The 144,179-nt window shown below is 41.2% G+C and overlaps 4 protein-coding genes, 1 long non-coding RNA gene and 2 pseudogenes across 12 annotated transcripts in view; 3 read left to right on the top strand and 4 right to left on the bottom strand.

Moving 5' to 3' along the window:
* KIFBP (kinesin family binding protein) overlaps nt 1-11,692 on the bottom strand; it is a 35,299-nt gene extending 23,607 nt beyond the window's left edge. The window contains exons 1-2 of the mRNA XM_086679877.1: nt 11,193-11,692; nt 1,143-1,241 (exon numbers count right to left, since the gene is read on the bottom strand). Of these exons, the coding sequence (XP_086536003.1) occupies nt 1,143-1,241; nt 11,193-11,618 (525 nt within the window). The 5' untranslated portion in view covers nt 11,619-11,692. The remainder of the gene's footprint in view (nt 1-1,142; nt 1,242-11,192) is intronic.
* Nucleotides 11,693-17,613: 5,921 nt separating this feature from the next.
* Nucleotides 17,614-45,179, bottom strand: DDX21 (DExD-box helicase 21). The gene is made up of 15 exons (XM_086679876.1): nt 45,016-45,179; nt 42,677-43,114; nt 40,151-40,226; nt 38,796-38,974; nt 37,343-37,460; nt 33,886-34,071; nt 32,602-32,747; nt 31,627-31,776; nt 31,078-31,239; nt 29,757-29,876; nt 28,623-28,696; nt 24,936-25,095; nt 23,998-24,132; nt 21,190-21,234; nt 17,614-20,377 (listed from the first exon to the last, which is right to left on the bottom strand). The coding sequence occupies exons 1-15, from the start codon at nt 45,100-45,102 to the stop codon at nt 20,108-20,110; spliced, it is 2,346 nt and encodes a 781-aa protein (XP_086536002.1). The 5' UTR covers nt 45,103-45,179; the 3' UTR covers nt 17,614-20,107.
* A 6,863-nt stretch (nt 45,180-52,042) lies between these two features.
* On the bottom strand, nt 52,043-84,185 carry DDX50 (DExD-box helicase 50). Of its 4 annotated transcripts, XM_086679874.1 has the most exons (17): nt 83,991-84,115; nt 81,268-81,425; nt 80,876-80,985; nt 80,216-80,515; nt 77,386-77,461; nt 76,843-77,021; nt 75,238-75,355; nt 74,936-75,121; nt 74,306-74,451; nt 69,517-69,666; nt 62,382-62,543; nt 61,800-61,919; nt 60,727-60,800; nt 60,343-60,502; nt 57,141-57,275; nt 55,930-55,974; nt 52,043-52,543 (listed from the first exon to the last, which is right to left on the bottom strand). In XM_086679874.1, exons 4-17 carry the CDS (start codon nt 80,405-80,407, stop codon nt 52,265-52,267), a joined length of 2,022 nt encoding a protein of 673 aa, XP_086536000.1. In that variant the 5' UTR covers nt 80,408-80,515; nt 80,876-80,985; nt 81,268-81,425; nt 83,991-84,115; the 3' UTR covers nt 52,043-52,264. The 4 variants fall into 4 exon arrangements, with proteins under 4 accessions (XP_086536000.1, XP_086535999.1, XP_086536001.1 ...); XM_086679873.1 differs by lacking the exon at nt 81,268-81,425 and having other exon boundaries at nt 83,991-84,142; XM_086679875.1 differs by lacking the exon at nt 81,268-81,425 and having other exon boundaries at nt 80,876-80,927; nt 83,991-84,109.
* Nucleotides 54,498-54,857, top strand: LOC112854701 (small ribosomal subunit protein eS27 pseudogene; annotated as a pseudogene).
* On the top strand, nt 64,768-65,466 carry LOC112854704 (high mobility group protein B3 pseudogene; annotated as a pseudogene).
* Nucleotides 84,186-85,078: 893 nt separating the features above from the next.
* STOX1 (storkhead box 1) lies at nt 85,079-142,870 on the bottom strand. 5 transcript variants are annotated; one of them, XM_086679868.1, is made up of 5 exons: nt 142,438-142,870; nt 100,859-101,011; nt 95,767-98,122; nt 95,221-95,358; nt 91,629-91,843 (listed from the first exon to the last, which is right to left on the bottom strand). In XM_086679868.1, exons 1-5 carry the CDS (start codon nt 142,748-142,750, stop codon nt 91,696-91,698), a joined length of 3,108 nt encoding a protein of 1,035 aa, XP_086535994.1. In that variant the 5' UTR covers nt 142,751-142,870; the 3' UTR covers nt 91,629-91,695. The 5 variants fall into 5 exon arrangements, with proteins under 5 accessions (XP_086535997.1, XP_086535994.1, XP_086535995.1 ...); XM_086679869.1 differs by having other exon boundaries at nt 95,221-95,352; XM_086679872.1 differs by lacking the exon at nt 142,438-142,870 and adding an exon at nt 110,025-113,227.
* Nucleotides 102,983-113,497, top strand: LOC147575966 (uncharacterized). The gene is made up of 2 exons (XR_015241628.1): nt 102,983-108,099; nt 108,356-113,497. It is a non-coding gene; the product is annotated as an uncharacterized LOC147575966 (long non-coding RNA).
* Nucleotides 142,871-144,179: the final 1,309 nt, after the last annotated feature.

The raw sequence follows: 144,179 nt of genomic DNA, 5'->3' as shown, positions 1-144,179 counted from the left end.
TGACCTGCTTACCACAGTGGCTCAGGAGTTTTTTTACAAATTGCATTTCAAATTTTTTTTTTTTTTTCAACGTTTATTTATTTTTGGGACAGAGAGAGACAGAGCATGAACGGGGGAGGGGCAGAGAGAGAGGGAGACACAGAATCGGAAACAGGCTCCAGGCTCGGAGCCATCAGCCCAGAGCCCGACGCGGGGCTCGAACTCACGGACCGCGAGATCGTGACCTGGCTGAAGTCGGACGCTTAACCGACTGCGCCACCCAGGCGCCCCTACAAATTGCATTTCAAAAGGGTTTCACAGGTAGGAAAAAAAATCACTGAAAACCTTTCTCTGAAGCAGTGGTTCTCAAAGTGCAGTACCTGACCAGCGGCATCAACATCACCTGGCCTTGTTAAAAATGCAAATTCTCAGGCCCCAACCAAGACCTACTGAAAAGTCTGGAAGTGAGTATTCTGTTTTTAACAGCCCTCCAGAGCCCTCCACACTGATGCATGCTGAAATCTGAAAACCAGTGCCACAAAGATTTCAGATACTTTATTTAAGTAGTTGTTTGCTTTCCTTTAAGCACTCCTATTCTCAGTGGAAATCAAAATAGAATTTTTAGATTATAAATAAAAATATGCCAACATCAGTATTTTAGGATAAATCAGAATATTTCCTGTACAATTATATTTGGATTAAGACTGCCATTAGATCCTAACTAAAGATTATTTTTAAGAACCCTGAAGTCTTTAATATAAAATAATTTCAGCTATTAGGTGACCACCTAGACAGCTCTACACAGAGGTCCTCGAGTATACTGCAATCCTGTACTAATAATGTAAGTGAGGAATAAAAGCCTTCAATTCTTGACTAGTTCCTATAAAAATCTAAAATGTACGTGACAGGGGCATCTGGGTGGCTCAGTCAATTAAGCATCCCACTCTCGGTTTTGGCTCAGGTCATGATCTCATGGTTCGTGGGTTTGAGCCCTGCATCAGGCTCTGTGCTGCCAGCTTAGGATTCTCTCTCTTCCTCTCTTTGCCTCTCCCCTGCTCACTATCTCTCTCTCTCTCTTAAAATAAATAAACATTAAAAAGAAGACATGTCATTAAAAAATATATAAAAATAAACATTTTTTAAAATTATGATATACAACATACCTCTTTCATATACTGGTTATACAGTGCTTCTGATGATTCTAGGTAAGCCTGTGCAGTTTCGATTTCTTCTCTTTCAGACCACAAGATACCTAGGTTATTCTGGAAAATAAAGAAAAGAGAAATAATGACAACATAAATCTTCCAATTAGAGTAACTTTCATAGTTTCTTTTTTTTTTTTTTAATTTTTTTTTTTTTAACGTTTATTTACTTTTGAGACAGAGAGAGACAGAGCATGAACGGGGGAGGGACAGAGAGAGAGGGAGACACAGAATCCGAAGCAGGCTCCAGGCTCTGAGCCGTCAGCCCAGAGCCCAACACGGGGCTCGAACTCACGGACCGTGAGATCGTGACCTGAGCTGAAGTCAGACGCTTAACCGACTGAGCCACCCAGGTGCCCCAAACTTTCATAGTTTCAAAGTCAGTATTTACCTATCAAATAATACTAGAGTCAGATTAACAATGAATTAATTACTCATAATAATACTGTCCTATGTAGTGTGGTAGACAGCCACTAAGATGAATCCCCAATGATTCTCCTAACATTCATGCCCTCGTATAATCTCGTTCTCTTAGGTATGGGCTGAATTTAGTGGCTTTTTTCTGACAAAAGTAAATGGAAGTCCATTCCAAGATTAGGTTACAAAGCATCACAGTTCTATCTTCTATCCCTCTTGCTTGTTCTCTCTGAGGGAAGCCGACCACATGTTGTGAGCCACTCTATGGACAGACGCACGTGGCAAGAACTGAGGGAGGTCAACAGCCAGCAAGGAACTGAGGTCTTCGGACCAATAATCTGTAAGGAACTGAAACTGAATCACACCAACAACCATGTGAATGAGCTTACAAGTGGATCTCCCCAAGCTGAGCCTTCAAGTGCAGCTTCAGCAGGCAAATAATCTGATGAGAGACCTTACACAGAGGAAACCAGCAAAGCCATGCCTAGATTCCTGATATAAGTTTGTTGTTTCAAGCTGCTAAATTTCGGGGTAAAATGTTACCTAGGTAATAATATACATAGAGACAAAGATGAGTCAGACACATAAAATGCTTTCAAAATATCTACAATCTCTTCCACGGACCTCTCTAAAAAGGAGTATCCCAACAATTACTGGTTGGTCGAAGCCTGAAGCAAGAGTGATGAGCTCTTAAATTCCAACAATTAAAATTATATGGTATGAAAATCTGAAGATGCTATTATACCTTTCATTATCAGTTAAGTCAACATTCCTAATGTTTACCATTTCAAACAACAAAATGTTTGTTTATATTTTCCAAAGTTCTTAAAATTACATAGCTTTATAGGGGCACCTGAGTGGCTCAGTTAAGCGTCCGACTTCGGCTCAGGTCATGACATCGCAGTTTGTGGGTTCAAGCCCCGCGTTGGACTCTGGGCTGACAGCTCAGAGCCTGGAGCCTGCTTCAGATTCTGTGTCTCCCATTCTCTCTCTGCCCCTCCTCTGCTTGTGCTCACTCACTCTCTCTCTCTCTCAAAAATAAATAAACATTTAAAAAATTAAAGCAATCCCTATCAAAATAACACCAGCATTCTTCACAGAGCTAGAACAAACAATCCCAAAATTTGTATGGAACCAGAAAAGACCCCAAATAGCCAAAGCAGTGTTGAAAAAGAGAAACAAAACAGGAGGCATCACAATTCCAGACTTCAAACTGTATTACAAAGCTGTAATCATCAAGACAGTATGGTACTGGCACAAAAACAGATACTCAGATTAATGGAACAGAATAGAGAACCCAGAATGGACCCACAAACATATGGCCAACTAATCTTTGACAAAGCAGGAAAGAATATCCAATGGAATAAAGACAGTCCCTTCAGCAAATGGGAAAACTGGACAGCAACATGCAGAAAAATGAACCTGGACCACTTTCTTACACCATACACAAAAATAAACTCAAAATGGATGAAAGACCTAAACGTAAAACAGGAAGCCATCAAAATCCTAGAGGAGAAAGCAGGCAAAAACATCTTTGCTCTTGGCCGCAGCAACTTCTTACTCAACACATCTCTGGAGGCAAGGGAAACAAAAGCAAAAATGAACTCTTGGGACCTTATTAAAATAAAAAGCTTCTGCACAGTGAAGGAGGCAATCAGCAAAACTAAAAGGCAACCAACGGAATTGGAGAAGATATCTGCAAATGACATGTCAGATAAAGGGTTAGTATCCAAAATCTATAAAGAACTTAGCAAACTCAACACCCAAAATACAAATAATCCAGTGAAGAAATGGGCAAAAGACACTTGCTTTAATTTTTTTAATAGACACTTCTCCAAAGAAGACATCCAGATGGCCAAGCGACACATGAAAAAATGCTCAACATCACTCATCATCAGGGGAAAATACAAATCAAAACCACAATGACATACCACCTCACACCTGTCAGAATGGCAATGGCTAACATTAACAACTCAGGCAACAACAGATGTTGGCAAGGATGCGGAGAAAGAGGACCTCTTTTGCACTGCTGGTGGGAATGCAAACTGGTGCAGCCACTTTGGAAAAGAGTATGGAGGTACCTCAAAAAATTAAAAATAGAACTACCCTACGACCAAGCAATTGCACTACTAGGTATTTATCCAAGGGACACAGGTGTGCTGTTTTGAAGGGGCACCCCAGTGTTTATAGCAGCACTATCAACAATAGCCAAACTATGGAAAGAGCCCAAATGTCCATCAATGGATGAATGGATAAAGAAGATGTGGTATATATGTACAATGGAGTATTACTCGGCAATCAAAAAGAGTGAAATCTTGCCCTTTGCAACTACATGGATAGAACTAGAGGGTATTATGCTAAGCAAAATTAGTCGGAGAAAGACAAATATCATATGACTTCATGCATATGAGGAATTTAAGACACAAAACAGATGAACATAAGGGAAGGGAAGCAAAAATAATATAAACACAGGGAAGGGGACAAAACATAAGAGACTCTTAAAGATAGAGAACAAACAGAGGGTTACTGGAGGGGTTGTGGGAGTAGGGGAAAGGGCTAAATGGGTAAGGGGCATTAAGGAATCTACTCCTGAGCACTATATGCTAACTGGAATGTAAATTAAAAAATAAAAATAAATAAAAAGGAAAGAAAAAAATTTTTTTAATTATATAACTTTATAATTATATCCACTCAATCAAAGATGCCTCATTTATAGTGTCTTTTCTTGTATTGATCACTTCCTTTTGAGTTGATCACTTCCTTTTGATTTCCATAGCACCAACTTCTTTCTGGAATCATGAAGGTGCTAAGGAGAAACTGATTAGATACAAGGTTATATCTTTTTTTTTTTTTTTTTTAAGTAGGCTTCACACCCAATACAGAGCCCAATGTGGGGCTTGAACTCACAACCCTAAGATCAAGCTCTTAAGCTGAGATCTAGAGTTGTATGCTTAACCGACTGAGACACCCAGACGCCCTGACACAGGTTATATCTTAAATAACACTGCGAAAACAAAGCCAGTGTGTCCCCTGCTACATGACTATACTATCAGGCTTTCTACAGGGCAATTAGTCAGAACTCAAGACTGGATGCCTAGCTTCCCTTTAGACAAGAGTTATACTGTCTCTCATCCCTTGGGGCTTCAGACACAAGGAATACTTCTGATACTTCTACCACCTTTGGCTACTAGCCTAGGAAAGGGATATATAGGAAAGTATGTATAAGAAAAGTATAAAGAAGCAGGGTTTTTGTTTTGTTTTGTTTTAAATAAAATTTTAATGCAGATTCTTAACCTGGGGCCCATGGACCCATCCATGAAGAAAAGTTCAGAATCTAGAATAACTCCTTCTGTGAAAAAAAAAGAAAAGAAAAAGAAAAGAAAGAAAAATTCAGAGTCTATGAACATGGATGGCAAGACACGACAAATGTATTTCACTGTGTTCTACTAAAATTTGGCATTTCTTTTCATTATAAATGCAGGAAACAAAATGCAACAGTATTATAATACCTGAGATTTTGTGACCTACAGAATGGAAAATTTTTCATGTGCAGATAGTCCAAACATACCATCTACATTCTCTACTACATTAAAATTATGGGAGTTATCAAATAACTCATTAGATATTTAATGTGGGAATAAAGAAACATATAATGCATTCTTAAAAAATATTTCAATAAACTTCTATATTATCAGTTTCTTTTATAGTCTTTACAGTTTATGCTATGCATTTAAAATCATTATTCTGGGGGCGCCTGGGTGGCTCAGTCGGTTAAACGTCCGACTTCAGCTCAGGTCACGATCTCGCAGTCCGTGAGTTCGAGCCCCGCGTCGGGCTCTGGGCTGACCGCTCAGAGCCTGGAGCCTGCTTCCGATTCTGTGTCTCCCTCTCTCTCTGCCCCTCCCCCATTCATACTCTGTCTCTGTCTCAAAAATAAATAAACGTTAAAAAAATTTTTTTTAAAAAATCATTATTCTGTTTTATGAAACACAGATTTCACTAGACCGCAAAAGGGGCACATGGCACAAAAAAGTGTTTAAAAACCCTACAGCTTAAAGGTGACTTGATCGTTACTCTGGAATACAGCAGACCTCTGGTCTTCTGGCTTCATATAATGTATGTATTCTATAATTTTTTTAGGTGAAGTGATCAGTCCTCAGTATCTGACACTGTAGGTCACAGGGATAATGTACTGAGATTAGACAGTTCTCTCTTCTTTATTACTTATAGAGTCCTTTGCAGGACACTGGAGAAATCTGAAGGGCTCTGGCACACTGATTATTTACTTTACTGATTATTCTGCTCACCCAGGCTCAGAGAATATAATCTCCCTTAATGTTCATTCTCTTATCTTAGAAATGGATCCACAAGTCACCTTGTCTAATTCTCTAGTTCAACTTATTTTTCCTGACAACAGTCATCGAGAAACTCCATTTAGCCATGACACCACTAAGCCTAAGCCCAGCATACTATATCTTGCCTAGACATCAAATCTCGCCTAGAGATTTATTAGTACCAAGAACTAGTTGGCCACATCTATTTTGATGAATGGTCATGTATTTAACCTGCTAGATGCATGGTAGGCTGTGCCACAGAAAGCAGTGACTCTGGTGTGTGATAAAGAGAACCCTAGAGTGTGTATAGAAATGACTAAGGTTTTTCTTTTCTTTTTTTTCTTTTTTAAGGTTTTTCTTTTCAACTATAACCTGCTTGAGATCTTGAAGGACCATGCAACAGATCTGGAATTGATCTGATTTTTCAAAATTAATAGTGTTAGTGTTTTGCAATTCTTTTTATTGAGATATAACTGACACATGTTAGTGGGTTTTTTTTAAATGTTTATTACACAAAGATAATTACTATTGACATTCTACATAAATTATGTTTAAATATAATATAAATCCTAAAATACACAAGAAACTATTATATCATTTAGAGCATCATCATGTTCTTGCCTCAGGATACCAGACTAGGTAGGAAAAAAGTTAGATATAAAATAAAAACAGCTAAAAAGGTATTACCGGTAAATTCTACCAAGCATGTAAGGAAGAAATAATACTAACTCTACACAACTTCTTCCAGAAGACTAGAGGAAAGAACGCTTTCCATCTCATATTAAGCCAAAGACATAACAAGAAAACCATAGCCTGATATCCTTCATGAACACTGATACAAAAAATTATTGAAATTTTAGCAAATTGAGTCCAACAATACATAAAAAGGGTAATACTTCACCCAAGTTTTACTTGGTACAAACTCCAAGTGGAGTTTATCACAGGAAGGAAAGGTTGGTTTTAACACCAGAAAATCAATCAAGGTTATTCACCATATTAAGACTAAAAAAGAAAGAAAAAAAAAAATGAATGTCTCAGACACAGGGATGAAATAATGTTGCAGAGTGAAAGAAATCAGACCAAAAGAAGAGTATACACTCCATGACTCCATTATGAAATTCTAGAAAATGTAGGGAAGGGGCCAACGAGAAGGGTAAGAGAGAATAAAGGAGGGAGGGAGGGATCACACAGGAGCACAGGAAACCTGTAGTGATAGTGGATGTGGTCAATACGCTGATTGCACCAAGTGTTTCATCAGTATATACATATGTCAAAATTCATCAAATTGTACACTTTAGATATGTACAGTTTATTGTAGGTCAGTTATACCTCAATAAAGCTACACACACACACACACACACACACACACACACCATGTTCTTTATACATATATATCCTGGGAGTGGGGGAGAATAATCTGCCAATTTGTTAGGGAATTTACCAAAGTGAAGTAGTTAAATTTCACTCAAGATGAGGAGTACCTGGCTGGCTCAGTGGGAAGAGTACGCAACTCTCCATCTAAGGATCATGAATTCAAGCCCCACGTTGGGTGTGGAGGCTACTTAAAAAAATTTTTTTTAATTAAAAAAAAAAAACATGATAATGCAAGTATATATTGCTGATAGCAAGAATTGCAGGGACACCTGGGTGGCTCAGTCACTTGAGTGTCGGACTCTTGGTTTTGGCACAGGTCTCATGGTTTGTGGATTTGAGCACAGAGCCTGCTTGGGATTCTGTCTCTCCCTCTCTCTGCCCCTCCCCTGTTCATGCTCTCTCTCTCCCAAATTAAATAAACTTAATTTTTTTTTAAACTAGAAAACCTGGAGAAAAATCATTCTTAAAGGCATCAGAACTCAGCAAAGATAGAAAGGGATAGTCTCTTTTAATAATCTAATGTGGATCCAGGTTTTGTATTTTTGTAGTTTTCCAGGAAGTAAATATCAGGTTAAGACAAAGCAGTCAGAATATCATAAATTCCCATGAAGTGTTACTTTCAAAATTTTTCCTACACACACATGTAGTCTTTTACAAAATGGAATCATTCTACCTAATTCCAAACATGCCTATGCTCTTCCCTCTCCCTCTTAATATTGATATTTTTGGTTAACAAAGATAAATCATTATTTTTTTTAAGGTTTATTTATTCTGAGAAAGATAAAGAGCTCATGTGCAAGTGGTGGGGGGGATGGGGGGGGAGAAGAGGGAAAGAGAGAATCCCAAGTGGGGCTCGATCCCATGAACCATAAGACCATGACCTGAGCTGAGATCAAGATCTGACACTTAACCAACTGAGCCACCCAGGTGCCCCTATAAATCATTTTTAATGGCTGTACACTGTCCTTCTGGATGAATGTATCCATATTTATTTAACCATGTATCTATTGACTGATATTTATTTCATTCATTTTTTAAAAATTGACAATGCTGTTGTTTTTTTTAATTGACAATGCTGTGATGAACATCCACTTTGACACACCTTTGCATGCCTGATCCAATATTATTTTAGGATATTGATATGCAATTTTTAAGTTAAAGTCTTGACTCCGGAATTTCAATACCTACTGATCTCCAGAAAAGTTCTGTGAATTTGTATTTCCACTAATAATAATGCTAATGGATAGTATCTGTTTCCTCATAGTCTCTCCAATGACAAGTATAAGCGGTATCTTTAATAGACTCTGCAATCTGATACAATTTTTCTATTTCATTCTTTTAGTTTGTATCTTTAATAAACTCTGCAATCTGATACAATTTTTTCTATTTCATTCTTTTAGTTTGCTTTGTTATTAGTGAGATCAAATCTCTCATCATGTATAGCAAATACTAGATGTAATAAAATTCTAGTGTGGTAATGCTATTGGAATAAACAGATCAACTGAACAGTAGAGTTCAGAAACATATTAGCACAAACAGAATCTAAGTAAATTACACTGCTGTATAGTTTTAGTACCAGGTAGGGTAGTTTTAGTGCATTATTTTTCTTATTATATTTTTATGTTCACTCTTCTTTGTTCTTTCAGATAAACATATTCATTTTGTCAAGCTCTAAGACAAAAATTATTGTGATTTTGGCAGAAACTAACAAACCTACAAATGAGTATCAGAATGACTACTGTGTTTAGCCATTATGTTCATACCAAGCCAATGACTTGGTATATCTCTCCTTTTAGAATTATCAGTTGTACTACCCGATAATATGCAATTTCTAAAAATATCTTTTAACCACTGTTTCTTATATACAGGAACACTATTGATATTATATATTTACTTTATATCCCCCCACTTTATTTAACTGATCACTCTAATAGTTTTTCAGTTGATGACTTTAGTTTTTAGGTATACAAGGATCCTATATGCAAATGGTTATTTTGATAAATTATTTTTTCCAAAATTAATAACTCTTATGGCTTTCTATATTACTGCAACGGCCAGAAGTTCTAATCAAAGTTTTGTTCCTGATTTTAGTAAGAATTCCTAAAATAATTCACTCTTCAGAAAAGGTTGGCTGTTTGAAATACTGTATTTTATTGAATGTAAGATGTCACATCTATAAGACACAATTATTTTATCTATCAACAAGAAAACACTGCCAGGTAAATTATGACACAGCTATAAGATGCATCCTGATTTTAGACATACTAAGATATGAAGCAGTGTGCATATTAAAGTCAAAATACAGGTGGAACACCTGGGTGGCTCAATTAGTTAAGCAACAGACTCTTGATTTCAGCTCAGGTCATGACCTCATGGTTCATGAGATTAAGCTCCATTTTTGGCTCTGTGCTGATAGCACAGAGCCTGCTTCGGATTCTCTCTCTCTGCCTCTCCCCTGCTCGTACTCTCTCTCTCTCTCAAAATAAATAAATACTTAAAAAAAAAGAATAAAAATACAGTAAATACTGGGCACTCTATATTACATTTAGGAAGGTTTCTAATTCTCTTCTTGCTATGTTGAAATTGTTTAATGTTTATGAAGATCTCAGGCAGCCATGTAGTTAAAGAAAATTTCAAATAATTGAGGTTTTGAGTTTAATCTCTTATGAATTTCATTAGATCATTAATCCAATGGACAAATATTTAGAATGGCCTACTAGGAGGGAGGTACTAAGTTATAAATAGTGTGCAAAAAGATATATAGTTCCTGTGATTATGTAGCTTTTAAATTTATTGGGCCATGATAAAAGAAAATGACATATACAATTTCCTTTTTAATTCTGAGGTTTTTCTTTGTGGCCCACTTGTCACATCATCATTTTTGGTAAATGTTCCTGGATCACATGTATTAAGAACTGGTTTGTGAGCTTACCCCAAGTTCCTGGCACATACAAAGAGTTCATACATATTTGTATTTTGCAGTGTTAGGTTCCTGAAGAGAATGTCAGATTTATTTGTTAATAAACCAAGTGCCATATAAATGGGAAACAGTGAGTATTATAAGAACTCAAAGATACAAGTTCGAACAAAATGCTCAAAGAAAGTTACTAAAGTATGAGATCTGTTTTGAGATGGGTTTGGAAGAATGGGCAGGAATTCCCTGGGAAGCAAAGGAATATATATATATATATATATAGAGAGAGAGAGAGAGAGAGAGAGAGAGAGACCAAAGTAATTTAAAATCTTAATTTAAGGTCTCAAGGAAACGACAAAGAATGACCCGAGTGCATGCTTAATTTAAAACAAATTGTTTAAAAATCTTCAGTTTCTATTTTTGCAATATACATATACATTGCAAATATATTATTGCAAATATATGTATTTTCAATATGTATATTTGCAAATATATATTTGCAATATATGTATATTTGCAATATATACTTGCAAATATATATTTGTAATATATATTTTTGCTATATATATTGCAAGTATATATATTTGCAATATATATTTTTTTGCTAAGATTTTTAAACAATTTGTTTTAAATTAAGCATGCACTCGGGTCATTCGTTGCCATTTCCTTGAGACCTTAAATTAAGATTTCAAATTACTCTGCATTTCTTCTTAATAGAATGAACAAGATTTGGACTGGTGGAGAAGAGTTGGAAAGGGCATTTATGATGTAGTAGGGTCTCAGGAAACCAATGTGTTGACCACGACTAAGCGAAGCAGCAAGTGATGTCGGAGTTTGCAAGCTGTTTATTCCAAAGCTTCAAAACACGGGGCCAAACCGTGCCTCATAACAGTTGCCTTTGGCCTTGGCGAGAGTGGGGCCCTCTCCATCCCTCGCCTCTGGCCGACAACAGCGGGCCCGGCTCGCTCTCACCTGAGCCTGTATGTAGAGGGAGACACAGTCGTGCGACAGCCGGTACTTGCGCAGCAGCCTCAGGCATTTCACCAGATGCTCCTCCCCCGCCGACAGCTCCTCGGTGTCGATGTGGTTCACCCCGAGATGGAACTCAATCACCGCCAGCCTCACTGCCCCCTGGGCGATGGGCCCCTCGGCCTCCACCGCTTCAGCCGGCAGCCCCAGGGCGTGGTCCCCTGCGCCCACGCCGTCATCGGTCTGAGGCCGCTCATCCTCGTCCTCAGGCGCTGGGCCCAACAGCGCCTTGACCTCTTCCAGCAGTGCTCGGGCGCCGTATTTGGACTTGTACGGTTCCTTCTCGGGGTTTTTATGCAATTCCACCCGCGACAAAGCCAGCGCGGCCTGGAATTTTTCACGAATCTCGGCCCACGGAGCACTCGCCATAGCGGCCTCTACGGCCTGGGCGTCCTCGATGGATGTTTGCAATCGGACTCCCGCCTTCTTTCTGCTTTGCGACACTTCACTTACGGCCCCCGACAGATCCGACACAGCAGAACCGTAACCAATGAGGTCCTCCAGAGGAACCGCAATATGCTCTGCAGTGACCAACGGAAAGGCGTAGTAGGCACCACAGCAACCGTTGTCGTAGAAACGAAGCTGTCAATGAGGGCAGCCACACCTCCAGCCCTACCCTCTGCGGTGGTGGATTCTCTCGCGTGACCCCGTGAAGTTCTACCTGCATGTAAGTATCGGCTGACTTTAACATGACACATGGAAATAGTGTTTAGAAACATAGCTAACTACTCTCGTTAGTTGGTATACACTGAATGACAGAAACCTTTTGATATTAGTGTATAACCCAACCCATGACTGGACGAAAATGTAACAAGGATTCGTTTATTATTAACGTATAGCTTCTTGAGTGAAAGATAGCTTTTACTATATAAAAAGAACTCAATGATCGACCAATATTTTCCCTTCAGCCCTGGAGTACAGGCTGGAGGCATGTGTGCAACTTCCCAAAGTAACACAGAAGTCCCAGAGCTGTGACAAACCACCTGAGGCGTGGCTTTTTCCATTACACACCTTCGTAAATTATGAAGTCAAATGCGAAGGGTGGGTGGAAAGGGCGGGGCAGAGGTTTTAACTATTAGGCGCTTGATAGCTATGTGCGCTTTGAGATATATAAAGGAGGACCGATTTTAGAAGCTCATAGACATAATTTGACTCTCAGATCTTCTAATTGATAAGTTAACTTTTCTAAGCTTCAGGTTTCTCACAGTAAAACATAAGTGATAATAATATTACTTAGCTCTACAGAATTATCCTAAGGAAGAACGTTAGTGTTCCCCCGGGACTCCTTCCTAAACGTTGTCCCAGGGAGATCTTATGCATTTCCACCGTTTCTATCACATGTCCTGTTTACTTCCAAAACTTGGTCTCCAGGCCAGATGACTCTCTGGAGCTCCAGACTGTAATATCCATCTCCCAACTGGAACCACCACACCTAAATGTTCCACTAGGGACGCCTGGGTGGCTCATTCTGTTAAGCATTGGACTTTCAGCTCAAGTCATGATCTGATGGTTCCGGAGTTGGAGCCCCTCATTTTGCTCTGCCCGGATAGCTCCAAGTCTGCTTCAGATTCTGTCTCTCTCTCTCTCTCTCTCTCTCTCTCTCTGCTCAATACTCAATAAATATTTTAAAAAATAGTGACTGTTCCACTGTATGTTGAAATTGGAAACCATTCTTTTCCTCTTTACCTGCCCCCTCCCTCCCACAACACATTAGCTGTTATGTTCTACATCTCAGTGAATGACACCACTATAGGAGCTGCTGATTCCTTGCATTCACTCTCTCCTCTCATCCTTAAATGCAAAAACCAAGTACTGGCCAATCCACCTCCTAAATAGCTTACATCTGTTTACTTCTCATCTCTAGTAGTTTAGACCAACCACCATCTGAATTACTTTTAATAGGTAACCTTGCTGCCAGTCTGGTTTCCTACCAGTGCATTTTCCACAACACTTCAAATGACTCATTCACTCATTCAATAAATATTTAAAGTTGTCTGTTAATTTGCCAGTTAATTGGCACTGTTATAGGCCCTGAGAATTCAGCAGTTAAAAACAGACAAAAATCTCTGCCCCAGTATAGGGAAAGACATTAAATATGTCAAAAAAAAAAAAAACTATACAGTAATGTCAGAGGAAGTATGGGATGGAAATAAAACAAAAGAGGAGATAAGGAGTGTTAGCAGGTGAAGCAAGGTTGCTATTTTTAAACAGGAAATGCCCTTTTTGAGGACTGTCAAATATTTGAGTAAAGATCTGAAGGTAAGAGAGTGAGCCATGAAGACATTAGGGGAAGTATATCCCAGACAGAGGAATAGCAAATATGAAAGCTTTGACACAGAGTGTGCCTAGTGTGTTCAAGGAACAAGGAGACCTCTTGCCTGGAACAGAGAGAATGGAGAGGGCAGTAGGAGAGGAAATCAGAGAAGTAATGTGGGCCCCATTATTTAGGGTTCATAAGGCCATTTATAGGGACTTTGGATATTTTGAGTGAGGTGGGAGCCATTGGATGCTTTTGAAGGAGTGACAGACAAAATCTGATTTATGGGATTATTCTTTTTAAATGCTTATTTATTTTGAGAGAGAGTGCGAGCATGAGTGGGGGAGGGACAGAGAGAGAGAGAATCCTAAGGCTCCAAACTGTCAGCATTGAGCCCACCTTAGAGCTTGATTTCACAAACTGTGAGATCATGACCTGAGCCAAAATTAAGAGTCCAATGCTCAACAACTGAGCCACCCAGCACCCTAGAGGATTATTCTCAAGACAACTGAAGGGGGAACAGAGAAAAAGCAGGGAGACTGGTGAAGAAACTACTGTAATAATCATAGTAGGTGCTCAGTACCTATCTGTTCATGAATAGGAAAGTGATTGGAGGGGCACCCGGGTAGTTCAATCAGTTAAGCGTTGGACTTCGGCTCAGGTCATGACCTCACGGATCATGAGTTCGAGCCCCACATCAGGCTCTGCGCTGACAGCTTGGAGCATGCTTGGATCCTCTGTCTCCTTCCCTTTCTGTCCCTTCCCCACTTGCACTCGCACACTTCCTCTCTCAAAAATCAACATTAAAAAAAAAAAGGAAAGCAATTGGCATGGTTAATAATAGTAGCTAATCACTCCCTATGAGCCAAATAGCATTCTATATATTAAAATCATCTAATCCTCAAAACTAATATTGCACTGTATGTTAACTAGCTGGAATTTAAATAAAAACTGGAAAACAAATCATCTAATCCTCAGAACAACTCTGTGAGATACTATTATTATTCCCATCCTGCAAAGTAAGAATCGAGGTCCAAGAGATTAATAATTTACCAAATATATATAGAGATAGGTAATAACTTACCATATATATAAGTAGGCAGTTTTGCTCCAGAGCCCACACTTATTTATTTATTTTTTTTAAGAGAGAGAGATAGCAAGCACACAGGAACCAGTGGGAGAGGGGTGGGTACATAGAATTGTAAACAGGTTCCACACCCAGGGTGGGGCTTGACCTCACAACCCTGAGGTCATGGCCTGAGCTGAAATCAAAAGTCGGATGTTTAACCCACTAAGCCACCCAGGTGCCCCTTAAAATCAAGGGGTTGGGAAGGCCATGCTCCCTCCAATATTTCTTTAAGTAGGTACCACACCTAGCGCAGAGCCCAACAGGGGCTAGAACTCCTAATTCTAACTCTGAGATCAAGAACTGAGGTGAAGCATGGGACACTTGACCAACTGACCTACCCAGGCACCCCTCCAGAGCCCACATTCTTCAATTAGTATGCTATACTGCCCTAGTAGGAGCTCAATAAATAACCCTCCAACACATGGTGCTGACCTCTAAAACATCTAACTGGAACAACACCCAGATGAAAACTAAAATGGAGATTTTTGGAAAATCCTTACACAGCTGCAGTAAAAAACACAAACATGAGACTAGGAAACTTGCAATAGAAGAATTCTGGCTGCCATTTGGGGAGCATATTTCCTTTCTTGGCCTTCTTTTTATATCTAATTATCAACTTACATTAAATACAGGGGGGAAAGGAACTTGTTAAATGACAGATGCGTCAGCAAAATTCAGTGTGGCAGAATCTATAGAACAAATGGCCTGGTTTCTTCAAAAAATAAGTTGCAGGGCAGGAATTTGCCAATATATAATAAAACTACATACAAAATACAATTTCAAAACTATATATGTACTTACCTTTTGGCCCAGCCATCCCATTTCCAGGAATATACCCTGAAGACAGAACTCCAACAGTATGAAAATACTATACACCAGGTTCCTCACTGCAGCATTGTTAACTACAAAATACTGCAAATAATCTATGTGCCCATACATTAAGAGTAAGAAAATGGTCGAATAAACTATGATACTCCACACAATGGAGTACAATGCAGTTATGAAACAAAAAAGTTGATTTCTATGAACTGATGTAGTGATTTCCAGGATATGCCATTAAGAAAAAAAAAGCAAAGTGCCAAAAAGTATCTATAGAATACCCTTCCTATTGATACCCTGGTTTTGATCTTTGTACTATGGTTATGTAAAATGTTAACATTGAGGGAAACAATTATTTTAAGGAATAAATGAAATAATCTGTCCTTTATTTTAATATTTTTTTTTATAAAATTTTTTTTTCAACGTATTTATTTTTGGGACAGAGAGACAGAGCATGAGTGGGGGAGGGGCAGAGAGAGAGGGAGACACAGAATCGGAAACAGGCTCCAGGCTCCGAGCCATCAGCCCAGAGCCTGACGCGGGGCTCGAACTCACGGACCGCGAGATCGTGACCTGGCTGAAGTCGGACGCTTAACCGACTGCGCCACCCAGGCGCCCCTTTAATATTTTTTTTAATGTTTATTTTTCAGAGAGACAGAAAGACAGTGTGCGAGCAGTGGAGGGGCAGAAAGAAAGGAAGGCACAGAATCCAAAGCAGGCTCCAGGCTCTGAGCCATCAGCACAGAGCCCAATGCAGGGCTTGATCTCACAAACCATGAGATCATGACCTGAGCCAAAGTCAGACACTTAACGGACTGAGCCACCCAGGCGCCCCCAATCTGTCCTTTAAATGTTAATATTCCTTAGGATTGCTTCCTAAGCTTTGTCCCAGAGAGATCTTCTGCATTTCCAGGTAATAGACAAATAGGCAAAGATTTATACAAGGACATTAATTTTATTTAGAATATTGAAAAACTGGGGTGCCTGGGTGGCTCAGTCGGTTAAGCGTCCGACTTTGGCTCAGGTCATGATCTCACGGTCTGTGAGTTCGAGCCCCGCATCGGGCTCTGTGCTGACAGCTCAGAGCCTGGAGCCTTTCAGATTCTGTGTCTCCCTCTTGCTGACCCTCCCCTGTTCATGCTCTGTCTCAAAAATAAATAAAACGTTAAAAAAAAAATTTTAGAATATTGAAAAATTATAAATAACGTGGCCATCCAGAGTCCTGGTTAAATAAATATATATTGACATATCCATTCTATACTACATGCCATGTAGTCATCAAAAATGCAAGACTGAGAGGTACCTGGGTGGCTCAGTCAGTTAAGTGTCTGACTTTGGCTCATCAGGTCATAATCTTGAGTTCAAGCCCCACATCAGGCTCTGTGCGGACAGCTCGGAGCCTGGAGCCTGCTTCAGATTCTGTGTCTCTCCCTCTCTCTCTCTCTGCCCCTCCTCTCCTCATGCTCCATCAAAAATAAACAAACATTAAAAAAAAGATTGGGTGGCTCAGTCTGTTAAGCGACTGACTCTTAATTTCAGCTCGGGTCACAATCTCATAGTTTGTGAGATCAAATCCCACATTGGGCTCTGCACTGGTAGTTCAGAGCCTGTTTGGGATTCTCTCGCTCCCTCTCTTGTCCCTTTTATGCTTGCATGCACGGGTGAGCTCTCTTTCAAAATAAATAAACGTTAAAAAAAATATTGTAAAATCTGTACTTACAGAGAAGCATGCACACGTTGAGGGAAAAAAGCAATTCACAAAGCTGAATTATTCAAATCTCGTAAATAAATTGTTGGAAGAGATGCTCACAAAAAGGTTATGGAGGGGCGCCTGGGTGGCGCAGTCGGTTAAGCGTCCGACTTCAGCCAGGTCACGATCTCGCGGTCCGGGAGTTCGAGCCCCGCGTCGGGCTCTGGGCTGATGGCTCAGAGCCTGGAGCCTGTTTCCGATTCTGTGTCTCCCTCTCTCTCTGCCCCTCCCCCGTTCATGCTCTGTCTCTCTCTGTCCCAAAAATAAATAAACATTGGAAAAAAAAAAAAAAAAGGTTATGGAGTGACTATTATTTTTTCTATGTTTGGATTTTTTCACCCATAATTTATTACTTTTAAAATAAAAATTTCATGCTATTCTCATTTTTAGGAAAAAAGCCACCAAAAACTTAAATAGTAAATACTAGTATTTTTATTCTGGCATAAAGCAGTATTTTATACATTAACTTACAGCATTTTATGTACAATTGTAAAGAAACTGCTGCACAGATAACTCCAATGTAAAAATGGATTGTATTTTAAAAGTTCATTGAGTCTGATACATTGGAAAATATTTTCTCTGTAGAAAATAGTAAAAACTGTAACATTTCCCAGCCTAACAAGCCCATTTAAATCAAACAGCTGAATTATATATTTATAAATACAGTTTGAATTCTGGGATCCAGGAGAAACTTTAGCTTCATTTGTTGAAAACAGCCATGTTTTCCATAAAATTAAGTTGTGTCAAGTGCAATTCCCACTAAACTTCCCCCTTACTCTTGATTTATGCCTGATTATTTTTCTGTGGGCTAATCCACATCAAGGTTTACCCTAAAGAACAGGTACTGTGTCCTTTGAATCTGCTTGATTAAATACTTTGGTTATTAAAATATGCTCAGTATTTTGAGCAAAATTGAAATCTAATAAATTATAATCTACAAGACACATGAGTCATCTGTTATCAAACACCTTCTCCTGTGGCTTGATGGAAGCCATGAGGAATGGGAGGAAAATGGTAAAATTGACAAGTATCAAGAAATAAAAGCCAAGATAATTGCTGAGAACACACAGACATCCAGTTAGGACTGAAGGACAGAACTGAAGTCCAAACAGAGAAAGGACACATTGCCTCAAGCATCAAAGAGTTGAGCTGGCAGGGTGCCTGGGTGGCTCAGTCGGTTAAACATCCGACTTTGACTCAGGTCATGATCTTGTGGTCCCTGAGTTCGAGCCCTGTGCCAGGCTCTGTGCTGACAGCTCAGAGCCTGGAGCCTGCTATTCTGTGTCTCCCTCTCTGCCCCCTCCCTGCTCATGCTCTCTTGTCTCTCAAAAATAAATAAATGTTAAAACTTTTTTTTTTTTAATTTCATTTAAAGAGTTGAGCTGGCTATCTGAACCCCTTACTGCAAGATGATAGAGTAAAATGCAATTAGATAAAGAGAGCTGATGGAGCAAAAGAAACCAGGGCTTAGAAAGACTTCAATTGTTCAAAAATAATCAAATGAAAACAAGACAGGCCATGTATTTTAACTTCTCCTATCAGAGTTTATTCCCTGAGAGTCTCAGTCCAGAATTTCTAGGAATTAAGGCAAGAAAACAATGCCACTCTTAAGCTCCTGCACCATGCAGAAAGTTTCCCAGAGAAGTAATATTTGAGAACTCACAGAGTTACCTGACCAGGGGCTATATAAAATGTCAGTTCCCTCAAAGCTACAACCAAAAATAACCATACACAGATTATCTTAAAAGGAAGTCTCTAAGCAGCTAAAACCTTTCAATGGAATAGCAGTCTAACAGAAATAGATCCTATACTGTGACTATAGGAACTAGGCCTCCGAGAAACCACTGGATCATTCTACCTAAAACTCCAGTTTACCCATTAGAAGTCAATTTCTAGAAACATTAATGACCTGTTGTTTACCATGAAAAGAATGCTTTTCATGTATTTTCACTTGCTCCTTTCTTTGTTCTTGAGATGAATGTTTCTTTCTCACATGTAAAAAATATTTTCAGTGGATTTCCTGACTCTTGTCATCAATGCAAATCTCTGCCCCCCACTCCCTTAATTCCTTCTTGGTAAATAATGTTAATCTTCCAACAGGAAGTGGAGTACATTATCATCAAGCACCTATTATTCAGCCTCCTTACTTACAAAGAAAGTTACAGGGCCACCTTATACATTTGGAATTCCTTAAAGACACTTGTTTTTTTATTAAAATACTTCTTTATATATACATAAATAGATAAAATCTGTGAAGAATTCCTGAAGCATGAATTCAGCTTACACTAAAGAGTTAAAAATGTATCAAAATGTACATAATGATGGCTAATCTACATAATGTCTCCCATCAAATTTATCACTGTTCTTCAAATCTAGAGCACATGCTGGCATAAAATGTATTGCATCCCAGCAATTTTGAAATATTGCTTCAAAACATTGCTCAGTACTATTTCTCAGAGGACATGTAACAGGACCACGTGAGTCACTGTTAGGCAGGTGGCTGAAGAATGCCAATTACAGGTAAGCCTCGACTGCTCAGAGTGCCTCTCCAGAGACTGCTGCATTCCCCATAGGTATTCAGGGAAGGACACTATTTAAATACAGAGACACCTCAACTTAAAAAGTATGGGCAAATACATGCTTGACTTGGTCTTATAACCTACAGACAATGCATCAGAATAAAAATATTACGAATTCATACATCTTTTCAAAAGAGAAACCTAATACAGAAACAGCAATAGTTACAAGTGATAATCATCAGATGGAAATAATTTCCATGAAGCTTGTCTCTCTGGAAGAGATGGGGACAAGGCAAGTGGTCAAGAAGGAAACACATGTGCTTTTAACTTCATAGGAAAATCAGTGTTCAGTTCCATGTTGCCGTATGAATCCTCTATTTGAAATTACTGCCCAAATGCTTTACTGAAACTCCGCTTCTGGCCTTTGTTTTGGAATCTGTTACTTTTGTTGCCACCTCCTGATCGCTGTCCTCTGAAGCTTCGATTTCCTTCCCGTTGTCCCCTGAAGCTTCTGTTTCCTTCTCGCTGTCCCCTGAAGCCTCGGCTGCCTTCCCGCTGTCCCCTGAAGCCTCGATATCCTTCCCGTGGTCCTTCTAGCTCTGGTTGCTCCGTGGCCACAGATAGCTGCCAGCGACGTGAATCATGCCATTTCTCCTGTGGACAGATAGTATTATTTTACCTGCTCTGATTTTTATTGAACTTGATTTTAAAAAGCATGAGAAAGACAGTATTTTTGCCCTTTCTCTAAAGAAAAACCAGATTGATAATCTAAGTGTTTAAAATTTAAAAGGTCACTGGTTAGGGGCACCTGGGTAGCTCAATCAGTTAAGCATCCAATTCTTGATTTCGGCTCAGGTCATGCTCTTGCGGTTTGGGAATTCGAGTCCCGCATCAGGCTGTGAGCTGACAAGCGCGAAGCCTGCTTGGAATTCTCTGTCTCCCTCCCTCTCTGCCCCTTCCCTGCTCTCTTTCTCGCTCTCAAAAATAAATAAGCATCAAAAAAAAGCTTTCTTTAATAAAATAAAAATAAGAATAAATAAAAGGTCACTGGTTAAAAATAATACAACCTTCAGGGCGCCTGGGTGGCTGAGTCAGTTAAGTGTCTGTATCCCCAGCTGTCAGGTAGTAAAACATGCAAATATACCACAAACCCGTATCTCACAGCAGTACTAAATGAAGATAGAGCAATTGAAGATGTCTATGTAAACCCCATACAACATACACAGGAGGAAAAAGCTAGATACTGTTCATAACTCTATAGATAAAGGAAAGAAGGAAAACAGGCTGAATAAGAAAAATATATGAATAAAAAGGCTAGGAGAAAAAAAATACTAAACTTCATTAACTCTTAATTGTCTTTTAGTAAAGGGACTAGAGCTATTGATTCCTTTTCCATTATTCTGTGTTTTCAATAATGAACGTTTTATAACTTAAATGTTAACTTCAAAATCCAAGAGAAAGAATACCTGTATTTCTGTTACTGCTGCAGTAGGGACATCAAAGCAAACCCCCTGGAAATCAAAACAAATTCCAAGTTAATTCAGCCTTTCACCACAATTGTCAGTGTGCTCCAAAAGACCATATAATATTCAAAATTATATTCAAAAACAAAACCAAAAAAACCCTCCAGGTATGAATTTTAGATGGGACTTTCAACCAATGCCAACGCATATCATACCTCCCAAAAGCACAACAGCAAAAACCCAAGGATACTTTAAAAAGGGAGTCAAAATGATTTAGAACTGGCTAGAGATCATTCTTGGCTATCATACTGCTAATTCCTCAAGTAGCTATTAGCTACATTTTAGAGCTGAAGAAACAGAGGTTTGGAGAGGCTAAGTCAAAGGCCCCCAGCTGGGCAATAGAGCAGGTTTTAAACATCTGTTCAGTATGGCCCCCAAACCAATGGTCTACATTAAAATACACTGCTTTCTGTAAGAAAAAGTGTCTACTATTCAGGATGACCTAACTAAAAGTAGAAAACTAAATGATTTTCCATTGTTAATTTTCTAGGTTTTCACAATTCACCTTGCTCTAATAAAAAGGTTTTTATAGCATTTTTGGGGCACCTGGGTGGCTCAGTTGGTTAAGTGCCTGACTCTGGATTTCAGCTGAGATCACAATGTCACAGGTTTCTGAGTTCCGGCCTCTGTGATGACAGCATGATGCCTGCTTAGGATTCATTCTCTCTCTCTCTCTCTCTCTCTCTCTCTCTCTCTCTCTCTCCCCCTTTCCCTCTCTCCCCCTCTCCCTCTCTACCCCTCTCCCTCCCTTCCCCCCCAGCCCTGCACGCACGCATGCTCTCTCTCACAAAATAAACATTTCTTTTTAAACAAAAAAATACAGGCGCCTGGGTGCCTCAGTTGGTTGAGAGTCCACCTTTTGATTCCAGCTCAGGTCACGACCTCACAGTTCATGGGATCGACCCCCGCACTGGACTCTGGGCTGACAGCGTGGAGTCTGCTTGGGATTTTCTCTCTCCCTCTCTCTCTGGCCCTCGCCTGCTCTCTCTTTCTGTCTCTAAAAATAAGTAAACTTAAAAATATATATTAAAAATACAAAAATAAACACTTTATAGGACCATAGCAGTGCCATCACCTGCAGTTAAGGAGATCCTATTTCTTGGTTTCCACAAATGTAGTTAGAACCACCCCTGCAACGGACACAGGCACTCCTCTTCCCTAGCTATCTTTAACTGCAAAATTTTATGAGGAACACCCCACTTCCACCCAACAAAACTCACCCAACCATAACCACAGGTCGCATCAGGTACTGATGGATTTTGCCACTTGTGGGGATCATCATTCACAAAATTATTACGTATTTAACACCAGCCACTCACTGAAGTATAAAGATAACTAAAAAATCGTTTTTGCCCTTGAGTACATCATAGGCTTCAAGGCTCTCAGTCAATAAGCAAGCCCAGCAAGATAAAATTTGCCTGAATAAAGGCACGCCCTAAAAACCCTGAAGTATGGATATGGTGCCCCCAACTCTACTGTATGGCCAGGGAAAGCTTCACAGGGAGACTCAAGGTTAAGCCACACCATAAATAACGTGGAGGAAAAAAAATACTATGAACACCGGGTCGAGCCACTTAGAATGACAGAAAGCAAGGTGTACTTGGCACTGCTAGAGTGGAGGTACTAGCAGTGAGGAGGCAGTAAGGGGAGCAGGAGCCTGCTCGTGAAGACTCATCCGCCATGTGAAAGCTGAGACTGTAACCCATACTTAAGTTCCTTAAGGAGGTAAACACAGACATGCAGCGAGGTGATGATAAACCAGATCTGGTTCTCTAAGCAAGTGGTTTACAAAGTACAGTCTACGCCCCCCGGGAAACCTGAGATCTTTTGCGGAGGTTCCACAAAGTCAAAACAATTTTCCTAATACTAAAATATGTGTCCTTTCCACTCTCACGCTCTCATAAGCACACAGCGGAGTTTCCCGGACACCATTTACCCGTGATGCTACCACAGCTCTGATGGCAAATAGAACGGTATTCTTTGGTTTTCGAATTCCAGTTTTCATTTCTAACACAGTAAACACTAATAGATACAACCCACACAAACAAAAGCTTTTTGGTACCCTCACCATTCATTAAGAATGTAAAAGGGGCATGAGACCAAACAGTTTGAGAACTGCTGTGCTGGTCTACCATTAACTGACAGCAAGACTCAGAAGAAAGAACACCAGGTTTGGAAGGCAAGATTTAAAAATTTAGTTTTCGGGGCGCCTGGGTGACGCAGTTGGTTAAGCGTCCAACTTCACTCAGGTCATGATCTCACAGTTTGTGAGTTCGAGCCCCGCCTCGGGCTCTGTGCTGACAGCTTGGGGCCGGGAGCCTGCTTCAGATTCTGTGTCTCCCTCTCTCTCTGCCCCTCACCTGCTCACACTCTGTGTCTCTATCTCTCAAAAATAAACAAACATTAAAAAAAATTTTTTTTAATTAAAATTTTAGGTTTGAATTAAAGATTCTGAATTCAATTTTGAATAATTTTATGTTGTTTAATAGCCCCATCTGAGTAGAAATGTCAGGGAAGCAGCTGGAACTTCATGTCCGGCACTGCACGCAGATAGTTCAGGCTAAACATACCAGATGAGGTAGTTGTCCATCACTAAGTGGCAACTGAGGGTCAGGGATGACATCGCCTAGCGAAGACTATATACAGAGCAAAAAGATGCACCATCCCCACACAACAGGGAGAAGCCTACATTTGGTGTTTTATTGTCCACATTAAGCTACTGAACCAAAGCAGGGTCACAACATTATTTACCTGCTTTCCTTTGAGAAAAACCATTCCCTTCACTTTGGAATCAATTTCTTCGCCCAGCTGTTCTTTAAGTTCTTTCCAAGCATAACTAATGTTTGGCATTTCAATCGAGCATCGTAAGATCATGGTCACAAAGCCCTTAGAGAAAAAAGGGGAACAAAATTAGTCTCAAAAACAAATCTAACTGATAAAAAAAATTGCCCTCATGTTTCTAAACTATTTCTGGAAAAGTTCCTCCTAAAAGCATACACCACTCTCCCAACACAATCACATAAATTAGTACAAGTAAGACTGGGAACTCTGAACAAGACTGACGGTTTGTGCCAATGTTAGTACCCCAGTTGTGACATTATAGTTTTGCAAAATGATACCACTGAGGGAAATTGGACAAAGTGTACAAAGGAATCTCTCCATGTTACCTCTTAAAACTACATGTAAACCTACAACTGTCTCAAAAATTTCAATTAAAAAAAAAAAAAGGAAAAAATGCATATGCCTTAAGTTTCTAGGTACACTGACCAAATGTATCATATGCTTTTATGTCTTTAAGTGGTTGAGGTTTTCTCTGGAGGATTAAAAAAACTGACATACAATTCACATACCATATCGTACACCATTTTAAAGTATACAATTCACGGGTTTTCAGTATATTCACAAGGTTTCAACCATCACCACTAACTAAAATTCCAAAATGTTTTATTACGCAAAAAATAAACCACATGCCCATTAGCAGTCAACGTCATTGCCCCCAACTGAGACAGTGGAAATGAGTAATCTACTTTCTTTCTCCATGGGATTTGTTTATATATATATATATATATATATATATATGCCTACCTTCATACAAAAGTTAAAACAATTGGGAAGTCTAACTGAACCCTTTTAAATCCTGCTCAAACTCAAAATTACCCCAAGTGTCAGAGTTCAACAGGAAGCCTTACCGCATCTGAGTTGATCAAAGAGCGCTGGTCTACTGACGTGGCACCTGAAATATGGGCCAGTGCTGCTGCTAAGGCTTCCACGGCTCCCTTCTCCTCTATCAGTTTCTCAGCTGACTGCTTGAAGTGACCAATGGCAGTGGGAGGCACAGAATCCAAAAGCCTATGGTGTGATTGAGTATATTTGTTAGGAGAAAGGAAAGAGCGGACATATTTCATTTTCAAGACAACAGCATCTCAAGATAAATCAGTAACTTCCAAACCAAATCTTTTATATATCTAACACACATCACTTTGATGCAATGTATATGTATAATCACCACATTTCTGTAAAAATAAATCCATTCCTTAGGGTGCCTGGGTGGCTCAGTCAGTTAAGCATCCAACTCTTGATTTCGGGTCAGATAATAATCTCAGTTTGTGAGATCAAGCCCCATGTCGGGCTCTGCACTGACATTGTGGAGCCTGCTTGGGATTCTCTCTCTCCTTGCCCCTCCCCTGCTTATACTCCCTCTTCCTCTCTCAAAAGAGATAAATTAATTAAAAGATAAAAGAAAGAAAGCCATCCCTTTGATTACATCTAATTTGATTTTACTATCAAATTAAAAAAAGTTTCATTCTGGGGCACCTGGGTGGCTCACTTGGTTAAGCATCCAAGTCTTGATTTCTGCTTAGGTCATGATTTCAAGCCCTGTGTCAGGCTCTGCGCTGAGCATGGAGCCTGCTTAAGATTCTCTCTCCCTCTCTCTCTGCCCCTCTCCCCTGCTCGCATGCTCTCTAAAATTAATTAAACAAAGTTTTATCCCAAGGAAATAACAGAACAAATATCAAGATGTTCACCACAGTGTTATTTATGATATAGAAAGAGTATACTGACTTTGGCCTAGGTCTTGATCTCATGGTTTGTGAGTTCAGCCCCACATCCGGCATTATGCTGACAGCTCTGAGCCTGGAGACTGCTTTGGATTCTGGGTCTCCCTCTATCCCTATGCCCCTCCCCTGCTTGGGCACGTGGACTCTCTCTTTCACAAAACTAAACATTAAAAAAAATTTTTTTAAAGGGTACAAAAACATGTAAGAAATGGGACTGGTTAAATAAACCATGAGACAGATATAATGGAACTCCATGCTGCTACTGAAAGTGATATTAAAGATGTTGAACATTTCTTTTCTTTTTTAAATTTATTTATTTTCATAGAAAGCATGAGTGGGGGAGGGGCAGAGAAAAAGGGGGAGAGAAAATTCCAAGCCGGCTCCTCACTGTTAGTGCAGAGCCCAATATGGGGCTCAAACCCATGAACCGTGAGATCGTGACCTGAGCCAAAGTCCAATGCTTAACTGACTGAGCCACCCAGGTGCCCCTGAACATTTCTTACAATAATAAGCATATGCTACTTTACGGATCAAAAAATACTATAGCTATCTCCATTCTTTTTTTAACTTTTTTTTAATTATTATTTTTTTAAGATTTATTTTTGACAGAGAGAGAGAGACAGAGAGACAGAGCATGAGCGGGGGAGGGGCAGAGAGAGAGGGAGACACAGAATCAGAAGCAGGCTCCAGGCTCTGAGCTATCAGCACAGAGCCTGACGTGAGGCTCAAAACTCACAAACCACGAGTTCGTGACCTGAGCCAAAGTCGGACACTCAACCGACTGAGCCACCCAGGTGCCCCTTTTTTAACTTTTTTTTTTTAGTTTTAGAGAGGGAGAAGGAGCGTGCACGCACCCAAGCAGCGTAGAGGAACAGAGGGAGAGAGAAGAATCTTAAACAAGCTCCACACTCAGCATGGAGCCCGATGTGGGACTCAATCCCAGGACCCTGGGATCACGACCTGAGCAGAAATCATGAGTTAGATGCTCAACCAATTGAGCCACAAAGAGGCCCCTCCATTCTGCAATAAAAAGGAAAAAAGACTTCTAAATCAGGTTAAAAATGATAAGGACTTTTTTTTTTTTTTTAATTTTTTTTTTTTCAACATTTATTTTTTGGGACAGAGAGAGACAGAGCATGAACGGGGGAGGGGACAGAGAGAGAGGGAGACACAGAATACGAAACAGGCTCCAGGCTCTGAGCCATCAGCCCAGAGCCCGACGCGGGGCTCGAACTCCCGGACCGCGAGATCGTGACCTGGCTAAAGTCGGACGCTTAACTGACTGCGCCACCCAGGCGCCCCAAAAATGATAAGGACTTTTTAATGAGACTACACACTTGTTAGAGAATCACTATTATCTTGGTGATAATAAATGTCACATCTTCAAAAGGACACAAATGAACAAGGCCACCCGAGGCAGCCTCTTTCAGCAAGACTGCCCCTTTACAGGACATCTTACATACACCACCAGCTTGTCCTCTTTTCTCCTTCCCGGCCATCTAATCCCAAATTTCCTGAAGTAGTGTCATAGGGAACCCTGTCTACAGAATACTGAAAGTATGCCATGCTAAAAAAAAATTTGAAAATTACTGAGTTAAATTATTTTCATTTGGAGAACTTTCCTGAGCCATTAATTAATATGGTAACACAAAGCATTTCCTTTGATCACAGACTTCTATTTACAAAAAATGTTTACTTATTTGAGAGACAGAGTGCACATGCTCTAAACTCTGAAAAAAAATTGTTTTTAAGTTTTATTTATTCTGAGAGAGAAAAAAAAACAGGAGCAGGGGAAGGTCAAAGGAGAGAAAGAAAGCAGGAGCAGGAGAGAGAGAGGAAAGAGCAAGAATCTCAAGCAGGCTCTGCACTGTTGGCATAGAACCTGATGCAGGGCTTGAACCCACGAACCATGAGATCATGATCTGAGCTGAAGTCAGATGCTCAACCGACTAAGACACCCAGGTGCCCCTCAGATTCAGTGGTTTTTTTGTTTTTTTTTTTTAAGTTTATTTATTTTTGAAGAAGAGAGAGAGTGTGAGTGGGGGAAGTGTAGAGAGAGAGAGAGAGGGAGACACAGAATCTGAAGCAGGCTCCAGGCTCTGAGCTGTTAGCACAGAGCACAACACAGGGCTCTAATGACTTGAGCTGAAGTCGGACACCCAACCGAGTCACCCAGGCGCCCCCAGATTCAGTGGTTCTCTTAAGCAGTGAATGTAGGCCACCATTTGGAAACATTTGGAAAATAGTCAGGACCTTCTGGTTTTCGTAATGCCAACCCCACTCGCCCCCCAGCATACACCGCATAGCCAGAGATGCTAAACAACTAACTATCCATCAATTTGTAGCACAATCCCACGAAATAATTCTCTTGCCCCCAATGCCAGTAGCACCTCCAGTGACAAACACTGTTAGTTAATCTAATCCTCACCATCTCGGAGTAACTTAAAGAAATAATCAATTCATTCCCACCAGTTGAGGAACTAGATTGATGATGATGTGAAGTATAATCTTGTGACCCAATCTAATCAATCTCCACACGGTAAGTGCCCATACTGTATCTAAGATACGGTTCTTTAAAATGCCCAAGACAAACCAAACTATTAATAATGGTTTCTTCTGGTGAACAGGATTGGGTAGGGATAAATACAAATTAGGACTTTTGTTTTGTAAAATTTTACTTAAGCAGTCTATTTTTATAACAAATAGGTTGTAAGTTGTCAATACATAAATCCGAAAGCCAAATCTCATTTCTGCACAAAGCTAGGCAGTAAATGGAACAAGCACTACAACAGACGTAACAGTGGGTAGGAAACATACCTGATGGCATCTTTGCTGGAAGCTTTTATTATCTCCGTTGCAGAAGGAACACCTATTCGTTTAAATTTAATTCCCTACAAGAAAAAGAACCATAGTTTAATATACAATATGGCCATCAATTGTTTTCACTGAGATTAAATTCTCTAATTTTTTATATTACCAAACATACTTATTACACATTTAAAAGAAACTTTTAATTTTAGAATGGTTTTAGGCTTACAGAAAAGTTGCAAATATAGTACCCAGAGTTCTGTACACTATGCACCGAATTTTCCTATTATTAGTACTATGGTACATTTGCCACAGGCAAGAAACCAACACTGCAGCATTACTATTAACTGAATTCCAGAGTTTATTCGAATTTCACTAGTTTTTCTCCAAATACCCTTATTCTGTTCCAGTGACACATTACATTCAGTGATCATATGTTCTTAGTCTCCTCTGATCTCTGGCAGTTTCTGCCTTTCCTGATTTTTCATGACCTTGATAGTTTTAAGGAGTGCTGGCAAAGTATTTTATAGAATTCTGTCCCTCACTGTGAGGCTGCCTCGGGTTCTTTGCGTGCTCAAGATTGAGATTATGGATTTGGGGGAAGAAAACCAGAGATGAATGCTGTCTCATCACATCATTCTCAAGGCATATGCTAATCACTGCTGTTAATGACAATCACCCTGGCCAGGGAGTGCTTGCTTTCTGCACTGTAAATTGCTCCTCTCCTCCATAAGTCTGGATATGGGGAGAGATTAATCTGTCAGAAAAACCAGTCTCCTCTCTCCATTTTAAATTTATCCTTTTGGTTTTTAAGTAATTCCTATAACCCCCTAATCTATGCTTAAATATTTGGGGTGTGTTCATGTTATCATTGTCTGAAAACTGCCTTTCAAACATAAAAATAACCCATGTAATTGTAAATATAAAAACAAAACCACTGCTTTCAAATGCAAACTTATTTCATTCAAAATGGGCTTTATGTTATAGTACAATGTATAAAACAACATGTACCTAATAAGCTTTCAGTTATGGCAACATGCTAGAAATAAAAACTTAAAATTAATAAAAATCGAATAACAAAAAACAAAGACTGACTTTAGAATTCAACATTTGCTGAATGAAAAGCTAAGAACATAGTTTTACCGCTTTTTGCTCCACTTGTGCTAACTGATATTCTTCCTTGTGCTGATAAAAGCAGATGCAAATCCCCGTCCTTCCAGCTCTGCCCGTCCTTCCAGAACGATGAATGTAGGATTCCACATCCTATTGAAGTAAGAGACATGAGTGACACTGAACAAAAAGAGACAAAGACCTGAGTGGTCTGTGCAGAGGCAAGTGTGGTGGTTTTAATCTACACCCAGAGTGTGCGGTTCTTTAGCACTTCAATTTAAATTAAAGAACTGTGACCATTTTTTAAAAAATCTCTAGAATAGCAGTTCCTATCCTATGGGCAAATCTGAAAAAAGCATCATCTAAATAGTACTGTACTACAGAACCACGTAAGTAATTTCAATCTTCAACTCTGTAGTAACCCACTAAAAAGCTATAAAAAAAAAAACTTAATGATATATCTTAACTCAATATATCTAAAAGTTGTATCACTTCAATATACTATCCACATAAAAAAACAGATCATTGAGATATTTTACATTCTTTTTTTGTATGTCTTCAAAATCCAGAGTACATAATAGAAAGTTTAAAATATAAACAAAACCCCAATGTGTATATTACATTTAGAACACACATGTCAATTCAGACTGTTTCCAGTGCTGAACAGCTACACATAGCTGTGGCCATCAAATTGGACAGCACAGTTCTACAGGCTCCCTTAAACAACATGTATGTCACACACTAATCAGACTTCCTTTGTAAGAACTGGTGACTTAACAGTAATCAGGTATTTCTTCTATCATTGTAAAACAACCTTTAATCCTGACGAATCTGCCAATTTGTGGGGGTCCTCACATTTGAAGTGATGGGAACAGAGCAGGCTCCTTCAGACCAACTTTTACTTACAGGAAGCACTGTTCATACCACACAACCTGATGCTTCGGCCCCCTCCCTAAGAGGTTCTCATCACCCACAGAGGCTATTAATCACAGGTCTTTTTTCCCTTCTTTATCCTGTAGTTCATGGGTTTATGCTACCCTCACCCCGCCGGAGTCCTACCCATCTTCAAAGCCCAGTTCACAACTGCACTACCTGCATGAGCCAACCAAAATTCCCTTCAACAAGAAACAATCTTTCCAGCCTCTGGCCACTGACCACATTTCCACTCAACTATCAGTTCTGAGAGAAGGACCTCAGAAGATGTTTGTTTTAAAAATCACCACAGCTTCCTAGCACTCAAAAGAGACAGCTATTACTAACCACATGAAACTAGACCATACAACTTCCAATTTGTTTTAGTATCCTCTCCCCCCAAAAACCAAAACAAAACAAAACTGTAGTACAGAACACTTACCTTTGGTGGAGAACTCTGTACAACCAGATCAACCTCAGGGATGTCTAACCCACGAGCAGCAACATTGGTTGCAACCAAAACTCCAAAATCACCATTTCTAAAACCTTTCAGAGTGATTTCTCTCTGCTTCTGAGGAATATCTCCATGTAATGACTGGGCATCCTGCCAAAGAAATAAACTGGCATAAGAACACCAGATCCAACAATCCAGCTACTTTTAACACAACAAATCAGGCCTGTAAGGACATTCGGATTTTGGTGATAGTTCTGCTGAAAATAACGTAAAGGGAAAAACATATGCCTTACACGGACAAGCCTCAAATTTTTTCTACTCCTTGGTCGTTAGATCAACTGTGTCCAGCTACATTTACTAGGTAAAAAACACTAGACAGACTGATCAAACCTACTTTGTCAGTGTAACCTTGGGTTTGAGACACTGTTTCCTCATCTGTGAGAGGAGACTGTCAGATCAGGTGAACTCTAAAATGTTAATGGGGTCTATCAGTTGAAAGATGCTTCCTCCCTACAGGAAAAAGGGGGAAGAACCAACCTGCTTTATGGACACATTCTGTGACAACTCCTGGGCTTCTTTCTTGGTCTCGCAGAAGATGATAGTGCGCCCGTGAAAACCACTATATACTCGGATCACATCCCCAATAACTGCTGCCCTCTGAGTCCAGTGGCACTTGATAGCCAGGTGCTTATAGGAGTGGAAAAAAGATCTATTTAGTAAAGCCCACCTGGAACCGGAAATCACCTGCTCAACACTAGCGGTGCTAGAAGCAATTGTTTAATATGGACTAGAGCAGACTGCCGCCACCACTGTGTAGAGAAAAAAACCCAAACTCATTAACACAGGGAGCCATTCCCCTTTCTCCAAAGAGCATCTGGTTCCTCTGTTTTCTGAACTAACCAGGAAAACCAAAGAAGAAATGCCATTCCCTTGATTCCTACAGGAAACCAAGGAATTGACCAGAGAAAAATTTCAGTATTTTTTTTGTCCTTTCATCCACTTAAAACTGCGATTAGTCAGTTAGTGTGTATGTCTATTCCTTGGGTGAAAGGAATTCTAGGTGCTGGGCCCTAAAATGAAAACAGCTACAAAACAAAGTACTAGATATCTCTGATGCCCTTGAGTGTTTAAATTCTAGGTGTTGGGGCACCTGGCTGGCTCAATTGGTAGAGCATGCAACTCTTGGGATTGTGCGTTTAAGCCCCACATTTTGTGTAGAGACAACTTAAAAACATAATCTTAAAAAAAAAAAAGTCAATCAATTCTAGTGTAATTTCTTTCTATTTACAAAATTCAGACAGATAGATTCCGAAAGATTTTGAAATCAGAGTACCAGATAATGAAACTTAGAGAACACAGATAACCACACACAACACAAACAGAAATAGATCTTTACTTGGATCCTCACATGGATTTAGTATTTATCTGGAAAACAGTTTGTATTTTCCAGTCTTAATATTATCAGACAGGGAAAAAATAATATACAAAATTCTAACTGAATAAATCATTTACCTCCACAGTTATTGCCGTTTTCTGAGTCTTTTTACCAATGAGGTCCACCTGTTCATATGTAGATCTCATGTATTTCTTAGCAACATTATATACCCAATGAGGGCAGGTTGCAGAAAAAAGCAATGTTTGGGGATTGTCTTCGGAATCTTTGGGGGGGAAAAAAAATCAGTATGAATAACCCAAATAAGCCTACACAGTACCCCACCTCACCCAGTTCTTCCCCAATCAACATGCAACAGCAACCGCCTGAGGCCAAGCCAGGCACTGATGACACAGAAATGAAAGACACAAAGATTCCTAATGGGCAAAGAAATACTTCCTATGTAATTTATGTAAAGGAGACCTGAAATACCAAAAATACTTTAAAATTATTTTGCTTTCTGACCCTGGCCTTTATGAACCACGAAGGAAATCTGTCTATTATGAGACCTGTCACCTGGAAAACACCTGTTCATCAAGACCAGTAACCACCTCGTTTAGATCACTAAGTAAATAACCTACAATGAACACCAACACAGATTAGATTCTATATTCGTCTCTACTCTCTAGCATTTCCTGAGTATTTTGAGTTTAGAATTCCAGTCTATTCATTCTTTGAGGTCAGGTACTAAAAAACTTCCCTAGCCCCACCCCAGCCCCCCTTTTTTAGTTTGCTCTTTGAATAACACTGCATTTTCATACAGTATTTCAAATGGTGGGGTAAATAAGTAGAGCCCTTTTGGAGAGCAACTTGACAATGTACATCGAGAAACATGAACTATTTATAACTTTCTTTTTTTTTTTTTTTTTGAACTATTTATAACTTTCAACTCAGTAACTTCATTTCTGGACATCTACCCTAAAAAATAAATTCCAAATACTGAGGTGTGAAGGAAGCTATTTGCATACAAATGTCTATAGGCAGAATTATTTGTATTATCTAAAAATCAAAATACACAGATGGAATTAAATCATGGCAAAACCTCTTCATGGAGTGTAATGCCAAATTTTTATATGCATGATAAGATTATAATTAACACACACACATATGCAACAATAGTACAAAGCCAGGAAGAAACAGACCAAAAGCAAAACACGCCAAGCTGGCAGAGTATCAAATTTTCTTCTTTTATCTTTTACTTTCCCCATTATTATGTGATAAATCGTGGTTTTTTTTTTTTTTTTTAAGTTTCCTAAATAAAATAAATCATCCCCCAATTTAAGGCTTCATTTAACTCTTAGAAGACCACTTAATCACCACCCTTCCTGTAATCCTTTTATCACTTCCTTGAATTTGGAGCTTACCTTTCTTGTATGCCACACTTAAAATCTCTTCCACTTGATCAGCAAACCCCATATCTAACATCTGGTCAACTTCATCCAGGACAACATGCTTAAGTTTGGTGAGATCTAGCTTGCCATTCTGCAGGTGGTCTTTGATACGACCTGGGGTCCCAACCAGGATATCAATCCCATTCCGCATGCGTTCAACTATAAAAAACATCAATAAGATATACTAGGTTTTAAATCCTTTTATTAGTCTCAGGTACCAATTAAATATATTTTTATTCTAAAATGTTAACTACAATACAAGGTAATATGCTAAGTATCAAAGATAAAGATACTCAAGGCACTCCTTAATCTAGTGGGAAGAACAGATAAGAAGTGACAGTCCAGAAAAATGCACCAGTGGGAGATGGAAGCGCCAGGAAAGAAGGACTTCCTTGGTAACACAAAGTGTCAAGGTTTCACAGACAAACTGAGACTGAGAATCTTTTTTTTGTTTAAGTGTATTTATTTTGAAGGAGACAGGGAGGGAGAAAGGGGGGGAGGGAGAGAGAGAGAGAGAGAGAGAGAGAGAGAAAGAAAGAGCAAGCGAGCACGAGTGGGGGAGGAGCAGAGAGAATCTCAAGTAGGCTCCACGCTCTCAGAGCAGAGCCCAACATGGGGCTCAATCCCACAAACCATGAGATCATGACCTGAGCTGAAATCAAGAGTTGGTCACCCAAGTGACTGAACCACCCCGGTGCCTCTAGAATGAGAATCTTAAAGAAATACAAGCAATCTCTATCAAAATAACCCAGCATTCTTCACAGAGCTAGAATAAACAATCCTAAAATTTGTATGGAACCAGAAAAGACCCGCATAGCCAAAGCAATCCTGAAAGAGAAAACCGAAGCTGGAGGCATCACAATCGCAGACTTCAAGCTGCATTACAAAGCTGTAATCATCAAGACGGTATGGTATGGGCACAAGAACAGACACTCAGATCAATGGAACAGAACAGAGAACCCAGAAATGGACCCACAAACTTATGGCCAACTAATCTTTGACAAAGCGGGAAAGAGTATCCAATGGAGTAAAGACAGTCTCTTCAGCAAATGGTGCTGGGAAAACTGAACAGCGATAAGCAGAAAAATGAACCTGGACCACTTTCTTACACCATACATGAAAATAAACTCAAAATGGGAAAAACTTAAATGTAAGACAGGAAGCCATCAAAATTCTCGAGGAGAAAGCAGGCAAAAACCTCTTTGACCTCGACCGCAGCAACTTCTTACTCAACACGTCTCCAGAGGCAAGGGAAACAAAAGCAAAAATGAACTCTTGGGACCTCATCAAAATAAAAAACTTCTGCACAGCAAAGGAAACAATCAGCAAAACTAAAAGACAACCGATGGAACTGGAGAAGATATTTGCAAATGACATATCAGATAAAGGGTTAGTATCCAAAATCTATAAAGAACTTAGCAAACTCAACACCCAAAATACAAATAATCCAGTGAAGAAATGGGCAAAAGACATGAATAGACACTTCTCCAAAGAAGACATCCAGATGGCCAAGCGACACATGAGAAAAATGCTCAACATCATCATCAGGGACATATAAATCAAAACCACAATGAGATTATCACCTCACTCCTGTCAGAATGACTAACATAAACAACTCAGGCAACAACAGATGCTGGCGAGGATGCGGAGAAAGAAGATCTCTTTTGCATTGCTGGTGGGAATACAAGCTGGTGCAGCCACTCTGGAACAGTATGGAGCTTCCTCAAAAAATTAAAAATAGAACTACCCTAGGACCCAGCAATTGCGCTAGTAGGTATTTATCCAAGGGATACAGGTATGCTGTTTTGAAGGGGCACATGCACCCCTATGTTTATAGCAGCACTATCAACAATAGCCAAAGTATGGAAAGAGCCCAAATGTCCATCGACGGATGAATGGATAAAGATGTGGTATATATATACAATGGAGTATTACTCAGCAATCAGAAAGAATGAAATCTTGCCATTTGCAACTATGTCGATAGAACTAGAGGTTACTATGTTAAGCAAAATTAGAGAAAGACAAACATCATATGACTTTACTCATATGAGGAATTTAAGATACAAAATAGACGAACTAAGGGAAGGGAAGCAAAAATAATATCAAAACAAAACATAAGAGATTCTTAAACATAGAGGACAAACAGAGGGTTGCTGGAGGGGTTGTGGGAGGGGGGAAGGGCTAAATGGGTAAGGGACATTAAGGAATCTACTCCTGAAATCATTGTTGCACTATATGCTAACTTGGATGTAAATTTTTAAATAATTAAAAAAAAAAAAAAAAAAAAGGAAGAAAGAAAGAACTGTATACACAGTAGGGTAATCAGGTATAGACAGAATGAGACAGGGTAGAAGGGTAAGTATTCCCAGAAGGCACAGAGATGTTCAAGAAAATGGAATTCAGTATAATGAGGTGAGGTGGTTAATAATACAATTTTTTACTCAACTGCTCTTGCAGTCTAGGGGTCTCACCAGGCACTCTACATTCTCCAATTCAATCCTCATAACACCCCTGCAGGGTGAATTCACTAAACTTATTTTTTCACACAAGCAAACGAAAAATCAAGCACCCTGAACTTCAAATCACACTGTGAGCAGAGTCTAAATTCAAACGTACACTTTTCTGATGCCAAAGCCTAGTTCGCTCAATCAAAGCTGGAAAGAGCATTGCATGCCAATACTAACATTTTTAATGCCTTAAATCCCTTCCTGAATTATATTATCTGCTCTACCTAATAAAGCTTCCAGGTCTTGAACTGGTAAGTAATGGAATCCTACAATAGGGGCCTGTAACATTTGGCCCCTGGGCTCAGACGAAGGCCCGCCTACAGCAAGAAAGAAACAAAGACCCCAAAACAGCCAGATCCATCCTCTTTGACAGATAAAAAGAGTAACTCTAAATCATGACCTTCTAGTTCTAAGAGCCCCCTGGACTCTATCCTCTTGGGTTCAGTAAGATACCTTTGTAGCCTCCTTTAGATAAACATAGGCAAATAACATAAAACTCCAAAGAACTATATACAGGATTTTACGCATCATTATGCAGGACGATGTTCTTGATCATCTTTAAACAGTAATGACGAAAGAGGGGCGCCTGGGTGGTGTTGGTTGAGTGTCCGACTTCAGCTCAGGTCATGATCTCATGGCTGGTGAGTTCGAGTCCCGCATTGGGCTCTATGCTGACAGCTCAGAGCCTGGAGCCTGGTGCTGTATCTGCCTCTCTCTCTGCCCCTCCCCTACTCACACTCTGTCTCTCTCTGTCTCAAAAACAAACAAACATTAAAAAAAACTTTTTTAAAAAGAATGATGACAAAAGAAAACTACTATAAATGACTAAACCAGGTAAAGACAGATGTCAAGATCAGAGAAAGCCTACCAGGGCACCCAACAATGGTTGACATTTTCCTTCCCTCACTTTTCGATTTACTTACTTTGACCTCCATAGGGAGTTCCACCATAAAAACAAGCCACTGCCAGCTTTCTTGTGATGTCACTGAAGTCTCTGCTTACTTGATTGGCCAACTCCCTTGTGGGTGCAAGAACCAGTACCTGAAAAGGAAAAACTAATCATTGAATTCAAAGTATCGTGAAGTACTTGTTTCTTAACAAATGTGAAATTCATCAGAAGGTTCAACTCATCCTACCAAGTATTTTCAAAACATCTATTATGTGCTTTGCAACATAGTTTCGTGTGGGGAAGGATCATAAATGTAATACAGTCCCTGACAAATCTACTCAGAAGAAAAGTTTGTGATCCTACCAATCAGAAGAGAAGTAGATGCCCAAACATGTGGTGCTCCAGGAGGGCTGCCCAGAGTAGGCTGGAGGAAGTGGGGAGTTTCGTGGAGCTGTTACTACTTAAAAAAACCATTCCAGGAAAAGCAACAACTCGAGCAAGGAGTAACACCACTGAGGACAACAACATTAGCTAATCTTTGAGCTTTTACTGTCTCAGGCTCTACTACACACAGCTGGGCTCCAAAACCTGTCGACTGAACCTCTACATTACAGTAAACTTAAAGTAGAACAAAGACAAGTTAAGGCAGGACCAACATGGTGAGGGGCTTTGAATCCCAGAGCAGTCGGAGTTTGACCCAACAAGACATAAAACATGAAACTACTACAGATCCTTAAGTAGGGTAACAGCATGAAGCAAGTGTGACTTAAGAACAATGTTCACTAATTCATCAGATACATTCACCCAACAGATATTTACTGAACATCCACTACGTGTAGGCTGGAATAACTCCAAGTGCGGGAATAATTCATTTGTTTAATGCTGCATTTGTTTACAGCAATAAACAATGAATTAATGAGGGGTGAGTATGGACACTGGAAGGCCAGTAAACAAATGGGGCAGGGCCAGAAAGTCAAGCACAAGAACCCATAACCATGATGACCACATTGGCATTTCAGTGAGGTTAAGGTTTGTCAAATGCCAGTTTCTCCAGAAATGAACCTGATGAGCACCAGCCTGACAAGGAAGCTTGGCTTCTTCACCTCTTTGAGTACCCCTCCTTCTACTCATGCATCTCTACTTAAAACTGCTTTCTCCATCTAGGCAAAAATGGTCAGACACTTGATCAAACCTGTGAGCTGCAGGGGCATCTAATAGTTTGAAGGGAACACAAAGAGCATTAATAATACAGGCAGTCACAACCATGGGGCAGATTACAATATTTAAATACACAGGTTTGTGGCCAAAAATCTTAAGAGAATAATCCTGCTTTAGCTTCAAATAAAGATCTCAAGATACCAAAAAAAAAAAAAAAAAAAAAAAAAAAAAGGAAAGGAAAGGAAAAGGAAAAAACACTTTAAGGAGAACCCAGTAAAAAACTATACTACAGAGTTGGAGCGCCTGAGGTCTGTGTTAAAGATAGTTACCCGAGGGGCACGGCCTCTTTTCCGGTCTTGTAGTTCTCCCTGAAGTTTCTCAATCAAAGGGATGGCAAAGGAGAAGGTCTTCCCGGTTCCTGTCCGTGCCTGTGCAATTAAGTCCTTTCCACTATAGACATGGTGAAATGTCTTTGCTTGTATCGGAAACAGAAAGGTCACCCCACGGCCTGTGAACAAATTTACCATGTTACCTGACATTGCAGTTCTTTTTTTTAAAATTTTTTTTTTTTTTTTTTTTTTTTTTTTCAATGTTTATTTATTTTTGGGATAGAGAGAGACAGAGCATGAACGGGGGAGGGGCAGAGAGAGAGGGAGACACAGAATCGGAAACAGGCTCCAGGCTCCGAGCCATCAGCCCAGAGCCTGACGCGGGGCTCGAACTCACGGACCGCGAGATCGTGACCTGGCTGAAATCGGACGCTTAACCGACTGCGCCACCCAGGCGCCCCCTGACATTGCAGTTCTTAAAATCCCAGCCATGTTTCTGGTCCTAGAGAATTAAAGAATTCTACTTTCTTGTCAATATCTACAAAGTCAGGCTCCAATGTATTCTGGTAGTGAAGAATCTGCTTGACTGAAAAATATCAACAAACTTTAAAGTATCAAACTAGGGGTGCCTGGGTGGCTCAGCTGGTTGAGCGTCCAACTTGATTTTGGCTCAGGTCACGATCCCAGTGTCCTGGGATTGAGCCCCACATCAGGCTCCGTGCTTAGCATGGAGCCTGCTGGAGACTCACTCTCTCTCTCTCTCTCTCTCTCTCTCTCTCTCTCTCTCTCTCCCTCTGCCTCCCTTCCCTACTCTTGCACTCTCTAAAAAATAAAAAAAAAAATTAAAGTACCAAATTATAGCAAACATTTTTTTTTAGAATTTAGTTACTTGTCGTGTAATCTCATCCATAGGTCAACAGAAGCCCCAAATCTGGATTTGCAGTCCAGACTATGCCACACCTGATTCAGAAAACACCTACCCACACATGTGACTACCTAGTTTGTTCAGAGGCACACCGCTAGGCTGAGTTCTGAGTCAAGTTGGTATTATGAAGAGATGCCTCACGAAGCGGGAGAGAATAACAAAGAAAATACGAACCATACAAATAAATGGCATGAACCATTTATTTGTACCAGAACAATCAGTCCTCACACTTCTGAATATACACATTGGTTTGAATAAAATTTAATCACCTATTTAAGAGACAGCAAAGCCATCACCAGTATGGTCCTATACTATATATACAGATCTAAGTTATTATGTGGTTCCACATATTGTCCTTCATCTCAACAAAAATAGTGGAGTGCTTCCAAATAATATACAGTAACATTATACAATAGTTCCAAAATATTACCTTTGAGAAGTTTAATGGTCTCTTCAGATATGGGAAAATTAGAGAAAGCTCCTTCTTTTTGTTCCACAGGTATTTCCTATCAAGTAAAGGGCCACAGAAAGAAATCAGTAACTTTAATCCCACAGGTAGTCACAGAGACGCCTTCTGAGAAAGAAACAAAAGAACCTATTCGAAAACATCTCTTCTAAATCAACCACAAAGACAGAGAAACTTTGGTAGGTAAATTAAGATCCAAAAAGGAAATCATAATCATCTATAAAACACTAACAAAAGGAAAATGCAAATATATACTGTAGATATACTATGTGTGGCTAGTAAAGGCAGATTCAGTCTCAACTAAGAACTATTCTGTTGCCATCCCATACCAATATATAGGAGTCCTCCATTATCCACAGGGGAGACCCCTAGTGGATACCTGAATAGTACAGAACCTTAAATACTGTTTTCTACTATGCACACATACCCAAGATAAAGTTTAACTTATAAATTAGGCACAGTGGGGCGCCTGGGTGGCGCAGTCGGTTAAGCGTCCGACTTCAGCCAGGTCACGATCTCGCGGTCCGTGAGTTCGAGCCCCGCGTCGGGCTCTGGGCTGATGGCTCGGAGCCTGGAGCCTGTTTCCGATTCTGTGTCTCCCTCTCTCTCTGCCCCTCCCCCGTTCATGCTCTGTCTCTCTCTGTCCCAAAAATAAATAAACGTTGAAAAAAAAAAAATTAAAAATAAATAAATAAATAAATAAATTAGGCACAGTAACAAACTAATGACAATAACTAATAATAAACTGGAACAATTATAACAATAGATCATGATAAAAATTATGCAAATGTGGTCTCTCTCTAAATATCTTCCTGTACTGCACTCATACTTCTTGTGATGATACAGGATTGATAAAATGCCTATGTGATGACATGAAGTGAGGTGAATGACGTAGGCATTGTGATGCAGCATCAGGCTACTACTGTCTTTCTGACAATGTGTCAGGAGGAGAATCATTTACCCTTGAACGTGGTAGACAGGGAGCAATTGAAACCCCAGAAAGAAAAACATCAGATGAGGGGGGACTACTATACTGCTGAACAGGTCATTAACCCTTTTGCATAGCCACATCTTTCACATATATTCACAGAAAATAAGAAACAAACATTTACGACAAAGTGGTCACTGTGGCATTATTTGATAGTAAAAAATTTAAATGCTCAATACAGGAATTAAGTGATTTTCTAAACATTTATATAATGGATTATGGAACCAATGAAAATATTTATTATTTAGGGGTGCCTGGGTGGCTCAGTCGGTTAAGCGCCGACTTCGGCTAAGGTCATGATCTCGCGGTTCACGGGTTCAAGCCCCCATCAGGCTGTGTGCTGATAGCTCAGAGCCTCGAGCCTGCTTCGGATTCTGTGTCTCCCTCTCTCTCTGCCCCTCCCCCGCTCATGCTCTGTCTTTTCTTTTTCTCAAAAAGTAAACATTAAAAAAATAGAATATAATGTTTAAATAAAAGTGGAAAGGCAGGAGACAAGATTGCATATAGTACAATCCTAATCTGATAAAAAATAGTTATATATATATATATATAAAGTACTGTAAAGAAACAGCATTCAACAACAGGTTACCTCTATACCTAATGAGTATTTAATATTTACTGAATTAATGAATGCTGAAATTCTAGGGAACTTTTTGTTTTTAGCAAACAAAATGTTTTTATGTTTTTTATTATTTTGAGAGAGAGACAGCAAGTGGGGAAGGGGCAGCAGGAGAGGGAGACACAGAATCAGAAACAGGCTCCAGGCTCTGAACCGTCAGCACAGAGTCTGACCTGGGGCTCAAACCTACGAACCATTAAGATCAGAACCTGAGCCAAAGTCAGATGCCATCCAGGTGCCCCAAATTTCTATATTTTCCTAATTCTGTAAATCACTTATTTATAATCAGGAAAAAAATTTATTTATTTACCTATTTATTTTGAGGGGCACCTGGATATGAACCAAGGAAAAAAAATTTAAATGTTGATTATGACCTATGGCAAACAGAAAATTATTAGAATTAGGATTTCTTTGATGACTGAGTTTCTAAAAGGTAACAGAACTACTTCCAAGTGGACATCCAATCATCGGGTTCAACTTGAGTTAATGGCCAAACAAAAACTTATGCAAAATCAAACAAAATCCTTTTCAGTAGCTCTACTAATTAAGATTTTTTGGTGAAACCCCTCAGAGGGAATAACTATCTGCATGACTATAATCTCTCCTTTTAATTTCTGACTTGCAAATAAGCAGACGTGGAGAGAAGACATTCCCTAAACTTAAATAGGCCTGTTTCTTTGCAAAGGAAACATTCTAACTTTAAGCTATTTTTAAGATGAAGTCTTACCCTGAATGCAGGCAGCATGCAGCTCAAGGGACCCCCCATAAAGTGTCAACACATCAAATTTTCTCCTGCTTCTGTTGCCTCTAGGTAGCAATTACCTACTTATTTATCTGAAACCACAATGAAAGAGACGCTCTACATATGAAAATGCAACTTTACCTGCTCTAATTCACTGTTACTTTCTTCACTGGAGTTAGAGACAGGTCCAGAATGAGGGAATCCATTCTTCAGTTTGGGGCTTTTCTCTCCAATGTCTCCATTCATTTCCTTTTCTTTTTTCATCTTCTTCGGCTTAGGAGCACCTATTTCTTCTTCAGAAGGCTCCTCACTTTTCATTACTTTTTTGGTTTTAGGAGAAACAACTTTCTTTTCAAAGGACTCCTTTGGTTTCTTCACACTTTTGGTTTTAGGAGAAATAATGTCATCCTGAGATGGCTCCTCTTTCTTTTTTGCCTTTTTGGATTTAGGAGAATTCATGTCAATCTCAGAAGACTCGGCTTTCTTTTTAATTTTTTTGGCTTTGGGGGACATAGTTTCTTCCTTTACTTCTGTTGATTCTTCAGTCTTACTAGACTTTGGCTTCTCTTTTTTACCCTTCTAAGAAATTAAAAAATACAAACCACTGAGCAAAGCATGTATACATTTGTATGATGCATCAATTCTCGATTATTTCAAGATCATGTAATTATGAAGAACGCAATTTTGGGGCATTTTTCAACGTCTGTACCTTCTCCTTTCAATAAGACAAAACACTATGCTTTTTAGTACCATTTCTTAGTTATATGGAAATAAGTACATTGTATATCAATGACTTCATGAGCTCAGAAGAGAATGCCTCTTGGCAACTATTTAATTCATGCTGGTTGAACAAGTTGTAAAATCAAGTTTTCATAAGGGATTTGGGGTTTCTTACAGGATGCTCCAAGAGTCGTCAAGAGGTACAACTACAGAAAGTGATCAAGTACAGTTTAATTTAATTCTAATAGAGCAATAAGGCCACATATGTCCACAGATGGACAATATTAAGCAGATTTCTTTCTCTGCTAGAATTCATAATATCTGTCTTTTCTATGTGACAAGTGCAAATGAATTTATAGAGACACTTTATGAACCAAAAAGCTATAAAATCCCACAATCTATCACCCCACAATCATCACGCGATAAGAAAAAAAAGATGATCTAATTTAAAGAGGAAAAAAAAGCATAAGTTACTAGGAAATGGAATGGGTGAAACCTCAAAGCCAAATCAGACTACGGCTCCTACCTGAAATGTGTGACCTTTTCCAACTTTTCCTATTCCTGAAAGTTAATTACTTAATATTACTGAAATCAAATAGACAGGTGCTTAGCCTCTGTTAAAACCTTTCTGAAAGGCCAATCACAGAAATATGAAGACTAGAACATTTAGCTGAAATCAGCCTCCCGGAAACTTCAGGCCCCGCCTCCACTCTCAAATCACAGATGAGGGTGATCTTTCCCACATGATCATCTTTCAGACATCTGAAAAATAATCTGGTCTCCCCACAAGATTTCAGTTCTTTCATCCCTTCGCTCCACTAAGTAAGAGGATTTCCTAACTCAGTGGCCTCTCTTGGAATGTAATGGAGTTTGGCCGTGTCCCTCTTCACTTGACCATCCCACAACTGAATACCTTCACTGACGCTGAGCAGGCAAACCAGGACCACTTCCTCCCCACCTGTGGGGACAAGTCTGTGCTCCCTCGGCTTCCTACAACGCCAAAATAGTGCTGTTGTAAAAGCTCCCCATCAAAAAGGCCCATAAACAGCCAAGGAAAGAAATTCTAAATCATGTAGGATACAAATTCAGGGACAATGTTTGTTCTCACTGACTGACCTTATTTCAGAACAGACACCCAGTCACAAGTGAAATCGCTAAGGAAGTAACAGTAAAGAGGCAGACAGGTATCAAGGTAACTTAAGACCACTAGACACTGCTGGCCTCTATCAAAAATACGGTGTGCCGTTAGCACCACAACACGTTACATTTCCACGGGAAATCCGGTCAATAGACCTTAAGCCGAACTGAATTACTTCATCTTCTAAAGGTTGCTTACCGAAAAACAAACTGTATTTCCCGAACTACTAAAATGTCACTGCTCACGCCGCCCACGTGTGCAGGTGGGTTTGAGGTGTGGCTAGTCTAGGCTAAAGCTTCAGTCTCTACCAGGACTGACAATTCCCTCCGCGCACGCTCAAACCCGGTCAGGTCTGAGCCTGAGCCAGCAACGTGGGGCCCAACCGTGAACATCTTACTGCGCACCAGGTGCGGGGCGCCCAGACTCCAGAACCACATGGGAGCGGTGCTCACCCCAGCTCCGGTCCGCCTGCGCCCGTCGCCGGCACAGCTCCCCGGCGCCCCACGGCCGGGCTCTGGACGCGCCGGGTCCGCGTGTGCGCCACGGGCTCCTTAGCCGGACCCCCGCCCATCCTGTACCCCACTCCTCTCAGCACCCTAGGACCCTCAGCCCCCGATGGCACCTTCGCATTCTGCTTTCGCGGTGTCTCCAGTTTTTCCATGGCCGTGTCTGAGTCCAAATCCACGTCACTAAGGAGTTTCCCCGGCATCTTTCAGCACAAGCAACTGAGGCCGACCAGTCAGTTCCACCGCGTGGAGAGGAAGAGACAGTACTACCCATTTAGCCCACCCACTTTCGTCACTTCCGGAAGCAAAGCATTTCCTGCGGAAGCAGAAAGTCCCAGAGACGCCACGGCCCACGCGGTAGGGCTGGAGCTTGTGGTGCTCCCGCTGGTTGCGAGTAGTGAATTGACCGCTTACAACGCCTGAGGAGTCCAACCAACTGGAAGGAACCACAAAAGTTAGTAAACACTAGTCAGATTTCCCCCAACCCCCGACCTGATAAATAACTTGTTTTTCTGTGGTGTCTCTTCAGTGTATATATTAGATTGCTGGAGTTTGCAAGATCCTTTCACGCACAGACGCGGTAAGTGTGTCTTCTTGATCACCTTGTGGAAACGTGGACACTGAAAGGAGATGCCCAGACTCACAAGCCTGGATAAGAATTAGAATTCAGTCGGATATGTCATTCCTAATTGCATGCACGTAAACATCCCCCAAGCATTCAGTGTCAGGTGTCAGGAGAAACAAGGCTAGGATTCAGTTAACAGAGAATATACAATACTTGTCATAAAGAAATTTTATAGACTGCTGGAAGATAGAGGAGTATCAGTTATTCTGAAGACAGAGAGGCACCCCAACCGTCCTTGGGACCAGTAGGAAGAGCACCCAAACCACATGGACCTCTATAAGAAAATACAGGGCTGGGGCGCCTGGGTGGGGCAGTCGGTTAAGCGTCCGACTTCAGCCAGGTCACGATCTCACGGTCCGTGAGTTCGAGCCCCGCGTCAGGCTCTGGGCTGATGGCTCAGAGCCTGGAGCCTGTTTCCGATTGTGTGTCTCCCTCTCTCTCTGCCCCTCCCCCGTTCATGCTCTGTCTCTCTCTGTCCCAAAAATAAACGTTGGAAAAAAAAAAAAAAAAAAGAAAATACAGGGCTCTATGGGCACCTGCGTGGCCCAGGCAGTTGAGCCTGGGACCTAGGCTCAGGTGATGATCTGGGGGTTCGTGAGTTCGAGCCCCAGGTCGGGCTCACTGCTGTCAGTGCAGAGCCTGCTTTGGATCCTCTACCTCCTTCTCTTTCTGCCCCTGTTTGCACTCTAAGTAAAACGTAAAAAAATTTTTAATTAAAAATACAGGGCTCTAAATCTTGCATAATTGGGGCAATATACTAACTCGAGGAGTTGAGGAAAGTGGTCCATGATCATCCATAGAATGATCTATGACAATGTCACTAAACTCTGAAGAACTAGTGATCCAAAGAATTGGGAATAATTTTTAAAAATCCGTTGAAATCATGCCTGGCTTTGAAAGCCTGCACTGCTTGGTCTTTCTCTGATTTTGCACACATTACTTAATTGGAACCTGAGTTTCTCCTGCATGAAATCAGGAGAAATCAATGAGTTTCTCGTGGGCTGAGAAAATTAAGATAATGAATGAAAAGGGATTAGCAGTGTCTGGCACGTAAAGTACAATAAATGACAGCCATTAAAACTTGTAGGTGTTTAGAAAGACAACTTAAAATATAATCATTTTATGACAAAGGTAAATGCAGAAGTTTTATTTCTGTATTTACTGCACATTTTAAAATGACAGTTCAATGGAAAATTTTCATGTTTCAAATAAAACTGTTACTTGATGTTTCACAGTCTCAATTTTTTAACAGGTAAACTTATGTAAATCTACAGCAACTCTTTCTTTAACTTATACTCTGTGATATCTTTGAGCTAGGAACCTTGATTTACCTATTTTGTATCCCAAAGATTTCAAACAGCGCCTGGTACATAGGCACATGGTAGATTGACACTAAAAGTTGATTGACCATTAAAATGGCAATGTTGGGGTGTGGGGAAGACAGAGAAATCCCTTAAAATAAATTTTAGCTCTATGCCCACGCAGGAAAGCAATTCAATCATCCTGGTATTAGGTGTAGAAGGGGGAGGAAGCATGAATGCAATCAACCAACTGATAAAATGCTTAACATCTAGGATTTCAGCATTGTACATGGGAGTTTGGAGTACCTTTAGTGAAGGCCCAGTCCCTCCCTTAAGGAACCTCTGTGATACTGCTATAAACCATACAGGGACATTTTTATTACCAGTAGATGTTCAACAACTGAGTGAGCCCAGAACACTCCTTAATGGAAAACTGTTGTCAAGGTTTATAAAATATGTAAGTTCCTTTGTAATATACCTACACATAGGCATAAGGCCAAAATTCTCAGAGGAAGCCTGCAAAGGCCCTTTTTGGGTCAAAGGCAGCCAAATTACTGCATTAAATCTAGTTATCAGTATAAAATTCAGCAAAAAGTAGAAAAAAAATAGGTCTTATACATACATTTGATTGGAATGTGGAAGTTCTGGGTATTGATTCCGCCAGACCAGTTTCCTCTGATGTAGATAATGTCATGTTTTCATAAAATGGGGGGAGAATTTCTGTTTCAAAAAGTATGCATACATACACACACACACTAATTCAAAAGTCTACACAACAATATGTTAGCAGTAATTATCTGAGTGATGTAATTATGGATGGTTTTTATTTTCTTCCATTTGCTCCTCTATTTTTTTCAAATTTTCAACAATGGATGCATATTACTAATATGAAAAAGGAATATGGTTTAAAAAAACATTAAACACTACCCACAAGACATGTGAAACAAAAACAATGTGAGAGGAAGCTCTCAGACATTCACACATAAATGTGAATTCATTATTCAAATTTCTAAGACAGACATTTACAAGTTCAAAAACTGAAGATCAGGGTAACTGATTTAATTAAATTCATAGCTGTTAAGTGACCACACTAGGGCACAAATACCAAACAGGAGGCTCTGAATAGCTAAAAGGTGGAAGCATGAAGGTGCTGGGCTCTGTGAAGAAAGAGCAAAAATAAGGGGCTAAATGCAGCCCAAAGAGGAGAATTCTGCCCCCACCTTCTTCTAGAAGGTATGGAAAGCTATTACTTAATCTTTTTTAGGACCTGCCCCATCTTCCTTGCTAATAGGGAAGCCAGCCTTTAGCAAGTGGACCCCTAAAATCTACCTCCACCCTGCTAGCATGCACCTACGTGCTTATCTTTTTCACTCACTTCCCTGAAAGCCTTCAATGGGTTTCAAAACAAGGCCTACAAAGCCTTCCGAGATAGGACCTTACCTTGTTCTCATCACTGCTTTCCGTGAAGTGAGAAGCCCAGCAATGAGAGCTATTTCTCATTCACCATGCTTAGACCTTGTTTTATTAGCTATTCTATGCCTTTGCCTCGATGTCCATTCCCACTTTGCTCCTTTTACCTGACTTAATCCATTTTCAATCATCATGTCCAAAAAGCTTTCTCTGAACTCCCACCCCCGTTTCCTGGGCTGGGCTAGGTGCCCTTGTGCAGAGCTCTCAAATTATTGCACTAGTCATCGCCCTGGACCTAGGTTTCTGTGGCCGTTTATTTCACTAGATTCTGAGTTCCTGAGGGCAGAGACCAGGCACACATTATTCACCTTTGTACCCTGAACATGGTGCCTGGGGCATTGTAGGTATACAACTTACTCTGACTAAAGTACTAGGACTCATGCACCTTTGTAGGAATGAGCCCCGATTTCATCTTCAGTATAAATGCAGAGCTCACAGCTACTCATGCAGAGCCAACTGACACGTTTCCCCCCGAATCATGGCTACCTGGAACCTAATCATTTCCCATAATCAAAACCTCTCCCTTTCTCAATCCAGCACTGAGTCCTCCCCCCACACACCCCGGCTTAACTGAAATCTGGGTTTGCTGAAAAATACTATTCTTGCAGCTTTCCCTCACACGTTGCTCATTCCCTCATATCCCACGTACCCTGGTATCCATGTCCTCTTCTTTTCTTCAAAACCATTTCCAAACTATTACTCCTTCACTATCATGCAAATGCCCTTTTCCCCTTGAAGATATGTGGCAATATCACCCTATATGCTTTCTTGTTCCGTAACTTAAACTCTACCATTCATTGGCTCAGTCTTCCTCTCCCTCCTCAGTCCTAAAGACTTCATTGTCCATGAAAACACCCAAAGAATGCTAGATTCTCAGTTCTTTGACCATCTCATCTGAAGTGACCTTTGCCCCTGAACAGGCCTGCTACCAAACCCTGAACTTGTCTTCCCAACTGCTCCACTCTTGAAATCTCAAATTCAGAGAACTTTCAGTGACCTTCAGGTCTTTGCTCCTTCTATATTCTCCCAGTTATCAACCCTACCTCCACTTCAATGCCTAGGCAGTCTAGACTCCATGGACCATTACTCCGATCACTTTTGCCAAAGTTCTTCATCCTTTCATCTCACAGAGCAAAACCCCAATCCTGGATCAAGCAGGTATCTGCCATCTCCATTCCTACAACAGAATACTGAAATGTTATTACAGGAAGTCACTCAAGTGCTCTAATTGCTGCCAGAATAAATGAAGTCTCTAATCTCAGCTGGACCCTCAAAGCTGCCTGTGACCCTGTTTCCCTAGTAAGCGATCTTGTTCTACAGTTGATACCTCAGTGTTTCTCCCATTTTCTCAGATCTCCTAGCCTGCTACTTCCCTCTTCACCCTTAGTAGATGACCATGAAAGAATACCACAGAAAAAAAAATAGAAGACATCAGGCAGGCACTCCCTTAATTTTTACCTTATCACCTGCAAACTCACCTATGTGATAACCATACTTTCCTCCTGGCAAAATGTGCTTCTACCTCTAAGGCTAAATTCTGTCTGCCTAAGCTCATCCTTCTGGGTCTTCATAGAGATATTGCTCCATCATATGTTCTTTCTCTTCCTCCCTCCTTTCTGGCTCCTTCCTGTAGTAGTAGTCCATGCTCTAATTTCCTTCATCCTCCCCCAGTCCACACATACAAAAAACTGTCATCTCATGTCCTTTCTTTCACTCCAGCTTTAGCTTATTCTTCTCTATTCACAGCCAAATTTCTGGAAGACAGATTTGTCGTCTCTACTTCTTTATCTCTCATTTCCACCTGAACCCACTGTTCAATGGTTTCTACTTTCAACATTTTATTACTCTGGGTGCTCCCCACGTCAAACGTCTCCTTTTTGCTAAATCCAATGGCCATCTCAGGCTCATCTTCTGGTTCCTTTGAAAGCCTCATACTTCTGGACTTTGTGCCTTCTTACCTCTTATTGATAGTGATGGGATTCCCTTCCTCTGTTATGTAGTGAATACATTAGTTTGCCTCTGGGTTTACTCCTTAGTCCTCTTTTCTTACTATACTTTCACTAGATATACTCTTCCACTGCCTTAGCTATAATTACCATTGTTTTATTATTCCCAAATCTTTACACCTCTAGAACAGATCTCTCTCTGCTTCAAACTTACAAATCCAACTGTATACTGTTAACCTCCTCTTACATCTTCTTTTAAGATCTCATGGGCTATTCAATATTAAAATATATCTAATATTGAACTAATCATATCCCCCCTCCCTCCCCACATAACTTTTCTTATTCTTCCTCCTAGTACCTTATCTCAGTGACAAAAACCTGTTTTATACTTCTGCATCTCTCTCGTCTTCCAATTCAATCAAGTACTGAGTCCTAACCATTTTATTTCCTAAAAACTTTGGGGATGCCTGGCTGGCTTATTGGAGGAGCACATAACTCTTAATCTTGGGGTCATGAGTTCAAGCCCCACATTGGGTATAGAGATTACTAAAAAATAATAATAAACTTAAAAAAAAAAAAAAACTTTGGAAATCTATGCATGTTTCTCAGTGTCACCCACCAACTATTTAGCACAGTGGTTAAGAATGCTGGTTCAGAAGGTAGACTTATCTGGGTTTAAATCCTCATTCCATTACATTGATCCAGCTGGGATTCTGGCCAAGTAATAAGCTCCCAAATGCCTCAGTTCTTATCATCAAAACATGTTACCTACTAGTAATGCAGACCATCATCACTTCTACCTTAGATTGTTCCAACAGCATCATAAGAGGTCTCCTTACCTCCAATCTGGCCCTTCTCTGATCCAGTCCCTTCAGTGTAGCCAATCAACTTTTCTATAACACAAATCTCATTATGTCATTCCTTACCTTAAATCTTTTAATGGTTCACCAGTCTTCAAGAGAACGTTTAAACTTAATGCACACAAAGCCTTTAAAATAAGGTCCCTGTTAAATACTAACTCACTCTCTCTTATTCCTTCCCTCTGCCTGTCACATGCAAACCATACTGAACTGTAGGTCCTCAGACTTGCTATGGTATTCTTTGGCTCTGGTTATTTGCATATTCTGTTCTCCCTGCCTGTAAACCCTCTCCCTTCTGAACGCTTCTTCCAACCATTCACACACACTTGCTTAGATCAACGGATACTTTTGCTTTATTTCTTTTTTTGGGTATCACTGCTAGTAAGCCTTTCTGACTCCTAAGACTGGTTTGGTGTACCCAAACTAGGTCCTTAACATTCCATCCAGGTAGGATCTTAGCCTACCATCCATCCATCTTAGCCTTTAGATGTTAATTTCATTCAAAACTGTTTGTCTTTAGACTGTAAGTTCCTTCAAGATAGTGCTGTGCCTTGTTCACCAACTAAATCCCTAGGGATCAACACAGTGATAGGCACATAGTAGACTTCAATCATTATCTGGTGAATAAATTATTGAGCGTACACTGCTTGCACACCTTTTTAATTAACTGTATCTAGAATTTAAATGTTATACCTAACCAGTCAACCATATATATATATACCCAACCAGGTATATATATATATACCTAACCATATATATATGGTTTATATATCCCTTTAATGTACAAGGGATTTCTTTTCTACTACATAGCCTATGGAAGGAATGATCTCAATACAAATACACCACATTTTTCAAAATGCAAGTAATCTTAAGATTAATTTGACTGTCATGTTTTAGAAGAAACTGTAGAAGATTACACTGACAAAATTCTTAACGCATAGTGAAAAGAGACAATAAAAGGAGGTTTTTTTATTCAAAGGTATAACTGGATAAGTAGATTTGTTTACAACCATTCTTGTGAAACACTTTTTAAAAAAATATGACCAACTTCTTTGCAAAGAGCAGACACATACCTCAACTATGATGACCTAATTTTTGGTGGATAATGTACATGATTAGGCAGAAATAGGCAAGCTCACACTGGTAGATTAACTATCAAATACTCAGTCAAAACTCCGTTTGTGGCCCCCGCTTCTTGATCGATTTCTATTCCCACTTCGTCTTCTACCATCTTGTCGACTTCCTGACCGACTCCCCTGTCGACTCTGTCTACCTGACCGGCCACCAGATCGACCACCTGACCGGCCAGATCGGCCAGACCGGCCACTTGACCAGCCACTCCTCTGCCTGGAGTTAGAAGATGTGTTTCCATCATAATATTCTTCAATTTCAGGTAACTTGGCTGGCAATGAAAGTATCCAGTCTGAATCATGCCACTCTGCCTGTTGGGGGAATTTAGAGGATTAATATAAATGCAAAATAGAAACCATAAGCAAGTACACTGAGTACAGGAGATTCTTTTTTTTAATGTCCATTAACTATTAGCTAATTAATCTTCCCATTAAATTCAAAGTTTCTGGAACAAAACTGAAAGCCAGAAAACAAAACCAAAAACATATTCAAAGTACATCCATTAAAGTTCCTAAATTTTAGTCTTAGGAGAAATTCTCAGGCTTATTTTGAGGCTCATTATTTCATACTCAGTTTATACACTCTAAAAGAGAGCACTGATTTCTTGGCATGAAACAAGTAGGCCATTAACAAGTAGTGCATTTCTTTCAGCAGTTATATTGACAGAAGCAAGAAGTGAGAGCTAGTGATGAAGATTAAAACCTGACGGGGCGCCTGGGTGGCGTAGTCGGTTAAGCGTCCGACTTCAGCCAGGTCACGATCTCGCGGTCCGGGAGTTCGAGCCCCGCGTCAGGCTCTGGGCTGATGGCTCAGAGCCTGGAGCCTGTTTCCGATTCTGTGTCTCCCTCTCTCTCTGCCCCTCCCCTGTTCATGCTCTGTCTCTCTCTGTCGCAAAAATAAATAAATGTTGAAAAAAAAAATTAAAAAAAAAACAAAAAAACCTGTCAACACAGGTGAGGACAAAAATACATAGCCACTGGAAATAATTTGGTCAGGGTAAACAACTCAAGATATACAAATCAGCGCTCCTAAGAGCATCACTATGTTACATCCTGCTACGTTAACTGTTCATTGTAATCATGAGTTGCCAAGGAAAGTAAATATTAAAATACCCTGTTGGTAAGAGTGAGCAGAGACAAACACATACCACTAGTGGCAATATATGACCAAAGCCTTAAAAATGCACAAACCTTCTGGCCAAGCAATCATCTTAAAAAATTCATCTTATACCATATGGTTTCATTCATGTGGAATTTGAGAAACTTAACAGAGGACCATGGGGGTGGGAAGAGAAGGGGAAAAAATAGTTTCAAACAGAGAAGGAGGCAAACCGTAAGAGACTCTTAGATACAGAGAGCAAAGAGGGTTGAGGGAGGGCAAGGAGCGGGGGGGGGGGGGGAATGGGTGATGGGCATTGAGGAGGGCACTTGTTGGGACAAGCACTGGGTGTTGTATGTAAGCAATAAAGTATGGGAATCTACTCCCGAAGCCAAGAGCACACTGTGTACACTATATGTTAGTTAACCTGACAATATATTATAGTAAAAAACAATAATTAATTAATTAAATAAAAATAAAAATAGAAATAAAAATAAAAAATTCATCTTAAGGGTGCCTTGGTGGCTCAGTCAATTAAGTGTCCGACTCTTGATTTCAGTCATGATCTCACAAGTTAATGCGGCTGAGCGCCACATCATACTCTGTGCTGACAGCTCAGAGCCTGCTTGGGATTCTCTCTCTCCCTCTCTATGCCCCTCCCCTGTGTGTGCTCTCTCTCTCTCTCTCCAAGTAAGTAAATAAACATTAAAAAAAAATTTCATCTTGGGGCCCTGGGTGGCTCAGTCAGTTAAGTGTCTTGGACTCTTGATTTCAGCTTGCGTCATGTTCTCACGGTTCGTGAGTCTGAGCCCCATGCTGGGCTCTGCGCTGGCAGCTAGAAGCCTGCTTTGGATTCTCTATCTCTCCCTCTGCCCTTCCTCCACTCGCATATTTTCTCTCTCTCTCTCTCTTAAAATAAATAAATAAACTTTAAAAAATTCATGTAGGGGCACCTGGGTGGCTCAGCTGGTTAAGTGTTCAACTCTTGGTTTCAGTGCAGGTCATAATCTCACAGTTGGTGGGTTCACGCCCTGTGTAGGTCTCTGTGCTGGCAGCAAGGAGCCTGCTTGGGATTGTCTCTCTTTCCCTCTCTATCTCTGCCCCTTCCCTGCTCTCTCTCTCAAAAAAATAAACATTTAAAAAAAAATTCATCTTGAAGAGATAAACATGGCAATGCATAAAGAGTTAGCTATGCTACCCCTTTTTAGCGATGACAACTTGCCCACAAGAACAAGCCCTTTGTGAAGGACCTCCTGTACCCGTCCCCAGAAGAGAAGAGGAAGGGCAAAAAGAAGCGCCTGGTGCGGGGCCCCAACTCCTACTTCATGGATATGAGGTACCCTGGGTGCTACAAAATCACCACCATCTTCAACCACACACAAACAGTGGCGTTGTCTGTGAGCTGCTCCACCGTCCTGTGCCAGCCAACAGGAAGAAAAGCAAGGCTTACAGAAGGATGCTCCTTCAGACAGCAACGGCAGTAAAAGCACCCTGAATTAGCATGAGTGGGAAACTATCCTAATAAACAGATTTGGATACAAAAAAACACCCAAAAAAACAAAAAAAACGGAGCTAGCTATACCATCATTCATGGCTGTCCTGTTTATAACTGGAATTCCAGTATATTACTGGAAATAATCTAAATGTCAGAAAACAGAACATTAAGAAAAGTTGACCAGGGGTGCCTGGCTGGCTCAGTCAGTAGAGCACGTGACTCTTGATCTCAGCTTCATGAGTTCAAGCCCCACGTTGGGCATAGAGCCTACTTAAAATAAAAATTTTTAAAAAACAAAAGAAAAGTTGACCACCCACATGGCCAAATGCAGGGAGCTGTTAAAAAATAACTGTATAGTTGACAAAGGAATGTGTTCATGATATATTCTTATTTTTAAAAAGACTTAAAAAACAGAATCACCCCCAAATACATCTATAAATATGCACAGTAGTGCAATAGTCAAATTCTATAGTGTAGGAATCTAGTAGACAATCTCTTTCTGCAACAGATAAAATACAAGAAAAATTTTTTAAAGTGACAAAGAAAGGAGCAAGAAACTGCAGATTAAAAGAGACTTAAGAAACATCAAATTATAATGCATGGGTCTTATATTCTAAGATATTCAGGAGACAAAAAAATAAAAAATATTTAGGAGACAATAGGGAAATTTTAAACACAAAATTAGATGATATTAAGGAATTATTATTTTAGGTATTTGAACTATGGCATTATGATTATGTTTTTAAAAAGTATCCCTAGTAGATATATGGAAATATTTATGGTTGAAATGACAGAATACCTACAATTTCTCTCAAAAGCATACATACAGGAGACTAGGAAAATGGATGGAAGTGACATGAAACAAACCAGCTGTGAGCTGATCACAACTGCAGCTGGGTGATGGGTACATGAATATTTATTATGCAATTCTATTTTTTATATTTGAAATTATATTAAATGTTTTAAATTATGATATAGCCTAGATATATTCTATAAAGGAAAATTAATTGACTTAGGCATCATAATGATATTGTGACTTCTTTTAAATTACTATTTTAAATGGTTAAATATTCAACTATTTAACAGATAAAATTTTTAAAATACCTGTAACCTTTCTGACTCAGTTGTAGGAACATCAAAGCAAACACCCTAAAAGCAAAATGAAAAAATTTTTATTTAGATGCAGATGAGTTGAATTTTTACTAATACACTAGTACTTGCTGGTAATCTTACAACCAAAAAAAAAAAGAAAGAAAAGATAGGGTGTGTCCCATGAATGCTTATAAGATAAAACAACTAACATATAAATAATGCATGAGAGTGGCTGCTTATTATATTTTCTAAATCTGAAAAGTAAAAAAAATATCTAACAGGAATCTACTACTAAAAATATAGAGTACTCTTTAGAAAAGTTCTTGTAGACACTTTAATGTTGTTCCATGTCCACTGTAAAATGATCCACGTAATAAATTCTTTGGAAAATTTAGTGCTGGAAAATTTCTATCCTGAAGAGATACAGTATTTATCGGATAATGGCAATGATATAACCCAAGATGCTGCTTCTTTGGTACTGGTTGTCAATAAACTGAAAGTTAATTTAATTCTCAAGTACAGCAACTAGCCTGGCCTAAAGATTTTGTTAGATTTTCCATGCCCTTCATATTTTTTCTGAATGCGTTTATTTGTCTCAGATTTGCCACAAAACTTTTTTTAATGGTAATATTAAACTTTGAGAGAAATGATTATTTCCAATAAATAATAAAGTTAATAAATTCTAGGCTAGAATAAACCTATGTAGCAAAGTTGGATGAATAAATATAACATCTTTCCTCAAAACCATTAGAAGAAACAGTCACTAAGATTAGAGAGAGTTTTAACTTTGCTGTTTCAAAAATGTATTAAAATTCTTACTTTACTTCATTATCCTCATTAACAACCAAAGCAGGCCACTTAAAAGTCAACACTGCATATTCTCTAAATAACAGAGCTGTTCAGCTGTTGAAATTATAAGTTACTTAGTCATAAAGTAAAACACATACAACCACAGATAATATGTGCACAAAAGCAGAAACTTAGATAACTTGGTTATTAGACAAACTAAGCAGAATGACTTATAGCTTTCTAGAGAGTAAATTATTTATAAAACTCCCCAAATTTACAACTGGAAACAAACCATCACACAGAGAAAACCGTATTATGCACCCTATTAGCCTTTAAAAAAAAAAAAGAAAAGAAAAGAAAAGAAAATCTACTGGGCTTTAGAAACATTTATAGTAGTTGATTAAAAAGCTTTTTACTTGTCTAGAAAAACCTACCATATTTCCTTTTAGGAGGCACATTCTGGTAATTTGGGACACAGCATTACTACTCAGCTTTCTGTTAAGTTCTTTCCAAGCGCAACTGACATCTTGTATTTCTTCTGGGCTTTCCAGAGTCATCGTCACAAACCCCTTAAAAATTAAAAGTCACATTATCTTTGGGAAAAAGGCAGCAAAAGTAGGACAATGAAGTTCTAACTTCATGACTTAACTACATTTTTCATGAGACATCAGTATAACATGGCTGCTAAAAAAAAATAACTTCTTTAAAACCGTATTAATAGAAGACTAATGCTTACAGATATTTGAAAGAACAATTCTTCTTTGTGTTGCTGTAAAGACTCATGCTTTAAGAAATAATTAAACTAGAGCACCAGAGGGGCACCTGGGTGGCTCAGTCAGTTAAGCGTCTGACTTCAGCTCAAGTCATGATCTCACACTCCGTGAGTTCGAGCCCCACGTCGGGCCCTGTGCTGATAGCTCGGAGCCTGGAGCCTGCTTTGGATTCTATGTCTCCCTCTCTCTCTGCCCATCCCTCCGCTTATGCTCGTCTCTCTCACTATCAACAATGAATAAATGTTAAAAAAAAAAAAAAAACAACCTAGAGCATCAGAGAAAAAGTTGTAAAGAATTAAGGAAATGCTGAAAGAGTCAAAGCTTGGAGTGGAAAAACAAGAAGACATAAATCTCTAAACTTTTGAAGGACTATTACATATGCAAAGATTACTTGTTCTGTAAAACTTCACTGGACAGCAAAAGGATCAGCATGAAGAAGATATAGGGAGGGATTCATCTACTTTTTTAAGTAAGCTCTATGCCCAACATGCAACTTGAACTCACAACCCTGAGATCAAGGGTTGCATACTCTACTGACTGAGCCAGCCAGGATCCTCTCATCTATCTAACAAATATCCACTGAGTGTCCCCTATGTATGTGCCAGAGACATAGTAGGTGCTCAAGATTTAGCAGTAAATAGTCCTTTCTCTCATGAAGGTTATATTCTAGTGTTGGGAATAGGAGTGGTGGTGATGAGGTGAGGTAGACAGTAAATAAATAAGCAAACATAAACACTAGATAGTAATAAGCATCATGAAGAAAAATAAAGCAAGACAAGGGAATCGAGAGTAAAGGAAAAGGTAAGCTATTTTAGACAGGGTGATCAGGAAAGACCTCTATAATACAGTGATCTATGAAGAGAGACCTAAATAAAGTGAGGGAGGAACCCACGTGGTAAAAAGAAAGAACATATGAAACAGTACAAGTAAGTGCAAAGGTCTTATGTGAAAGTAGGTTTATGTTTGAGTAACAAGTAGGTTAGGGTAGCTGAAACAAGGGGAGAATGATGAGATGAGGTCAAAGAGGTACAAAGGGGAAGACCCTGTAGTGCATTTGTGGTAAAGACTCTGGATTTTGGTTTAAACTATAAAAAAATTTCAAACCCACTAACATTGTTTCTAAGATATTTAATCAGAAATTAGATGACCCATCTGCCAAAGAGGGATTCCTTTATTAGATAAGGGCTGGGAATAAATGATCTCTTAGGTACTTCTTAGCCTAAAAGTCTATCAACATTTTCCTAAAAAATATGGCTTAAGTAACTTCCTAAGAAGTATTTGGTGCCAGGGTGGCTGGGTGGCTCAGTGGGTTAAGCAACTGACTCTTGATTTTGGCTCAGGTCATGATCTCAGTTTTGTGAGTTCGATCCCTGCATCAGGCTCTGTGCTGACACTGGAGCCTGCTTGGGACTCTCTCTCTTTGCCCCTCCCCAACTCACACTCTCTCTGTCTCTCTCAAATAAAAAACAAAACAAAACACACACACAAAAAACAAAACCCCAACTACAGAGAGTAAGATACCTTTACAAAGGGAATACATGGCAGTTTCCACTGTAAACAAGTGATCAAACTAAGCAATTTTAGTACTGGAACAATCTGACATCATATGCCTCCTGATGTAATGTAGTATAAAATACATATATATACTATATATAATATAATATATAATATATAATACATATATATATAATATCACCCATAGGGTACTTTGGCCAAAACTATCTAACCTGAATATAAAATCATGCTTTGACGTTACTTCCAGTTTACAGGAAAAGTTGAATAAAAACAAAAGTTACATGATGTATGAAAAAGAGAAAACCAGAAAAATCCAGGTGAGAAGTTTTAGACTCTGATCTAGACAACTAATCTATACTCTTTAAAAAAATAAAAATAAAAATGATGGGAAAATAGTTCCAGATTAAAAGAGAAACATTAACACCAAATGTAACATATGAACTTGAATTGGATCCAGATGGTTTTTTAAAAATGTTCATTTATTTAGAGAGAACAAGAGCAAGTGAGCAGGGGAAAGGCAGACAAAGAGGGAGAGAGAGAATCCCAAGTAGGCTCCATGCTGTCAGTGCAGGGTGCTATGTGGGGCTTGAACTAACAAACTGTGGGGCTCCAACTTATAAACTGTGATATCATGACTTGAGCCTAGATCAAGAGTCAGACACTCAACCGACTGAGCCACTCAGGTGCCCCAAATCCTGATGTTTTTTAGAAATACACAGTGTGCTGGTGGGGGGAGATGGACACATGAAGTCACTCCCAGCAAAATGACATTTGGCTAAACCATTAACACTTGCCAGATGGAAAACCTCAGACACACCAGATGTACTCATTTATCCTACACCACCAAATAGTCCCAAGTAACTTTATCTGCCCTGCTCTTTTTGTTCCCCTCTCCCACCAACTCCTTCTCTCAATCTTTCTCTCTCCACCCAGACATCAGAGTGCTCTCTTATTGATGGCTCCAGTCATCCAGGGACTCTCCTCACTTATACCATGGTGAGTACCTTTTAACTACTTGCAACCAATAGCTCTGATGTGATTTGTTTTGACATCTGACACTGATCTAGCAGGGGACTAGATCAGTAGTGTCACACCATGCACACACCCCTCCACATATACAGGCAATCCTTCCTTTGCGTGGTACTGTGTGAACTGCATAGCGTCTATGCTTTGATTTGCATGGTTCCATGGCAACTTACAAAATAAAGAATAGATTCTGGTATGTAAGTTTCAGTTAACACAGTACTGGCAAAGTAAAGGTTTCATGGTTTTCTCTCCAGATAGATGAATTATCTATGGTTCAATTTTAATCTTTTCTCAATCACATAATTTTCTCATAGATTTCTACCTTATCAGAGGTGATCAAAGATCGTGGTTCAAAACTTGATGCACCAGAGATGTGGGCTAATGCTGCAGCCAATGCATCAACTGCCCCTTTCTCTTCAATCAATCTCTGAGCTGATGGTCGGAAAAAATCAACAGCAGCATAAGAAACGGAAGCCAGAGACCTATGGTTTAAAAATAGTACATTTTCTTGGTCAAGACAAATGTAAAAAATTAAAGATAAGAGAATGAATGGGAAAAGAAAGAGCAACGTTTTCGTATTTTAATATAACTAAAAGTCTGCTGGTAAAACTGGTGATTAAGTTTTCTGATATTTGAACTAGGAGAGCTTAAAGATGAATAGCCTAATACAAAAGAAAAACTTATTCAGCAAGGTCAGAAAGCATACCTGATGGCATCCATGCTTTTAGATTTAACTAAATCCATTGTAGAAGGAACACCTACACGTTTAAAAGTAATTCCCTGAAAATGAAAGAATTACATTAAAGAAAAATGGAAGTCTTTACAATTAATTCCTAAATTAATATAGTTTGTTGAATTTCCATTTCTTGGACTTAAAGATTTCCAAGCCCCAGTAGATCAAAAGACCTGCTTTTTTTCTAATAAATCATCAATTACAAATTCTAGAAAGAGAAAAAAAATTTAATTGCCCTTAGTTACAATCATGAAATTTCACTTACAAAATAAAGCTGATTCTAAAAGAGGAAAAAAGATGCTGTTTATGTCTATCAACTTTTTTTTCTTATTACCCTATCTCATTTTACAAAGTAGATGAAATAGTGTTTAAAAAACACACATCAAAGGGGCGCCTGGGTGGCTCGGTCGGTTAAGCATCCCACTTGGGTTCAGGTCACGATCTCACAGTTTGTGAGTTCGAGTCCCATGTCGGGCTCTGTGCTGACAGCTCGGAGCCTGGAGACTGCTTCGGATTCTGTGTCTCATTTTCTCTCTGCCCCTCCCCCACTGGTGCTCTGTCTCTCAAAAATAAATAAATGTAAAAAAAGAAAGAAAGAAAAACAAAAAACACACATCATAAAAATAGGAAAAAATGTAAAATACTACAAAACAATACAGGCCACAAAAAAATGTACATAATTTCTTATAGAAACTGGCCGTTGTACTATTATTCAATATAATCTTATAAATACACCAAGACTATGTCAGTCACCCCTTCACAATGCTGGACTATGAGATACTGAAATCACAATGTGCTTCTGATTTTAGAATCAAGGGAGAAATTCAAGGGAAAAATGAGAAAGTCAGCTCTTCTGTCTTCACAATAAAAGCTGTATCAAAACAAAGTCTTGCAGCTCATATAAATTTAGCTCTCCACATGCTTCACATCCAAATGCAGCTTAAACTGAGAAAATAGTTATAAGGATCTATTTGTGAGAACAAATATAAAAAGAGCTCTAAGGCACCGTTTAGATAATAAGCCTGAAATAATTTAACTCTACTTACTGCTTTTTGTTCCACATATCGTAGTTGACCTCTTTCTCTTGGTTGATAAAAACATATGCAAATCCCTGTCCGGCCAGCTCTACCTGTGCGTCCAGAACGATGAATATAGGACTCAACATCCTAAAAATAAAAGAGGCATTTTTTAATACGTCTTAAAAAAATCTGGCAAGTAAACAGTCATTCCAACATTCAAAAAATAATGCTAATAATAACAAAACTACTACCACCAATAAATATATTATTTCAATCTTGTTGCTCTGTCAACATTCCAAAGAACTTTTATGCTGAATTTTTGGATAAAAGAAATAGGATTTTTTTTAATCCACCTAATCCCAGGGCTCTTCATATGACAACTTTTTATAATTCCTTTGCATGATTCCACGCTTTAAACCCAAAAAGGAAAGTTAATCATTTGCTAAGGCATCAGATTCTGACTAATTTAACACTGCATTAATAAAAAAAATGGCTAAGAGGAAGAACAGATAACATATTTTGCATATCCCAGGCAACATCTTGTAAATAAGCAAAATGGCAATTTATACAGTTGTTCTTCTATTCCCTAAATAAAATCTCATTTCTTACCTGGGGAGGAGAACTTTGAATCACCAGGTCCACCTCAGGTATGTCCAAACCACGGGCAGCCACATTGGTTGCCACCAAAACTTTAAAACTACCTTCTCTGAAGCCTTTCAGGGTAATTTCTCTTTGTGACTGTGCTATGTCCCCATGTAAACACTGGGCATTCTATTTGACAAAAGAGAAAAAGTAAGTGTACAACTCACACTTGCAATTGATAGCACCATAACACCATACAGTCTGTACTCTTTTTTTGTTACTTAAAAAAATTTTTTTTTTTTAAATAATCTCTACACCCAATGTAGGGCTTGAACTCACAACCCCAAGATCAAGAATCAGATGCTCCACTGACTGAGCCAGCCAGGTGCCCCAATCTTATTTTCTGGTAATTACATGATGCATGCTTATTGTTCAAAAAGACCAAATATTACAGAAACTAAATATTTAATATAAAATGTAAAAGCTTCCCTTAATATCAGCCTCATAATAATTGACTAACCATTTGGTGAATATTCCTCCAGATATTGTTTTAAAAAAACATACAAGACACACAACCCACACATAACGGCATATACTATATTATATATTTACTTATAAAAATGGGATCATACTATATACATATATGTATTGTTTCAAAACAATGAAATGCTTTATAAATTTACTACCTTAGCCATTTTTCTACATCTATAGATATAACTCTACTTAATCTTTAAAAACTGGATGATTTCTTCATATGGATGCAATGTCATATATTTTAGCAATATCCTACTGATGCCTGGGTCATATCCAAGTTTTCATCTTTCATAATACTACAAGTACTATACTCTACTATAAGTATTTTGTACTTATACCTCTGGACCACTCAGTATATGTGTATTTCAGTAGGAAACATATCTATAAGTTGAATTTTGGGGTCAAAAATTATAAACATTTGGTGCACCTGAGTGGCTCAGTCGGTTGCATGTCTGACTCAATTTCAGCTCAGGTCATGATCCCAGGGTCATGGGACTAAGCATCAGGTTCCATGCTGAGCATGGAGGCTGCTTAAGAATCTCTCCCTCTTTCCCTCTACCCCTCTCCCCATCACCCCACTAAAAATAAATAAATAATATTTAAAATTATACATTTAACACTTTAATAGCTATGGTAAAAATGTATTATAAAAAGAGGTTGTGCCCATTTACTCTTCAACCTTTATGAGTCTTTACTTCATCATAACCTGACTACCCTGTGTGTTGTGAATCATTACCATCTTTGTAAATCTAATCATTTAGGCAAAAATGATTTCCCAATGTTTTAATTTACATTTCTATAGTATTTAGTGAAGTTGAGCCTTCTTTATGTGATTTATATATTACCTTTCATTTGTACTGAAAATAATTTTCCTACTATTATAAACATATTTCCTAGAATTCTAGACACTATTAAAATTAAAAAGTTCGTAACAGTCCACATCTAAACCTTAGTAACCAAGTCTTAAGCATTCATGAATGAATTCACATACTTGGTGTGCACCAGATTCTGGAACAATCACGAAGCAACAGCCCTGGGATAGACAAGCTGACAGGCATTTTCAATACAGTATGATGATATATACTATGACCGGGTGCAGGCTGCTATAGGAATACTTACAAGGGAAGCCTAACTTAATTTTGTTTAAGGGTAAGGCAGCACTGAAGCTGAGGCCTGACAGATAATAAGGAACCAGTAGTCAGGTAGAAGGAGAGCAGGAGGCTAGGGAGTTTTGGGCAAACAAACTTCATACATGAACAGGGTGTCTTGAGGATCTACAATATTTGAGTATTGATAAAGCATAGTGTGTAAAGGGAAAAGTGATGAGAGATGAGGCTGGAAAGGAATATGAATTATATCCTGAGAACAATATGAAACAACTGAATGATTGTAAACAGGATTATCATGAACATATTCAGATTATCATGAACACATTTGCATTATAGAAGGAACACTCTGATTATAATGTATAGAATGTATTAGAAAATGGCAAAACAGAAAGACAAAAGCTAGAGACCTAGGTAGCAGGCTGTTGTAGAATTCAAAAGACATATCAGTGGCCTCACCAAGGCAGTGCCAATCACCCTCTATGCATTCAACTAATACTTTATAACCTACGAAATGTCAGACACCAGGGATAAAATTGCAAACAAAAATAAGACTGCCTCTGTCCTCATGGTCTTTATACTCTGGTAGGGGAGATGGAAGTTAATCAAATTATGAGACACACAAATTTAGCCAACAACCGTAATCGATGCACGGGTATAAGAGGCAAAGAGCATTTATAAGAGGGCAATCCTATACTGGGGAAACAGCAGAGAAGAGAACAGAGGTCTCTGCCCTCACATGGCCACTGTTTGATGGGGAGCTTGTCAATCAGCAAGATAAATGTTGTAAAGTCAGGATGGCTAAAGGTGATCACAAGAAACCAAAGAGCAAGATGTCTGCTTATGCCTTCTTTGTGCAGACATGCAGAGAGGAACCTAAGAAGAAAAATCCAGAGGTCCCTGTCAATTTTGCAGAATTTTCCAAGAAGTGCTCTGAGAGGTGGAAGATAACATCTGGGAAAGAAAAGTCTAAAGTTGATGAAATGGCAAAGGCAGATGAAATGCACTATTATTGGAAAATGAAGAATTATGGACCAGCTAAGGGAGGCAAGAAGAAGGACCCTAATGCCCCCAAAGGCCGTCTGGATTCTTCCTGTTCTGTTCAGAATTCTGCCCCAAGATCAAATCTACAAACCCTGGTATCTCCATTGGAGACACGGCGAAGAAGCTGGGTGAAATGGGGAATAACTTAAGTGACAGTGAAAAGCAGCCTTACAACAATAAGGCAGCAAAACTGAAGGAGAAGTAGAGAAGAAGGATGTCGCTGACTATAAGTCCCAAGGAAAGTTTGATGGCACAAAGGGTCCTGCAAAAGTTGCCGGGAAAAGGTGGAAGAAGATGAGGAAGAGGAGGAGGAGGAGGAGGAGGAGGAGGAGGAGGAGGCGGCAGAGGCAGAGGAGGCGGGGGAGGAGGAATATAAAAACCGTTTATCTGTTAAAAAAAAGAAGACAATCTGACCTAGTTTGGAGCAAGGAAGAATTCCCTGAGAGTGGTGCTCTAGACTTTTATCTGAAAGATAAGTAGGAGTTGCTAGGCAAGGAAGATTACAAATTCAAGAGCCCTGTGGTGTGAGGAAACATGGCAGATATGGAAGACTGTACAGAAATTACAGGAAAGTATAATAAGATGAAGTTGGAAAGGTAAGTAGGGGGCTAAGCCATAAATGAATTCAAGAACTACTGTCAGATGAAACTGGGGGACCTGGTGAAGAAAGGAGAAATGAGGTATAAAGGAAAGAAGCATTATTCTTGACCCCCAGATTTTAATTTTCTGCAACAGTAGTAAGAAAGAAATGGACCATTTTCAGCCATGGAAGATAGAATCTAAAAATACTTTGTGGCTGGGGCGCCTGGGTGGCTCAGTCAGTTAAGCATCCGACTTTGGCTCAGGTCATGATCTCGCAGTTCACAAGTTCGAGTCCCATGTTGGGCTTTGTGCTGACAGCTCAGAGCCTGGAGCCTGCTTCGGATTCCTCTCTGACATTCCTCCCTCTCTGACATTCCCCAGACGCTCTCTCTCTCCCAAGAATAAATAAACACTTTAAAAAGAAGTCAAAAGCAAACATATGTTAAACAGTTGGGACAGTTTTTCATAGTGAAATTTTCAAATTCCCTTTTTTTCAAAAAAAAATTTTTTTAACGTTTATTCAATTTTGAGAGACAGAGAGAGACAGAGCATGAGCAGGGAAGGGGCAGAGAGAGGGAGACGCAGAATCCAAAACAGGCTCCATGCTCTGAGCTGTCAGCACAGAGCCCTGATGCAGGGCTCGAACTCACAAACTGTGAGATCCTGACCCGAGCCAAAGTCAGATGCTCAACCAACTGAGCCACCCAGGCACCCCTCAAATTCCCTTTAAAAAAATTTGATACAACATTGATTTTTTTCTTGATAATTAGTCCTAAGAAGGGACATAATACATTAATAATGCCAATGATGGGGGTACCTGGCTGGTTCAGTTGGTGAGCATACGACTCTTGATCTTGAGGTTTTGAGTTGGAGCCCCATGTTGGTGTAGTGATAAAATAATTAAAAAAACAAAACAAAACAAAACACAGTGATGGTTTCCAGGTCTCTAACATCTGAGTAAATTATTTTCCAAAAGTTTGCGTGTGTGTGCGCATATGCGCGCACGCGTGTGTGTGTGTAGGTTTGTTTAGAATTAACAAAGCATTTTTCTTGGTAAAATCTGACCTTAAGGAAAAAAATAGTTAAAAACAAAGACAATAACCACTGAAGTTCCCTCAACAGTCCCTAAAACCTGTATCACCTATAATGATATGCTACTATTTTTGACCTAAACAGTAAACCAGCAGAGCAGAAACTGCATTGCTCTCAGCCACAGAAGCTGATTATCGTCCAGTAAGCAGGGGAATTCTTACCCAGCTTCTGCAGCAAGGCAGTTCCTCTCTAGGAGACAGAACAAAAGCGGCTGCAACACTGCTGCTGCTAGGTGTTCTAAGGCAGTACCAGGAAAGGTGAATCAACCACCCTCAATCACTTTCACCATTTGGCATCTGTGTATACCGTATACAAAGCTAAAACTACACAATTAGTTAAAATGATACTGAGGAAGATGTTGACAGAATAGTCTTTGAATCTCTCGTTCTCCCATAAAAACAAATAGAGCAACTGTATAACAAAATTAAAAATCCACAGACATCTATGACAAAACTAAGTGAAAGTATTTTCATGATTTCCAAAACATGAGCAGGTAGGGACAGATGTGTGTGTATGTATGAGGTGGGGAGATTTGCTGGTCCTAAGAACAGATACTCCCTGAAAAGCCTAACGGACCAATTTGAGAACAGCAGCTGAACGTGGCAGAGTTTTTGTACACTCAATGGTGATTCCAGAGGATTCTAAGAATCCAGAGGTAAGATCTGGAAGAGGCTGGAGCAGCCTGGACCCTATGTGAACTTTCAAAACTAATAAGCCAATGTTTCCTTGCCAGGAAGAGCTCCACACTGAGGAGAAAGTGTTGGACCTAGGATCCAAACTGAGGATAGCAGGGATTACAGAAGCAAAGGAATAGAAGATCCGCATAAAAATGAGGGAAGGGGCGCCTGAGTGGTTCAGTTGAAGCGTCCAACTCTTGATTTCAGGGCTCAGGTCATGATCTCACAGTTTGTGGGTTTGAGCCCTGTGTCAGGCTCTACACAGACAGTACAGAGCCTGCTTGGGATTCTCTCTTTCTCATTCTCTGCCCCTCCTCCCCCCACCCTCTCAAAATAAATAACTTTAAAAAAAAGTTAGGGAAAGACAGCCAGAGCTCAGAAAGTGGGATATGCTTTACTCCAAAAACAATGGCAAAACATATTTAAGATACTGAAGGAAAGGAAATATGAACCAAGTATTTTAATATCCAGCCAAATGATTTTCAGGTATCATTACAAATCACAAACAATCTATTATCAACAGGTAATATTATTTCCATAAGCCCTTCTTCAAGAATCTACTATGCAACTCTCAGACAACAAAATTGACTGGAGAGACACTGACATAAAAACTAAGGAGTTTTTTATGAGTTTTTTTAAGTTTAAAAACTTTTTTAAGAGTTTTTAAAGAGAAAGAACTATGCATTATACACTCTTATAACATAGTTTTGCCCTAAATAAACAAACAAACCTGAATTTCCAGGAAATACAGAAGAAGACAGAAGAACATGTTAAATGACTTCACAGGGAAACAATACTCTAGATGATGGAAACTTGGGTTTCTTAAATAACAAAAAAGATGATGCACCTGAGTGGCTTAGTTGGTTAAGCATCCAACTCTGAATCTTGGCTCAAGTCATGATCTCACACTCGTGAGACTGAGCCCCATATTCTTAAGATTTTCTCTCTCCCTCTGCCTCTCTTGTGCTCTCAAAAAATAAAAAAATACACGAAAAAAAAGCTACAAGAAAAAAGTTGAGAAAGGAATCCATACATTAAAGAGATATATTGAGGCGTTCCTGGGTGGCTCAGCTGGATAAGTGACTAACTTCAGCTCAGGTCATGATCTCACGGTTCCTGAGTTCAAACCCCACATCAGGCTCTCTGCTGTCAGCACAGAGCCAGCTTCAGATCCTCTGTCCCCCCTCACTCTCTGCCCCTCCCCACTCATGCTCTCTCTCTCAAAAATAAACATTAAAAAAAGTAAAAAAAGAAAGAGATATAATAAAATCACACAATTTACGAATCTTATTTGAATCTACAAAAGAAAACTATAAAAACAAAAACTATAGGGGCCCCTAGGTGGCTCAGTCGGTTGAGCATCCAACTTCAGCTCAGGTCATGATCTCACAGTTTATGAGTTTGAGCCCCACGTGGCGCTCTGTGGGGACAGCTCAGAGTCTGGAGCCTGCTTCAGATTCTGTGTCTCCCTCTCTCTCTGGCTCTCACCTGCTCATGTACTCTCTCTCTCTCTCTCAAAACTAAACAAACATTTAAAAAAATGTTTTTAAACAAAAACTATAAAAGAAAAAAGCAATCATGAGGCAATTCACAATTTGAACACAAATTGACATTTGAAAATATTAATTACTATTAATTTTTTAGACGTGGTAACATTATTATAGGTTTAAAAAAATTCTTTTCTTTTAGAGACACATACCCAAAAATTTATAATATGTAATAATATGTTATCTAGGGTTTGCATAAAAATAATTCAGGAGCAGGAAGTGAGTGGGCATTTGGATGAAATAAGGTTAATTGTTGCAGTTGATCCATTCATTCAATAAACATTTGTAATTCATTTTATAACACAGCTTTCAACTATTACCCACTCTTACCCACAGGAATTCATTTTGTTTCAACCTTTATATTTTCAAGATCAATTTATGCAAAGTCTTGAAAAACCTTCTCATGAAAATGGGTAGAATTCTATCCTCACTTAAAAGATCATGAAAGGTTGGCTATAACTTCCTTCTGAATTAGATTCGATTCTAAAAATACTGTCAAACCTGGTCCACAAAGGACAATATTTTTCTTCAGTGAGTCATCCCTATAATCTCAATTAGAGAAGCATCAGAAAAGACTTACCTGTTTTATGTGTGGATTCATGGCCATTTCAGTTACATTCTTTTTGGTCTCACAGAAAATAATAGCCCTCCCTTCAGACCCACTGTAGACTTGAAGGACATCTCCAATAACTGCTGGCCTCTGAGACCAATGGCACTGGATGGCCAAATGCTTTGAGAAAAGAAAATACCAATTATCTGTTTCATTAAAATTAGTGAAAATGACTTCCCTTGTATATTTTTTTCCTAATCTGTTCAAGAATTGGCCTTTCTGGGAGACAATAAAACGACAATTCTTCTGAACCCCATTTGAAAACAATATACAAACGGCCATCAATAGGTGAAGGGATATATAAACTAGTATATTTATACAATGTAATACTACTCAGTACTTAAAAGGAACTAAAAACTAAAAGAGAAAAGAATCAACTACTGATACATGCAACAATATGGATTAATCTCAAAACACATTAGGTAAATGAAGTTTTACAGAAAGAGAACACACATAGTAGGATTCCATTTATATCAAGTTCTAGAATAGGCATAACTAATCTATGTAGAAAAAATCAGAACAGTGGCTGTCCCTGGATGGGGGACTTCACTGAGCAGGGCCATGAGGGAAATTTCTGGGATGATGGTAATATTTCTACATGTGGTTAGGAGGTTAGGTTATATACATTTATGAATTTGTCAAAACTAAACAAATATACTTGAAATTCTGGCTTTTTAATATGTAAATCTCATCTTTAAAAATTGCAAATATTACATGAAACCCAAAAATATGCTAACTGAAAGAAGCCCAACACAAAAAGGTCATGTACTGTATGACTACATTTATATGAAGCATCAAGAATACGTAAGTCCATAGGGACAGAAAGCAGATTGGTGATGCCAGAGGCTATGCAAAGGGGATGATGGGGAGCAACTGCTTAATGATTATTGGGTTTCCTTTTGGGGTGATGATGTGTTTTGGAAGTAGACAAAAGCTATGGTTGCACAACATCATGAATATATACATGTTATACAGTTAATTTTGTGAATTTTGCCTCAGAAACTTTGTAGGGGTGCCTACTGAAACATCTGACTCTTGATTTTGGCTCAGGTCATGATCCCAGGGTAGTGGGATTAAGCCCTGCATCAGACTCTGCACTGAGCTTTGGAGCATGCTTAAGATTCTCTCTCTCCCTCTGCCCCTCTTGCACACTCTCTCAAATATAAATAAATAAATAAATAAATAAATAAATAAATAAATAAATAAATAAATAAAAACAAATTTATAATATGAGCATATGGGTGCTCACTGTAAAATTGTTTTGACTTTTCAGTGTTTGAAAATTTTCATGACAAAATGTTGGGAGGGGTACCTGGCTGGCTCAGTTAGTAGAGCATGCGACACTTAAACTCCAGGTTGTGAGTTCAAGCCCCATCCTGGGTATAGAGATAACTTAAAAAATAAAATCTGTAGGGGCGCATGGGTGGCTCAGTCAGTTAAGCATCCAGCTTCGGCTCAGGTCATGATCTCGCGGTCTGTTGAGTTTGAGCCCCACGTCAGGCTCTGTGCTGACAGCTCTGAGCCTGGAGCCTGCTTCAGATTCTGGGTTTCCTTCTCTCTCTGCCCTTCCCCTGCTCGCGCTCTCCCAAAAAAATAAACATTAAAAAAAATTTTTTTAAAGAAAATAAAATCTTTAATCAGGCTCCACACGGAGTATGGAGTCTGCTTGAGATTCATTCTCTCTCTCTCTCAATTGCTCTCTGCCTCCCCCACTCTCACAGGCTTTCTTTCTCTCAAAATAAATAAATAAATAAACTTAAAAAATATTAAAAAAAAAAATAAAACTCTTTTAAAAACGCTCGGGGGGCGCCTGGGTGGCGCAGTCGGTTAAGTGTCCGACTTCAGCCAGGTCACGATCTCGCGGTCCGTGAGTTCGAGCCCCGCGTCAGGCTCTGGGCTGACGGCTCGGAGCCTGGAGCCTGTTTCCGATTCTGTGTCTCCCTCTCTCTCTGCCCCTCCCCCGTTCATGCTCTGTCTCTCTCTGTCCCAAAGATAAATAAAAAACGTTGAAAAAAAAAATTAAAAAAAAAAAAAAAAAAAAGCTCAGGATAAAATTGTGTATTCTAAATCTGTGCATTTTAACATGTATTATATTTCAATTGCTATTGTATATTCTAAATCTGTGCACTTTAACATGTATTGTATCTCAATAAAATTGTTTTTAAAATGTAATACAGGGGCACCTGGATGGCTTAGTAGGTTAAACATCTGACTCTTGGAGCACTTGGGTGGCTCAATTGGTTGAGCGTCCAACTGCAGCTCAGGTCATGATCTTGCGGCATGAGTTCAAGCCCCGCCTCGGGCTCTGTGCTGACAGCTCAGAGCCTGAAGCCTGCTTCAGATTCTGTGTCTCCCTCTCTCTCTGCCCATCCCCACTTGCACTCTGTCTCTGTCTCTCTCTCAAAAATAAACATTTAAAATGAAAACAAGAAAAACAAAAAAACATGAGACTTGATATCGGCTCAGGTCGTGATCTCGTATCTCACAGACATAAAATCAAGCCCCAGGTCAGGCTCCACGCTCAGTTTGAGATTCTCCCACTTGTGCAGGTATGTGCATGCTCTCTCTCTCTCTCTCAAAATAAACATTTAAAATAATAATAATAATAAAAATAGGGCATCTGGGTGGCTCTCAGTCTGTTAAGTGGCCAACAATTAATGTCAGCTCAGGTCATGTGATTTATGGTTCGAGCCCCAAGTCAGGTTCCATGCTGATAGGGCAGAGCCTGCTTGGGATTCTCTCTCTCACCCTCTCTCTCTGCCCCTTCCCTGATCCCACAGGTGTGCGCACACATGCGCACACACTATCTCTCAAAATAAACTTTAAAAAAATAATAATAAAATATAATACAAATTAATTACACAGCACCTGGAAAGTAGAGAAAAGAACAAAGAAAATGAAGAATCTTTTGTAGCACCTATGACACTCCTGCTTCTTCTTCACCATGGTTTAAAAAAAAAAACAAAACAAGAACCTAAATCTGACCAAGCCTCACAATCCAAACATCAATTCACAGGAAAATGAAAGCAGAATAACATGTTAAATAACACCACAGAGTTGCCAATTACCAAAATAAAGACTGTGGGAAATGTATCATTTGAAAAATGATCATGTCCTTTTAACAAAAAAAAATTGTAAAAATAAAGTGACACAGGAACATGTAGATTATAAGATTTAAGAGAAATATAAACCAGTGGCAATTCAAAGATCTTATTTGGATCCAAACTGAAAGTATATAAAAAAAAAGACAACTAAGGTAACAAGGGCACTAGATATTCAATAATATTAAATTACTGGGTTTTTTTCTAATGTGATAACTTTGTAATTTTTGTTTTGTTTTTTATTTATTTATTTTTTTTTTTAAATTTTTTTTTCAACGTTTTTATTTATTTATGGGACAGACAGAGACAGAGCATGAACGGGGGAGGGGCAGAGAGAGAGGGAGACACAGAATCGGAAACAGGCTCCAGGCTCCGAGCCATCAGCCCAGAGCCTGACACGGGGCTCGAACTCACGGACCGCGAGATCGTGACCTGGCTGAAGTCGGACGCTTAACCGACTGCGCCACCCAGGCGCCCCTTGTTTTGTTTTTTAAAGAACACTTATTCTTTTCAAAATATAAACAATTACATGAAGATGAAATGATGACAAGATTGCTTCCAATGTAGGAATGAAGAATGTATGGGGGTATAGAAAAGATCATCATTAAAGCCTGGTGATGAGGGCCCCTGGGTGGCTCAGCGGGTTAAGCGCCATACTCTTGGATTCAGCTCAGGTCATGGTCGCACAGTTCATGGATTCGGGCCCCACAGCAGGTTCTGCGCTGACAGCACAGAGCCTGCATGGGATTCTCAGTCTCCCTCTCTCTCTGCCCCTCCCCTGCTCTTGCTCTCTCTCTCTCTCTCTCAAAAATAAAATAAATAAACATTAAAAGAAAAAAAAAAGCCTTTAACCATTCCATTGTACTTATACATTATACCATTGTTTAGCCTATTTTTATTTGCATATATATACATACATATATATGTACATCTATTAAATGGAAAGTGACATACATGGTACCTACCATAAATAATGCAAATGCCATCTTTAATCCTTTCTTTTTTGTGTCTTTTGTTTGTTTGTTTGTTTGTTTGTTTGTTTTTGCAAGTCAGCTCTAAGTCCAATGCAGGGCTGGAACTCAAAACCCTGAGATCAAAAGTCACATGCACTACCAACTGAGCCAGTCAGGCACCCCTTTCATTCTTTTAAAAAATATATATACTACTGGTTTAAATTTTTATGGAGTGAAAATTATCAACATTTTCCTTCTGACTTTATGTTTAGAAAAGCTTTCCCTTCCATGAAATCAAAAAACTGTTCATCTACACCTGCTTTAAATTTTATGGTTCACTTACTTCTTAAAATTCTTTTGAGACCTTTTTTGGTATAGGGTATGAGATGAAGCTCCAACTATTATCAGCACTATTCTCTTCATATTGATATAAACTGTCTCCTTTGTCACTTTCTACATACTTCAAGTCCTTCTCTATGGCTGCTTGTAGAGTATCTCCTGTTAGGACCTGCTTATTTACATATTTTCTTCTACTTATTCTATTCTGTTCCTTAATCTCAGACCATAGAAATACATGGTATCTTACTGACTAAAGGTGAAAAAAGAGATTTAGCCTGAACTGGTACCTAAAACTTAAAGTTTAGCTTCAGCAAATTTCAAATACCAACTAAAAGCTACAATCTCTCATGCTAGAAAGCTACTTACTTCCACAGTAGTTGCAGCCTTTTGAGTCATTTTTCCAACAAGGTCAACCTGTTCATATCTGGATTTCATGTATTTTTTTGCAACTTTGTATACCCATTGTGGGCAAGTTGCAGAAAAAAGTAAAGTCTGAGGATTGTCTTCAGAATCTTAAATAAACAAAAAGAATTCAAATGCTTTCTTAATATCCATGATGTAGTCAGCTCTTGAACCCCACCCCCAAACTTCAAAGAAATAATTAAAAATTCAAAACTTGGGGTAAAATTTGAACATACGAATTTCACTGCAATTAAAACTTTCAACTTTCAAAATTGGGGGAAAAAATGAAGAAAACTGAACCCAGAAAAAAAGGTGAGAATTTAAGAAGGGACAATGACCAAAGAAATCAGTAAAAATGAGTTAGTAAATCTAACTATGGACTATAAAAAATAATACATGAAAGAAACTGTAGGAAGCTAACAAATATGTTAAAGTACGTCACCATACTCTCTTGTTTAGGAAGAGAACACATTCCAAATAACTTTAGTTTTGTTTGAAGGCTGGGGACAGTGTAATAATAATTATGAAATAAAAAATTCATAACTTTTAGATAAAGAATAATTGCTAATGTGTTTATTTGGAATTAGGATATACCAGTTTTGTAGGATTCATGGATGATATCTTCAACTTGTTCAGCAAATCCTAAATCTAACATTTGATCCACTTCATCAAGTACAACATGGCGCAGTTTAGAAAGATCTAATCGGCCACTCTGCAGATGGTCTTTGATACGACCAGGAGTCCCAACCAAGATGTCAATACCATTTCGAATATGATTAACTGTTAGAGGAGAGAAATACCGTAACATATAAAAATCAAATATACGTTTTCACATTATTTCCTTAGATTTAAGTAGCAAGTAGATCTTTGCACTACCCTCTTACATATTTACTCACTTTGGCTTTGATAGGATGTTCCACCATAAAAACACGCCACACTGAGTTTCCTAGTGATATCTTTGAAGTCTTTGGCTACTTGGTTTGCCAGTTCCCTTGTAGGAGCCAAAACAAGTACCTAAGCAAGAGATTTAAAAAATAAAAAGATACTTTTCTAAAGACAACTAAATTCAAAATGAGAAGATTTTTTTTTTTAAGGCGCATTTAAAACTAGAAATCTAAACATTAAAGTCGTAGTATTTAAAGACACAGCACCAATGCCAACAAGAAGAGCTTATATTGATAATATCCTCCCCACTTCCTTCAGGGTTTTTTTTTTCAAAACTCACTTTCTCAAGGAGATTCTTAACTCTTTTCATATCCTCCACCCCTCCTTAACTGTCTCTCCCGAGCACTTATGTCATATTAAATATTCATATTTTACCTTTTTATTTATTGTCTGTCTCACCCACTAAAATATAAGCTGCCATGAAGGCAAGGATTTATGTCAATTTAAGTTACTGAATTCCTTACACTTGAGACCATGCCTGGCACAGAACAGATACCCAAAAAGTATTTGTGAAATGAATACACAAACGTTTACGAGCCAACCACTAGTGCTTTGGCCAAATTACAGAATTTGAGCCTCACAAAAACCCTGTGAGGTGGCATTATTTTCATAATTTTACAGATGAGGAACTGAGTCTTAGAGAAGTCGAGTCTTGTCCAAGATCAAACAGCTAGAAGTGGTGGAGCTGGAATCTCCAATAACGCCCTTCCAGCATAAAAGCTTTTTAAGGCAGGGTCCTATTTCTACTACTTGCAGTCTTTCCTAATTTCACCAAAGAAACAAAACTCTCTAAAAAAGGTTTTTCCTATTGGCCACCCTGATCCAAGACCATTATGACTTAATTATACTCATACATGTGAATTTACTTTCATATTGCAATACCATCTAGGAATCCCAAAGAACAAATTACTTTTAGTCACATTATCTGTTCAAATCATGATGCTGATTTTTTCTTTTTTATTTTATTAACCTTAAAGTGAACACAGGTTCTAAAAACATCAAATTTCAGGCTAAAATTTCATTAGGTCCTCTCTGCTCTCTCCTACTTATACATTAAGACAGATCTCTAATACCCCAATAACATATGGACTAGCAATATCATTTCTATAATCTCTTCTTTAAAAAAATCAACCAGTGAAATAAATGATATTGATTATTAACTGAATGACCAAATAAATGAATACCTCTTTAGCAAATTCATTGTTTAAAAGCAAAGGTCAAGACTGAAAAAAAAGAAGACAAGGTCACTAAATATATTCCCTATAAATACACCTAAAATTAGACATGCTGGCTTTATAACATCTATGTTTACAAACATCTTTATCAAAGACATCTATGGATCCATACACATTACACTCATATGTAATAACTACTTCATTCGGCTTGAGATTTATATTAAAAAATCCACTAATTTTTGCTTTAGGACCTAAATTTTTACTTTATGCCACAGAACTAACTTTTCTATCTCGGGGGTTCTTGAACTTAAGATCAGTATACTCTTTCTTTCCCTAACCATTAGAGTAATGTTTAAACCTTTTACTCCCTATAATGGTTACCTTTGGTGAGCGGCTTTTTTTAATTGTCTCTTGATTTCTTTGGAGTCTTTCAATCAAGGGGATAGCAAAAGAAAATGTCTTTCCTGTTCCTGTCCGTGCTTGAGCAATTAAATCTTTTCCTTCATATACAGGACCAAAGGTCTTAACTTGAATAGGAAAGAGATATGTTACCCCTCGACCTGTAAAATGAGATTTCATTGAAATATATTTAAGACTAGCGTTAGGAAAAAATATATTTATTTGAAAATGACAATCCAGATTCCTCTATGTCAGCCTAAAAATATACCACCTAGTGACATTTACAGTTATTCCTACCCCAAAGAGGAATTTTTTAAAAATTGGTCTGAACTCTTGACAGATACATACAATTAAAGTCAAAAACCGGTCAGAATATCAAAAAGGATGATGTAGAAATAACTGCAATTAAAGAAGGGCTTATTTCTCTTACACTTTCTAGATTCTCTTTTTGGTAAGAAGAGGCAAAGATTTTTATAAAATCTAGTTGTAGATTTTCAGTTGTATAGCCATTAAAGTTCATAGTACCTTTTAGAAGCTTTATAGTTTCTTCAGAAATAGGGAAATTGGAGAAGGCTCCTTCTTTCTGTTCACGTGTTAGGCTCTGTCAAAATGAAATCAAAGTTCTAACTAATAATAGTTCATATTCAACTAGGCATTTAGATTCTTACTCATTTACCAATTTTAGCTTTACTAAATGAGCTAACAAATCAAAGTTAGTTACTACTTGCAAAAATTGTATAGATTAACTTACACAACCAATTAGTGGAAAATTCTTTTAATTTCAAAAGCATCCCTTTAAATACCAAGTTTACTTAATACATTTTCCCATAGTACATTTAAAAATGATTCACTCACACATAAAACTCCCTTTGGAAATACAGCTACTACATAAATTAAAATATATTTTCATTTGACTGAAACATTACAAGAACACTATTTGATCATCTAAGCCATATTCACAGATACAGGCAGTATTAATTACAAGGACTAACAGAAGCCTATAAACCATCCTAAAAAAATATTACACAATGAGAAAAATAAATTGTTTCTAAAAATAAATGTTAAAAAGTTGTTCTATGGCTCTAAAAAGCATGTTTTAGGTCACCAAAACAAAGCAAAGTTCCTGCAAGCTTGAAAGTTTCTTTAACATACACATAGGTTAGCATGATATTATCATTTAACATCTATTGGAAACTTTGTGTACTGGTCAATATGTATATAGAAGAAAGACAATATTATCTACCTGTTAAGTTTATTATTGGTGTGTTTAAAGAAAGTTGTTCCAAAACCATACACAATAGCAATTTTCAAACAGAGAACCAGATAAAAGACATAATATCAAACTGAAATTGTAAGCTATTTAAGCAACCTCAAAGCTATCATTTTTTTAATTAAAAGAAAAAATTTTATTACAAAAGTAATACATTTTCATTATAGAAACCACATATAAACAGAAATAAAACTATAATCCAGTCAGCTGATACCACATTTGAAACAGACACTCCTCTAATCCTCACTCTATGCACATATAAATTTTTTAAAGTAAGATAATACTGTATATATTGTTCTATAATCTGTGTTTTTCATTTAATAAGATACACTAAACACCTTTTTAACATTCTTCTATGACCTTCAGGATAGATGTCATGTATTGCATAAATGTAGCATATTTTCTAAAACCAATTGCCTACTATCAGGCATTTAGTATGCATTTAGAATGCATAAATTTTCCACTATTATCAACATCATTGTAGTAAGAGTTTCATACAACCCTATACACCTCATGATTATCTCCTTAAGACACATGCCTACAAATAGAATTCCTGAACCCTAATATGATCTAAATAAAATAATAAACAATTAAGCCTATTATAATACAGAGCATTATACCAGATAAAATCGCAACAGAGCAAAAGCAACTCTGTACATTTTGCCACTGGCAATACAAACTTGTAGGGCCCCGTTTATTTATTTTAATGTTTATTTATTTATTTATTTTGAAAGAGAGAAAAGAGTGACAGCATGTGTGAGTGGGGCAGGAGCAAAGAGAGAGGGAGAGAGAGAATCCCAAGCAGACTCCACATTCAGCACAGAGCCCAAAATGGGACTTGATCTCACAACATTGAGATCATGACATCAGCCGAAATCAAAAGTTGGATGCACAATCGACTGAACCACTCCAGGTTCCCTGGAGGGCCTTATTTAGATTAACTCTCAACATATGTGCTTCCTGACAAATATCAAATTCCCAAGTAAAAGAAACACCATATTTTAAGGCAAAAATTCAGTATGTTTCCCCAAAGTTTACACAATAAGCTAGGCTAAGACCTATTTAAATTATTGGCAACCATCAGATTTTAAAATATAAAGAATTATTGGGGCATCTAGGTGGCTCTGTCAGTCGAACGTCCAACTTCAGCTCAGGTCATGATCTCACCGATTGTGAGTTCAAGCCCCACAACAGGCTTGCTGCTGTCAGCCTGTCAGTGTGGAGCCCACTTCCAATCCTCTGTCCCACTCTCTCTGCCCCACCCCACTTGCATTCTCCCAAAACTAAGTATTTTTTGAAAATTAAATATAAGGAATTATTAATACCAAGACTTACTAAGACTATCAAAAGTTGTTTCTGTCTGAAGACCTGAGTAACTGACAGTTTATAATACCTAGGTAAACCTATGAACTCTGCTAGAGGAAAACTGCAAGAACAAATTGGACAAATTCTGTGCAATAAAATATCTATTCTAACAGATAAAGGCAAAAGCAATGGGTTCAGGAATACAAATTCTATACTAAGCATGTTTTCTAAACTCCACAAAAATTAATACCCTGGAAAACAGATTTCTTCAGTTCATTTTTATACGGTTCATTTCTGTTTAAAAATGCAAACAGCTTTTGAGTTACAATATGACCTAAAGATCACTTAAAGTTGCTATTGTTACAGAAGCACAAAAAGCAGAAGGCAAAATACACAAAGTCAAGAGGCTTTATGTACCTTGTTTCAGGAAGTCAGATGTCAATTCATGAGTACTGGTAGGGACTGAAATAACCATAAGAAATGCAAGCAGATCACCATCAATAAGCAATTTGGAAAAACTATTTAGGAACCCAAATGCATAGGAAAGGTTTACATTTGACCATTCCCCCAACCTCCACCCCAAGAAAAACAAAATACAATGACAGAAACAAGGGACAAAGGAAAAAAGTTTCCAGTTTCAGTTGTACAGATTCCCCGTCCAATTAAGGGTACTGGACACTAAGCAGGAAACATCATGGAATCAATTCTAATTAGTCTAAAAAATCAAATTAACCTGTATTTCAAGGATAAAGGCAAATGCAAAACAAAAAGTATCCATACCTCCTCTAGTTTATTATCACTTGATTTATGAGTAGAACTATCTAAGGATGACACTCGCTTTGATTTTTTTTCATATTCATCAATATCTCCATTTGACAGATCTTTTCTTCTTGACTTATGAGATTTAGAAAATTCATCTGAAAGTCTATTATTACATCCTTCTTCAGTGTCTCCATTTAGCTTCTCTTTCATTTTAGCTTTTTTGGGCTTGGGAGCATCCAAGTTATCTGCCACACCATTTTCTCTTGTTTCTGATTTCTCGTCTGAGTCATAATGGTGCCTTGATTTCCTTCTATCACTCTGTGGAAAAACAAAGAAGCAGTGACAAGAGGGTCACAAGGTCTCCTAAGACTCTAGAGAAGTTAGAGAATGACCCCCAACCACCTTGAAAAGTTACCTGGTAAAAATCAACTGGTTGCTAATGCCGAGCCTAAGCCTCACCTATTGCTTTCTTTCTCATCCCATCTCTTGCATTCTCAAGACTTGGCCTCTAGCCCCTCTCTAATCCCATTACATGATTTAAGGGAAATCAAAATACCTCCTTTCAGAAAAAGATGAGAACCCGAGATCTGTAAATTAAAAAACATATCCAAATCCAAAAACAAAAACTTCTAATATCTCCAAGAGAAAAAAAAAAAGTTAATATTATTGAGTACCTACCCAGCACTGTGTAATGCTTTCGGCTTATCTTGTTTAAATCTTCATAACAACCCTATAAGGGAAGTACAGGTCCATAATCCCTTATCCGAAATTCCGATATCCATAAAGCTCTGAAAACCGAAAGTTTTTTGGTAACTTATTTGGAGACAAAACCTTACCTAACCTGAACTCATTGATGGAAAAACTTGACTCAAACTGATGTGAGGCTATTTTTAACCTTTACTTATTCCACTTAGTATGCATATTCATATTTAATATTAAGGTGTTTGATCATAGGTTGGGGGCCCCAAGCCCTACTGGGGTGTTACCCTTTTAAAAGCCCCCAAAATTCTGAATTCCAAAACAAATCTAGCCCCAAGGATTTTGGATAAGGGATAGCGAACCTGTATTACCTTTGCCATAGTACAGATGAGGAAACGGAAGTTCTTAGAGGTAAATAACTTGCCAAAGACTCACATGCAGGATTTCCTTCAAGTGGAAGTTCTAGAAATCAAGCTCTGTCTGATTTGAAAGCCCATGCTCTTTTCACATCATGCTTCCTCTCTGAACTCTGATAATTAATAGGTTAACGAATAAACAAAACAAAAAAAAAACCTAAATAATTCATGTAAAGCTCCAATCATTATATTCCCATGGAAAGACAAGTATATTAGTAACCCTGGAAACTTTTAAAAAAGTTTTTTTGTTAATTAATACAACTTTAAAAAAAAAAAAAAAAAAAGACTACTCTGCAACTTTACTTCTAAAATGCCAAACTGGTGACCCGTGTTTTAATATTTGCAAACAGCAAAAATTATTTGGCAATTTAGCACTTCAGAATTACCTGGTCAAATGTTCAAAATAAATTAGGTAATAGTTATTAGTGATAACAAACACTACTGCCACCAAAATTTTGACCATGATTTACATAAATTTTACAAAGTACTTTCACATACAATTTTCTCATCCATAAAATGGAGATGTTGTGAAAACGGAATAACGTATGTGAAAATGCTTTGTAAACAGTAGAGCTTTACATTAACATAAATTATACAGTTACATGTTATACATTTGATCTTTCATTAACTGAACTAACCCACATGTCCCCAAATCAATAAGTTCCAAAGAAAAACAAGGTTATTTACAGAGCCAGCCTTGGGGTTAGAAATGCTTTGGGGCCATGTACTTGAGGGAAATGAAGCAAGGTAAAGAGAGGCCTCTAAGTCCAAGCCCAGAGATATCGCAAGGTGATGAAATACACTGTTCCACATCAGATCCATAGTGCTTGACACTCTTCACTTCCTTGGCTTCCATGACACTCCAGATTCCCTCCTTATCCTCTTACCTCTACCCTAATGATTCCTCTCCCGCCTCCTTCTGTAGATGCTCCTTAAGTCTAAGTTCTCTGTGTACACTTTCATACCATTTTCATGGTTTCAACATTTCCATGATTCCTTCCTCCCCTGCACTCCCGTTTTGAGAACATACGGCCCAGCTTCATAGTTCTACAAATCCAAATCCAAAATTGTCTTCAACTCAATGCCAGATCACTACCCAAATGCTCTGTTTTTGTTAGTTGGTACTCTGATCTGCTTCCAAATCTTTAGTTATCCCTCACAGTTAAAGAAAAATCAACAAGTATTTCCGGAGAATGTACAATGTGAAAGCCATCAATTTACAAGAATGTACTAATATGTAAGGATGGACAAATATATGGCCACTTACCTCAAGAATCTTTGGAAACATTTGAGAAGAACACACAAGAAAAGTGAGCTAACTTTACAAAGCAGCACAGAATAGATACCAATCGAATGATAAAGATAGCACTGGAACAAGACTTCAGAGGGGAATGAGATTACTGGATGTGTACACTGGAGTGTTTAGAAAACACATATAAACTAAACCTTGACAGAGAGACAGGATTTGAATGCAAAAGGAGAGGTATTTCAGGAGGAGCCAAAATTGAAATAACTGCTTGGTGATTCCACTTACATAAGGGATCTAGAGAAGTCAAATTCATAGAGACAGAAAGTAAAATGGAGATTGTTAGGGACTGAGGGGAGTGGGCAACGGGGAGTTGGTGTTTAATGAGAACAGAGTTTCAGTTTAGAGGATGAAAAAGTTCTGGAGATGCATGGTGGTGATGGCTGCAGAACAATGTGAATGTACTTAATGCTACAAAACGGTACACTCTAAGATAGTTAAAATGGCAAATTTTATGTCGTATGTATTTCACCATGACTAAAAAAAATAACCGCTTGGCTGGAATGGCAAAGTTTACCTTGGTGATAAGGTAAGGTAGGTTCTGCTCTCTGGGGCTATACAGAGTATTTTCATTTTTTTTGTCAAATGTCAGCCTTCAAATACAGCTTCCTCACCCACCTTAGCTCTGTTTTCTTTTCTCTGGGTCTCTTTTTTTTTTTTTTTTTTTTTTTTTGAGGTTTAGGGTGGGAATTCTCAACAACTCCTCTACGGGGTCCTTGAGGGCAGGGACTTATTTAAATCCTGTGGTGCCCAGCAAACAGTGTGGCACAAATTAAGCTCATTAAACACTTGGGGTATAAATGAAAATACTAACAGTAAAGCCTACTAGTAAAACAACCCACACGATCTCCATCACAGCCAAATCCTGGGAATGTCGGCTGTGACACTTTTCCTTAAGCCTCTAAAGACTGGCTCTCGAGGTTTGTAAACCTAAGATCGCTTTCCCCAAGATTCTCGCTCACAGGTCGGGCTGACGGAGAAGTAACACATATTCAAGGCAACCATTTTCTTAACCATCTTCTAACGCGGCCAACAAGAACCAAGTAACAGGCCTCGCTGCTTAAGCAAGGAGAGGAAAGAAAGAACAGATTCCACGGCGATGGGAACTTGAGTCTGCCCATCTCGTAGTCGCCGACGGGAAGGGCTGAGGGAGCACTGGAGGCCCGGCCAAAGCCTAGTGCAGCCCTTCTCCAGGTTCGGGGTGTGGAGATGGGAATGGTTCCGGAATGACCATTCAGGAGGGACGACGGCTGCGCGAGGGGAGGCCCTGGGATGCTCCGGCCAGGTTCTGACAGGCCATCAGATCAGAGACAGCTCCCCTCCCCGCCCAAGCCGGCGCAGCCCAAAAGGAGGCGCGGCCCATCCAGCGCACCTTTTGCCTCTCCTTCCTTTGGCTCTCGGTCTCCTCCAAGGGTGCCTCCAGCTCCATAATGTCCCCCCAGAGGAGTTTCCCAGGCATCATTCGCCGCCGCCGCCTCCTTCTGGGCTCGGTGGCCACAACCACCTACGGGCAGCGGCAGCGTGAAAGGAAGCGGGGGCAGGGAGGCCGCCCGGCCAGGGCCTACGTCACTTCCGGGACACGCACCGCGCGGCGGGGAAAAATAATCCCGGATACTCTCGGTTTAAACTCATCCTTTGCGTTGCAACCTTCCATCCAATGAGTGTGAGCGATCTCGACTGACCCACCCTTGTTCTAAAGTGATTGGCTGCTAGGGTAAAACCCTGGCCAGTCTCCATAAAGGATGAGCAAACTGATTAGCATAAAATGATGCGGGTTTTCTTTCCTCTCCTTCTCTCCCCCTCCCCCACTCCGAACAGTCTTCGTCGGCCCTGCGGAGTCGCTTTGGGGCTTTCCAGGGAGCACTGCTGGGGCTGAGAAGGCCCTGAACTGCGGCGGAGAGGGGCCCGCCCGCTGCGGGATGGCGCGTGGGCAGGCCCGAGCAGGGCCGGTGGGGAGCGCCACGCGCCTCCTCGCCATTCGCCGCCGGAAGCTGCAGGCCTCAGCCCGCCCATTTCGGGGTGAGGCGTTAACGTCTAACGGCTTTGCGCGAAGCCGGCGGTCCGGCGCTGTTGGGAAGGGGTTGGTGGGGTCTGGAGTGGGCTAGGGGGGCTTGAAGTGAGGGTCAGGGCTGGACAGTCGTTTCTCAAGTCTTAAGTTTTAGTCAGGAAATAGGTCTTTGGTTCATTTTAGGTTCTTTCCACACTCCCCAGTGACTGAGGGGAAACTAAACCCCGAGAAAGGGATTTACATGTCCGAAGACACAAAACCAGCTCGTGGCATAGTCAGGACTAGAGAGAACGCTTCTGAATCTGAGATCAGTGCTCTCTTGCCACACCATCATAAAAACTTTGTTTCGCAAAGCGTTTGGGGGAAGATGCTCCCATGAAATAATAACTAGGAAAACTCGGGAGAAACGTAGAGAGAAAAACAAGCCTAAATGTCTTCGACAGATGACGTAGTTGCAGTGAATAAAAGGGTTTTATTTTATTGGAGATCAACCGCCCCTAAATTACAACCTCATACAAAACTGGAAACCTTTCGCAATACAAAAGGTTGATTCCTTAGCATACTTCTTTTCTTCCGCCACTGGTGCTGGCTGGTTAGCGTTCTTTTTCAAAGCCATTTCTTTATCTCTTCATGATCTCTTCACCTCAGCTACCCTTGAGTGGAGAATGAGAACCCAAACTGAGATTGTAGGTGCAGGAGCACTTCACGACCACTTGACAATTTCTAAGACACCAGCCTTGTTACCTCGGCATCAGACTTGTGTCTTAGCAACATTACATATTGCTATAGACATCATGGAGTTGCCCCAAACTATTGGTCCAGAATAGCTGAAACCACAAATGGTTGCTACAGGCCTTCTGCCCTGTTGTGGATTGGCCTGAAGGCAAAGGACTGTGTATCTAAAAGTCACCTTATGGGTTCCATACTGTGAACAAAGAGTGTCAGCAAAAGATAGTGGAAAAAATGCATCTCTCTAGAGTATGAGAATCGCTGTGCATCTCTAGATGTAAATCCTTTTCTACCATTCTCGTACACCCACCCCAATTCTACCATTGTAAGGTCTTTGTAGCCCTACAACAGAGCATGAGGTGCATAGGAACATGGAGTGGATGTGGCAACTTCACACATGTAAAATTGGGAAAATAATAGGAACAGATGTTAGTATGTTGTGGTTAAAGACCAAATATAGATGAAGTAAAGTTTTTATCTCCTCTAGATTCTATTTTTGGCATTCATTTTTCTATCAGAGGTCTTACAGCAGGTATGTAAAGAAAAAGGACTAGACTGTTCAACTCTCCCTATGCCAGAGACTAACAAGCATATTAGTGTTTTTCAGAATGACCTTCTGTGATTTAGGACATTCTACAACCCTTGCCTTTCTAAGCCCCAAACTCCTTGAATCAAATCTCTGTCTGGTGTCTTAAACCAAGTCATAAGTAACTTCGCCAAGCTGTGGCTTAGCTGGAAAAAAATTAGGTGCTACCAAATTTGGGTAACTATATGTTCTCCAGGGACCTCAACTAGAAAACTTGGGAATGGTAATGAAGGGATGGAGAATTCTGTTTTTTCTTTCATATTTGTTCCCACTATAACTCTCAAGAGATTTGTATCTGACAATAAAATCTATTGGAGAGGACATGAAGGAGTAGCATAATTTAAATGTACAAGTAATTCAAAATATAATATTAGAATGTTTATTTTCCAAAATATCTTACCAAAATCACTGATACAATTTCTTAAAATTTAAGAGAATACCTCATCTGTTTCTTGATTCTATAAAGATTTATCTTGCCTTTGGCTTCAGCTCCTTAAACTCTATGACCTTAAGATATAAAAATAAGAGGTCTACGACCATACTACCCTGAACATGCCCAATCTTGTCTGATCTTGGAAGATAGAAAGGGGACTTACACTTGCCTCTCTCTGGTCATTCTCAAGCCTACAGGGCTAGGGTTTTTTTTTGCTTTTTGGTTTTTTTTTACTCCATAGTTAAAAAATAGAAAGTTAAAAAGAAAAAGTCATTTTGCATCTGCATTTCAGTTTTATGTGACAAAAGGAACTGAACTACCATGCTTAAATGTTAGGACATGGAAATAGTTTAAGGAGCAGTTATAAATTGATGAAGAGACACTGTTGCATAGAATGAAATGTTTAGAGTATAAAGAAGTAAGGAGAAAATGAAAGAGGGAACAGGACATGTTTCCTCCGTTGCTAGCCACATGACCTTGGCCAACTCAACTCTAAAATCTGGTCTTTTGCGGGGCGCCTGGGTGACTCAGTCGGTTAAGTGTCCGACTTCGGCTCAGGTCATGATCTCGCAGTGTGTGGGTTCGGGCCCTGCGTCGGGCTCTGTGCTGACAGCTCGGAGCCCAGAGCCTGCTTCGAATTCTGTGTCTCCCTCTCTCTCTGCCCCTCCCCTGCTCATACTGTCTCTCTCTGTCTCTCGAAAATAAATAAATGTTAAAAAAAATTTTTTTAAATAAATAAAATCTGGTCTTTTTGTTAGTAATGTGGGGACAAATATGCCTTCCCTGCTGGTAGTGCAGGGAAATTGGAAGGATCAGCTGATGAAACAGTACTGTAGAGAAGATGATATACAGAGCTGCTTACATTTCTACCTTTAGGTCAAGGTTTTAACAGCCTCGAGGAAGACACAGCTTTTGTACATTTAGCACATGTACACTTAATGTATGAAGCTCCTAATTCAAAGGTGGAATTTTTTTTAAGGTTTTATTTTTAAGTAATCTCTGCACCTAATGTGGGGCTTGAACTCACAACCCCAAGATTAAAAGATTAAAAGAGTCCCACGCTCCACCAACTGAACCAGCCACGCACACCTGGGGGGGGGGGGGGTGGACTTTTTAACTTTTAGAGAGAGGTCTTACTGGTTTTTTAGCCAATTACTTTGTAAATGCTTTGAATCAAATGGGGGAAGAGTAGTGACATCAGCTACCCAGAGAGGGCACTATTACCTAAAAAATGGAAGCTGCTCGCTTCTAAGGTTTAAAAGGAAGACAGATCTGTAGAGGCCAGCAAAGTAGTCATGAGTTTTTGATACCCACCCCCCCATTCTTGTTTCATGACTCCCGTGTCTCTCTTCCCCACTCCATTTTGGCAGTAGTCTTTCTCCCACATTCCCCCAAAGCCTTCTCAGCTGTAGGAGGGATTCTCAAAATGTAGTCGTTCCCAGTTTTCAACACTACTACTGTTCTTGTTCTCTCCCATTTTTTTTTTCCTGACATATCTGACATTTTGAAACCTCTGTCTGCTAAATTGCATTTAGTAATAGACTCATGATCATTCTAATCTATAAATAAGATACAAATGCAGCTTAGAAATGTCACACCAGCATGTGATGGTGTTCTATTATGGAGCTGGTGTAATTTCAGCCACTGCCAAAGAAACTTGATGTTTTAATTAGTAAGGAGTTAAGCAAAGGAAATATACAATTTCTATTAGAATCTTTGAAATATTGAAAATAGCTTGCAGAACCCAGCTACTCTCTGAGGATTCCTAGGGGTCTGAGATCCCAGATGAGAGAGCATGATCTTGTATGAAATGTCTAAATTAACCCCATGATTTGCATATTTTATTCCTATAGCATCAGGCATATTTCCTATTAGCCAAGACATAATAACTCCCCAGGCAAATCCAGATTTGGATTGGGATGAAATTTCTTATAATCTTAATTTAGGGGCATCTGCGTGGCTCAGCCGGTTAAGTGTCTGACTCTTGATTTAACGGCTTAGGTCATTAGGTCTCAGTTCATAGGATTGAGCCCCATGTCGGGCTCTTTGCTGACAGCATCATAGAGCCTACTTGAGATTCTCTCTCTCCTCTCTGCCTCTCCCTCCCTCTCTCTCAAAATAAACATTTTTTTAAAAAAGAATAAAAAATACTTTATTACAAAAAAAAATCTTAAAGGATTGAATCTCTAAATGGAATTCAGGACAACCTAGCAAAAACAGGAGACCTATATAGAAGGCCATGTATTCAGACCAGTTTTGTGAATATATAAATATGTAAAAATATGCATACGTATATTTATAACAATATCAGGTGCCTCCTGCATTGGGCACTTTGAATAGATGAGCCTTAGATCTTACAACAGTTCTGAAAGGTAGATATCTTACAGATGAGAAAACTGAATCAGAGAAGTTTGGAATCTCTCTCCATCACACAGCTCCCAAGGATTGTAACTGGGATTCAAATTTGTCTGAATGTGGGGTGCCTGCATGGCTCAGTTGGGTGGGCATCAGACTTTGGCTCAGGTCATGATCTCATGGTTCCTGAGTTTTGAGTCCCACAATGGGTTCTGTGCTTTGTGCTGACAGCTCGGACCCTGGAGCCTGCTTCAGATTCTGTGTTCCCTTCCCTCCCCACCTCCCAACGTGCACTCTGTCTCTGTCTCTGTTTCTCTCTTTCTCAAACATTAAAAGGGAAAAAAAAAAAAGACAAAACAGGGGCACCTGGGTGGCTCAGTCGGTTAAGCATCTGACTTTGAGTCAGGTCATGCATGATCTCATGGTCCACGAGTTTGAGCCCCTCATCGGGCTCTGTGCTGACAGCCCAGAGCCTGGAGCCTGCTTCAGACTCTGTGTCTCCCTCTCTCTCTTTCCCTCCCCTGTTCATGCTCTGTCTCTCTCTCTCTCAAAAATAAACATTAAAACAACAACAATGACAACAACAACAAATTTGTCTGAATCCTAAACTCAGGTCATCATGCTACCTCAAGGGAACCGTCATGCGGAAGAAAAATCAAGAACTAATGTCATCACACACAATATTGGGGGGGGGGGAAATGCAAGCCACCTATTTAGAGAATAACCTCCCAAACAACACGCATACCCATCTTTAATATCTGTTGTCATATGTTGTGTTTTAGAAGAAACACAACTTTTAGAAGAAAAGTTTTATTGGTCTCACAATAGGTTTCATTTAATACATCTAGAGAGTGTCATAATGCATCCAGTGGCAAAATTAGACGGATTTTATTGGTCCCTACATGTGACTAGAGCCACAAAATACTTTGGATTCCTCATTCTGTTAAGAAACTTGTCCAGGTCCAAAATCAAAGATAGAATGAGTTGTTGCTGCTCCCTTTTCCAAGGAGTAACAAGGATAGTACAGAAATCAAGTGGAAGAACTCTGGAATCTTGCAGGAGTTCAGTGTTTTGTAGGATCTTCACTTAATCTTTTCCCCCTGCCCTTGAGGCATATTTGACCTATAACCCTCACTGAATCTTATAAGAACAAAACCTTACAGTCAAGAGGAATTTTTGGGATGTCTGGGTGGCTCAGTCGGTTAAGCGTCCAACTTCGACTCAGGTCATGATCTCATGGTTCGTGAGTTCAAGCCCCACATCAGGCTCTGTGCTGACAGTTCAGAGCCTGGAGCCTGCTTCAGATTCTGTGTCTTCCTCTCTCTCTGCCTCTCCCCTGCTCATGCTCAGTCTCTCTCTCTTACAAAAATAAACACTAAAAAATTTTAATTTAAAAAATCATCTAGTTCAGCTATCCTGTTATGCTAAGTATATACCAATCAAAGGATCACTAAGTGCTTGAATGCCCTAAATAATGGGAAATGCTTTCATTTATAAAATGTCTATTTCATCTATGGGTAGTTTTGACTAGTGGGAAGTTCTTTATCTGAGCTGAAATCTTTATTCTAACTTTCATTCACTGACGATGATTCCAAGCTGTCACACCCCCTAAAAAAATGCCTCCCACACAAGGCCTTTCTATACAAATTACCCTTCTTGGTACTTTGCCCAGGGTTTCAAATGTCCTTGTGACCACAGCTGATCTTCTTGGAAATGCCATAATAGGTTGCTCAGAGCCACTACAAGCCAATAGTCAGAATTGAGTGGGCCAACCGCTACTTTTGTACATGGGCATATGTGACCTGTCCTTCTCTGTACTCCCCCAGAGCCTGGAGACAGCTCTCTATGGTGCCAAGCTTCATCTTGCCTTCACTGTTATCTTGTCTTCACTGGTGACAGTTGGAAAGAGGCACTCTCCAATCATTCAGTCATGCTTGAGATCTAAGGCCTTGACAACCCTTAGAAACCTCTCAGAAGAAACATCCCCTGAACCATAAGTCAGCATTAGCATCTATCCAATATGCTGAAACCAGTCCTGACTGCTCCATATTCCCCAAACCTGAGAGAACGGACCATTCCACTACCTGCCTGAAAAGGCCAGCCAGAAAAAATTCTGGCAAAGCTGTCTAAGTCTTAGTGGAAATAGACCAGATGTAAATGAACTATCATCCATCTTCCATCTTTTCTCTAAATCTCTAATTCAGAACCTCCTTGCACTCACGAGCCATTCTGCAACCATTCTGCTTCCTTTCTATCTCTACCCTCTGAGAACATCCTGATTTCTCACTGCCATGCTACAGAGAGTGCCTTGAATGTGAGGAGGAACCAGAAAAACAGTAGACCCAGTTGCTGCCACACGTATTTGGACATTGCCAGTCAGTATGATGTGGGGCCATCTGTTCACGTTCAAGGTGGTTGCAGAAAAGATCTTTGGCAGCAATGACTAGAGAGAAAAAATTCTTGTTGCAAAGTACCCAATACATCTATATAAACTTTGATAATGATAAAAGACTTTAGTTGTAAACAAAGTATCTATGCAACCTTAATACACTATTTTCGGGAGTTTTGTGTTGAAATCTGGTGAAATGCACTTAACATAAGAGTGGATTAGTGTAGGTAGAGAAATTCACTACTGAGTATAGTAAATTAACATCCTATGTAATTGGGAAATTAATGAATGTCTGAAAATTTGAGTTAATCACATTTAATTGGAAAAGGCCATGTATTTTATGGTTTAATTGCAAAATAATCTGTATATTCCCAATAAGTTCATAGTAAAATAATCTTTTAAAAAAGCTTTAAAATGTCAAAAAAGGGGAAAAAACAGCAACTAGAACAAAATATGTAATGAGATTAACAGAATCTCATACTTGGCTTTAGAGAATTCTTACATATTCGGTTGATTAAAATATTCTACATTAATGCTGTACCTTTTTACCAAAGAGTTTCCAAAAGAAAAATAAGAATTAAACATTTATGACTGGAGTTAGTTGTAGTAAGGAATTGGATGTGAGTGTTTGACCGCTCTTTGTGCCTTCAATGTTCTGCAGAAAATTCTGTCTTCTTTTTAGTCCATCCAAAATGACTGAATTATTAGATGCCAGACTCTGTGTCCTAAAGATATTAAAAATAACAGAATTATTACCTTCCAAAGGGGCCTGGGCTTCTAATCAAGGCATCATACCTTCATCTGTTACTTTGAAGCAATATAACATTTTCTAACACTAAAGCGCGCTTAGAAGTTAACCTTTAAAAATCTAAAGTGCTCCTTATATCTTATTTTTTAATGTTTATTTATTTTTGAGAGAGAGAGACAGAGAAAGAGCATGAGCAGGGTAGGGCAGAGAGAGAGGGAGACACAGAATCTGAAGCACGTTCCAGGCTCTGAGCTGTCAGCACAGAGCCCAACACCGGACTTGAACCCACCAACTGTGGGATCGTGACCTGAGCCAAAGTCAGATGCTTAACTGACTGAGCCACCCAGGTGCCCCTAAAGTGCTCCTTATATTTTAAAGGCTTCACAATAGCACAATTATTTGGCAGCTGCTTTCCAAGAAGTTCATATTTTTTGAACATCTTCTCAGATCCAATATCAAGTATATTCTAGTCAGAAACAGTAAGTTCCTTGGTGGCTGGCTGGCTCAGTCAGAAGAGCGTGTCACTCTTGATCTTGGGCTTGTGAGTTCAAGCCCCACGCTGGGTGTAGAGATTACTTAAATAAATACACAAATTTAACAAAAAAGAAAGAAAAAGAAATAACAAGTTCCCTAAAAAACTCTTCTCTACAAGTGAAGTAACCCATACCTTCTTGAGTAATTTCTTTTTTGAGACGTCATATGAAAGAGAAAAGCTGACCATAACATTTTTCATATTGACAAGATTCCTTTCTAAGGAGCTGTAGGCTAGGTTAGTCCCTTATCTAACACATCTGCCTTGCTTCAGCCAAGTCACATTACTATTTGGGCATTTTGCTTTTGACATTCCCCTTTTCTCACCTTGCATCCTCTCCATCACTTGCTCATTACAGTAAGATATGCCTTGGGGCTCCTAGGTGGCTCAGTTGGTTAAGTGTAGGACTCTTGGTTTTGGCTCAGGTCATGATCTCATGGTTCCTGAGACGGAGCTCCACATCAGGCTCTGTGCTGACAGTGCAGAGTCTACTTGGGATTCTTTTTCTCCTCTCTCCCTCTGTCTCTGCCCCTGTCCTGCTCTCGCTCTCTGTCTCTCAAAATAAATAAATAAACTTTAAAAAATAATAATAAAACTAATATCACCATACTTTAAAAAAAAAAGAGAGATGCCTCAAAAATGTATCCTCCAATAAGTGTCCTCCCAAACATTTCATTACTCTTAATTCCACATCTCTTCAGCAATTACAGAGAGTTTCCACTTCATTTTTTTTTTTTTAAAGTAAACTCTACCCCCAATGTGGGTTTCACCTGAGCCAGCCAGGCACCCTCCACTTTGTTCTTGAGTTCAATTCGGCTACTTATGTTTTGTTGGTCTACTCAACTGAAGTGCAAATTTCCTATGGGTAGCAACATCTTGTGGGTCTTCTCTGTCCCTCTAATTCGTAACAATTATGGCACAGAGTTGATGTTCAAATGCTATCTTCTCTTCCTTATACTTATAAGTCTTTTAAGAGAACCATATTATACGCAATTTTTTAAGAAATCAAATTTCTCGGGGTGCCTGGGTGGCTCAGTCGGTTAAGCGTCTGACTTCAGCTCAGGTCATGATCCCACAGTTGGTGGGTTCAAGTCCGGTGTTGGGCTCTGTACTGACAGCTCAGAGCCTGGAGCCTGCCTTGGATTCTGTGTCTCCCTCTCTCTCTCTCTGCTCCTCCCCCACTCATGCTCTGTCTCTCTCGCTCTCTCAAAAATAAACATTAAAAAAATTTTTTTAAAAAAAGAAATCAAATTTCTCAAGATTTCACAAATTTAAATTCTCACGCATATCCTTGACAAATTTAAATTCTTGCATGTCCTTGACATGCAAGTCAAGGAGCAATTGCCCTTACCTGTTTTGGGTTTGATTTTGTTTTTGTTTCTGCTTTTTTTTTTTTTTTTTAGCAGCAGGCAAAGGTTTATTAGAATATAAGATTAGAAAGGAAGAATAGTAGAAAAGCTCTCTTTACAGAGAGGGGACATTTGAAAGTAAATGCCCAAGGACTATAGGCAAGGGTCCTTGTTTTATGAGGTTCTAGTCAGACCTCTGTTTCTGCTTTTGCCAAAGTGAAAGGGGACCCATAGCTTGTTGGTTTACACTACCATTGTTTACTTTGGAGACAATATGTGTTGATACTTTCAAGACTTGATATGAAGAGCACCTGGATGGCTCAGTCGGTTAAGCCTCTAACTCTTGGTTTTGACTTGGGTTGTGATCTCACAGTTCGTGGGTTCGAGCCCTCCGTTGGGGTTGCACTGGCAGTGCGGAACCTGCTTGGGATTCTCTGTCTCTTCCTCTCTTTCTGCCCCTCCCCTGCTTGTGCTCTCTCTCTCAGAAAACAAAAACAAAACAAAACCAGAAAAAAAAAGACTTGATATGAATTAAACAATTCTTTCAAGCAGAAAAGATCTGTTTCCCAATAAGAAGTAAAGATACATTTTTAAACTGCAGACCTCCAGGAATTTAGCCTAAGGTAGAGTCAGAAATGTCTGTAAACATTTTTATGTGAAAACAATCCACTGAAGATTGATTTATTATGGCAAAAAAATGGGAATCTAAATGTCAAAGGAGGGAAAATAATAGTTATATAAATACTAGAGTCCACATAACAGAATACTAAGCAGCCATTAAAACGAATGAGTTGGATCCGTATGTATTGATTGCAGGATATGCATGATACGTTAAGTGAAAAAAGAAAGCCACAGCTTTGTATGATCTGTTGTTAAAAAATAATTATATTTTTTCTTTTTAGAAAAATAATTATATTTCTAAATGCACAGAAAAAAGTCCGAAAGAATATAAACCACACTGTCAACAATGTTTAGGTCACCTCAACGGAAAGGCAATGGAAAAGGTTGGGGAATGCAGACTGTCAGTTTCACCTTTTACATTTCTGTATTACTTTTTCAAAAGGAAGTATATAATAATTTTGTATAATAAAAAACTGGTAAAGATATATGCCAAATTTTAAGACGACCTTTTTGAAAACTATTAAATAACCTCAGGGGAATGTTCACACTGTACCCTGAAAAAAAGCACTATGCAAAACAGTAATGACAGTATAGGGAAAACATTTAGACAAAATACATAGATCAATATGTTCAGACTGAAGTGTTATAAATATACCAAATATAAAAGGATTTTTTAAACACATCTAAACGGTAGGGTGATTATAGGTGTTTTTTAAAACGCTTTTCAGTACTTCTCAAATGTTCTATTATGTGCATATTACTTTCATAACACGTACAATGTTTAATTTAAACAAATAAACATGGAGGGGCACCCTGGTGGCCCAGTCGGTTAAGCCTCCGACTTTGGCTTACGTCATGATCTCACGGTTTGTGAGTTTGAGCCCCGCGTTGGGCTCTGTGCTGACAGCTTGGAGCCTGGAGCCTGCTTCGGATTTTGTGTCTCCTCCTCTCTCTGCCCCTCTCCCACTTATGTTCTGTCTTTCTCTGTCTCTCAAAAAGAAATAAATGTAAAAAAAAAAATTTAAACAAACATGGAAAAGATTGGTGGAAAATAGCTGCATCTCTTTCTGAACTGCGTAGAACCAGAAATGTAAGTGAAAACTTCTAGCCCTCAGTTCAGGAAGTGCTTCATTTATAGCAGTTCCTTCCTATATTTAGAAATAATTCAAGATTTAGTAGTAGTGGAACAAATTTTGGTTCACATTCAAAATGAACTCTATCCTATTATGTAAGAGATTTCATTTTAACTTTATACAATTCATTCAGTAAAGGCTGGCAGAATTCTATCACTATAAAAAGTGTATTCAGGGGAGTCTCCTACTGGGTCATTCAGTACTCCCTTGAGTGTAATAATTCCTGAGGAATAGTGGCTAATCAAACACTTTTACATACACTTACCGTGGAGAATCTATTCCACTGTCTCCCGCCATGCTGTGATTTTCTGTTCCTTCCAGATGACTGTGTTCATGTTGGACATCCTGAGCCAACACTGGCATATGTGAAGGGCTGAAAAGTTCTAACTTTTGCATGAACTGTTTTCTCACTTCCTGATTCTGAGCACCCTGACTCCAGCTAGCTGGTTTCTTTCCTATGTCACCAACCAAGTCTTGTAGGGTTTCAGCCTCAGAAGTGGCTTTCCTTGTGCTATAGTAATCAAATACACTTCCATCAGTATCTGCTGAGGCTTGCACACATGTAGCAACACTGGGTCCGTCTTCATAGTTAAAACCGGACCGAGTCCCCGAACTGAGGCCACAGCTCTCAGCAGAGAGTTTAGGTGTTTGGCTTTCACCTGGGTTAGTGAACAACCCAGTGGGTTTGTAACACTCATTTCCTTTAAGCACCTGAGGCTCAGACCTGTGTATTCTGCGGTTGTACTCAGTCAGAAATCTTTCAGTCCCCTTTTGTTTTCCTAAATGATTCCACTTGCTTCCCCCTGTAAAGGAATACTGAATGCGGCCAGGCAGCATTTGACATAAGTCATCATTCTCAGAAAAGTCCTCCTCATCTAGATATAATGAACTACAGGCTCCATCATCATCTTCCACAGCCTTCTGATACAAGGCCTGGTTATCCTCAGAAAGCCCTTCGTTTTCTGGACTCACAGTCTTTGTTTCCTGGACAAATGCCTTTCTTACTCGTGTTTCTTCTGAGTCTCCCTCTTGTCTCTCAGGTTGTCTCAAACAGTTCATACTAACTGGGTAATCCAAAATACCAAGATTTTGGAACTGGTGTATTGTTTTATCAACTAGTCTACACGCAGAGGAAGCATGGCCTAGAGAGGAGGAACCTTGTGATGGCAGCACATACTGTGTTTCATTTGCGTCCCCTAATGTGTCAAAGTGAGAATAACTTTTCCTCAAGACTTCAGGGATTACCTCATTTTTTCCACCATACACATCGTGTCTCCTCAGGCTTTCCCTAAAGGAAAAACATTTACTACCATTTTGCAAAACACTACCTTGAGAGTGATTTAAGAGGGGATCTCTAAAGTCATCACTGATAGGCTTGACGGTAGAGTTATTCATAGAAATGGATTCTGCTGTCAGTTTATCTTCATACTGTTCAGCACATGGCTGTTTGCCTTTACTCTCAAAGATTCTTGAGGAATCCAAAGACCTTGACCTTTGGAAAGGCTTTCCCTTTGGTCCAATCTGACCCGGTTTCAGATCACTGGTCTGGATGTCGTGCCCTTTGGTTGTTGGGTTCCCTCGGTAAGACAAACCCTGGAAAGGATTACTAATTCGCTTCTTGTAAAGCAAATGGGAACCTAGCATTGATGGATTCTCATCAAGTGGTTTCTGAACTAGTGCTTCATTTGGGCTTTGAATTCTGGAGGTGGGCTGTGCAGCAGGGGACTTGGGATGTTTCTCCAGTCTAAGGCTTCCTGGAGGAGGCTCACTTCCCTGACTCCTGGCTTTGTGTCTATCCCTATGAGAATGGCCCCGCCTTCGAGGCCTTGCAGACCGGCCCCGTCTTTTCTTAACTCCCTCTTTTGAAGGATATTTATGCCTGACTGTCAGCAGATCAGTGGAAGTGCCCTGGCTATTGTATTTTTTCTGTTCTTCGTATTTTTGCATTAGGACGGTATGTTTGATTAAATTGTCAACAGTCAGAATGGGATTAATTCGTTTGATAATCTCATGTTCAATGTCTCGAGGGATATTGTCCAAGTTATCTTCATCTCGAACAGGCCATTCTTCTGGTGGAAACTGGGCAGAGAAACTACTGTGCTCTATTCTGGACTTCTCCTTTCTGGATATACTACGCCAAAAGAGGCTAAAGCCAAACTTCCTGCCTTTTTCTCTGTCTTTTGTGTATGGTAAAGGTTTGGTGCTTTCACAGACGTGATTCCCCTCAGACAGGGAAACTGCTTGATTCTGTCCCAAAGATTTGGATTCCCGCAGACCTTTCTGGCTTTTTCTAGTCACTTCTGCAGCAGCCGGTGTTTCCTGTACATCCTGAGTGCACAGATCAGGGAAACACCGGCAAGACTGACAGTGAGAAATGGGGGCAGCCTTTTCTTGGGCCAACTCTGCACAGCTCTCCACGCTCACCAGATAAGTAACGCAAGTTGGCATCTGGCAGCTTTCATCCGATAGGTCTCTCTTATTTTCATGGGGCGTTATATTCGTAATGAAGTAAGTCTGAGGAGTGACTATGAAGTATCCTTCTCCAGTGTGATAAATTTTCCTTTCTTTAATCAGAGTTCCCAGAGTGGTATAGAGAATATCTTGAGGTGGAACTGCGATGCCTGAAACAAACAAGCATTTTGTTACACTGACAGATTTTGAATGAAAAACATTTCAGTGCCTGAAGTCAGTAAGTCAGAAATGACCACACATTTGCCTGATGAACCCAGAGCTGACTGTAACACAATTAATATATGTGATTAAAATGCCAAAGAGGCATTAATAATAATCATAACTTAATTGAAAAATGGGAATATATTTTGGCCCACACAAAGACATAGGGCTAAGTTAATGTTTGAGTAGAGAAAAAAAATGAGTCCACTCAAATACAAACACTAAGCTATATAACCCCATCATAAATTTATTTTATTTTTTTAAATGTTTATTTTTGAGAGAGCGTAAGTGGGGGAGGGGCAGAGCAAGACAGAGGATCCGAAGCCAGCTCTGCACTGACAGCAGAGAGCCCGATGTGGGCCTCGAACTCATGAACCGTGAGATGGTGACCTGAGCCAGAGTCTGGCCCTCAAATGACTGAGCCACCCAGGTGCCCCACCCATCACAAATTTAAATGTTCACTTCAAGAAAGCATTCTTGAAGAGTTTTTGAAAATAATCACAGTCTCCTAGCTTAAATCTTAATAATCTAAAGACAAAATGAAAACCAGCTTGTGTCAGGGGGAGGGCAAACTATCTAACATCAATATTATGATAGTTTTTCAAACTAGGAAGGTAACAAATCTTTTTAAAAGAAATCCCTGGGGGTGGGGAGGGGCACCTGGGTGGCTCAGTCAGTTACTCATCTGACGTCGGCTCAGGTCATGATCTCACAGTTCAGAGCCTGGAATGTGCTTTGGATTCTGTGTCTCCCTCTCTCTCTGCCCCTCCTCTGTTCATGCTCTGTCTCTCTCTGTCTCAAAAATAAATAAACGTTAAAAAAAATTTTTTTAATAAATAAATAAACATTAAACATTAAATTAAACATTAAATTAAATTAAATTAAATTAAATTAAATTAAATTAAATTAAATTAAAAGAAATTCCTGGGGTGCCTGGGTGGCCCAGTCAGTTGTGTCCATCTCTTGGTTTCAGCTCAGGTCATTATCTCACAGTTTGTGGGTTCGAGTCCCGCATCAGGCTCCAGAGCTGGCAGTGCCAGGCCTGCTTGGGATTCTCTCTCTCCCTCTCTTTCTGCTCCTTTCCTGTTCATATTGTCTCTGCCTCTCTCAAAATAAATAAACTTTAAAATTTTCCCTTTTCCAAATAGCAGCGTTCAAAACTGTATTTATGTTGTGAAAACATTTTTGAATAACACTGGAAGAAAATACATCATATATTAACATTGATTTCCTTGAGTGGTGGTACCATAAGTGGTTACTTCTCTAGATGTTCTCGATTTTCTACAATGAGCATATTTTACAATGGGAAATTTTTTTAAATACTCTTCTGCAGGGGTGCCTGACTGCATGTTGGGTGCAGATTACTTAAAAATAAAATCCTTAAAATTATTTTAAAGATAATAATAATATTACTAATTAATCAAAAAATACTCTCCTACATTCATGCACTGGGATATCATGGCAGCTGTGTAAGAATGAGATAGATCGATACATAATAATACAGAAAGATTTCTAAAATATGTTTTTAACCTAGGCAAGGGGCAGAGAGAATGTAAAGATCTAATTTGGGGTTGCTAGGTGGCTCAGTCAGTTAGGCGCCCGACTTCGGCTCAGGTCATGATCTCACGGCTTGTGAGTTGGAGCCCTGCGTCAGGCTCTGTGCTGACAGCTCGGGGCCTGGAGCCTGCTTCAGACTTCTGTGTCTCCCTCTCTCTCTGCCCCTCCCTGGCTCATGCTCTGTCTCTCTGTCCTTCAAAAATAAATAAACATTTTAAAAAATGATCCATGTTATAAAAATAGAACACATATGCTCAAATACAATTTATGAAAGTATACACAGGAAAAGAGAATAGAAGCTGTTGCCTTTGGGAGGTGGCAATGGAAGGATGTGACTGGCAGGGGGGGGAGGGGAGAAGAAGAACTTTCCCTTGTTTTGCTCTGCACTCCTTTCTACAATCTGATTTGTTGTCATAAGCATAATTTTTGAGGGGCGCCCGGGTGGCTCAGTCAGTTAAGTGTCCGACTTCGGCTCAGGTCATGATCTCATGGTCGGTGAGTTCGAGCCCCACATCGGGCTCTGTGCTGACGGCTCAGAGCCTGGAGCCTGCTTCAGATTCTGTGTCTCCCTCTCTCTCTGACTCTCCCCCGTTCATGCTCTGTCTCTCTCTGTCTCAAAAATAAATAAACATTAAAAAAAATTTTTTTCAAAAACCCATAAGCATAATTTTTGAAAAAGTTCCTTTGGAAAGTAAAAGAAATACCCTTATTAAATTTGTTGATGCAGGCCTTTTCCTAGCAGGGCTCTAATACAAGGGTCTACAATAGAAAAAAAAAAAAAAGTAGATATCGCCCAGTTTATTTACATGTTTAAGATGATTTCTAAATAGGGGCACCTGGGAGGCTCAGTTGGTTGAGTGTCTGACTTCAGCTCAGGTCTTGATCTAATGGTTCATGGGTTTGAGTCCCATGTCGGGTTTTGCACTGACAGCACAGAGCCTGCTTGGGATTCTCTGTCTCCCTCTCTCTGCCCCTCCCCAGCTCGCGCTCTCTCTCAAATAAATAAGCAAATAAATACACATTAAAAAAAAATTGTTAAGTTGCTGAAAAACCTCTTTTAAAAAAATGACTTATAAATAGAAAGCAAACACATACAATGAACTAATAGAGAAAACTTGCTGTCCTACCTGGGTAATGTTTCATCAAATGCTCCAATAGTGATTCCTGTGTCACCACAATCTGAGCAACATTCATATCAGATATAGCACAGCAAAGAACTTCAGCCAAAGGTATAAACTGAGATTGAGCTATTGGATTCATTTGCACTGGAAAGACATCACCTAAATTGGAGGTTTAAAAAAAAAAAAAAAAAAGGAAAGGTGATAAATTTGTAGTAAAAAATGTTTAGGGGGGGCGTCTGCAGGTCGCTCAGTCAGCTGAGCATCTGACTTCGGCTCAGGTCATGATCTCACAGATCGTGGGCTCAAGCCCCATATTGGCCTCTTGTGCTGACAGCTCAGAGCCTGGAGCCTACTTCAGATTCTGTGTCTCCCTCTCTCTCTGCCCCTCCCCCACTCATACTCTATCTCTCTCAGAAATAAATAAAACATTAAAAAAATTTTTTTTTAATATTTGAAATTAGTGAGTCAAGAATAAAAACTGAATAGTACATGGAATTGCTATTTTTCATCACTTTTTCCTCAGAATCTGTTAACATGATATGTACAATGATAGAGAGCATAGAAGAAAAGTTTTACATTAGGGTCCCTACTTTTTAAGAAGTTTGTAGACTTTGTCACTGCTTTACATGTAAGAGATAGTAAGTCCCCAGATTAAAGGCACAAAGTGCTATCAGAGTACAGGTTGGACAATGCTTATATGGTAATTCTCATCTTTCAAAGCATTTTTTTTTTCACATTAGCTATCTGAGGCAGGCGGGGATGGGATTCTTCTTTATAATACAGAAAACCTTCGGGGTGCCTGGGTGGCTCAGTCGGTTGAGCATCTGACTTTGGCTCAGGTCATGATCTCATGGTTCATGGGTTCATGCCCCGCATAGGGCTCTGTGCTGACAGCTTGAAGCCTGGAGCCTGCTTTGGATTCTGTGTCTCCCTCTTTCTCTGCCCCTCCCCAACTCATGCTCTGTTTCTGTCTCAGTCTCTCTCTCAAAATTAAGTTTAAAGAGTTTAAAAATTAAATTTAAAAATTAAAAATTAAAAAAAATTAAAAAATTAAAAAATTTTTAAATTTAAAAAATTTTTCAAATAAATAAAATTTAAAACATATATAGAAAACCTTCTGAAAGCTCAAGAAATTGTCCCAAGGTCAGACAGCAAGTAGAGTGACAGAAATAGGTCTTCTGACTCCTAGTCCAGTATTTTCATCATTCCACATTTTCCTGATTGGAATGATTAGGAAGGAAGGAAAGTGCAGAAATGTTTTTCACAAGCATAAAGCCACGGAACAAAACCATGGAAGGAGGAAAGCACAAGGTATATAAAAGCATGAACAGAATTATCCTGGTTGGATAGAGCTGAAGGGTTATATCAGACCCAAGTGGAAGACCGACTGGAAATGGAAGCTAGACCATATTGTCCTTCCTCCTTGCTAACGTATTAAATCAATGTCCTTAACTTGCTATTACTCACATTAGAGTTTTAGATTCTGCTGAACATCCAAGGGAATCCCTCAGTTACTTGGACATGAAAGACTAGGACTCAGGAAAGAGATTTGGGAATCAACTAATACAGATGAGATCTGAAACTATGGAGTGGAGTAAATTCTTCAGTGGGAGAGTAAGGAAGAGAGCCAAGGAACACTTAACTACAGGACTATCTACAGTTAAGAGACAATAGGGGCACCTGGGTGGCTCAGTCAGTTGAGTGTCCCACTCTTGATTTCAGCTCAGGTCATGATCCCAGGGTCAAGGGATGGAGCTCCACATGAGGCTCCACACTGAGCATGGAGCCTGCTTAAGATTCTCTCTCTCCCTCAGGCCCTCTACCCTGCTCATATGTGTGCTCTCTCTCACTCTCTCTTTCTAAATAAATAAATAAAAGCCACTAATCCCATAAAAAAGAGAGAGATAATAGAAATAGGGACCCACAAAAGAGAGAAGGCCCCATAATGGGGGTAGAAGGGAGAGAACCAAAAGTAGGAGAATAAAATGCTCCAAAGTGAATAGTAAAGCAACAGTGTCAAAATGTTTGAATGAGATCAAAAGGTTGAGGGAGGAGACAAAACGGCCATTGAATTTCGTGATGAGAAGGGGACCACTGGTGACTTTCATTAAGAGTTGTTTCCATAGAAAAGTTAATGGATCCTCCTTCTAAAGCAGGGTTTCTTAACTTCAGCATTTTTGACATTTGTGGCATGATAATAGGGTGACCCAACCATCCCAGGATGACCAAAACTCAGGGGTTTCCTGGGACATAGGATTTTCAATGTGATAACTGAGAAGTCAAAGGCAAACCAAGATGGTTGGTCACCATAGCCACGTAATTCTTTGTTGTGTGGGGCTGTCTTGTGCACTGTAGCATGTTTAGTCGCATCCTTGGTCTCCACCCACTTCTAGATGCCAGTAGCATCTCCCACGGTTGCAGCAACCATACTTCCAGACATTGCCAAATGTCTCCAGAGGCAGGGGAAGGCAAGACTGTCCCAACTACAAGCCATTGTTCTATACCATTTGTTGGAAAAATCGATTGTGAAAGAGGAAAAATCGAATGCAAACCAGCAAGGAGTAGGATCAAGTGAATATGAATGTGTGTGTATCTTGTGATTTTCTTAAAAGAAGATCTCTGCACATTTGGATGCAAAAAGGAAAGGCTTAGCGGAAACAATGTACATGATTCTGGGAGACAGAAGACCAGGGAGACAGCAAGATCCCAGAAGAGAGGCATAGGAAAATGCACAAAAGGCACAGGTAGAAGAACTGCCTTAGAAACAGGGAAGATATTATCATCTGAGATCTGAAAATAGAGAGTGGTAGAACACCAGAAATATACTGAAGCATAGAAGGAAAAAAAAACAAACAAAACAAAACATTAGCACAGCAAGGTCATCTGATCTCTGTAAAGTTAAGGTAGGGAAAGAAAGGATAGGAATAGGAGGGGAAAAAAAAAACAGGAATGAAGAGAGGAAGAGTGGAAAGGGGGTTGGAAGAGCTATTCTTGGAGTATACTAAATAAAAAAAAAAAATGAATACAAAGATTATGAAGGAGCCCTGGGTCTCAAGATGATGGAAGTATGGTTTCTGGCAGGTGAAGTGGCGATCTGCAATAGAAAAGGGTGAGAGCCAGGGAGGCCAGCAGGGCTTCTCGAATTTTAATGTGCACATGAGAATCCCCAGGAGATTGTGCTAATGTGCAGATTCTGATTCAGAAGGTCTGAAGCTGAGCCTCTGATTCTGCATTTCTAACAACTTCCCAGGTGAGGTCCACTTGGGAATGGTAGAGGGTTAGGGTGGTAATGACAGCAATGTTAAAGTAGGTAACCATTCAACAAATAAACATGGCCCTGAGGCACAGGGAGTCAAGTGTAGCCAAAAGGAAGGCAAAGAATTGAGAAAACCTGGTTATGCCCTGCAGTTGATTCCCCTAGTGATAGTGGAGAAGCCAGTACATTGTACTGGTTATTGAGGGGGAAGGAAGGTGGTGAGGGCTGGCAAGGTATGAAAGGTTGTAGCCAGCTGGTGAGAGGCCCACAGTACTTACTGTATCTGCGTGAAGAAAAAGGGCTGACATAAGGAAACCGGTAAACAGTTTGCTGTTATACATAACATTGGTCTGTTTCCCTGTGTACTTTAGCTTCTCTATCTGGCGGACTGGGGCATCTCCGAACTTGGAAGGTCACAACAGGGCAGAACTGCCATCTGCCACCGAGGCAACTGAGGTTAGGATCTCCTCTTGTGTACTTGTGGCTATTCCACTGGGTGATGCCAGGATACTTACAGCATTCTGAGAAGCTAGGATGAATGGCTAATCGATTAACGTTTCTAAGGGCAGTGATAAGAGATGATGCTCTGAAGCTTACTGTCCAGAGGGACGATAGCTGACCTAAACCTCAAATTCCTCCTAGAGACTCTACCTCTAAGCTGAGTGTAATAAGTCTCTGCTTTCTTCATTCCCTCTTTGCCTTTCTTTTTTCCCTCAGAATTTGGGATTTACCTTCTTTTCTTTCATCTCCCTCCTCAACCAGAAAAAATATAGGTACAATCTCAAATAGTTCCATGCTTCTTTAACATAACTCTATGTGCTTAATTTGAAATAAGTGACTTTTCGGTATCTTTCTTCCTCATCTCCCAAAACACTCTTCAGTGACTTTTTTCTTGTATGTGATTTTATATTCATTACCTGCCCCCCGCACCCTCCCCCCGCACTTTCATGTGGACTAGAAGTCCTTTATTCAAAAAGAGGGAGGAGAAAGGTCTCTCCTAGAAAGTTTAGGGCTAGAGTATTGGCGAAGTACAAGGCAAAACTTCAAAAGTTTTGCTCAACCACACAATCCACTTTCAAGCCTCACCTCATCCCTACCCTAAACCCAGTCACTTTGAACTTTGAGATGGGAGGAGGAGGAGGAAGCATTAAAAGGAAGGAGATGAGTGGCTAGAGCGTCAGCATCCCTATCGCGTCCTCTGCCGGTAGCTGTCCATTTTTTGGCAAATGAAACAAGGAAGCTGTAGGAAGGGTGGGGGTCCAATACTCTGATCTCCACTATGCCTTCGGGATACACTGAAGCAGCCTGTTTTTTTAGCTCAACCCTTAAATTTATTTCCTCTTTTCACAGGAAAACTAGTCAAAATGGATTTTTCATGGGGCTGGTGGGAGGGATGCACGGGATATTCCTGTACATTTCTTTGCAATCTCCCGTATATCTAAAATTATTTCAAAATAAAAGTTAAATATAGATTTTTCAGAAGGCACTACTTTTAGGGGCACCTGGTTGGTTCAGTCCATGGAGTGTGCAACTCTTGATCTCAGGGTTGTGAGTTCCAGCCCCACACTTGGTGTAGAGATTACATAAAAATAAAATCAAGCAGATAATCAACGATCACTTTTAGTTAACAAGCAGATATAAATGAGAAACAGAACTTTTTTCTTACATTTAAAAAATCCCAAGCAACTTCTTTTAAATAATCCTGACACTGCTCGCCAAATCCAAAGACACTCTCAGAAATTGTACTCATAATTCCTACCACGGTGTGGGAATGAGTATTTTAAGAGTCAACAAATCTATCAACCAGGAAGTCAAATGGCCTTTTTTTTCTCCTTAAAATTAATACAACAATATGTCAATTGCATTTTGGAGGAACATGTTAAATTGCATTTAACCTCTGCTTCGGAGCTCCCTCTAAACAAAGCCTAGAGAACGTTTCTCAGAACATTTCCTTCATAGCCATTGGTAAGATACGTCTTCAGGTGCATAAATCATCAAGAGTTGTTTGTGCAGGAAAGCAGAGTGAACCCTGACATGGGAACATTTGTGACAGACGCAGGAATCATTTTCACGCTACAGCCATCTTTTTTCTTTCAGTAAATAACCCTTAACAGAGATTTCCACCAAATATTAACTTTCTGTGTAGAAGAGCCCACTTACAGATGTGACCAGATTTCACAGTGAGGAAAAGGCAATCCTTTGGCTTTATCCTCAATTACTATGGAGTAATTGAAGAGCACCCTTAAGCCCAGGCCTGTCATGGACCTTTGACCCTTGACCTGTAGCAGTGATCAGAAGGCTAGGAGAGGCTGTGTGCCAGAGTAAACAGTTCCCAACAATGTTCTCTCTGTTTACACAGTCTTGCACTCTTGGGTGCTGCAGAAATGGGAAAAGCATTTAGGCTGAAAGACTGGTTTGACCAAAACACCAACAAAGTTGAGCCATATATATTGGTGCCTCCTACATTTAATGCCATCTTTTCCGAAAGGGCTTTCTGTTACTAACTTGCTGTACTCCCAAAGGATTTAGTTGCTATTCATATATTTTTTGAGTTTCCAAAGTATGAGTTCTAAAACAATTATTCTTTAAAAGTCCACTTTGGGGGAGAAGAAAAAAAAAACAGCACAAGGCAAATTAAATAGATGTGGTGTGTAGAAGTCCAATCAGAAATGAAAGTATGGAGTTCTGAACTGTCACAGGTTGACAAGCAGGCCCCTTACGGCTTGGGATCCAACAACTGTGACTGGAATTGCACTCCTGTGCGACGGATATAAATTCATATAACCCCCCACCCCCCGCAAAAAAAAAGTTAAAAAAAAAAATACAACCCCAGGCAATCAATCTCTGCCCCTGATGCCTAATAATAGTGGCCTAGAAAGCCCCTAGCTGATGGCAGAAGCCTGGAAGTGCAGCTTGCTCCTGGAGTTGGTGACAATAGCTCTATGAGGATCCAGTGCAAACTCATCAAAACTCTGAGAGGAAAACAAAACAAAACACAAATCAAACAAAACTGAAGAAAAGGAGGTGGCTTCTTTATGTCAAGACAAAAGGCCTCGTCCATATGCCTCTGGTGGAAGGCCTCTAGAAGAATACCCTATCTTGGCTGTTTTCTATCAGCAAAGTGGCTACAAAAAAGTCATTTCCTGGCTAATTCATGAGGCATAAATACTCACACCCCAGTGTAAAATGTCAGGAGGTACACTCATGACAAATATGGATACAGCAAGACTGCCTTTCACCGGACCCAGGTAAGGCAGCTGGAGTCGACCAAGCAAACTGTCCCCCAACGCTGTTGGTACTGGAGAAACCTCCAACCAGGGACAGCAGACTCCTAAATCTGCCAGTTACAGATCATCAGTTGGAAGCTTTAGTAAAATTAAGCGAGACTCAACTTTGCACTCTCATAACTGGGAGCACTGGTGTCAGCCTAGTGGCCGGTCCAGTGAGGTTAGTTTTCCAGGGTTAGTGGGTGTGGGGGGCACAAGCCAACAGAAGTGTGACAGTGATCAGTCCCGGCACCCAGAGTGAGCGTCGGATGCCACGCAGCAGTACTGGGGTTCAAACAACATACTCACTCCACATCTTGAAGGGGAGGTTTGGAATCATAACCATTTTGGAGGAAAGAGCCAGATGCAAAGAAATCGTGTGATCCTAGGCCTCCCAAGTGAGAAAGGCGGAACCAAAATCAAGCAGCAATCTGCCTGGCCCAATCCCACGTTTGCCTTGTCCACTGAGAAAACTTGGGAAGAAAAACCCATCTTTATCGAAACTGAGTTTTATTTTGCTATCTGAATGCTCCAGTTAAATTTCAGGGCCAAAATTAAAGTTTTCTATAAAACCTTTACCTTTAGGGGAAAAAAGTTAAATACCATGTAATATTTACATTTATGTTTTCAAGACACCTACACACATTCCCAGAGGGCCTTCTCGTGGAATCTAAATCCTGACATTTTAATTGGGAGTACTAAAATACGATTTTAGGGGCGCCTGGGTGGCTCAGTCGGTTAAGCGTCCGACTTCGGCTCAGGTCATGATCCTGGGGTCCGTGAGTTCAAGCCCCGCGTCAGGCTCTGTGCTGACAGCTCAGAGCCTGGAGCCTGTTTCCGATTCTGTGTCTCCCTCTCTCTCTGCCCCTCGCCCGTTCATGCTCTGTCTCTCTCTGTCCCAAAAATAAATAAAAAACGTTGAAATAAATAAATAAATAAACATTAAAAAAAAATTTTAAATACGATTTTAAGGTTCACAAGAGACTGTGCTACCAAATATGCAAAACAGAGGAAAGACTTCTTTGAAAATTTGGAAAGCACTCACATCAGAACTTTCTTGTTGTCCCACTAAAACATGAATTTGCCATAAAATTCTAGGCAAAACTGATGCTAAGATCATTTAGTTCATATTTCAAACACAAAATTTTCTCTACTATAAAAATGTTTAGTCCCTATACAAGTTTATGGACTCCGTGCTAGGCAGTCTGCCAGAAATTCATGCATTATTGACCTTCAAAGGGTTTAACTGAGCCGCTCAAACTCAGCTAATTACCTGGACACATGAAATCTGAGACCATCTTTTTGGGTGCCTGTATTGAATCACACTGTGGGAAAGGTATCTTCTACGTGCATTAGAGATGACAATGGAGCATGAATAAAACAGCCTGCAAATACACTCAAGTTTAATTAAAAAAAAAAAAAAAAAAAGGATGTTTTGTTCTAAGTAATCCAAGAAGCTTCCCTGATTTTTTAACTCCACTTTTATCCAAGGCAGAATTTCCAGATTCCTTTAACATTAAAATTAATCCTGTTCTTTTAAAAATGAAAGTATTTTGTAACAATGTGTATCTCATCAGAGATAAGACACTGTGCAAAAATCTCCACAGCTTTAAATAATTAGATCTCTTGTGTTAGAACCTTAAATAGGTTCAGAAAATCAAACAAAATAGGAACAAAAAGGTTTCAGACCAGCAATACCAAGTCCCTCTCCATGTCTCCCTTTTACTTCAGTAAAATAAAAGAATGCAAACACTTTCCTCCACATTTAGAAACTGAAGAGTACCAAGACCTCAGAAATAGGCTGTAGATCTAAGGTTAGTCAGGTTATCTGCCATGGAAGCTGAAATCTTTCTCAAGCACGGTGATGTTTATTTTGAACTCCTAGACAAATGCTTTCCCTTCTGGGACATGCCCTCTGTTGAAAAGCTAAAGGCTTTGCCTTGGAAGCCTGGGCCAGTCCAACACCAGGAGTCCTTAGTGTTGTCTTCTGTAATAACCACACTTCAACCTGTCAGGGTTTGTGAATTAGCAGCCCCTTTCTTTTCAACTGATATAGCCACTAATAACCACTTTCAAACGAGTTGCAGAGGCTTTGGGCCATTTATGACAGACTCCACGATTCAGTCGTCAGACAGTACATGGGGTATAGAAAAGACAGAGGTGGTCCTACTTTGGGGAGCCCTTTGGCCTCTAGCACACTTCCCCCATGACCACCTCATTTTGGGTAGAGATACAAGGACTCCTGGCCGGGGGGGAGGTGGGGGGTGACGGGGAAGACGTGCATGACTCAAACTGGCTGGTTTTTTAAAAAACACTGAAACTCAGTACTCAGCCCCAAAGCCCTCCAGGCCCTTTGGTGCCCTTCCCTAACCTCTCTTCCCTTAAGGCTTCCACTTTGGATGTTCAAGATTTTATCCCAGGGGTGTCTGTTTTCTCAGGCTGTCAAAATTAACTACCATAAATTTACTGGCTTAAAACAACAGAAATTTATCATCTCACAGTCTACACATCAGTAGTCCCCTGGGCTACAATGGTTCCTCTGCTCCGGGTCCCTTGGCCTAGGCTCTAACTAGAGGCTCTAGAGAGAGTCTCTTTCCGTGCTCATTCAGGTTTCTGGCAGAATTCGTTTTCTTCTGATTAGAGGACTTACGACTCAGGTCTCCATCTGCTTGATGGCTGTCAGAAGGGAGCCTCTTCTCAGCAATTTAAAGCCATCTATATTTGTCCTGTTGCCCCCTTCATCTTCAAAGACAGCATGGAGTCTTCTGCACACCGCGATTCTGACTTGCCCTCCTGTGGCTTCACTTCTGTTCCAGCCAGATAAAGTTCTCTGCTTTTAAGGGCTCATGTGATTAGATTGCGCCCACCCAGATAATCCAGGATAATCTTCCTAAAGTCCATGACATAAAATTGCATCTGCAAAGTCCCTTCTGCCATGTAAGGTAACATATTCACAGGTTCCGGGGATTTGGAGGCGGACAAGTCTGGGGCACCGCTCTGCCTACCTCAGCAGATGTAAGGGCTGGGGACCAGGAACACCTGAGAAGAGAGGCACAGGTTGTAAACTGCAACGGTCCTGGATCTCCCTAAAAATGGCCATGCAGGAGAAAATCTTTTCTTTGCCCTCGAGGCAAACCTGGGACTGATTTAAGGTGAACCTTCTCCCCAAGAGTCTGGAGGCCACACACACAATGGCTGTGACTGGCAGCTGAGAGTCATGGTGATGAATATAAAATACCACTGTGCAAAACTGGGGGAAATGTTTAGCACCGAGGTTGTTGCTTGGATAATAGATAAATAAAAAGTTCCCCGTGACGAAGAAGCTGTCCTTTATTATGCAGTCTTCGTATTACAAATGAGCATTATATTGGTGGGCAAGGGACCTGGTTCTGCTATGTGGCTCTGGCTAAACCACTTCTCTTGAGTCTCAGTTTCCTTGTCTCTGAATGTGGGACCGAGCTAGATCAGTGTTTCCCAAGATGTGTTCTGTGGAAAATTCATTCCATAAAATGCTCTGCAAGGGTCCCAAGGCCAAATGTTTACGAAACGCTGCCTGGAGTCACAGTGGCATTGTTAAAAGCTCTGAGAACTGTTATGGACAATCTAGTTTATTTAACCCCGTGTTTCCCAGTCATACCTGGCAGCAATCTTTCTCCAAAACCTGGTATTACCCTTCAGCTGTGACTTCTCCCTGAATAGTCTGTACTCTCATCTCCCCGTGCCCGTGTTTCAAAATCCCGTCAGGAGGACTGGCCCAAATGCTGACTGACTCTCCCCTGAACTGTTCTTGGAACCCATCAGCTAGAGTTACATTCTCCCTCCTACAGGGACCACTTAAAGAAACATTGAATGAGCGGCTCCCATGGTGTAGCTTAGGTATTCGTAATATTATAACAACACAGTCATTCAATCATTCCTTATCCTGCAAATATTTATTGAGTACCTACTATATGCCAGTTCCTGGAGATACAACAGTGAACAGAATACAGTTTTGGCCTCCAGGGGCTCTGATTCTAGTGGAAGAACAGTGGTTGGAGGCAATCACAGCCCAAGAGGAGGGCTATCATTGGTAGGGCGGGGACTCAGTCTTCCCGGTCCCCCTCCTGAATGCCATTCTCAGAAGTCTGTGGATGCCTGGGCAGGATCATCATGAATGAGAAGAGCCAGACCTGTCCCTTCTTGTTCTGAGACAAATCCACCCTTCACGTGTTCATGCCATTTTGAGAGGGTTTTCCATAATCTGCAGCAAAACACATGTTTAGTCAGGGGCTTTTGACATTTGTTTCCCCTTCAGGTTTTCCACTGTGGGCAAAATGTTTGCCCTGCCAAGGGCTGGAGTGAAGCTTCTGGATTCTACGGCAGCTGGGTGACTTTAAGCCAAAATGCTATACTGACGGGTCTTCACAAGAAAGGTGTCAGGGCTTCTGCTGCTTTCCTCCTACCACGCCAGGTCTGGAACACGCCACGAGAAGGATGAGAAGCAGCAACTTTAGCTAGTACTGCTACATTTTAACTGCTCGGGGAAATCTGTCCTAAAGAGGCCACAATAGGCACTCTCCTCGGGATGAGGAAGGATTTCGTCATTGCTTGTAGAAACCACAGAGGGGGAGATAAGAACAGTCACAGCTGTACAGCTCGCTCTCCAAATGGATATCTACAGTTACAGCCCCGAGAACGGGATGCCTTTCAATCTCTCCTGAAAGGAAGTCTTGTGAAATGCAGCCAATAAGTCAGTATCACCACTCACGTCGATGTAAGATTAGCTCAGCATGTGAAGAGGCAAATAATGAATAACAACACCACTTCTATTTCAGGACTAGGTAATCCCTGCCATTTGTTGAAGATAGTTGGGTTCTGTGGTGACGGGACCTGGGAGAAGGCTCTACTTTATTTACATCATGAGATACAAACTTAGTGCTGACTTAGACTCCAGGCCAAACACACACACGTTTACTTTACTAAAAACATCACAAAAATTGTAGCCTGGCCTGTGCCTCTCCTATTGATGGAGGTGGGGGTCGGGTGACCCAGAATAATGAACAGGACCTGCCCCCAGAATCCAGGGAGGATAATCCCAGGCCCCCAGAACAGGGCACTCAGCGCAGTCAGCCACCCTTTCTCCCACCCGGGAACCACTCCTGCCCCAATCAGGAAAGCATCACTGGGTTTCTAAATCAATGGTCTCTTTCACTCCTCCCAGACTATCTGCTATGCCCCAGCTGCTTTCAAGTTGATTACAGATTCTTCTGGCCTCCTGAAATATCAACTTTTAAAGATAAAAGCCACTCCGGGGAGCTTTCATAGAAATTCATAGAAATGTAGTTTTACTGAGAAGCACTTCCAGGCTGCTAGAGACATTAATGACATAAACTTGTCGATTCTAAGATTGTGAATTCCCTTTTGTTCGGCCCAGAAGGCTTCACATTACGTTTGGGCAGATGTGCCCATACCTCAGCAGGCCTTTAGCACCTTTTCACAAGGTCATTGCCTTAGAAATGAAAAGTTCACCACCTGAGAAATCTTAAAAGAGGCTGTAGGCCTTGCTTACCATCCATGGGTCTGATTTTTACATGTGGGGTCATAGGACCACTGCCTCTGGGAGCGAACCACCTGCTTTATACTAAGCTGTCCATTCCTGCACCTCTGACCCAAGGCAGCCAGATGTTTGCTCAGGTTACATGCTGGCAGAAAGAGTGTGGGTTTGTGGGCCACCTGGGTGGCTCAGCCGGTTAAGCATCTGCCTTTGGCTCAGGTCACGATTTCACAGTTCGTGGGTTCGAGCCCTGCATCAGGTTCTCTACTGTCTGTGCAGAGCCTGCCTTGGATCCTCTGTCCCTTCTCTCTCTACCCTCCCCCGCTCCTGCTCTCTCTCTTAAAAAATAAATAAAACATGGATGTGAGGGCGATCTGGCTGCGACATCTGTCACCCCATTGATCGCCAGGGTTGATTCGGCTGATCTGGCTGGCTAGGCGGGTGTCCCCTTCCTCCCTCACCGCTCCATGTGCGTCCCTCCCGAAGCTGCGCGCTCGGTCGAAGAGGACGACCTTCCCCGATAGAGGAGGACCGTTCTTCGGTCAAGGGTATACGAGTAGCTGCGCTCCCCTGCTAGAACCTCCAAACAAGCTCTCAAGGTCCATTTGTAGGAGAACGTAGGGTAGTCAAGCTTCCAAGACTCCAGACACATCCAAATGAGGCGCTGCACGTGGCAGTCTGCCTTTCTTTAAAAAAAATAAAAAATAAAAAAATAAAATAAATAAATAAATAAATAAAAATAAATAAAACATTAAAAAAAAAGAGCGTGGGTTCATGCACATCACGTTGTGTGTCCAGGCAGAAACTGCTAGGGTCCGCCTGCAACCGTTAGCTGACTTTCCCCTTCACCTTCCACATGGACATGGCTTCCCTACCCCACTCAAAACAAATGCACTCTTTTCCTCACTCTCTTTGGTCTCAGCCCAGAAAAGGAGCCTCCAACACATCTTTTAGACATACTACTTCCCAGCTTATTGCTTCTCTGGTCCCCTCTTCTTCCTACCTAGGAGTCTCAGACTGACATTCTCCTTTGACTCATGAAATATCCCCTCTTGCAAATGCGGCGCAGACCGTACTCCTGCTACCCACACACTGCTCATTTCACCAACCCTCTTACTCAGGCCGCTGCCACCTCACATCTTTGCCGGCAGCCCAATGCATGGTGCCTGAACTCAGCTGCAGGAGAGCAAAGACAATTCCTGCGGAAGTGCCTGGAGCAGCACAGACCTCTGGGTCACGAGAGTCACGCATCTGTCCAGCTTCCAACATTGCACAGTGGAGCAAACTGTCAGCAAGAGAAGTAGAATCTTTGACTTTGAAGAGCTGGGACTTCCTGGAGAAATGTTGCTGAAATCTTGAGATCCTCAGCTAAGTTAATTTACAACTATGTAGTGAGAGAACTCTCGGAAGATTTACCTAACTCTGAAGGTGTGTTTACATTTCAAGGGCAAATGAGGCCCATGACCTTGGAAATAGCTCTAGGTCATAAAAACTGGAGCCACCAGGGTTGCTCTGGCTCCTGCAGAGATGTATTTATGTTCCAAAAGGTTAGAGGGAGAACCCCGGATCCTTTCCATCCTGTTTGCAAGCAACAAAGGGTTTTCTCCCTTCTGGGAGAAGAGAAGGAAGCAGTTGCCTCTTCTGTATAGAAGCAAGGAAAATCCATTCTTCTCCATCCCTCACCTAGGGAGTGTCTAACCACCTATGCTGGAGATTTTGCCAACTGGCTTTCATTGATAAAGGTGCATATGAAAAGCCCAACAGTTATTACGGCAGCAAAGATGATGGTATCCTATTTGTCATGTGGTTGACTGGAAGACAGAGCCCCAAGGCTGGTTAGCAGGATTTAAAGGATATCCACAGGAATCAGATCTGTTAAAAAGATTGAGAAATTTGTTAGGCAGGGATTAGGAGATAGGCTTGGAAAGTGAGCATTGGGATTTTGCTCTCTGCTCTGGGTGGACCCAGAAATCCTTAAGGGTGGGCTTCAGGTGGGACAGGAGAAGCTCGTGTTGCTCTCCTGCAGGTGAGAAGAGAGACTTACTCAGCTCCCAAGGCAAGAGCAAGACTGGGAGGACTGCACGGCTACAGGTATTGAGTCAACACTACAGGGAAGGGTGTGGAGAACCACCTTGGAGAGGCTTCCTTGCTCCCCTCTGCTCCTTAGTTCCCCTGCGACTCCAGACTCCAGCTGACTTTCCTGTCTCAGAAGGCACTGCACTAATCCCTTTACACCCACCAGGGGACAGGGAGCCTGGAAAGTTGACAGTTCTGTGGAGAGAGGACTCGGGGGTAAATGGAGATGCTGAGGAATGCAGAGTGGAACGCCTGGCCTGGCCTGTGAGCTAGCAGGAGTCCTGGAGCATTCTCACATAGGCCAAAGAGAAAGGAGAGGGCTGTTATAAAACACCACCCTGCTGCCTGCATTTTGCCCCACTTCTACATTCCCCACCGGGGAGGAAACAGCTTCTCCCTGCAGCTGTGATTTTATCCCTGTAAATGCTGATTTTAACTGTTAGGAGTTTGTGGAAAAATTTGCAGTGGGGAAAAAAGAGGAGCTTAAAAATGACTTTGTATTGTTGTCTGTGCTGTTACACCTGAATGTATGGCAGAACTTGATTTGAAGGTTATAAGCTTGTCCTAAGTGCTCGAGAGGGATCATCTCACCTCCTCCATCACGGAAGGCTGCAAAGAGAAAGCTGCCCTTGCCTTTTGTCACCTGTGAGTGGAATGGATGTCTCTTAGCCCTGAGGTTCTCTGGCAACAGGGAGAAAACTGTTGGCTTCTTACCATAAATTTGGAGACCTGAAATCTTACTAGATTATAGGTGTGAGAGACAGAACAAGTCTCCATGCCAGATTTTTGCTGTGATGCTTGCCTTAGGAAAGGTAGTAAGGCCAAAGCAAGAAGGGGGACAGCTTCCAGAGTCAGGTACACCGTAGTAGAAGTTTTTGACATGGATACTACATAGTATCTTTTTGAAAAGCAGCTTATGAGCTTGTTAAGGAGCTCTTGTGGAATTCAGACGTGCCCATTCGTGGAATGGGTCAACTCACACTCCATGACCGACAGGTAAAAGGAGCTTTTACAAAAATCTTTGTAAGAAAGGCCTTGCTAGCCGAGCAGCGGTTCTGCTTTGCATGAGAAAGGGGCAGAGCGATCTCCTCTAGCCGCCCCAAGCAAGGAAAAGCCACTGGCTTTTAGGGGCGGAGAGTCAGGTTTTCAGCTCTCCTAAGCTAAAAAGAGGTGTGGTGCCTCTCTCCTACCCCGCTTTGTGAGCTGAACTCTGAGAATGTTCAAAGACATCCTTCTGTGAGGCTGTGAGCTGCAGAAATGAATCCTGAATACGGGCGGACCTGTCTGGATCGCACACAGGTGCCCACGGAAAGGGCTGTTGTCCAGGAGGCCACCGCTGACGGAGTCTGCCCCATCCCTAGCAGCCCCTCTGCCCGCTCAGGTGGATGGAATCAGAGGGAACTCTGGGACCTCCCTCGGTGAGATCTCATTGCTGTTGGCTTTTTGCAGTCAGCCTTTCTGACCTTTGCAGTCGGGTCATTTGTGCCTTCTCTGGTTCTGGCAGAGGTCACTTAACCATCAGCTGCTGGTCGGATTCGCCTTCTCCCAGTGCACACACCTCAAGAAGGCAGCTTGATGATCAATGCAGCCGTCACCAGGGAGGGCAGATTCTCTGAGCTTTTCACTGGCTCGTGGTCAGAAAGGTAGGAGTGAGGGCAGTATAGATCTATTTCAAGAAACGTTTTCATTCAGAATTCTGCCCTGACCAGTCTCCTGCATATGATGTATCTTTCTCCCCCCTGACAATCATCCCAGGTAAGCTTGCCTGCAAAGGGTCTCAGGAGATGCAGATTTCATAATTAAGTCTGTTTGAATTGTGTGCAAATGTTCTGTGAAAAGGCTTTTTGTCTCTCTCACACCCAACCCTTCTGGACAAAATGTCTGGATGAGAGGAGTGTATGATGGGAAAAACTTCGAGAAGTCACAGTAAGGAGACACACTGACTCAGTAACAATGAAAGGAAAGTCAAAAGCAAGGCCCTAGAGAAGGAAGAACTTCACACCCAGGAGATGGAGGGCAGGGGATTAGTGACGCTTGTTTTCCAGAATCTGCTCCTGGAGCCCTCCTCCCAGATGCTCTCCTGACCTGCTGCCCTGTACTCCTCTTCTCAACTGCCTTCCTTGCTGCTGTGAGCACTCCAAATTCAAACTGACCACCGAGCGTGCTCCTGCTGCCTGACAGCTGACCGGACAGGAGGGGGTGGGCCCAGCTTCCGCATGGTCCACGTATAACAACTCCAGGTACTGTCTGCACCTCAGGAACAGATGATCGGGTGTCGCAAGCAAGCTGGACTGCTTGAAACTGATTGCCTGAAGGCAATCCCTCTGAAAACAAGAACTGAACTGATTTATTTGGGCTGAAGTGGGGAACCCCAAAACCTATTAACTGGTGGAAGGCCACATTAGGGATCTTGCGCACTTATGCTGCCTAACTGATGTATAATCCCCCGTGTGCCCTCTGGGGCTGTGTGTTCGAAAGGCAGGCATTAACTTCTCTCTGGTGAAAACACTGACCTACACCTAGACATGGTTATCAGGAATGTTCAAGTGTTTATAGAAACACTGCAGGTAGACCAAGGAGCCCTCAGACACATACTCTTAGGGCAGCTTGCCTATAGTGTTATTCCATTAGAAAGGTGGTATGAAATTTATTCCTCACATTTTAGTTGAAGGGATTTACGGCCCCACCTCAGCCTCAAAGACATTCAGGTCAGCTTCAACTCACTGGGGCCAATTACAAGGATGACGGAATTTGCTCTAGATTTCCTTCTTGCAGGCTGTGGCAAAGTCCATACAAAGTATTAATACATCCAGCTGAACCTGGGTATATGCCTCGGGCCAGGTAGGCAAGGTTGATTCAGAAACCTGAGGAAGCCACCAGCCATTCTAAGGTAGACCTTGATGGTAAATGAGATTTTGTTCAATTGACTAAAACCAGAAGGACCTCGGAGGCTGAGGCGAAGACCACTGCAGTGGGAATGACCTCATCCTGCCCTTGGAGTTCTGGGGGAAATAGTGAAAGGGCGGGCCTACGCCGGCCGACTCCATCTTGTTCTGTGTCCTTCACCTTCACCACACCTCCTCCCCTTGAGTAACCGCCCCCCCCACCTGCCTAACAGGACTCGGACCCTTCCCCAGCCAATCGGCTGAGGCCATAGCCATTACCTCACCAACTGCCCCTAGGCCCCAATAAAACCTTTGTCCTTTTGAAACTGCTCTCTCTCCCCCGTATCTCACCACTGCGTCGGTGCAGGTAGGGGATTGAGCTCGAGCTAGCTCGAATAAAGGCTCTTTTGCTTTTGCATCAGACTCGGCTCCCTGGTGGTCTTTGGGGATCACGAATTCTGGGCATAACAATAGCTGGGTATGTGCTATTTAAGACAAATCCAGTGGATTTGGTCCTGTCTCCTGCCAGTCAGATTAAAAGAAAATGACCAACGGAGTGGCATATTCTAGAAAAACTTACCAGGAGCCATCTAGGGAGAAACATAAGAGGTGGAATCACTGGGTAGAGAGAAAATAGTTTTTGTGTTTCTGCACTGTTGGGATTTCCTGAATAAATTTGCTGAAAATCAGCTAAGAGCCAAGTCTTGGAAAATTAATTTTCAACTGTATAGATAGGGAGCTCCAGAGAGATTCACCTAATTCTGAAGGTATGTGTTTCTATTTCAAGGGGAATATAACCCACAACCCTGGAGACTTCTCTAGGTCAAAAAGCTGGAGTTTATCTGACCCTAGAGAGATGTGTTTACATTGCATAAGGTTAGAGAACCCAGAATGCTTTCTGCCCTGTCTCCAAGTAGCAAATGTTTTTCTCCTTTCGGGAGGGAGAGGAGGGGCTGCTGCCCTTCTCCTGTGGAAAGTCAGAGAAAATTGATTTTTCTCAGTCCCACGTCTATGGAACGTCCAGCTCCTTGTGTGGGTGGTTTTCTCCACTGCTTCCCATGGTGTTGCCCAGGACTGATGTAGTTGTTACGGAAGTAATAACTAATCCACTTCGGGATGTCAGTGTGAGAAATTCTTTGGACCACTCCTAGCAAAACAAGCTGGTGGCAACCATAAAAAAGAACCGCCAAAGTCCCTGGAAATTCTTCTCAGGTCCTATGCCAAATGAGGAAACATTTATTCGAGAAAATCTAGTACACTTTGGTAAGAACAGAGTCTGTGGCAATTAAGCCACAACCCCCTCCCTACCCCACCCTTCCAAACCCCAGCTCAGTTTGATGAGGGCTCCACTACAGGTAAATATGGTCAAGAAGTCTGGGCTCCCCCTCCCTCAGCTCCCAATCAAGGTTTACCATGTCTCACTGGGAGAGGCAGGCTGCCAGCATTTTCCATCCCCTCCAATTTCATGCTGAAGAGGCTAAATTTCAATTACTGGTGAGTGTGGCTGAAGGATTAAGGGTTCTTTTCCTCTTACCCAGTGCCTACCCACCTAGTCCAGGCTCCACTCCAGGAGCAGCAAGCCAAGAACACTGGGACCCCAACACCTTCACCCCAACTCACTCACAGGGCATAGGTCCCACCCTGGGAGAGCAAACAGAAGACCAGAGGCTACCATGGTACCCAGCACCCACAGCAGGACAGAGGCAGTCCAAAAGAGTTCCAAAGCACTCCCTGAAGGAACAGACTTTATTTAAGACTGTTGGAAAGTTCAAGCCTTAGGGCACTCCTAAAAACAATAGTTCCTCATAAGAACAACGAATAAACTATAGACCAGCTAGTGCACCAGAGTGAACCAGAAAAAGAGATAGCTAAAAACAACAACAACAACAAAACCAAACTCCTGGGGTCAGGAAAAAATTCAAAAGACTGACCTCAAAAAAACAATCCCTGCCGGAATTTAATTGGACCAGCCTGCTGGCAAGTGTGCCCTGGGGCATTGTTGAAGACAAAAGGGCAATCAGTTGTCATTAGAGCCTAATAAGAGTGGTGTGGCACCTCACAGAGCAGACCTCTTAACTGGAGATCAGGGAAAGAGACTCTGCTAAAGCCACCGTTATCCCTGGGAACTGTCACCACTCAGGCTGCGCACCTCACCTCAGGGAGGCTTCTTGCTGGGGGGAAACAGGCTTCACTAACCTAGCCTAGTCAAGCCACAAAATCAAATACAAGTCCCAGAAAGGAGAAAGAGTTGCTATAATAGATTAGCAGAAAGGTCCAGTTTTCAACATAAGACCTGCAAAGAACGAGGAACCTGTGACCCACATGCAGGAGGGAAAGTAGGCAACAGAAACTGCCTACAGGGACCAGATGACAGATTTAGACTTCAAAGTGGCCATTATATGTTCTAAGAACCAAAGGAAACCATGCTTAAAGAAGTAAAGTATAAAGACAACGTCTCACCAAATAGACAGTATCAATGAAGAGAAACTATAAAAACCAAACACAAATTCTGGAGTTGAAAAGTACAATGACCCAACTTAAACATTCATGTGAGGGGCTCAACAGCAGATTTGCAATGGCAGAAGAGCCAGGGAACTTGAAGATCAGTAGAGATCGCATGAGCAAGCCAAAGAACAGAAAACAGAACGAAGATAAATGAACAGAGCTTCAGAGAAATGCAAGACGTCTTTAAGTACACCAGTGTAGGGGCGCCTGGGTGGCTTAGTCGGTTGAGCGTCCGGCTTCGGCTCAGGTCATGATCTCACGGTTTGTGAGTTCGAGCCCCGCGTCGAGCTCTGTGCCGACAGCTCAGAGCCTGGAGTCTCCTTTGGACTCTGTGTCTCCCTCTCTCTCTGCCCCTCCCCTGCTCACACTCTGTCTCTCTCTCTCTATCTCTCTCTCTCTCAAAAGTAAATAAACATTAAAAAAAAAATAAAAAAAAAAATAAGTACACCAGTGTATGTCTGAGGAGGAATACCACAAGTTCGGGAGGAGGAGAAAGGAGCAGAAAGATTTGAAGAATTAATGGTAAAATGTTCCCAAATTTTGAAAACCAATTTACATACCTGAGAAGTTCAAAGAACTTCAAGTAAGATAACGCTTCACACAACACAGTGGAGTGAAAATACCAAAAGCCAAAGACAAGAAGAAAACCTTGAAAGCAGCCAGAGAAAAACAACTCACATACAAGGGAGGCCCAAACAGATGAACAGCTGACTTCTCACCCAAAACAACAGAGGCCAGAAGGCAGTGCATACAGATTTATTTTTATTTTCTCAGTGTACAACATATTGAAAGTGATGAAAGAATAAACTGTGTCTAGGGCACCTGGGTGGCTCAGCTGGTTGAGCAACTGACTCCTGATTTCAGCTCAGGTCATGATCTCACAGTTCGTGGGATCAGAGCCCCGAGTCGGGCTCTGAGCTGACATCGAGGAGCCTGCTTGGGATCCTCTCTCTCTCTCCCTTTCCCTGCCCCCCCCCCCCCCCCGCACATAATGCTCTCTTTCTCTCTCTCTCAAAATAAATAACCTTAAAAAAAATAAAAAGAATAAATTGTCTCTGACCCAGAACACTTCAGGTGTGCATTCCAGATAAAATTAATAAAGATGAATATTAAAAACCAAACAATAATACTCTAATTAAAAGATTTTCAAATTTAATGACTTTTTACTGCCACAATTGGATGTCAAGTGTATTAGAAAGTGAGTTAAGATCCACATGATTCATTATGCTCATGGAGCACTCAAATTTCCTATAATGTTGAGGCTCCCTCTTCCTCCATCCTTTTTGCAAGGATAGAGCTGTGTTTGACTTTGTGTGTTGCCCCTTATCATACATGGAAAGATATTTGGTCTCTATCCCCAGTTCCTGGCATAGTTCCTGGTTCCTAAAACCTTTGGAATTCCCTAAATGATAAGGGTGACTTCCAGGCCCCTTTAGATAGCCTCAGGATGGGGCCTGGTTGCCAGAACAAGCCTTGATTACAAGTTTGGAACTTTCAGCCCCACTCCCGAACCTCTGGGGATGAGTGAGGGACTGGAGATCTCATTCTTCACCAATGGCCGATAATTTAGTAAGTCACGTCTATGTAATGAAACCTCCATGAAAACGAAGTTGGGAGAGTTTTTGGATTAGTGAATAGACCAAGGTGCTGGAGAGGGCATGAACCACTGAACTCCTCTCCCCGACACCTTGCCCTATGCATCCCTTCTGTTTGGCTGTTTCCTGTGTTGTACCCTTTATAATAAGCTGAGGGGCACCTGGGTGGCTCAGTCGATTAAGCATCGGACTCTTTGATTTCAGGTCGTGATCTCAAAATTCATGGGATTGAGCCCCAAGTCTGGCTCTGTGCTGACAGCGCAGAGCCTGCTTGGGATTCTATCAGTGCCCTCTCTCTCAAAATAAACATTAAAAAAATATGTAACAAGCTGTAACAGTGCACTTTTCCTGAGTTCTGAGTTATTCTAGCAAATTAATGAACATGAGGTGATTGTGAGAATGCGTGATTTTTTTTTTTTTTTTTTTTGGGGGGGGGGAGGCAGAGGGAGATTGAGAGAATCTTAAACTGGGCGTGGAGCCTGATACAGGGCTGTATCTCAGGACTACAAGATCATGACCTGAGCTGAAATCAAGAGTCAGACGGACGTTTAACTGAGCCACTCAGGCACCCCAGGGAACTCCTGATTTTATAGTCAAGTTAGGAGTGTTGGTAACCTGGGGGACCCAATACTTACAACAGTTACCTGAAAGGGGGGGCCAGTCTTGTGAGACTGAACCCTAAAACATGTGGAGTCTGATGCTAACTCCGGGCAGTCAGTGTCAGAATTGTGGGACACACCCAGTTGGCATCTGCAGAGAATCAGTTGGTGTCCAGGGGAACTACACCTCTCACTCCCGCCTCCTTGGTCAGGAAGGTCCCTATGACTCCAGCCCTCCCACAGCCCCCCCCCCCCACCTTCCCTTATGGTTTAGGGAAGTTGAAAAGTTAGTGTTTCAGAAACCCTAAGCCTTCGTTTCCTAAACATCAATCATTTGGGCCACATTTGGGATTTGGGACCTATCTACATATATAATATTTATCTTAAAATCCACTGTATTAAAATCATTACTAAAGAAACTTTATGTCCCAACTGTAAGTGGAAAATCAGTATTATTAGCTATTAACAGAAGATACACCTTACTTCATTAAAAAAAAAAGCTTAATGGTTAAATGTGTATCTAGGAGCACCTATCTGGCTCAGTCAGTAGAGCACGCAATTCTTGATCTCAGGGTCATGAGTTCGAGCCCCATGTTGGGTGTAGATTACTTAAATAAACAAATTTAAAAAATAAATGTATATCTAAATCAACTTGTGTGCCATCACCAATCCTATATATGCCACACCTTGCCCTAATCCATTGTGTGGGATGAAAGGGTGAGAACAGAAACAAAAGACACTGTCTTTGTGAAGCGCCCTGGGTTTGAGAATCAGGCTTCCTTCCCTCTGAGGAGACTGTCTTCGCCTTTCTTCTCAAGGTGCATCAAGGAAACACCTTTACAGTGCATTCAGTTAGAACACTAAATTTTTAAAAATTTAAAAATTAAAAAAAAATATATTACCAGGGCTTTCAACCAGCAAATACAATTAGAGGCAACTGCAGGGCTAGACAATTAAGCTCAGTTTAAAAACAAAAAACACAGCCCTGGGCTTTCTGAAAAGCACCATCACCAAATGCCACTGCTCTCCAGGGACAGCCAGTTTATGTGACCCACAATTACACTTAAAGCCCACACCATTCCTTTATTCCCTTTCTTACAGTTATGGAGAAGTGAGATGATGAAAAGTTTAGAATGGATTCTGGCAAAGGCTGGGGCAAAAACGAAACAAAAACAAAGCAAATATCAAACTGCTCCCTGCAGGTAATTTTTTTTTTTTTTACCTCTCTTCCAATAGGAATCACAGTCTGGTGTAGAGGGATGGAAAGACCAGGCTCCCAGCCTTACTGGCTTGCCATCTCTGTGCACAGAACCTTCGGGTCAAAGAGACATGAGAGGCCTCCCACACAGAAGACAAGGCAGGGGCTCGCCTTGACATCATGGTTCTCTGCAGTCTGATGCAGCGATGAACGACCCTGGTTAGGACTCCTTCTGTAGCTCCCAGAAGCTGCAAGTGCCTCTGTCAGATGGGAAGTGGGCAGAAACTGAAAGAGTGGACCTAGGCCGGCCGACTCCATTTTGTTCTGTGTCCTCCATCTTGAGTGACTATGTCCCGGACATGGCCCCCTTTTCCGGGCAAACCGCAGAAAGAAATTCCCGCTCACCCGCTAAAACCCCCTCCCCTTGAGTAACTTCTCGCTCACCCGTTCAAACTTCCCGTTCAAACCACACCCGGCAACCTGCGCAACGGGACTCTGATCCTTCCCCAGCCAATTGGCTAAGGCCACGACCATCACCCCACCAACTGCCCCTAGACCCCTATAAAACCTTCGTGCTTTTGAAACTCGCTCGCTCTCTCTGGCATCTCACCGCTGCGTCGGTGCAGGTAGGAGATTGAGCTCGAGCTAGCTCGAATAAAGGCTCTTTGCTTTTGCATCGGACTCGGCTCCCTGGTGGTCTTTGGGAGCCTGATTCCCAAATTCGCGAATTCTGGGCATAACAAAACAATGCAATTTTCAATTTTTCAAATGTAATTTTTATTCACTCTAGATTAAAAGTAATGTAGATTGTTCCCTATTTTTAGGAAATAATGATTTATATATCAAACAGTCAGAAAAGGCCAGGAATTACTGGCCTGCGAGAATCATTCAGTGATTCAGTGGGACGAGAACAGCACAACACGGTAGGAAACACGCCCACTCTACAGACTGAAGCTCAAGTCCAGAGGCAGCCGGGAACTGGCCAGTGACAGGACAAGTTAGGAATGGAAGCCAGGTCTCACGGACTCAGAGGCCACTAATGCCTGATTGAATCTGAGAAAGCAAAGCCTGGGGCACACTAATAAATATTAGTGCAGCCCTAATAGAGAAAAAGTTGTTTCTGTGTCTGTTTCAACACAGTAGTGATCTTTTGGCACATGGAACCAAGATGGCCAAAGTACACCCTCCAGAGTGACAGAATGAGGCCTCCAGGACGGTTTGATGGCAGATTCGAGTACTGCCCAAGTGCCTGGCCTGGCACTCTGTGTGATCCACAATAATAATGAATTGCTAGCATTTACTGAGGATTCATCATTGCTGGCTGGGCACTTTTCTAAGTGCTTTACCTGCATTGTTTCATTTACTACTCCAACAACCCAATGTAGTTGTAGTATGTAAGTTTTACAGACGGGGAGGTAGAGCTATGGAGAGTTAAACACACTGTCCACTGTCTCGGTAGCCTTGATATGATGTGAAGCCAGGCAGTCTAGCTCCAGAGCCAGTGTTCTTGACCACTGGTATTTATTGAGCACTATGTTCTGAAATCCCTCTTCCTCCTCCTTTTTTTTTTTTTAATTTTTTAATGTTTATTTTTTTAAGAAAGAGAGAGGGGCACCTGGGTGGCTCAGTCAGTTAAGCGGTCGACTTCAGCTCAGGTCATGATCTCGCGGTCCGTGAGTTCGAACCCCGCGTCGGGCTCTGTGCTGACAGCTCAGAGCCCGCAGCCTGTTCCAGATTCTGTGTCTCCCTCTCTCTGACCCTCCCCCGTTCATGCTCTGTCTCTCTCTGTCTCAAAAATAAATAAACGTTAAAAAAAAAAAAAAGAGAGAGAGAGAGCGCGCGCGCTCTCAAGAGCTTGAGCGGGGGAGGCGCAGAGAGAGAGGGAGAAACGGAATCCAAAGCACGCTCCAGGCCTGAGCTGTCAGCACAGAGCCTGACATGGGCTTGACCCCATGAACCATGGGATCATGACCTGAGCTGAAGTCAGAGGCTTAACCAACTGAGCCACTCAGGCACACCGCTCTTCCTCCTTCTTAAATATTGGCCCTAACCAGTGGCATCAGAGGCCCCCAAAGAGCCCAAGCAAAGGCTGGGAGAAGGAGGCCTGTAAGCCACTTGGGCTTTGGTGGAAGGCAGCAGTGAAGCTGGGTTGGGCCTGACCTGGATAAGGTCTGGCCAGAATTAGCACCTTTTAATTTGGGTCAATTAGCAGGAACTGGGGGTGGCCTCCTAGCCTCTGCCTTGAAGGAGAACTGAGAATAAAATGACAGGTATGTTTCTCGGTGCAGGAAATGCCACTTGGCCTATGTCCACAGAGCTAGGAGACCTTGCACTGCTCACTGTGCCCTCCTGGCACCCAGGTCAGAGCTGGCCTAGCATGGTTCTTGATCAACAACTAAAGGAAAGGCCTTGATCAGTTCCAGGCAGGGTGCAGACAGGAAAAAGACCTGAAAACACTTCTTTTTCCTTTTTTTAATTTTTTTAAATATTTATTTTGGAGAGAGAGACAGAGACAGAGCATGAATGGGGCAGGGGCAGGGACAGAGAAAGAGAGAGACACAGAATTGGAAGCAGGCTCCAGGCTCTGAGCTGTCAGCACAGAGCCCAACGTGGAACTCAAACCATGAGCCACAAGATCATGACCTGAGCAGGAGTCAGACTCTTAACCTACTGAGCCACCCAGGCACCTCCTTGAAAACGTTTCTACCCTCCAATCCCCAAACCCACTCCCAACCGGACAAAACCCCCCACCAACCCAAACCACCACAATAAACAGGTATCTGCTGATGCTCTTAAAACTTAAGTTAGCATCATCTTTAGTTGCCTTTCAAAATACTTTTCCCCTTAGTTGATACGGATTTTCTAATTTTTCCTAAAGGATCTGTTCCTTTTTGATCCTCAGTGCCCCTGTGCCTCTCCAGAATTTAAATAGGTCTTCTGCGGTTTCTCTTTCCTCTGCTTCCTCCTGCACCTACCTTGCTTACTCCTTGGTATCTGGAAGGCATTTGATTTCACAGGTTTTCAAAGACTCCAGAGGTCAAAGGTCAACACTTACATTTGTAACACACAGTCAGAAAAAAAGAAGATTTAGGAGAGAGATATATACATCAGAAGATTCAATGTTGTTAAGATATAAAGCCTCCTCAAACTAATCTGTAGATTTAACACAATCCTAATAAAGATTCTAGCAGGATTTTATTCTTTGTAGAAATTGACAAGCTGAGTCTAATGTTTGTACAGAAAAGTAAAGGGGGGGTGCCTGGCTGGCTCAGTCAGTAGAGCATATGGCTCTTGATCTTCAGGTAATGAGTTGAAGCCCTATGTTGGGTGTAGAACGCTTACATAAACTTAAAAAAACAAAAATCTTTAAAAAATAAACAAATCAACCCATGTAACTGAGACATTGTCCTAATACGCAGTTACTGTGATACGACCCTTTAAAAAAAGAAGAAAAAGAAAAGAGAAGAAAAGGACCCATCACAGACAAACAAAAGAAAGAAAGTTGGATTTCAAGATCTACTATATAGCTAGTCATCAAAACATTGTAGTTTTGGTGAAATGACAGGTTATAGACATCAAAGGAAGAGAACATAGTCCAGGAATATGTGGTCAATTTCCATTCAACAAAGGGCCAATGGAGAAAGGACAGTCTCTTCAACAAATAGTTCTTAAAAAATTGGACATACATATGCAGAAAAATGAACCTCAACACATATATCATATACAAACACATACATGAAATGCATCAGAAAACCAAACATAAACCAGAAGTATAAAATTTTTAAAAATTTCTTGGACAAAAATCTTTATGATCTTAGTAAGGCAAAGATTTCTTAGGACGCAACAAACACACAAAGGAAAAATTGATAAATTGTACTTCATTAAAATTAAAAATTCTGATTTTCATAAGGTGCTGGTAAAAAGAATAATACACAAAACAAAGACTGGGAGAGGGGTGCCTAGGTGGCTCAGCTGGTTAAGCATCCAACTTCAGCTCAGCTCATGATCTCCCAGTTGCTGAGTTCAAGTCCCAAGTCAGGCTCTGTGCTGACAGCTCAGAGCCTGGAGCATGCTTCAGATTCTGTGTCTCCTTCTCTCTCTGTCCCTCCTCCATTCGTTCTCTCTCTCTCTCTCTCTCAAAAATAAACATATTTATTAAATTTTTTACATTTTATTTATTTGAGAGAAAGAGAGAGAGAGAGTGCGCAAGCTGGGGAGAGAGCCAGAAAAACAGAGAGAGATAATCTCAAGCAGGCTGCACAGTCAGCGTGGAGTCTGATGCACAGCTCTATCCCACAACCCTGGGATCGTGACCTGAGCCGAAATCAAGAGTTAGAGGCTCAACCAACTGAGCCACCCAGGCACTCAACAAATAAACATTTTCTAAGAAATTTTAAAAAAAGACTGGGAGAAAACGTTTGCAAAACACATATATGATAAAGGACTTGTATCTAACATATATGAAGAACTTGTACAATCCAATAAGGGAAAAAACTTTTTTTTTTTTAATGGGCAAAAGATCTTAGCAGACACTTTACCAAAGAAGATACAAATGGCAAATAAACACATGAAAAGATACTCAGCTCACTAGGCATGAGAGAAATACAAATTAAAACCACAATGAAGTACCACTATCCATCTATTAGAATAGCCAAAAATTATCAAACTAAACAAAAGACAGTAGCAAATGCTAGACTAGAATACTCCTACATTGGGAATGCAAAATGCTTTGCCACTGGGGAAAACAGCTCTCTAATCCCACTAGGTATTTACCCAAGAGAAATAAAAACACATACCCACACCAAGACCTGTGGTTAGTTAATGTTCCTTGCAGCTTTATTCATAATCACTAAAATCTGTAAGCAACCCAAGTATCCATCAACTGGGTGAATGGAAGGACACATTGAGGAACATCTACAAGTTACAATACTACTCAGCAACAAAAGGAATGAATTACTGATACACGCGCTGATGAATCTCAAAAGCATTATCCAAAGTGAAAGAAGCCCGACTCAAAATGCTTCGTTTATGACATTCCAAAAAAGGCAAAACTATGGGGACAGAAATCAGATCAGTGGCTGTCGGGATCAGGGTGGAAGGATGGAACTGATCACAAAGGGACTCTAGGGAATTTGGAGGGGGAGGTGATGGAAATACACTATACCTTTAAGTTCAAGTTTGTTTATTTATTTATTTTGAGAGAGACAGAGATAGCGTGAGTCGGGTAGAGGCAGAGAGAGAGGGAATCTCAATCAGGCTCCGAGCTGCCAGCTCAGATCTCGACGAGAGGCTCAAACTCACGAAACCATGAGATCATGACCTGAGCTGAAACCAAGAGTTGGACGCTTAGCTAACTAAGCCACCCAGGCGTCCCAGAAATACCCTATATCTTAATTGTGGTAGTGGTTACCTGTTTACATTTGTCCAAACTCAAACTTGTATACCTAAAAAGAATAAATTTTTCTGTATGTAAATTATGCCTCACTAAACCCCCAAAAAGAAGCCAAATATTTCATTTTTAAAATGTAACTTATAAGCAATTGCACTTATGTAAGACTAATCAGCCATGGAAAAATTTGTGTTGCCAGACCCTTCCATCAAATAAATACACTTACAACTGATGGTTTTAGACTTGAGGAGACAAAAGCTGTTTTGATTTAAAAAGAATTTTCACGGGGCACCTGGGTGGCTCAGTCAGTTAAGCTTCTGACAGGCTCAGGTCTTTGTCTCACGTTTCATGAGTTCAAGACCCACATCAGGCTCTCTGCTGTCAGTGTGGAGTCCACTTCAGATCCTCTGTCTCTCTCTCTCTCTCTCTCTCTTTGTCTCTCTTTCTCTCAAAAATAAACATTTTTTTTTTAATTTTTTTTTTCAACGTTTATTTATTTTTGGGACAGAGAGAGACAGAGCATGAACAGGCGAGGGGCAGAGAGAGAGGGAGACACAGAATCGGAAACAGGCTCCAGGCTCTGAGCCATCAGCCCAGAGCCCGACGCGGGGCTCGAACTCACGGACCACGAGATCGTGACCTGGCTGAAGTCAGACGCTTAACCGACTGCGCCACCCAGGCGCCCCTCAAAAATAAACATTTAAAAAATATATGGGGCGCCTGGGTAGCTCAGTCGGTTAAACGTCCCACTCCTGATTTTGGCTCTGTTCACGACCTCACCGTTTGTGAGATGGAGCCTCATCAGGGTCTGTGCTAACAGTGTGGAGCCTGCTTGGGATTCTCTCTCCCTCTCTCCGCCCCTTCACAGCTTGCGCTCTCTCTCTCTCTCTCTCTCTCTGTCAAAAAATAAACATAAAAAAAATAATAAAAATTAAAAGAGAAAAAGAATTTCACAAGGGACTTACTGATCCTTAATCACAGCTAAAGAAATGCGGCAGAGCCATAGAGAGGTGCCATGACTCAGCAAGGGGATCATTTTGAACATTCTTGCCCCAACAGATAATTTTTTTAAGTTAAATTATCATGTAAAAACCTTAATTCTGCAAATGATCTTGGGCAAGCAGTTTCTGTTTCCTCATCTGTAAAAAGTCAGCTGATCTAAAGAGTACCCTGCATTAAAATTTAAAGTCTGACTTTCCCTAACTAGCACAATTTAGCTGAACCCCCAGGGAGCCTTTGAAAGCCCTCTGACCTATAAAACCTGTGAAGTCAAACTCTACTCCTTGAAACTTCTTCCATTAATTGTGTGTGTGTGTGTGTGTGTGTGTGTGTGTGTGTGTGTGTGTGTGTGTGTGTGTGTGTGTAATATCTGATTAGGGCATTTCCATATCCAAAGCCCCAACAACTCTGGGGGCAGGGCAGGCATGGTGACTGTCATTAATAAGAGGAGGGCTGCAGGATCAGAATGCTGGGAAAACTCAGTCCCAAGTCCCATGATTAATACCCTTCAAATAGGGGCACCTGGGTGGCTCAGTCGGTTAAGCGTCTGACTTTGGCTCAGGTTTTGATCTCACGGTTTATGAGTTCAAGTCCTGCGTCGAACTCTGTGCGGACAGCCTGGAGCCTGCTTCAGATTCTGTGTCTGCCCCTCCTCTGCTCACACTGTCTCTCTCTCTCAAAAATAAATAAATGTAAAAAAGAAAAATTTTTTAGTACTCTTCAAACAGCCCAGATTCTGTCCAATGTTCCCCATTTCCCCTCCCAACCTTCCATACTCCATGGCTCAGACTCCCCAGAGTAGGTGTGCTTTGGCAGTTTTTTACTTTCTCTCTCTCCATCCCACTATCACAACAGCTCAGAGACAGAGGCCCTCTACAGGCCTCTGGGCCCACCTGATGAGCCTACCAACTCCTTCTACAAGAAGACGCTCCATAGGAACCCAGAATTTCCCAAGAATTCGTCAAACGTCTCCCCAAGAAAGAGTTTGGCAAAAGAGGTTTCCATGGTAGAATAAGCTTGGAGCACTTACATCTTTCTCCTGCCTCCCAGATGCAGGCAGTCAACAGACTAAGTTCTCCCAGAAGTCTTTGCAGTAACAAAACCTGTTTAAATGTGGTTTCCAAACGCACTTACCTAGGAAACTCTTCTATGTAATACCTGTCTACATGCCACACAGCTAGTGTTTCCACACGCAACTGGATCAGTGCTGTTAGCTTCCTTGCATTTACACTTTTTTTTAACAACCTTTCTAGAAACCTTGTGTTTCCAAGAAAAAAAGATACCTATAACATGCTAACATTTATGTAAAAAATGGGGGCAAATATATACCTTTGTATTGCTTGTAGATGTATAAACTATCTCTGGAAGGATTAGGGAACCAGGCACTGCAGCTGTTCCCAGAGAAAAGAAATACGGCTGGGGGCAGGGAAAAGAGACGTTTTACTATATGCCCTTTTGTACCAGGTGCATATGTTACCCTAAGCAACCCATTAAATCAAAATAACAGGCGCTAAAAAAAGGTAATATCTTAAAAATATAAAAAGTATTCCAGAAGCGCATGAGCACACACATGCACACAGAACACCTCAACCATAATCAATACAAGAGACAACACAGCCACTGTGAGTATTTGGTGCTTGTACTTTAGTCCCACTTGCCTTTTTTTGCTTTTGTTGACTGTACTTTTGGTGTTCTGTTCAAGAAATCATTGCCAAGACCTATATCATGAAGCTTTTCCTCTAGGTTTTTGTTTTTTGGGTTTTTTTTTTTTTGGAGTTTTACAATTTCAGGTCTTGCATTTAAGACTTTAATCCATTTTTTTTTTTAATTTTATTTTAGAAAGAATGCAAGTGGGGAAGAGGAGCAGAGGGAGAGAGAGAATCTTTTTTTTTTTTTAACTTTATTTATTTTGAGAGAGAGAGAGAGAGTGTGTGTGTGTGTGTGTGTGTGTGAGCAGGGGAGGGGCAGAGAGGAGAGAGAGAGTCTCTGCTCACGGCAGAGTCCCACACGAGGCTTGAATCCACAAAGTGTGAGATCATAACCTGAGCCAAAATCAAGAGTTTAGATGCTTATTAACCAACTGAACTACCCAGGTGCCCCAAGTTTTTAATTCATTTTGAGTTGGTTTCTGTGTATGCTCTAAGTGTCCAATTTTATTCTTTCACAAGTGGATATCCAGTTCTCCCAACACCATTTGTTGAAGAGACGAGCCTTTCCCCATTGTGTATTCTTGGCACCCTTATCAGAAACCAGCTAACTGTGTATGTGTGGGCTTATTTCTGGCCTTTCTATTTTGTTCCACTGGTGTATATGTCTACCTTTATGCCAGTACCATAAATGTTTTAATTATTATAGCTTTATAACACATTAAAATCAGGAATCGTGATGCCTCCAGCTTTGTTTTTCTCGTTCAAGATTGTTTTGGCTATCCAGGATCCTCTGTGATCCCATATGAATTTTAGAATGTTTTTTTCTGTTTCTGTAAAAAATGTCATTGAGAGTTTGACAGGTTGCAATGAATCTGTAGACCACATCAGGTCTTCCAATCCATGAACACAGGAAAAAATTACCTTAAACTAGCCTTATTAAATTAACACAATAAAGGCCATTTATAAGAAGCCCATAGCTAAGGTCATAATGAATGGGGAAAAACGGAAAGCCTTGCCTCTAAGATCAGGAACAAGACAAGTATGGCCACTCTCATCACGTCTATTCAGCCTAGCCAGAGATATTAGGCAAGAAAAAGAAATAAAAGGCATCTAAATTGAAATGGAAGAAGTACAGGGCACTTGGCTGGCTCAGTTGATAGAGCATGCAACTCTTGATCTCAGCGCTGAGTTCAAGCCCTACGTTGAGGGCAGAGTACTTTAAAAAAAAGGTGGGGAGAGGGAGGGGGAGAAGGAGGAGGAGAAGAAGGAGAGGAATCACTTTTTGACATGATCATACACGTAGAAAACTCGAAAAGATTCCACAAAAGAACTGCTAGAACTAATTGACAAATTCAGTAAAGTTACAGGGAACAAAATCAACATACAAAAATCAGTTGCATTTCTATACACTAACAAGTATCCAAAAAGAAAATTAGGAAAACAATCCCATTGACAATAGCATCAAAGAGAATAAAATCCTTAGGAGCAAACTGAACTGAGGAAGTGAAAGATTTGTACACTGAAAACTAACAAAAATTGATGAAAGATAAAAAAGATTTATAAATAAATGGAAAGGCTTGGTTCTTGGGTTCTTGTACTCTGTACTTTCCAAAGTGTTCTCCCAGAGGGTGTCCCATCTGAGCCTGAGGCCAACTCTGCAGAAAGGGCAGGTAGGATGCTTGCCAACAGGAGGCAACCGAGGCGCCCAGAGGACTGGATCAGAAGCTGGTCACTCAGCTGCTTAGTGGCAGAGGATTAGATCTGGGTGTCCTAAATGGCCCTCGGCCTCTCCCTACAGCTTTACTTGGAGGGCAGACCACCACCTCACGGGTGCAAACGGCACAAACTACAGTAGGTCCACAGGCTATGTAACCCTCCAAAAGAACCACCACTGCAGAAAACACTCTGGAGGAAAGATAATGCCCACATAAGGCTGGGAAAGATTTCCTACGCACCATGTCAAATGTAATGTGTAACGTACGCATTATTCACCCCACAACTTGATACTCTTCAGTGGCCTCAGGCTCAAATCCACACCCCTCAGTATGGTGGTCAGAGTCTGTCACAGGCCAGCCCCTCTCTAGGCCCTTCAAGCCACACCCACGTGCCACTCCATGCTCCGGCCGTGCCTGGCTGCCTGTGGTTCCCCATATGGGCCATGCCCTGCGATACATGCCCTCCCCCTTTGCTTTATTAAAATGTGCTTCTCTGGGGTGCCTGGGTGGCTCAGTCGGTTGAGTGTCAGACTCTTTGATTTCGGCTCAGGTCATGATTCCAGGGTCGTGGGATCCAGCCCCGCGTCAGCTCCACGTTCAGAGCGTGGAGCTTGCTTGAGATTTTCTCTCTCCCTCTGCCCCTCCCCTGCTCTCTCTCTAAAATACAATAAGAAATAAAAGGCTCGATGCATGGCACAATGGGAGAAGGAAGATGACCATCTTTTACAAACAAACAAACAGTGTGGAGCTGACCTTCTGGGACATTCACCCCTCAGTCAGCAACAGAGGTAAGCACAGAGGTGTCTAAAACTCAAGGATGACTCCATAACTGGCTTTTCCTTGAAGAGCAACAGGCACGTGAGTACAGCCAGTGATGGGAAGCCTGCCAATGGCTGGCATGGGGGAGACCAAAGAGCACCCACTTTGGGCACCCGGCAGAGGGTATAGCATGCGGACACCCTCGGTGACAGCCCAGCTTGTTCAGAGGGTGGCACTCAGGTCTGGCCGAAGGGTGGTGTGATGGTCAGTCTCAACCATCACTCTGGCTAGGCTACAGCTCCGTAATTCAATCAAACGCTGACCCAGGGACTGCTGTGAACATATTTTATAGATGTGATTAAAGTTTACACTCAGTTGATTTTAGGTAAGGGAGATGATCCTACCTAATCTAGATTTCAATCAGCTGAAAGGCCTCACGAGTAGAACTGAGGCTTCTCAAAAGAAGAAATTCTACCTATACACAGCAGCTCTGGCTGTGCCTCAGAGTCCCCGCCTGCCCTGCATGATGGCGAGAACTGCAGATTCTGGACTTGCCTCCCTGGCCCCCACAATCATGCAAAAGTCAATTCCTGGTAATAAATCTCTGAATATATATATCTCATACCGGTTCTGTATCTCTGATTGAACCTTGACTGATAACAGGAAGGCAGGCACCTTTCAGAAGGTGGGGAGAAAAAGGAGGCTCAGGCTGGAATGGGATTAGAAGCACTGTGATGCATGTTAAGGGCTCTGGACTTTTTCTGAAAAGCAAAGGGGAGCAGCAGAGGTATCTGAGCAGAGGAAGAGCAGAATTAGACACGCATTTTAGATGCCATTAGTCCATCTACCTGTGAGGTGGCGAATGGACTGAAGTGCACGGAGCCAGCCAAGAGGAGGCACCACAAAAAAGGCAAGAAGCTGAAGTCAAAACTCAGGTAGGAAATGGTAAGATCTTGGGTGGAAAAAGGCCTAGCAGGGGAAATGGAGAGAAAGAACTGAGTTTAAGAAACACTGAGGAGTTAAGCCTCCCCAAGCTTGGTGACCTACTGGCCTGGGGTATGAGAAAGAAGGCAGAGGAGTCCAAGCTGATTTTCAGATTAATGGTTCTTTTCATCCCACTGGGCCTCAATGCTACATGGCAGCAACTCGAGGTGTCTTTTCTTATCCACCAGTTGCTAAATCAAAACATGGAGCCAGAAACACTCATTAACTGCCCAGATGCTACATACAGATCATCCAGCTTGGTAACAATATGCCTACAAGACACCCTGTTGTGAGCCCTTTGGCTCTTTCGGACTGAACTGTTCAGCTGTCTCAGCACAGAATAAGGAGAAAGGTAACATCTGGCAGAACAAAGCCAGAAAAACATGTGTGGAAGGATCGTGGGTAGAAAGGAGAGAGGTAAGAGCAGGGGCATGGTCCGAGCAGCTGTTTCTGCCATTTCCTGGGCCTGGGAGTGGACCAAAGCCATGGTGGCAATCTGATAGCCTCACAGGGAGAGTGAGGGCCAGGGCACTGGCTTGTGAAAAATGCCAGAACCTTCACAGGAACCATGGGAAGACTGGTAGTGAATAAAGAGGAAGGCAAGAAACGCACACACCACCACCCACATGATAGTCCTAATTTCCATTTCCTGTCTGCAAAATAGACAGAATTATTCCAGGCTTACCACCTAACAGAAGAAAAGGAATAATCAAGCTACAAAAGACTGGGGAGATATGAAGATGTGTTTGGGAGAAAGAAGACATGGGACAGAGATATTTGTTCCTGGTGACTGTCTAAATGATCTTGACATGACCATTATTTTCCCAACAGGCTAGACATTTCTCGTCACCAGAATGACATTTTTTTAAAGTTGATTTATTTTGAGAGAAAAAGAGAGCACGAGCGAGGGGAACAACAGAGAGGAGAGAGAGAATCCCAAGCAGGCTCCATGCTGTCAGCATAGAGCCTAACATGGGGCTCGATCTCACAAACTGTGAAATTGTGACCTGAGCTGAAATCCAAGAGTCAGATGCTTAACCGAATGAGCCATCCAGGCACCTTAGAATGACATTTTAAAAGAGGAAAAGACAGACTAAGTATGCAAAGAATACTGGAGCACCTGCATGGCTCAGTCAGTTAAGCATCTGACTTTGGCTCAGGTCATGATCTCACGGTTCGTGAGTTTGAGCCCCGCATTGGGCTATCAGCACAGAGCCCACTTCAGATTCTCTGTTCCCCACCCCCTCTATCTCAAAATAAATAAACTTAAAAAAAAAAAAGAAACACAGTCTATTAATTAGAAAAATTTTTTTAAATATGTAAAGAATAAAGAGAAAGAAATTCAAATAAAGAAAACCAGCCAACCATGAGAAAAAGACAAGAAAGGATCAGAGAAAATCTTCAGAAACAATCACAAAACAAGTGATAAAATGGCAATAAATATGTATCTATCATAATTACTTTGAATGTAAAGAGACTAAATACTCCAATCAAAAGACACAGGGTGTGAAAAAGGACAGCCTAACTGCCTATTAAGAGACGCACTTCAGACCTAAGAACACCTGCAGATTGAAAGTGAGGGGATGGAGGAATGCCTGGTGGCTCAGTCTGTTAAGCGTCTGATTCTTGGTTTCATCTCAGGTCCTGATCTCACAGTTTGTAAGTATGAGCCGCACATCAGGTTCTGCACTGATAGTGCAGAGCCTGCTTGGGATTCTCTCTCTCTCTCCCTCTCTCTCTGCCCATCCTGTGTCCGTTCTCTCTCTCTCTCAAAATAAATAACTTTAAAGAAAAAAGAAAAAAAAGTGAGAGGATGGAAAAACATTTATCATGCAAATGGATATCAAAAGAAAGCCCAAGTAGCGATACACATGTCAGACAAACTAGACTTTAAAACAAAGACTGTAGGGGCACCTGGGTGGCTCAGTTAAATGTCTGACTTTGGCCCAAGTCATTATCTCACAGTTTGTGGGTTCGAGCCCTGCATCAGGCTCTATGCTGACAGTGTGGAGCCTGCTTGGGATTCTCTCTCTCTCTCTCTCTCTCTCTCTCTCTCTCTGCACCCCCCCCCCAACTTGTGCTGTCTCTGTTTCTCTCAAAATAAATAAACTTTTAAAAAAAATCTATAACAAGTGACAAAGAAGGGCACTATATCATAATAAAGGGGACAATCCAACAAAAAGATCTGACAATTGTAAGTATTTACGCACCCAACTTGAGAGCACCCAAATACATAAAACAGCTAATAACAAACATAAAGGAACTAATGGATTATAATACAATAATGTAGGGAACTATATTTTTTAAATTTTTATTTATTTTTAAGTAGGTGCCACACATGGAACCCAACGTGGGGCTTGAACTCACAACCCTAAGATCAAGACCTGAGCTGAAATCAAGAAAGAGATGCTTAGCTGAATGAGTCACCCAGGCACCCCAATAGTAGGTGACTAACACCCCATTTACATCAACACACAGATCATCTAAACAGAAAATATACAAAGAAACAATGGCTTTGAGTGACACACTGGACCAGATGCATTTAACAGATACATTGAGAATATTCCATCCTAGGGGGGGCCTGGGTAGATCAGTTGGTTGAGCATCCAACTCTTGATTTTGGCTCAGGTCATGATCCCAGGGTCGTGGTATTGAGCCCCACATCAGGCTCCATGCTGAGCATATGGAGCCTGCTTGAGATTCTCTCTCTTACTGCCCCTCCCCTGCTCTCTCACTCTAAAATAAAATTTAAATTTAAAAAATTTAAAAAGAGGAGGTGCCTAGGTAGCTCACTCGGTTAAGCATCTGACTTCAGCCTAGGTCATGATCCTGTGCTTTGTGGGTTCGAGCCCCATGTCAGGCTCTGTGCGGACAGCTCGGAGCCTGGAGCCTGCTTCGGATTCTATGACTCCCTCTCTCTGCCCCTCCCCTGCTTGCACTCTGTCTCTGTCTCTCTCTCTCTCTCAAAAATAAACATTAAAAAATCTTTTTAAAAAAATAAATAAAAACTTAAGGGGGGACTCCTGGGTGGCTCATTCAGTTAAGCATCTGACTCTTGATTTCAGCTCATGTCATGACTCACAGTCGTGAGATGGAGCCCTGCCTTGGGCCCCTCATTGGGCTCAGAGCTGGGCATGGAGCCTGCTTAAGATTCTCTCTCTCCTCTCCTTCTGCCCCTTCCCTGATCACACTCCTGCTCTCTCTCTCTCAAAAAAAAGGTAAAACAACTCCATTTATGGTAGCATCCAAAAGCATACAGTTCTTAGGAACATAAATTTAACAAATGATATTCATGCCCTCTACCCTAAAAAGTACAAGCCCTTAGTAAGAAAAATTAAGAACACTCAAACATAGATATACCACGTTCATGGATTGCTAAAATGTCAATTCTCCCCCAAATTAGGATGACCAATCATCCCAGTTTGCCTGGGACCAAAAGGGTTCCCAAGATGCATGACTATCAATTCTAAAGTCAGGGCAGTCTCAGGCAAACCAGGATGTATCAGGGACATGGGGAGAGGTGGAAAGATCCTTCTATCGCCTCCCTTTCACCAGTCTGACCTGCCTGATCAGACTGCCCCCCAAATCACATGCCAGAGAACTCTTGCCCAACTAAATCACAGGCCAATCCTGCAGCGCCCACACATGTCACAGTGGGATGGAAAAGACTCTGTGTGAATCAGCCAACCTCTCTATGTTTATTTATTTTGAGAGACAGAGAGAGTTGAGAGTGTGATCTTGAGGGGCAGAGAGAGAGGGAGAGAGAGAATCCCAAGCAGGCTCAGAGCTGACACAGCAGAGCCTGATGTGGGGCTCGATCTCACAAAGCATGAGATCATGACTCCAGCCAAGATCAAGAGTCAGACCCTTAACCAACTAAGCCTCCCAGGCACTCAAGCCAGCCAACTTCTAGCACACAGCCTCCCATTCAGCTATCCCCCCTTGAAGTGAACATGAAGGAAATAGGCTGACTCTATTTTCACCGTGTACACGAGCAGCTCTTAATGAAGTATGCATTAAAACACAAGCACACTCAGAAGAGCACCTGACACATGAATGGATTAATGAAGCAAGTATTCAGAAAGAGCCACAGGCATTTTTATTCAATGAGAACAGATGGAAGGCCATGCTAGGGGTGAAAGAGTAGGGACACCGCAGCTATAAATTTCAGGAGAAAGGAACAAACTGTTTGGCCAAGTGGCCTTCCCTCTCTTACCCTGGGAAGCCATCATTAACTTTTCACCACCCCAGGAGGTGTGGTCCCAGAGTAACAACTGATTCAGCCAAACAAATACAGGTGTCCCCCACCCCTAACCACCTGCAGTGGCTCAGCTTGCAGAGCAGATATTTCCCTCCAGTTTCCAGAGCTCACCCCTTTCATTTGTTAATGTCACTTGCTTATTAGAAACAAACAAACAAACAAACAAAAAGAGACAGGAAGACTGGAGCACAAAAGAAGAGTTAGCTCTTGGCCCACACGTTAAAGATGTCCCTCTTTTTAGGAGAATGCTCTCAGTCTGGGAACTATTTTTCTCACCAGAGGGAAGTTGAGGTGGAGAGTGAAGAGGGAAAGAAAAGACACAAAACAAGGAGAAAATATAAAACTCCTCCTTAAATTCAGGCCTGCACCAGAAAGTGGAAACTCCAGTCACTCTTGTCCGCTCAACCAGGGCACTCCTACCTCATATTTTATGAGGCCCCAGGAGTTCCAGGTCCAGAAGCCCAGAAGGAGAACCCAGCAGAGTACCATGGGTTTATAAAGCTGGTGGCCACCTCTCCTTCCCTCCCTGCGCTTTGTCTGAGCTGGCCAACAGCATTCCCCATGCACAAATACTTTTATATGGGAGTAAATGAGCCTCACCAAAAAAAAAAAAAAAAAAAACTACAGCAAAGGAACCAAACTGATCTGACCAAATTGATCTTTTTTGTCTTTTGCTAACATTTTGCTCTTCACCACAAAGTAACAGTACCCGCAAGAGTGCACCATTGTTCTTCCTTGCCTTCCTGGAAGCCCATATTTGCTTTTGAAAGTCAATGCTGCCACATTCAGGAAAGCAAGTGAACAGAAACTTCCAATTTCTTTGTGGGGAAGCAGCTCCTCCTTCCTTCACCACATTCTGGGACTGAGATGGCCCGAGAGCTGTCTTGATGCAGTTCTCTGATGTGACCCCAGGACCCCAAGTTAAGTCGGTAATTATCAATTCTATTCAAAGTAACCCCCCTCCCCATGTGCATCCATTGGCCTGCATCAAATAAGATCTTTCTCCATTCTGCTATCCAAATTGTCCTAATAGGTGGTTTTGTGCAAATTCCAGCTAAAATGTCCAAATTCTTATCAGGACTCTGTTAAAAACCTCAACACCATTCCTTCTAAGAGACCCAAGTCAGGGGTGATGACCCAGCATAAAGACCCCTGTTACTGTTCACTCCACAGGCTATAGTGTCCGTAGCATCCTGAGTTTTGCAACAAGGCAGCAGTATCTAGTGGGTGGAGAATCAGAGTACTTGGCGACGTGTTTTCTTTGTCCACCGCACTGTTCAAATGGCAGAAAACAGGGCCAACCCAGGAACCAGCATTCTCCACTGCTTGATGGGCCCCAGGAGGTAGTACCATGGCTGCCTCTGGCTTAGCACAAGTGCTCTGTGTCACCCTCAGGTCCAGACCCCAACTCCATCCACTCCTTCTCTGCAATACTCTTTCTCACCCTTTGAAAGGGGGTGGGGGAACAGAGAATGCAACCACTAATTCAAACCAGAAAAACAGAGGACACAGAGCTGAAAAGAGTTTTTCATCCAGCCTGTCTGAAAGACCCCTTCCCTGTGAGAATTTTGGCTTGGCTACTTAGCTCTCTGCTATTAAAGTCAGAAACCGATTTTCTTCACTAATTCCCACAAGTCAAAGGTGATGAAGTGTGTGTATGTGGCTTTGCAAATGAGCTCTCTTTTGCTTTTAAGAGAAGAGTTAAAGTGGTCTGCCCCCCCCAACAAAAGTGGGGCAGGGGTACCAGAAAGATGGGAACGCACAGAGATGAAAAGCCAAGGTTTATTTAGCCTCACTGGCCCCGATATTGAGACATCATCTCTGAGCAGATGATACACAACATCAAGTGCCTCTTGTACCCTCCCAACCCCCACCCCACCTCCCTTCTCCCAGAGGACGTAAAACAAATGTTTTATTTGCTCCACGGAAGGAGGAGGATTTATGGACTGAGTGGGGGGGGGTGTCCTTGGTAGGAGTCAAAATTCAGGGCTGGACAACTGGTGACTTGTGAACAGCACACCATCAAATGGTCGTCACAACCCCACTCTTAAATGCAAACAAACGAGACTGTGGCGGGGCGCTGACAAGCCCTCCGGAGTTTAGTGGTGGGTGTCAGACCACTCAACGGTGGAGTGCTTTCGTTTCTCAAATGAAGCTGTTTGATACAAGCAAAAAGTTGCTGTCTTCTAACAAACGGGCTCTCTGAAAAGGCTGAAAAGGAGGAATTCTTTCTATTTAGGCTAATGGGATGGGTTGTGTTCAGAGCACCATTTGTCATTTCTTTTTCCCAAGCAGTTAATCACCCCAAACCTTCCACGAGGCCCTGAACCGCGAGACCACCACACCACCCAGTACAGAAGGGCATAGAAACCACAGACTTGTCCGCTCCAAGCCTGTAACTTTAATAAATATAAATAAATAAATAAATAAATAAATAAATAAATAAATAAACAGATTCACTGATTCATTCATGCATTAAAAAAAAAGCAGCAACCAGTTCAGAATCAGTATCCTTCCTAAGCATACTCATGGTGCAGAGGCAGAGGCCTCTTGTCTCCTGACCCCAGTCTGGGTGCCCCGTGGCTCCTCCAGAGCATCACTTTTCTAAGTAGAAAGTTCCTTCGGCCGGGAACCTGTTGGCTCCACTGGCTGAAAGACTTGGGATATGGAGGCATCCCGGAGTTGGCCCAGGGCAGCGGCCAGGCAGACCTGGGGGGAGCTGAGCTTCAGTGTCCTGGCAGGAAGAAATGTCTTGGGAGGACGGCCCTCCTCCAGCAGCCCATGGGCCGCCCATCCCCTCTTCCCCCGGCTCCCGCGGCCTCAGAGCAGAGCCCGGGCAGCACACGCCCCCGGTGGCCAGGGCTCCGTCCCCGCGGCCGGCGCGGGGCGCCCCTCCCGCCCGGGTCCCGCACTCACCCACCGCCCGGATGCGGAAGCCGCGCGGGGGGCGCAGCGCCCGGCGGCACCAGGCGTCGCGCAGCACCTGCAGGCTAGCGGGAGGCGCGTGCACCAGCAGCACCCCGCGCCGCAGCCAGCCCTGGAAGGCCAGCCGCGAGGCGGCGCGCGCCAGCCGCGAGTTCCAGAAGCAGCGCGCGTTGGCGCGGCGGAACGCGCGGAAGATCGCGCGCCCGCCAGGCTCCTCCGTGCCCGCCGCCGCCGCCTCCTCCGCCTCCAGCCTGCACAGCACCAGCGCCAGCGAGCCCGGTGCCAGCTGCACAGGCCGGGCCATGCCGCCACGGGTGGCCGGGGCCCGCAGCCTAGCGCATGGTCGGGAGCGAGCACCGGCGGCGGGAGGAATCGGCTTACTGCGCGCGGCGCCGGCTGCCGGGGAAACGGGCTCCTGGGGGCGGGGACGGCTGTGCTCGGCGGGTCGGGGGGTGGGGCGGGACGCGAGGCCTGGGAGCGGCCGCGGTCCTCGACAGCCGGCGCCCAATGGGGGTTTCCAAGGGCTGAGTTACCAGGACTTGCTCCACCCCAGGCAGGACTCCGCCGCCCTGCCCCCCATTGCCTCCCCCACCCCCGTGTCTCTCTGCACTTCCCAGCTCCCGGGGCAACCGAGAGTTCCCCTACCCCGGGGCGGGGGGGCCGCGCTGGGGCTTTTCCAAGTCCTACGGGGGCCCCCGCAGCCCCCGAGAGCCTCTTTCAACCGCGGCGCGAGTAGCACGGCCAGTTGGTCCCCAGAGCTGAGCCGACCGGAGTGGCCGCCATCTCCCTGGCTTTGGGATTCTTCCTAGTGAGAGAGGCGACCAGGGACAACCCGCGGGTGTCAAGGACCTCGCTCGGGCCCGGGAGTCTGTAGACCCAGGTTTGAGTCTCGGTCTGCTGTTTTGCTCGCTACTTCCCTTGTCTCCGAGCCTCCGTTTACTGTCCTGTAAAATGAAGAGTTGGAACTGAAATCTAAGAATTCTAAAATTCTTTCTACACATGAATTTCTGAGGTCTGGGATCTAGCTCCCCACCCCCCCAACCCCCGGATATCCTATACACTTAGGTGGTGAGGGATGTAAAGTGTTCCAGAGGTGCCACCCCGATTGGCGAGGCTCAGTGGCGAAGTCCGTGGAATTCAGCCTTGGCTTGGCTCCGGGCATTCCCAAAAGACTGAGAACCCGTCTTGTCCCAGGAGCTCCCAGGACTGAAGGGAGAGGGGCTTGTGATCTATCAGGCTCTAGCCAGAGCCTCTGAGTGAGGTGGTCCAGCTCATATGCTGAGGACAGAGGCTGGAACCTTGACTGGGGCACTGGGTGAGAGCTCCTGGAGGAAAGACAGGTTAATGAGAGGTAGGGCGTTTGTTATTACTACTAGAAATTGGCCCTATAAGAGGGAGGAGGGATGCTTGGCCAGACCCGGGGGTCATTCCAGACTTTCCGCTCCCTCAGCTCATCAATCATCAATAACAACCATAATAATCGGAGACCATCTATACCCTGCTTCTTGTAAATCATTCTCGTAATGATAGATGTTATTAAATGATGATAGCTAACATTTATTGAACACTATACACTGGGGGCATTAATTTCACAACTCTGTGTTAACTACTGTTAGTATTTCTATATATTTTTAAGTTTACTTATTTATTTTGAGAGAGACAGAGATGGCGGGGGTGTGCAGAGAAAGGGAGAGAGAGAGAATCCCAAGCAGCCTTCATACTGTCAGTGCAGA

This window comes from Puma concolor, chromosome D2 (assembly GCF_028749965.1).
Source record: "Puma concolor isolate L17-30 chromosome D2, mPumCon1.1.hap2, whole genome shotgun sequence".
Lineage (NCBI taxonomy): Eukaryota > Metazoa > Chordata > Mammalia > Carnivora > Felidae > Puma > Puma concolor.
This window is presented reverse-complemented; position numbering and strand designations above follow the sequence as displayed.

Excerpts from the sequence above, each read along its gene's own strand:
- STOX1 (XM_086679868.1), bottom strand. The coding sequence starts at position 142,750 with ATGGCCCGGCCTGTGCAGCTGGCACCGGGCTCGCTGGCGCTGGTGCTG. Across the intron at positions 101,012-142,437 it reads CTTCCGCATCCGGGCGGTGG|GTGATGTCTTTCCAGTGCAA; the intron begins GTGAGTGCGGGA and ends CCTCCAATTTAG. Across the intron at positions 91,844-95,220 it reads ACAAACCGTGAGATCATGAC|GACACAGAGTCTGGCATCTA; the intron begins GTAAGCCAAAGT and ends TAATATCTTTAG.
- DDX50 (XM_025917980.2), bottom strand. The coding sequence starts at position 84,080 with ATGATGCCTGGGAAACTCCTCTGGGGGGACATTATGGAGCTGGAGGCA. Across the intron at positions 61,920-62,381 it reads TTCAAAGTTCTCCTCCCCAG|GATGTTGAGTCCTATATTCA; the intron begins GTAAGAAATGAG and ends TTTTATTTTTAG. Across the intron at positions 57,276-60,342 it reads CTTTGATCACCTCTGATAAG|GGGTTTGTGACGATGACTCT; the intron begins GTAGAAATCTAT and ends TTAATTTTTAAG.
- DDX21 (XM_086679876.1), bottom strand. The coding sequence starts at position 45,102 with ATGCCGGGGAAACTCCTTAGTGACGTGGATTTGGACTCAGACACGGCC. Across the intron at positions 37,461-38,795 it reads AAAGAGGCCGTGCCCCTCGG|GTACTGGTTCTTGCACCCAC; the intron begins GTAACTATCTTT and ends TTTCCTTTTCAG. Across the intron at positions 34,072-37,342 it reads AACTCCCTATGGAGGTCAAA|TTGAACGCATGCGGAATGGG; the intron begins GTAAGTAAATCG and ends TGTTTTTTATAG.